The sequence below is a fragment of the Artemia sp. Qi Xiang Cuo genome, chromosome 1 (genome assembly GCF_049724085.1).
Source record: "Artemia sp. Qi Xiang Cuo chromosome 1, ASM4972408v1, whole genome shotgun sequence".
Classification (NCBI taxonomy): domain Eukaryota; kingdom Metazoa; phylum Arthropoda; class Branchiopoda; order Anostraca; family Artemiidae; genus Artemia; species Artemia sp. Qi Xiang Cuo.
The window spans coordinates 35,754,219-35,898,397 of NC_142794.1; the positions used below are offsets into that span (position 1 = coordinate 35,754,219).

The window sequence follows — 144,179 nt, forward strand, 5'->3', positions numbered from 1 at the left end:
TGTCCCCTACATTCAAAGCTTATTTTGCTTTCCTCGCATATATCCTACCATTTGTTACTGACCTTAATCGGTTGTTTCAGTCACAGGATACCCAAATTCACATCTTCTAAAGTCGAGTTAGTGAGCTGTATAAAGCGATTATCAACCATTTTATGAAACCAAACTACGTGGAAACGACAGAAGCACCTTTGATACAGCTCAGGGACCAATAGCAATTTCGAGACATTAAAGAAGTAAACTGTAGTAGTCGTGTTACTAAAGGTTATGTTTATTAACAAGAAAATTTCATTATTACCTGCAACTGCCTTCAAAACGGTTTGTACGGAATATATGATAGAACTGAGCGACGAAATTAGGAAAGGTTTTTCAGTTCTAAATACTCCTCGGTTAAAAACTTAGACAGACTTGACCCAAAGATAGCCATGCCTCCTGACCACTCGAACTTAAGCATTGTCCCACTACTTGTCCAGTTTCCAAATTTGGCAAAGGAAAATGATGTGCAAAACATTGCCAAAGAATGGAAAAGGATGCAATTTTGCGCTGATCTCAAGAAATGTGCAGATTCTGACCCAGTTTATTTCTGGTTTAAAGTACTAGAACGATGTGATGGTCCTCAAGTCAAAAGTTTTCCATTCTTGGGTGAATTCATGAAGAAAATGCTTATCCTACCACATTCTTCTGCTTGTGCCGAGAGGGCTTTTTCAACTATTAATTTAAACAAAACAAAATTGAGAAATAGACTCGGCTTTACTACTCTTAATGCTGTTCTGGGTGCTAAACGAGTCGTTATCAAGAACTGGAAACCCTCCATGAGCATAGTGACACACCCCAACTGTCAAAATACTGGAAAAGGGTACAGAAAATCTGCAACTGCAAGTGCCACCATGGCTTTTGACTCATATAGTGATGTTTAATGTCATATTTCTAATCATTTTCTGATGTATAGCTTTTGCAGTATAGAGTAGTTGGAAATTCAGATAACCCAAAGCTTATAAAGACAGTTCCAGTTTAAAAAATAAAAGTTCCCATTATCCAGATGTTTAAGATGATTTAATAAATAGTGAACGACATAGCCTCTATGGTGCCATTCTTTGGGGTATATCAAGATCAACCTTACAAGGTGAGTAAAGGATCTTCTAAAGGCATTTTGGAGAAAAATGTTGTTCCAACATTACAATCTCCAGTACGTACTAATTAGACCATAGGCCCCAAAGTTATTTCTTTAGTCAGTCTAAATTTAAAAATAAATTCTTTTCTGTATTGTTTGTAGTCGGTAGCTTATATTAGGTGAGGGTTACAGGAAGGATCCTCCCCTCTATCGAGATCTTCAAAGAAAAGAAAAAGGGGATTTTTATACAAACTATTCAATGGAAAATTAGGTCTCAGCAATTGCTTTTCGGCAATATTTTATAAGAATACAAGGTTAAAATGTGATTTTAGCCCCTGATTTGTATTATAATCGTCATTTGGGATCAATTTCAAGCGGTGCTATAAATGGTCGTAAATAGCCGAAATGACTTTTGTTGGCCTGTAGCAAAATGTTTCTATAGTAATATTTGTAACTCCGAACAATTACTTCAAGTACTGTCAGGAGTAATGTACTGTATTAGAAGAGAAAGAAAAACAAAGGAATGGAGAGAGAAAGTAAATGAAAATGTCTCATAAAGAAAGAAAAACTAGCAAAAATTTAGGGTTTTTAAAGGCCAAATGAAAATACTGAAAAAACACAACCAAGCGAATATTTCGAGAGGACAAATGCCTCTCTTCTTCAGTGCAAAACGAAATAATGTATCCGAGGAAAGTGCTGAAGAAAAAACCAACAAAAACAAGCGCGGAAGATCAATGTGAAAAGAACCAAAAAACCAAAAACTTAAAAGAAGAATAAAATTCAAAACAGCCAAAAATTATAAGACTTAAATCCAAATACCTAACAATCATAAAAACGAGTTATTCACCAATATCCATGATTTGCACAAAATCTAAAAAATTATTCGCATTGTTCTGTGTTTTCAGTATTTTCATTTGGCCTTTAAAAACCCCATTTTTGCTCGTTTTTCTTTCTTTATGTTATGTCAGGCCAATGTGGTTTAAGAAATTATCTTTATGAAAATGTCTTATGCAAAATTTTCAAATATAGTTCTTTATGTCACTGACGATCTGTGTGTTACGCAAAGTGTAGTACGCGGAAAAAAATTTGCGATATGAAACAATATTTAAGTCTTGTGTCAAATTAAATTTAATTTGTGGAACTTTATGGTTTAAAATGGTGGTAACGCTGCCATGTTATTCCAAACGTATGTTAAAGTTAGCCGCGTTTTCAGGCTCAGCGGGTTCGAACACGGGTTTTCCTCGTCTAGTTTCAAGTTTCTAGTTTTTCGTCTAGTTTTGTCTAGTTTCAGCGAGTTCGAAGCTTCAACCCCGTGTTTTATACACTAGATACACTGATGCAAAATGCTTAATGCCCTCGCCGAGAACACCCCTTGTACGAACCAGCTGATCCGTGAACAACCGGTCTTTAAACACGGGTTTGTCGCGTCTAGCGTATCAAGCATTGTTCAGCAGTGCATCTAGTGCATCAAACACGGAGTTGAAGCTTCGAACCCACTGAAACTAGACAAAACTAGACGAAAAACTAGAAACTTGAAACTAGACGAGGACAACCCGTGTTCGAACCCGCTGAGCCTGAAAACGCGGCTAAGGTTTGGCAAAAACAAGGCCAATTTTCAAACTGCAATCTGTATGAAATGATTCTGGTTCTGGTGAGCACATAACTTGTTCTTTTTTATAGCTTAGAAAGCCGTTGAGTTTGGTCAGTAAGACTTTCAGAAGGGTATCTACAGTCTAAACTAATCCTGGGATTTTGGGAAATGTTTCTGACTAACATTCTCCATCCTTTAGGCTACCTCTTCCAGGGCACTGATTTTTCTCTAAATTCAAAAGATTCTGTGCTAGAGAAATCAAAATTTCGGGGATAAATCTAGTACATGGATATAGGAAGTTGCTATGAACTGAAAGTCACTTGTACAGTAGCCTAGCCAAGAGCTGTAGGGGTATTTTTCAAGGGTTAAACACCCCCTCCCCCACTCACTGTATTCATTTATGTTATTTTAGTGTGTTTATGGCCATATATTATGGCTTTAAAATACACCTATTTATCTATCTATTTAATATGCAGAATAAACCAAAATTCCTTCCCCTACAGAAATAAAACTCAAATAAAATCCTCAAATTTGGAAAGCCTTATTTTCCAGGAAATAGTATTTTCTGCAGGGGGGTATTTTCCAGGGGGTTAGGGCCTAATTGCCTAGGAATTAAATGCTGGTCAGTAAATATTTACCAAATCATATTATTGACTTACAACTAAAGTGAATATACCACTTGATTCCCTTTTGGTATAAGTTTAGAATTGTGGCCCTGGATAAGGAGACATGTTAAGAAAACAATTCTGGGTAAAATTCTACTTTAGCTACTTTTGGCTATCTTGGAAAGGAGTTTTGTTAGGAAAATGAAACTTTCAGGGATGGGTCTACAGACTAAAGTATGTCCCGGGAAGGTATTTTGAAGTACCTACCTCCACTCCTTCTCCCTCTAGAGGGTCCTGACCTTTGATGACCTTTAAAAATCTGTGTGTTATAAAAGTGAAACCTTGTAAAATAGATCTTCTGATTAAAATGAAGTCCAACAAAATTGTTTTCAGCCTTACAACTTTGCTCAATCCTGATTTATAGAGTTTTAAAGATATGCAAATACATTTCATAAATTATGAAAATTAACATTGATATGGCTTAAAATACTACTCAAATAACAGGAATTGCATTTTCAGAACTAAAGCCAGAGAAAAAGAATCTTATAACTGAAAATTAAGGTAAAATGTTGTTTTGTCAAAATTTAAATAGGTATAGACTTGTCATGTAGGCAAATTTCAGGATCCTCTAGAGGAAGAAGGAAAGGAGATAATTACTTCAAAATACTTCCCAGGACAAATTTTAGCCTGTAGACCCATCCCTGAAAGTTTCATTTTCCTAACCTCACCCCTTTCCAAGATAGGTAAAAGTAACTAAAGTAGAATTTTACCACAATTCTTACTTTAAAATATGTATAATGAGCCTAGCTAACATATTATTCAAGGGGAGAACCTTTGTTCATCAAGTCTTTCCTCTAAAAATCCTTCTTTTTCCATTTCAAAAGAAAAAAATTACAATAAACCACTATGCTGATGAAATGCATTAAATCTTCTGAAATCGCAGCTATAAATTGCCAAATAGCCTAAGTTGTTTTATAGATAGGCTATCCTGACTGTTGTTAATTCCCTTTTATTTAATGAGCAGCAGCAAAAATACAAAATATTAATACAACCTAACCTAAACTAACTTCAACTCAAATGCAACAGACAACAGCCCACCCCCACCCCCCTAATCTGCAAATATACAACCAAAATTGCATTCTGATTCTAAATATAACCTTCATTTACATCACAAATAAATTTTGCCCCCACCACCCTGATGTGCAAATATATATCCTGATTTGGATATATTTAGGGGTTGGCGTACAGTTCATTTGGTTATATTTAGGTTCAGAATGCAATTTTTGTTATATATATTTACACATTAGGGGGGTGGGGGTATATACTGTGTACATATATGTATATTTATAGCAATATTTTGGTTTTTGCCACTGCTATTAATATTTTGTATTTTCACCACTGCTCATTAAAAAAAAAGAACACAAAGACTGGCATGAAAGCTATCTATAAAACAACTTATTTGGCAAGTCATAGCAGCAATTTCAAAAGACTTAAGCATTGAATCTCAGCATGGTGGTTTATTGTAAACTTTTTCTTTTAAGCTGGAAAAAGAAGGATTTTTAGAGGAAAGACCTGATGATAAAGGTTCTCCCCTTGGATAATATGTTAACTAGGATCATTACACATATTTTAAAGTAAGACTTGTTTTCTTAACATGTCTGCTTATCAGGGGCCACAATTCTAAATTTATACTGCCCTTTTTTATGCTCTTTATGAATATAATAATCATTTTTGTCATAATGAAATTTAGCCCCCACCCCTATATATATCAATTCAGGGTATATATTTGCACATTAGGGGGGGGGGGTTATTTTATTTCTGATGTAAATGAGAGGTAAGTTTAAACTTTCCCCCACCCCCTAATGTGCAAATATATACCCTGAATTGATATAGGGTAGGGGCTAAAATTCATTTCTGAGAAAAATTATTATTATATTTGTAAAGACCATAAAAAAGGCATTGAGTGGTATATTCACTTTAGTTGTAACTGATTAATATGATTTGGTAAATATTTACCTGCTGGCCACAATAAAATTCAGAATATTCTCTCTAAACTCCTCCCTAATTAGCATTAAATTCTTATCCCACCCAAAATGCTAATGGTACATGTTTAACTTCTTGGTGTCATGAACTTATAGCAATCTTAATTAGGACATGCATATTTCAAGAATTCTAGACTTTCCAGACAAAGTATAGTCAAAACTAAGATTTTTTTTAAAGTGGATTAAATTGGTAGATTAACTTTGGAATGGCCAAATGTTGACAGCACTTTAACTCTGAATAGAAAAAGGACCATTTTTCACTCATCAATGTGCTAAGATCTTACATCTTATGTCAAAAAACACTTAAAAGTGAATTCTGAACTAAGATCTTACATCTTTTGTTGTTTTTATGCAAATGTTTTTCATCATTCTGCTCTAATCAGCAGTCTGAGAACAATGATGAGTATATCATTAAAGTTCTCTCATCATTGTTCTGTATGGCAGAAAGATGGCATCTTTCATGCTTTTTGCTAACACCAGTCAGCTGTAAGATCTTAGAACAAAGATGAGTTGAAAAAACAATAATCTTTGTAGAAAGATGAAAGATCTTAGATGTAAGATCTAAGTGCTAAAAAAGGCCCTAAAGAAATCTTTGCTGGGCCATTAAAGCTGAGAGACTGTAGGCTATTCCAAATAGCATTTGTAAAGAGACCTATATCACACTATTATATAACACATTATATTATAGAGACCTAGGTCACACAATTGCACTCTGTATAATCATCTAATTTTGTCCCTATACTTGAGGCATTTTTTTCAGTTTTTTGCTTCCACTATCTGAACAGTATTTTATACATTTACACCTTTAAAAGTTGAAGAGAAATGAAGGAATAAAGTAATAAGGATAGGCATGTCAAATTCACCTGGATCCACCCATAAGTGTTCCCCAAATATTTGAACACATGTTGAATTGGGTTCCAACTTACATAAAAAACAGGTTACTTTTTTGTTCTGTCAAATTTGTTGGTGAAAACTCTCCAATTTAAGATAATTTGAGTTTTGGACCCTTCTCTGAAAAAACTTCAAACTTCTAATCAAACAGTTAGATTTATAGACATTTTTCCTACATACTGAAACCCTTTTTAAACCAAAAGTTTTAAAATTATGCCTTTTGGAGTAGAAAGTGTTTTTTTTTTTACAAAAACTCATTTCATTGGTCCCTTTACCCTGTAGCAAAAGTTCAGGTCATGTTATCCATGTTCTTATTAAGTTTCTAGCTTAAAGCTAAACATGTCATTCAACATGCCTTTCAACCACCCTCTTCCCATTTTCAGTTATGTTAGAGGGTATAGTGCTCTTGAGATGTGTAAGTTTTTGGTAATCTTGGTACAGGAATCCTTTTCCTAAATAAGCACTATAATACAGTTTGCCTGTAATCCTGGATATAAAGTAGATAGGTGGGATTGACTGATAGTTGGATGGGACTTGTAAAAATTGACAACTGCAATCTAGGAAACTTTTCTTGTTTTACATTTGAACTTAAATAAAATTTACCCTTACATCCTGGCCTATTGAAACTCGACTACTTGGCTTTACAATACTTGCATTAAATTGGATGTTTCAAAAATAGAGTTTATCTATGATTTAGATACTTTGTTGTATTTGTTGGGGAAAAATGAACAACAGCAGAATTCTCTCAAAACTTTTATTAATATTCTACAGCACTTTGGGTAACTAGAAGAAAATTATAACACTGTGACAAGTCATTTACTTGCAAGAGTTCATAGGCAAAAGCTTAAAGAGTAACCACAAATTGATATAATCATTATTTTTCAAATTATTCATATTTTTTTCAAATTATTCATTATTTTTGTCAATTTTCCAAATAATGACTAATTTTTCAAATTATATGGATAAATTATTATGCAACTGAACTTTGTAGTATGATATTGAGCTATATATTTAGCCAATGACCTATTGAATATGGAACTGGAACAGTGTTTGGTTGGGAATTTTATACAATTCAAAATGTGACAAGGAATTAACTGTACAATTATGATTAGATATGTATAAACGTAGTGAAATTGGGGGAAGGGGGGGATGTAATTTTTGAAATCCAGGGGGAAGGGTAATTCTGCCAATTTTCTTTTTTCAGATAAGATACCAAAAAATGCTGTGTTTTCTAGCAACAAAGCCAAAAAAAGTTAAATTCTCCAAATCTAGGGGAGAAGATGGCTTCTCTGTCCCCTCTAATTGACGCCTCTGGCTGTATTCATGTTCCAATTCTAATATCAGATACAATGGTTTTGTAATTTGCACCCTATTGGCAGCTCCTATGGTTCCTGCTGCAATTTTTGCTGTGCTTGCCTAGTTGGTTAAGTGAGTCTAAGTTTATCCAACAAGTTTAATTCTTCTGAAATTAAATAAAAAAAACAAGTTTTTTTTAACTGAAAGTAAGGAACGACGTTAAAACTTAAAACGAACAGAAATTATTCCGTATATGAAGGGGGCTGTCCCCTCCTCAACACCTCACTCTTTGCGCTAAAGTTTTTTTTATTGTTTAAAAAAATAGAGTTGTGAGAAAGTCAAACTTTAGCGTAAGGAGCGAGGCGTTGAGGAGGGAACAGCCCCTTTCATATACGGAATAAATTTCTGTTCGCTTTAAGTTTTAACGTTGTTCCTTACTTTCAGTTAAAAAACTTGTTTTTTTTATTTAATTTTTGAACGTTTTTGAATTAATGCAGGTTTTGATTTTGGCTCACCGTACATGAATAATTAAAACAAAATTTTCATATTATATTTGGTTAAATGGCTTTCTCGAAACTTGTTTAATTTTGTTTACGAACGTTTTTATTAGTAATAAATATACGTAACTTAGAATTAACTTACGTAACGAGCTTCTATATTCATAAATTTTTAACACATATATTAGGGGGTTCGCCCCTTAGTCAATACTCTACTCTTTAAACTATAGTTCGAATTTTTTTTCCAGTTATTTAAAAATGACCTCTTAATCACAGCCAGTTGATCAGTTGAAAAACTTGTTTTTTTTTTATTTAATTCCTGATCATTTTCTTTAATAATTCTGGGAAATCAGGCGCGCCCTTCATCGCCATGCCCCTGCCCCCCTGACCACGTCCGTCATGGCCAGAGCCGTCCCTCGAGCGCCCGCCCCGCTCCGGCCCCCCCCTCCCCCCCCCCAACTCCTCTGAAAAAGTCAGGCTAAAACCCAAAAACCAAAACTAAAAGTTAACATTGAGTAAAGTTCATAACTTTCAGCCCTCCCCCTGGGGACTTTGGGGGATCAAGTCATCCTAAAAGACATTTTTATCATATTTTCGACCATGCTGAACAAAATGGCTATCTCAAAATCTTGATCGGGTGACTTTGGGAAAAAAATGAGCATGGGAGGGGGCGTAGTTGCCCTCCATTTCATTTTTTTTGGTCACTTAAAAAGGGCACTAGAACTTTTAATTTCCGTTCCAATGAGCCCTCCCACGATATTCTAGGACCACTGGGTCGATACAATCACCCCTGGGAAAAAAAAAAAAAAAAAAAAAAAAAAAAACAAAAAAAGAAATAAACACGCATCCGTGATCTTTCTTCTGGCAAAAAATGAAAAATTCCACATTTTTGTAGATAGGAGCTTGAAACCTCTACAGTAGGGTTCTCTGATACGCTGAATATGATGGGATGATTTTCATTAAGGTTCTATAACTTTTAGGGGGTCTTTCCCCCTTTTTTCGAAAATCAACCAAATTTTCTCAGGCACGTAACTTTTGATGGGTAATATTAAACTTAATGAAACTTATATATTTGAAATCAAAATTAAAATCTGATTCTTTTGATGTATCTATTGGTATCAAAATCCCGTTTTTTAGAGTTTCGGTTATCATTGAGCCGGGTTGCTCCTTACTTACAGTTCGTTACCACAAACTGTTTGATAAATTATACCTCAAAGTTTACTTCAGAAGGAAATCTTTTTCAAAGAATACTTGTATAGAGAAGGGAGGCAGATTTCTTGGCATTACTTGAAAAACAGCTAGAAATTAAATGAAAGGTATAATTTTTTCAACTCAAAATTGGAGCAACATTAGAAATTTAAACCAAACAGGAATTATCCCATATATCAGTAGGGCTGCAATGCTGGCACAATGTATCATTTATTATTTTTTTTTTCCTTCAGAGCAGGGCACTTCATATGGAAGGGGTCGTCGTAGAAATCTCAAAAGGGGCTCATTTGATTGGAAATTGAGAGTTCTAGTGCCCTTTTTAATAGTCGAAAGTGATTGGAGGGCAACTAGCCCCCCACGCCCATCATTCCCCCAAAAACATCCAATCAAGATTTTGAGATAGCCTTTTTGTTCAGTGTAGTTGATTTCCTGATAGAAAATATGTTTTTGAGGAGGACACTCCCCCACAACCCTCAGGGCAAGGGTTTTAAGTTATGCCCTGGGGGCATATAAGGTTTTTATAGAAGACGTTGTCGTAGAAACTTCAAAACAGGCTCATTCGATTGGAAATTCAAAGGGTAAGTGCCCTTTTTAATAGTCAAAAGGGATTGGAGGGCAACTAGCCCCCCCCCCCCCTCACGCCTATCATCCCCCCAAACATCCAATCAAAATTTTGAGATAGCCATTTTGTTCAGCGTAGATGAATTCAAGATGGAAAATACGTTTTTGAAGAGGACGCTCCACCACAGCCCTCAGGGCAAGGTTTGTAAGTTATGCCTTGGGGGAATGTAAGGTTTTTATAGAAGGCGTTGTCGTAGAAACTTCAAAAGGGGCTCATTCGATTGGAAATTCAAGGGCTAGTGCCTTTTTTAATAGTCGATAGTGTTTAGAGGGCAACTAGCCCCCGCCCCCCACGCCCATCATTCCCCCAAACAAGTCCAATCAAAATTTTGAGATAGCCATTTTGTCCAGCGTAGGTGATTTCTAGATAGAAAATATGTTTTTGGAAAGGACACTCCCCCACAACCCTTAGGGCAAGGGTTTTAAGTTATGCCCTGGGGGCATATAATGTGTTTATAGAAGGCGTTGTCATAGAAACTTCAAAAAAGGCTCATTCGATTGGAAATTCAAAGGGCTAATGCCCTTTTTAATAGTCAAAAGTAATTGGAGGACAACTAGCCCCCCAACCCACCATGCCCATCATTCCCCCAAACACATCCAATCAGAATTTTGAGATAGCCATTTTGTTCAGCATAGTTGATTTCCTGATGGAAAATATACTTTTGAGGAGTATACTCCCCCACATCCCTCAGGGCAAGGCTTTTAAGTTATGCCCTGGGGCATATAAGGTTTTTATAGAAGGCGTTGTCATAGAAACTTCAAAAAACGCTTATTCGATTGGAACTTCAAAGGGCTAGTGCCCTTTTTAATAGTCGAAAATGATTAAAGGGCAACAACCCCCCCCCCCTACCACGCCCATCATTCCCCCAAACACATCCAATAAAAATTTTGAGATGGCCATTTTGTTCAGCGTAGTTGATTTCTAGACAGAAAATATGTTTTTGAGGAGGACACTCCCCCACAACCCTCAGGGCAAGGGTTTTAAGTTATGCCCTGGGGACATATAAGGTTTTTATTGATATCTTTGTCGTAGAAACTTGAAAAAAGACTCAGTCGATTTGAAATTCAAAGGGCTAGTACCCTATTTAAAAGTCAAAAGTGATTAATGGTATTATTTTTGTTGTTGTTTAGACCAGGGCACTACATATCGAAGGAGTTGCCATGGGAACTTCGGAAAGTGCTCATTCGATTGAAAATAGAAAGGGCTGATGCCCTTTTTAATAGTCGAAAGTGATTGGAGGGCAACTAATCTGCCTTCCAATCCCACCCTCCCTTTTGCCCATTATGTTTAAAAACTAAATATTGCCTTAAGATTAAGTAAAAAGGCACTGTGATAATGCTAATTCCCAATAAGGCATCTCAGCAGTATCCCAAGAACCTCTGAGGGTATTATGTTCAGACTTTCGGGGTTACTTCTGCTCTTACAGTTTAACCAAATCAAAATAGCGTAAGTGTATCCATGTTATCAAAGAAAGTAAACAGATTTTTTTGCGAATGGTATAAAGTTTTCCATTTCAGGTGAACTAGAGAAGATATGAAACTAAATTAAACAGTCCTATTTGTGTCTAGATTTTTAAAAGGGTGTATGTTGTTAAAAATTGCTGTAATTTTTTCTCCAGCATACAAATAGCAGGCCAAACTATAAAGTCTTAAAAAACGAAAAGATTTAAAGTATTATTTTCTTTTTCCCTGAACAAAAAATGAGCAAAAATAAAATCAAATAATCTACCAAGCGTGAAATTACCACAAATCAGCATCGATAAATAAATGAAACCTAAAACGAACAGAAATTACAATAAATAACCGTGTCAGACTCAGAACGAGCCCTTTTTAATAGTCAAAAGTGATTGGAAGGCTTGACCTTTTTATAGTATAGATCGATGCGGGTATAATGTCTTATTTTTTTGTTGTTGTTGTTGTTTAGACCAGGGCACTTCGTATTGATGAAGGTGTTAGAAGAACTTTGAAAAGGCTTCATTGAATTGAAAATAAACGGGGCCGATGCCGATTTGCATAGTCAAAAGTGATTGGAGTACAACTAATCCCCCTCCCATGCCCACCCTACCATTTGCCTTTATGTTCAAAAACTAAATGTTGCCTTAAGTTTAAATCAAAATGCACTGTGATAATGCTAATTCCCAATAAGGCATCTCAGCAGTATCCCAAGAACGACTGAGGGTATTATGTTCAAACTTTCGGGGCTACTTCTGCTCTTAAAATTCAACCAAATCAAAATAGCGTAAGTGTATCCAAGCTATCAAAGAAAGTAAACAGATATTTTTGCGAATGGTATCAAGTTTTCCATTTCAGGTCAACTAGAGGTATGAAGCTAAATTAAACACTTCTATTTGTGTCCAGATTTTCAAGAGAGTGTATGTTGTAAGAAATTGCTTAAAATTTTTCTACAGTATACAAATAGCAGGCCAAACTATAAATTCTTAAAAAACAAAAAGGTTTAAAGTATTATTTTCTTTTTCTCTGAAAAGACTATGTCATTAAAATACCATAATAAAAAAAAATATACCTATTTCTACCTGGGATCCTGTCTATTTGTTTCTTTAACTCTACGAGTAGGCAAAATTTATCTTAAGACACTACTATCTCCTTCAGTTGGTTCTATAAGGGTATATACCACTATGACTGATACCTTGCACTATTTGGTCACAAATGAGGAACTAGTATTATATTATTAACAGCTTCTCAAGCTAAGCCTGACTTGGAAGCTTCCGTATTCATCACGAGCCCTACTCCCTGCCTATGAAGTATGAACCCCACCCTTCTTACCTGAAAGTGCTTCACCCATCATCAAAATGTATTTATTTATTTTAGAAGCAGAAATAAAACAATTTTGATATCTAAAAATGAGCATTTCCCCGAATGTCTGAAAAATTCTGCCATCATCTTTTACAAGTAATTAGTTAAAAAAAAAACTTTCCGAAAAAGAAGTTTTTCAAAGAAAAGTAAAGGCCATTTTAAACTTAAGATCAGCAGATACAAATACCTGTTAAAATTCAAACGCAAAATGACCAGAAATTACTATCAAAGAATAAATGAAACCCAAAACGAACAGAAATTAAATAAACAATCATCGCAAAAAAAAAAGTATATAAGTAATAATATAAATGAATAAACAAATCTTAAAGCAAGTAATGCTTAAATTGAATATGCAAATCAAGCTTAAAACAAAGAAAAGTATTTTGCTATTGAAGTATAAATGAAACTCGAAAACGAACAGAAATTAAATAAGCAAATCAATGCAAACAAACATACAATAGATACTAATATAAATACATAAATAAATCTTAAAACGAGTGAAACTTAAAATGAATATGCAAATCAAGCTTGAAACGAACAAAAATCACTGCAAACAAGAGTGCGGGTATCGCCTCCTTCTCTCACTGTAAAAGTCAAATCCTACTGTGTCATCAGCGCTTTACTGAAAACTATATGTGTCTTAAATTATCTTGGAGAGTACTAGCGATATCAAGTCGCATGTCTAATGTATAATGACATTAAATATTGAACTAACCATCACTTCAATATATTATTTTACTGTATTTTTATTTACATTCTAAATTCTCTAAGAGCTGGAAAAAGAATTATTTGTAATATGATTCACTTTCAGTGAAGTGCCAATGATGCAGTAGGCTTTAGGTTTTTACAATTAAGGAAAGTGTATCCAAACTCTTGTTTACAGTGAAACTGTCTTCGTCTTGAATAATCTTAGAAGGAACTAATAAATCAAACTGAATATTTGATATATATTTATATTAATTGGTTAAGACAAATCAATTAATAATGTAATGTAATTTTAATTCAAATACAACAGAAAATATTTGTATTTTGATTCGTTTTCCCTGAAGCCCTAATAATGATGTAGATTTTATGCTTTTTACAATGAGAGAAGGAGGCGATACCCGCACTCTTGTTTGCAGTGATTTTTGTTCGTTTCAAGCTTGATTTGCATATTCATTTTAAGTTTCACTCGTTTTAAGATTTATTTATGCATTTATATTAGTATCTATTCTATGTTTGTTTGCATTGATTTGCTTATTTAATTTCTGTTCGTTTTCGAGTTTCATTTATACTTCAATAGCAAAATACTTTTCTTTGTTTTAAGCTTGATTTGCATATTCAATTTAAGCATTACTTGCTTTAAGATTTATTGATTCATTTATATTATGACGTATATATATTTTTTTGCTATGATTGTTCATTTAATTTTTTTTTGTTTTTGGGTTTCATTTATTCTTTAATAGTAATTCCTGGTCATTTTTAGTTTGAATTTTAACAGGTTATCTGCTGATCTTAAGTTTAAAATCGCTTGTACTTTTCTTTGAAAAAATTCTTTTTCGGAAATTTTTTTTATTTAATATTTGTTCGTTGTTGATTGCAAAAAGTTTCAAGTTTTTAAAAATTCCTTATTTCAAAATAAAAGTTTTTTTTTCAACATCAAATGTTCCTCAAAGCATCAAAACTACTAGCAAAGTTACAATGTCAAAGTAAAAACATAACAAAGTACACAAAGTACCAAAGTAACAATACGTAATTGGCAGAACTTACAGCCCATGGACCGCAAATCGAAGTTGCCACGTAAATCAATGAATCTAAGTATTTAAGTAAACAAAGTGTCAAACTAACAGTAAACAAGTTCCATGGCTTAGATCCATTTCCCCGGGTTGGGGGCGGGGTTCAACCCCGGAAACATTGTTATTTGGCCTTTGAACTTTTTTGAACAAAATGGCAATCTCAAAATTTTGACCAGATACCCTTTGAAAAAGTGGGGCGTGGGCTAGTTGCCCATTGATCACTTTTGACTTTAAAAAAAAGAACGAGATGCTTCAATTTCCGATCAAATGAGCCCCTCCAAAGTTAATATGACTGGCCTTTCTACAAAAACCTTACTATGTTGCAAAGAGAAACTTAAACTAGCTCCAATCAATTACACGGGGGCTAAGGAGAATCTGCTCATCCGAGTACTATGATAATTTAGGATTTATACCTTTTTTTTTTTTGTGGAAAAAATTGGCTTTTTAAAGTTTTGATAAGATAAATTTGGGTGAAAAGGCACAAGGGGGGGGGTTAATACTAATGGGTGGGTTGATTTTGCTGTGCTTAACCTTTCCATGATAACTCTGTTTTCACTAATCTTAATATACAATTAAGAAAATAATAAAACATCAAAGAATAGATGCTTCTATAACTTCTGGATTTCTATTGTCTAAAGTTTAGTAGCAGAAAAAAATTAATTTAAAAAACTAAACTAACTATGCGAAAAAAATAAGTAGTCATTAGCAGTATATAGAGTTACCCTTCCATTTGCACTGCAAATAGAAGGATATTAGGGGATCAGGCTTAATGCTTGGGGGCGGAAGGAACTGGCAGCGCACAAACTCTCTGTAGTGGTCCTGTTTTAACTGATCTGAGGGTACAGCTAAAAAAAACAATAAAACATCAAAACATCATTGGTTTTGCAACCTTTTGTTTTATGTCATCTGATACTGAATAACAGAAAAAAGTTAATTACAAAAAACCAATATGTTAGTTTTAAATAAGAAATAACCACACATAAGAAATGAGGGGCACAATGCTGACTTCCCCTTCTTGCTTCCATTTGAAAGAGTGAGGATATTAGGGGGTCAAACTTCGTTATAATGGGTGTGTCACTTGATCCTGTTTTAAAACCAATACAACTCACTTTTCCATTGCTAACTTGATATGCCACCACAGCATAAACTACGGCCCTTCACCTGGGCTCTGGGTGTGGGGGGTTACGTTGACCCCCAAGTTTTTGATATCTGATCGTTGGACTACTTCAAACAACTAGCAATCTCAAAATTTTGATTGGATGCATTTGGAAAAAAGGGTGTGTGTGTATGTGGGGGGGGGAGGCTAGATGTCCTCCGATACCTTTTGGCTCATCAAAGGTAACTAGAACTTTTAGTTTCAAATCCAATGAGCCACTTCTGAAGTTTATACTACCTCTCCTTACATAAAAACCTTATATGCCTCATGGCATAACTTAAAACACTTGCCCCCAGTCTCTGGGGGTTTCCGACAATCACCGGGTTTTTATTATCTGATGTTTGAGCTATTTATAACAAAATCGCTATCTCAAAATTATAATCGAATGGGTTTGAGGAAAGGGCGTGGGAGGGGGGACTAATTACCCTTCCATCTCTTTTGACTCTTTAAAAGTGAGCTACAACTTTCAATTTTCAATTAAATGAGCCATCCGTGAACTTTATACGATTATCCCTTCTATAAGAACCATAAATGCCCTCAGGGTATAACTTATAACGCCTGTCACTGGGCCCTGGGCGGTTGCGTCGACCTCGGAGTTTTAATATCTGATGTTTGAACTGTTTTTAACAAAATGGTCATTTCAAAATTTTTATCGTATGGGTTTGGGGGAAATAGTTGTGGGGGGAGGGGCTAGTTTCCCTCTGATCTCTTTTAACTCTGAAAAAGCGAACTAGAACTTTTAATTTCCAGACAAATGAGCCCTCTCTGAAGTTTATACACACATCTTAAGCACCATATGTGTCCCCCAGGGCATAATTTACAACACCTACCCCCGGGCCCTGGGCCTTTTGTCGACACCGGATTTTTTGTTATCTGACCTTTGAACTATTTTTAACAAAAGGGTCATCTCAAAATTCTATCGAGGGGGTTTGGGGGAAAAGGCGTGGAGGGTGGGGCTAGTTGCCCTGCGATCACTTTAGACTCTTAAAAAGTGAACTAGAACTTTCAATTTACAATCAAATGAGCCCTCTGTGAAGTTTATACGAGCATCCCTTCATAAGAACCATATATGCCTCCAGGGCATAACTTACAACGCCTTCCCCCAGACTCTGGAGGTTTGTGTTGACACTGGAGTTTTTGTTATCTGATTTTTGAAGTATTTAAAAAAAATGGTTATTTCAAAGTTTATTTGGATGGGTTTGGGGACAAAAGGCCATAGGGGGGGGGGGGGCTAGTTTCCCTTGTATCTCTTTTGACTCTTAAAAACCCAACTAAAACCTTCAATTTTCAATCAAATGAGCCCTCTTTGAAGCTTATACAAGCATCCTTTCTATAAGAACCAAATATGCCTCCAGGACATAACTAACAGTGCTTGTCCCCGGGCCCTGGAGGGTTGTGTCGGCACAGGAAATTTTGTTATATGACCCTTTAACTATTTTTAACAAAACAGCTATCTAAAAAATTATATCTGATGCATTTGGGGGGACAAGGGCGTTTTTGGGGGAAAGCTAACTGCTCTCCGATCACTTTTGACTCTTAAAAAGTGAACTACAACTTTCAATTTCCAATCAAATGAGCCCTCTTTGAAGTTCATACGAGCATCCCCTCCATAAGAACCATATATGTCCCCAGGGCATAAATTACAACGCTGCCCCCGGGCACTCGGGGGCTGTGTCGAAACGAGAGTTTTTGTTATCAGACTTGAATTATTTAAAAAAAAAGTCTATCTAAAAATTTTATCTGATGCATTTAGGGTAAAAAAGGGCGGGGCTATCTGCCCTCCTATCTCTTTTGACTCTGAAAAAGTGAACTAAAACTTCTAATTTCCAATCAAACAAGCCCTGTTTGAAGTTTATAAGACCATCTCTTCTATAAGAACCATATTTGCCCCCAGTGCATAACTTACAATGCTTGCCTCCGGGCACGGGGAGGTTGTGTCGATCCTGGCGTTTTTCTTATATGATCTTTGTACTATTTTTTACAAATTGTATATCTCCAAATTTTGTCTGTGCATTTGGGGAAAAGAGGGCGTGGGAGGGGGGGGGGATAGTTGCCCTCCAATCTCTTTTGACTTTGAAAAAGTGAACTAGAACTTTTAATTTCCAATCAAATGACCCTTCTCTGAAGTTTTTACGAGCATCCCTTGTAAAAGAACCATATTTGCCCACAGGGCAAAACTTAGAACGCCCTCCCCCAGACCCGGGGAGGTTGTATTGACCCCGGGGTTTTTGCTACCTGACCCTTTAATTATATCTAACCAATTGGCTTTCTCGAAATTTTTATCTGATACGTTTGCGGGAAAAAGGGCGTGGAAGGACGGTGCTAGCTGCCCTTCGATCACTTTTGACTCTTAAAAAGTGAGATAGAACTTTCAATTTCCAATCCAATGAACCCTCTCTGAAGTTTATACGAGCACCCCTTCGATAAGAACCTGATATGCCCCCAGGGCATACCTTACAACGTCTGCCCCAGGGCCCTGGGCAGTTGTGTCGTCATCGGAGCTTTTATATCTGACCTCTGAACTATTTTTAACAAAATGTCTCTCAAAATTTTGATTTGATGCATTTGGGGAAAAGATGGCGTGGGGGGGGGCTAGTTGCCCTCCGATCTCTTTTGACTCTTAAAAAGTGAACCAGAACTTTTAATTTCCAATCAAATGAGCCCTCTGAAGTTTATTCAAGCATCCATTCTATAAGAACCACATTTGCCCCCAGGGACTAACTTACAACGCCTGCTCATGGCTCCTGGGGGGTTTTGTCGACCCCGCAGTTTTTGTTTTATGATATTTGAACTATTTCTAACATAATGGCTATCTAAAAAAATTTTATCAGGTGTATTTAGGACAAGAGGGCGTAGGGGAGAGGGGCTAGTTGCCCTCTGATCACCTTCGACTATTAAAAAGTGAACTACAACTCTCAGTTTCCAATCAAATGAGCCTTTTTTTAAGTTTATACTAGCATCCCTTCCATAAGAACCATATGCCCCTAGAGAATATATTACCACAACTGACCCTGGGCCTTGGGCGTTGTGTCGACACCGTAGTTTTTATTATCAGACCTGAACTATTTTTAAAAAATGTCTATCTAAAAATTTTTATCTGATGCATTTGGGGGAAAAGAGCGGGGAGGGGGGGGGCTATATGCCCTCTGATCACTTTTGGCTCTTAAAAAGTGAACTAGAACTTTAAATCTACATTCAAATGAGACCTCTTTGAAGTTCATACATGATTTCCTTCCATAAGAACCTTCTATGCTCACAGGGCAGAGCTTGCAACGCCTGCCCCCGGGCTTGAGTTTGTTGTGTTGACATCAGAGTTTTTTTATCTAATCTTTGAACTATTTTTAACAATATAACTGTCTCAAAATTTGAATTTGATGTATTTGAAAAAAAATGGCACGGGGGGGGGGGGTAGTCGCGCTCCAATCTCTTTTGACTCTGAAAAGGTGAACTAGAACTTTTAATTTGCAATCAAATGAGCCTCTCTGAAGTTTATACAAGCATCCCTTCTATAAGAACCATATTTGCCCCCTGGGCATAACTTACAGCGCTTACCCCCGGGCCCTGGGAGGCTGTGTCGATCCTGGCGTTCTTCTTATATGATGTTTGACTATTTTTAACAAAATGTCTATCTAAAAATTTTTATCTGATGCATTTGAGGAAAAGATGGCGTGGGGGACGGTTAGTTGCCCTCCGATCTCTTTTGACTCTGAAAAAGTAAAATAGAACTTTTAATTTCCAATCAAAAGAGCCATCTCTGAAGTTTATACGAGTATCCCTTGTATAAGAACCATAGTTGCCCCCAAGGCATAACTTACAATGCCCTCCCCTAGGCCCTGGGGGGTTGTGTCGACACTAGAGTTTGTGGTATATGATCTTTGAACTATTTTTAACAAAATGGCTATCTCAAAATTTTTGATGTATACAAAATTTGAAAATCTGATGCATTTGGGGCAAAAAGGGCGTGGAGGGGGGGGGGATGCTAGTTGCCCTTCAATTACTTTGGGCTCTTAAAAAGTGAAATAGAACTTTCAATTTCCAATCAAATGAGCCCTTTCTGAAATTGATACATGCATCCCTTCCATAAGAATCTTATATGCCCCAGGGGATAACTTACAACGCCTGCCCCGGGGCCCTGGGCAGTTGTATCGTCATCGGAGTTTTTTTTATCTGACCTTTGAACTATTTTTAACAAAATGTCTATCTCAAAATTTTAAAAGGGGCACTAGAATTCCTGATTTCCAATCAAATGAGCCCCCCTCCGAAGTTAATGCGACGACCCCTTCCATATGAAGTGCCTCTAGGGAAAATAAAAATAAATAATAAAACTTTGGAGCCGTATGGCCTTTACTATAGGCAACGCTATAGCGTTGCCTCTGAATTTCTTTTGTGATTTGGCTGAGCTTGCTACTCTATTTTTTGTGCTTGGAACTGGGGTAGAAGGATGGTTTCAAAAGCTTTAATAGTTTCCTCATTGCTAAAGAAATTAAAGCCTACCTTTTGCTCTAGTTCTAAGTAGTGATGTTAAAAAGTTGACTCACAGCAAGAAAATAAACTTTTGAATTAGGTATCACCTAATTTCGTGTTCCTAGCCCATGGAAATGAAGTACTGAAACTCCTAATAACCCCAGTTCCGAACTCCTGCACTCGTCAATTAAAGCGTCAATAGGGTTGTTGTTTTTTTACGTTGTAATGTTGCAAGTCGAAATTTTCATATTACTTAAAACATTGAAATTTGTATAGCCTCTAGGAAAGTGATGGGTCCCAACTGTGCAGCCCAGGGACTAATATTGTCCTTTTTGGCCAACCGTCTAGGGTTTAGCGGAAAGCAGGTCGTCTTCAGTTGGGGGGGCGTAAGGAAAGATGTAAGAGAAATTAGAACTTCCTGGAAGGGTGTAAAGAGGGAAGCCTTGAATTGACTGGGATAAAGGAGCAGTGTTGGCCTGAGGCGGTTTGGTGCTGCAGTAAGTTGTTAGCAGCAGTAGTAGTAGTATGTAGGTTCTTAGTGTTATAAGACCCAGAATGCCTTTTAGCCTTTAAGCGTGGTATTTATTGAAGGCTGTTAGAAATAGCGAAAGAAAAAAGTGTCTAATCTTGTTTTAACTTCATGATGTCCTTAAAGGTAAATACTTGTCTGTGTTGTTACTGAATTGTCATAGAATGATGTCCATTGTCAAGGTTCGAATAAACGAAGGTAACGACTTTTTTGAAGTACCCCTTGACGAAGATGGCTCGCTTTCGGTAGAAAAAATTAGGAAGGTATGCCTTACTCAAGGAGCAACTGGAAGGCCCTCAAATGGAGATGGCGTTGAAGTTATATCTGCAAATGGTAAAAAGAAAATTTTTCCCCCACCTGGGGGCTGGAGCAACAAAATCTACCATGTTGAGTTTCAGAAAGGTATGTTTTATTTTAACACATTTTTTATTTTTTCTAATGATTGTTTATAAAGTTAATATTCAAAGAATGTAACCTTTCTCTCAGTATAATGTGATGAACTGGTGATCCTTAGATAGAACAGACATGTAGGGGAGAACGGGGCGAAATTGGACAGGGGCGAACTTGGACGTCGAACCTGACATCTAGCCTATTGCTTCTATCGATCCACAAAAAATAGGGGCTTATGTATGTCTACATTGGCGGGAAGTTTGAAATCTAACGGAAATGTTAGCACCAGGATAAGAGGTAAGAAAGTTTTTTGATGCTTAAAAAAAAAATCTGGGAGTCGCAACATCAGCTTAATTTGCGGTAACAAAAGGTGGTAGTTTTCCTTTGTTGTTGATGTTGTACAGTTGCTAGATACATCCTCTATCTATGCCCTGAGTTTGATTTGTCTATTCCGAGTACTTCTTTTTCAGGACGCCATTTTCTAAAATTGGTTTGATAGGGGTGAGATTGGACAGCAATTCGGGGGCGAATTTGGACACTGTCCAAGGTCGCCCCGTGTGTCCAACTTCACCCCGTGCTATTTTTGTTTATCATTTTAGAGAATGTCTTTGCCTCTTTGGAGGCAATTTTTAGAGAATTTCTTAACTAATATTTGGAGTTTGATCGATGATGCTAGATGGTGTTGCTTGTGTGTAGATGTGTTTTTTTTCGCACAACACAACAAGATTCAGTTGGCTGTTTCATTAGCTTAATGAAAGGAGCAACATTAAAACTTAAAAAGAACAGAAATTATTCCGTATATCCCCTCCTCAACGCCTCACTCTTCACTACCCTAAAGTTTGACTCGTTCTCACAACTCTATTTTCTTAAACAATAAAAATTTTAGCGTAAAGAGCGAGGTGTTGAGGAGGGGACAACCCCTTTCATATACGGAATAATTTCTGTTCGTTTTAAGTTTTAATTACGCTTCTTACTTTCAGTTAAAAAAAACTTGTCTTTTGTAATTTATTTTCAGAATGTTTTTGAATTAATGCAGCTTCAAGTTTGGCTCATCGTGCATGAATAATTCAAACAAATTTTGTATATCAATTTTACTTATTTTTTGGCTAAATGGCTTTCTCGAAATTTTGTTCTGACGTAACTTACGAATTCACTCACGTAACAAACTATATTCGTATATTTTTATTACGTATTTTAGGGGTTCACCCCCTAGTCAATACCTCACTCTACGCTAAAGTCCAAATTTTGTTCCAATGCTTTAAGAATGACCCCTTAATCACAAAAGCCGTTAATTAAAAAAAAGTGTGTTTTTTTAATTTTTAATATAATTTTTTTTTAATTACATGATCAAACAATTCGTGGTAACGAACTGTATAGTAATTGCAAATTTTCGTTTTTTGGGCCTTCCTACGGACATTATACATTTGGTTGCGTTGAAACCTGTAAGCTTAATGATATAGCGAGTTGATTTTTTATTACAAAAAAAAAACTAATTTTAAAATTTTCAGGTATTTTTCTAGTTTGAATTAAAACATTAAAATTATTGCTCAGGCACCGTAAATATTTTAACAGTTTATATAATAGATTTGGTGATTCTGAACTGAACCTAAAAAAAAAATTTTAACTTTTTTCATGTCTTAAAAAGCCATTGCTTATACTTATAAAAAAAGAAATTCCGTAATGATGTTTTTCTAACAACGATTTCTACTTATCTTCTAATTTCTGGTTTTCTTTTTTAAGGTTTTTGAATTGTTGTAATCCCTTGTTAAAATATATACAAATATTTTTCAATTACCAGTTTTTTGCTCCTTAAGCAATTTAATGTAAACTTCTCAATACATGATATATATATATATATATATATATATATATATATATATATATATATATATATATATATATATATATATATATATATATATATATATATATATATATATATATTTATATATATATATATATATATATATATATATATATATATATATATATATATATATATATATATATATATATATATATATATATATATATATATATATATATATATATATATATATATTCAAAACAAATTTTATGGTATTGTTTTGAAAATGCACTTGACCTTAAATTTTATCACCTTAAATCAAATCAAAGAGAATGAACGCTTTAGTTTCGCTTTAAAAAAGCAAGCTGTAGGTTGGATTGTTATGTGTTTTCCTTTGGATAGTATTTGGGATTTTTATTTAAATTGGATCTAATTAACAAGTAATTCCCTTTTCTATAGTTCTTCTTTCTCAGCATGAGTTATAAAATGGTATTCTAATACTTAAAAATCCTAAAATAGGCATGAAAAATTATTCACTAGCTCTTGTCTTACTGCCTAGCTCTTGCCTAGCTCTGTTTATTGATATTGGTTTGATTTTTATTGTCTGTAGTACTGAGGAGCTCATTTAGGAGAAAATACAATAATCTACAGGTGGTCTTTAGATTGGTCATGCAGAACATCTCTCCCAGCTCCAATGTGTAAGTATCCTTGTAAAATGTCAATCTCTAAGCGTCGAAATAATTATATATATATCAAGTTTTAGAGGGAGCTCAAAGCAGATGTTTTCAATAAGAGGAGCAATAAACCTAGCTAATGTTTTTCGTCCATTAAGGAGATGCTCTGTGCCTACATATATATATATATATATATATATATATATATATATATATATATATATATATATATATATATATATATATATATATATATATATATATATATATATATATATTTATATATATATATATATATATATATATATATATATATATATATATATATATATATATATATATATATATATATATATATATATATATATATATATATATATATATATATATTAAAAACAAATTTTATGGTATTTGTTTTGAAAATGCACTTGACCTTAAATTTTAGTTTTCCAGTCTTGTTCATAATTTTGAAGCATAAATGACCAGTCATTTAATGAGAATAATGTTTAATGAATAATAAATTTAATGAATAATGTTTGCCATAGATGAGCCAGTCTCGCTGTTTTTCGAAGACGAAGTTTGTCGAGTCACAAAAAATAAGGAAATCCAGTATGGCATGGTGGTTGAAACGGCTGACTATTCGAGTGACGATGATTCTTCCGATGAAGACGATATGATGGTTCAAAAAGGGTTTGTCAAAGTTGCGTGGTACCCTAAAGGAGAAGAAGAGATTATAAGAGCAAATAAAGTAATTCTTATCATTTTGTGTTCAATTCAGATTACGTTTTTATAACAATATTTCCACTACTGTATCTACTAATGTAAAAAAAAGTTTTTTTTTTCAAAAAAGAAATTTTCAAAGAATAAAGAACGAACCATATTAAAACTTAAGACTAATAGAAATAAAGTCATATAATAATTCAAACCAGAAGTTACAAGCAGAGATACTGGTATAAATGAATAAATGCATCATAAAACCAATCGAAATTGAAATGAATAGTCAGTTTAAGCTTAAAACGAAGACGAATTGGCACAAGCCGGAGCATGACTATCGCCCTCTAAACCTTCTAAAGGCTGCACTTTGCTGAAGAAGATGTGTATTTCGAGAACTGTGTTGTTTATTTGTCTTAACATCAACAACAACATAACAAAAAATATCATTTCAAGAATAATTATGGTTTACAAACAAAGAGTTACCCTCCAACCCTCTAAACATTTAAATTAATGTCTGTTCGAATCTAAATGAAATAATTGTATTATTTGTTAATACTAAGAGTATCTGTAAATATTTTTCAGTTGCTCTGCTTAAGGACTTAAATACTGGATCTTAATTTAAAATTCAGGGTATTTAATCGAAATTTTTGAATAACAATAATTTCTGTGACGAATTTTCGAATAATAGTTTCACTGTATAATTTTTGGAGGATAGAAAGGGGGACTGTAATTTATATGGAATGAAAATGTGCGTAATATTTGGCCCCCTATGGTACGGAAGCCATTCGTACATCCATTCTGCACCCTTGAATATCGACATGTGTTAATCTCCATTTTAATAAAGGAATCTCTTTATGTTATAATAAGTTGTAAATGGTTCTTTTTTAAATAAGTCCTTTTCTATTTGTTATTTATTAAAGAACTCGGCTCTGTTGCCAAAGGAAAGGACAATAAATAAATAAGAAATAGGACGTCAGGAATCAATATAACCAGGTTTCTTCCCTTAGTTTTTTGCCTTAATTTAGTTTCTCTTGGTCCTTGAATTTCAATAAAGGTTTCCTAGGTCCTAAAATTTCAGTTGGTGTGTCTAGGTTCTTTACTTTTTTTGAAAAACTTATTTTGTAAGAAGTTTTTATAATTAATTTCTTAAAATGCAGAATGCACTCTAGATGGCCTGAAATTTTGAGGCAGATCTGTGTAAAAAAAAAAATTGGATTTTTACGCAAACAATCGATATAAGCAAATTTATTTCTAAAGTTTTGTCGTCGTTAAGATACATACTTTCGGCCCTGTCTGCTTACCCTGAAAGTTTTACGTCGATCGGAGAAATTCAACGTTTAAAAATACATTTTATGTATCACGAATCGATGCAACCCGTTTTTCAGAATATTCTTTTCATCTTAGTTGATTTATCTGGTTCAGTTTACATACCCAGGAAGATTGGGCCTACTCTGCACGTCATGAATCAACACAACTGTTTGTTTCGATAAATATTCGCCGGTTGATCGCAAAAGGTCGTAACTGACATCCCGAGATACGAACGTTATCTAGTCTTATTTTTTACGAGCCTTATAGTTGTATGTTTGTTTTGTCGTACGATGCCTCTCAGCTGAACAAATCAACAATATAGCTTTATCGTAACTAAATGTTGCCTGCTTTTGTGAGAGCAAAATTTGTCGTAACTTACCGGAGGATTAACTTGAGGACTTTTTTCATAACTGTATAGCCGCTATCATACAACTTTGTTCCCCTTTTTGTTGGGGTTTTAGTTTGTTGTCCCTTTTGTTTACTGCGTAGTGTGACCTGAAACAATTGTAGATTACGGAGTGAACGACCTAGCAAGTGGTGTCGTCTTGAGGGTTGAAAGAATTCTGCTCATCTACCCTGATGTTTTCAAGATTATTACTTGGTCGGGTTCATGTGTGCGACAGAACATAAGTTCAATCATGAGCTTCATCATGTAGAAAGTACTCCATAAGTACCCTACACTTTGAAAGCGACAATGAAATATTATAAGACAGGTCACTCGAGCAAGCAGGAAGTAGATGCAGTTTATAGTTGCATTGAAATAAGCCTCATGCGTTCCGAGGAACATTCACTTCTGAACTTGGTGAAGGAGCTCAAAAAAGTTAGCAGGAAGCGTCCGTACTTTATTATTCAAATGAACAATGTGCTGGATTTCTAGCAGGCCTCCAAGAGCTAGAAGTCGCTAGTGCATCATTTTCAAAATTGAAACAACTGCGATGTACATATGGTCACTCTAAAAAAGTCAATTACAAACTTTCGTTTTCTGAAGAATTGGTCACTGATATAACTGTTGCTGTGGAGGCTAAACTTAAAGCAAGGAAGGATACTTCTTCCACAGAAGTGGTTGAGTTTCTTGTGGTACGAAAGCCATTGGATCGCAAAGTGTTTATTCCTATTTGATTTTCCTCACTACTTCACTGTGAATAAACTGAAAGCCTACTGGGGCTTATGGCGTCAAAAGTCTTGGGTAGATCAGAAGCAAATTTTGTGTCCGCCCCCAAATTCTCTTCTTCTAAGCACAAAATATGAAGTCCCTTGCATCCTCCCTCTTCCCTAAAGTTTCAACTCCTAAAGTTTCAGCTCCTCTTGTTCCCAAGATGTTCCAAATATGCCAGGTTGGAAACCTGCATAGGCTACATAGATTCTTTCAGTTATTTCTGAACATCTCCCCGAGTCGAAATTTGAAGTCCACTTCCCCCCCCCCCCCAAACACCTGAAAGTTTCATCTTGATCCCATCAAGCTGTTCCCGAGATATTGCAGATTCGCTGTTTTGAAACCTGGATACACATAGATTCTTTTGGTCTACATCGCTACTTAAAAAAAATGGATTCTAGTCGAACAGTGACTCCTAGTGCAAAAAACTCTAGATCCTTATCCTTTTTCCCCATCCCGAGGCCAAAACCTTACGCCTACTTGCCCCCTCCCCCAAGACTCATGAAATTTTCAACTTGATCTCCGAGGCCATTGCCGGATATTGCAGATTTTAAGTGTTGGTTACCTGGCAACACATAGTGTCTTTTGATTTGCCTTGCTACTAAGACGCGAATAAATTCCAATTCCTAAAAGTGGTTATACTGTAAATAGCTTTGAGTGGATTGGAAACCGAAATTTTTTAGCTGCTTCCCTTCCTCAACCCAAAATCCCCCTGTCACTCCCCCTTCCGTCTCCTACACTACCTGAAAGTTTCATTTTTTTCTAGAGGCGTTCTGGAGATATTGCATATATTTTATTTTCATAAACTGGATGCACATACTGTCTTTTTATTTTGATCTAGTCTCTCCCCCAAGTCGTAGTTCACCACATACTTGCGTCTCCTTCCCGTCAAAACCACCTGAAAGTGCCAGTTTGACACTTCAAGTCGTTCCCGAGAGACGCCATTCAGACAGCCTGTCAACACATAGTCTTTTAATTTACCACGCTACTTGACTGTACCGTGACTATAGTAGCACGTATGTACCATAGCTGGTTATACTACCCATGGCTGCCAACCAGCCATGCAGTTGAATTGAAGTTATCATATATTTTCCAGTAGGTTGCATCAAGACATGGCTAATTGTAGACAGAGAAAAGCCAAGACAGATAGTCCAAGTAATTGAGAGGCAAATGCTGAAATCGCAGGGGCAGGGTAAACGGCGGGAGTATACGTGAGTTTTTCATTGGACACATACCTGTGTGTTCGTTTTTGGAAAGGCATGCCTGCCTAGAGTCTCAGGCATGTTGACCAAGAACTTAAAACTGACATAAGACCGTTAGATTGCCTATAATGAGAGGCAAACAAGGCACGCCCGCCTATGGTCTTAAGAAGGTTGACCAAGAATTTAGAATTGACATAGGACCATTAATTTGCTTGAAATAACAGGCAAACAAACGTTTAAAGCCATTTTTATCTTACAAATAATACATATTCGTTGCCTAAGCTCAGTCCCACATTCTGAGAAAATTTAAATTTTTCACAAATTTTTGGGTCACTTGCCCGAGACTCTGGGTGGGTGGGCGTCTCCTAATATTGTCCCAAATTTCTCTCTCAATTTAGCACTATTTATAGTTTTTTTTACTTTTTCTAAAGTTCAGTATTCTATATGAAATTTATTTACTAAAGCTTCAATTGACTGACCGATCACTAATGCCTGGAGATGTCGTTGCATCACTAGAACGTGGGCTTGATAAAGTTGGCTACTGCAAGTCCATTGATGTCACAACCAGCCTCAGAATTTTTGGATTTGATGAGGTCATTCTAAACGTCAAAAGTGAAGATTTGGTGCCAATACTGGTAAGTGATCAGTAAATAATTCTCAGTTTTCGATACTATCTTTCGCCAGCAAATCGCCCGAGAAGTCTATATATTTCATTAGAAGTGAAAATGATACAGTCCACCATGAGCGTAGGGAGGGGGGGGGGGGCGGGGGGGCAGCTGCCCCCCCCCTCGACCTTCAAATTTACATTAGATATGGCTGAAAAAGCCGATGTTTTGGAAAAATCAGTTGATAAAACTCCATCACACTATCGACTGCCCTCCCCCCCCTAGACAATATGCTGCCTAATGCTGCATACGCCCATACAGTCCATTCTATTTTATCTAAAGGTCTTCGACAATAAAATACATGATTGACTCATAGTATTGCACTATCATAACACTAATACCTTTTTTTTTTTTCTTTTTTTTTTTTTTTTTTTTGTGCAATCGAAGTTCCCTGTGCAAGCTTTGATATGTTTCTTTTGATCCCTTACTTTTTAATATAGTAATAATGTAACCAATGGAGTACTAAAGGGAGACAGAAAAAGAAAAAAACGGAAAAAGCACAAATTCAAGATCATGAAAAGGTGGCAATTGACTACGTTAATATATGACAGGCTCTTGCTCGCTACAGCGATTTTTCGGAAAAACATTATTTATTCCAAGTTTTAGTAATTTTTTTCGTATTACGGTACTAAGGTGGCAGAAAAAGCAACAATTTACGGTAACGGAAATGCTGTATATTAATAGGAGAAAAATCATTCTTTTTTAACAGTTGGTAAACTTACCATGGCAGTATTATTAGTAAAGACAATGGGAGCAGTGAAGATGTTAAAAGCAGAGTAGCCAAGGCTCAGGGTGTTTTTTCACAGTTAAAAAAAGTTTGGAAGAATAGGAATATAAGTCTGCAAACCAAGATAATAATATTGGAAGCTACAGTGATCAAAGTGATGACAGTGATCAAAGCATAGGCGCTCCGAAAATCAGAAGAAGATTTGCTTGATGTTTTCCAGAGAAATTGCCAACGGATTGTTCTGGGTACCTGGCTGACTGACCGTATTTCAAACAGTAGACCTTACGAAGTGGTGTTCAATTCCGCTTTCTAAGGCTATAATGAGAAGGGTCGAGATGACTAGGGCACGTTTTGTGGATGAAGGATGACGCATTGCGAAAGATTGTCCTTTTCGGCCAACCATCTAGGGCTAAACGGAAAACAAGTCGTCCGTGGTTGGGGTGGAAGGATGTCACAAAGAAAAGAAATGAAAACTTCCTGGAAGGGTGTAAAGAGGGAGGCTTTGAATAGATTGGGATGGAGGAGGAGCGTGCGACTTGGTGCTGCAGTGAGTTGTTAGTAGTAGTAGTAGTAGTAGTAAAACCTGGAAACATATAAAATAGAATTATTCCAAAACTGGAATAATTTGAACAGAGCTTTACGGCTACATTTCCCTCTATTCTACCAGCAATCTTTGAGTAACCAATTCTTTTATCCTTCCTGAAGTCACATACTAGCCGTGAATGGAAAGAACGTAACTTAGTAGTAATGTTAATACCAAAAAGATAAGTCAGAAGAGACGGAAATTTTTTACAAAGAAGGGGAGACGAGAAAGAGGATGAGGAACCGAAGGAAAGGTACTCGCATTTATCAATATTTAGGTAAAGGTCAATACCTGCACATGCTTTACTTATGTAACTTACGTATTTTGGAAGGTTATTTTTAGATATATACTATCTATAACTAAAAGATAATCAACATAGACTAGGTATGAAACGTTAGTAAAACCATAAAAATAAGTAGGAAGTGTAATCTGAAGTTTTCGACAAAGAGTTAATTTAAACAAACTAGGAGAGAAAACTTCTTGTCGAAGTCCCTTTCGGAAGGAAACATGTTGACCATAAACAGGACCATTAACTTTAGCTTTAAGAAATGAAGACGAGTAAATACTTTCTTATACCACACTGGCTATACATGACATATGAAGCTAAGAGCAAAAAGTATCGCGAAGCAAAACATTCTTGCTCAATCTCTTTGGTAAATATTGTCTTTCATGCTTTCGGCTTGGTCTTTCATTCAGTGTCTGTTCGTATCTTGTATAGTAAACTCCATAAGTTTAGATTTTTTGTTGTTTTTTTCTTTTTTTTTTTTTGTTTAGCACTGAGGACGACTTGCGGAGGTCCTAGTCGAAATATTTGCTTGTTTTTCGTCTTCATGTTTTTGCCACTGGCTGACAAAATCCTCGTTTTCTCACCCTTTTTTGGTTTTATTTTTTATTTATTATTTCCTTTCCTCTCTTAGCTTCGTATTTCATGAAGATGAGTAGCAATATTTTAGTAGGAAAATGATGCATTCCACTGCAGCCGGGTTGTATCTGACGCCAGGTTGATACCCAAGCTGATTCCTGATTTTGCTTGAGTTGAAACCCAAGCAAAACTGGTATCAGTGGTATGTGAGGATGAAAAATTTATTGTAAGGTTACAAGATGCCGTAACTGGACGATAAGATGAACAATTAAGGGAATATTTACCTTTTTCAAGTTGTGAAACTACTATATACTGCACAATATTTCAACGAAAAACGAAATTTTTCTATAACTCTATACCTAAAATTCAGCTTCCCCCATCTACTAAATTCAAATTTTAAAATTTGTTGTACAGGGTATTTTAAATTGATAATACGTTGAAAATTTTTGAATAGTGGACAATTTTCTTATTTTTCTCTAGTGTAGATCCTTCTCTAAGAAAAACTGCAAGCAAATTGGATAATCTTGACTGATGATCAATGATATAAGGATCTTTGCCTTTTGGTTCAAGTTACAGCTGCAATATTGCTTGTATCACAGTGAGCATATTCCTTAAGAGCCTACGGTACCTAGAATCACCCCATCTTGTCCATTAGAAACTATTTTATTTTGTGCAGCCACCCTATATAAAATTGATTGGGAGGTCGTGCGGTAAATTTTAGAACTGGGATGAGAGTTTCGTATAAGCAACAGAAAACTAAAAGCCGACTCGCAATTTTCTGGAAATCTTACTTAACCATTTACCTTCTCCTTTTTTTTTGAGGGAGAGAGAAATTTCCAGTTTTAATGATACTTGCGTCTTTAGAAATTGTTAATTTCGTTTTTCAATTAAACGGAGCAGAATATTTTTTTGAAGTTTAAGTATTAAAGCATATTTGCTAGGAAAACACTGAAATTCAGCTTAAAGGAACTAATTTTGAGCAATTTGACCGTTCCGGGAGTTCCTTGTAGCGTTACCCGCTTTGATTGACAAGCTCGCCGACAAAAGGGATTTAAAATTCACTACCTTTTAAATCAAATGTATCAGTCTAACCACAAATTCTCAGCAGGTCTCGATTATACCTAGTCCCCGGGGAGAATTTGCTAATTGGCCCCTTGTCTTCGCAACGATAAGCCAAAGCTGAGGCGCGCAAAAATAATTTTAAGGTAGCTTGTCCTCTTAAACACTAAATTTTTTTTTTTAAGTGTTGTCGGCCAAATTCCTTTTAGGATGGACTTACGAACACTCTATGCCATTTTTTGTTCCATATTTATTGTTCATTAAAGGCAAACCAGCAACTAATATTCTCATTTAGTTTTATTTTTGTGAAAGAAAGATTGAAAGAAAGAAAGATGTAGAAAGGTCACATTTTCCAGGGGAAATTTTATGCAGGGAAATTCCGGAATTTATATACGGAATTCTTTTTATTTGTCTTGCTTTCCCTTTCGCTGCTCAATTTTACGTGCGAAGAAAATGTTCCGGGGAAAATTTTTCAATGGAGAGGGAATTCCCTTGGGGGGGGATATTTCCATACGAGAAAGGGGGGGGGGGGGCTGCGGAAGGAATTTTCCGGTGGAGAAGCTTTTCAATGGGAGAGTGGTGAATTTTACAGGGCAAATTTTCTAATTAGGGGGGAGGAGGTCGAGCGTGATCTGAAAAACGATAAGAAATTAATGAATAACTCCTATTCAAATAAAAATGAGAAGAATTTCCCAGGGGAAGATGTCCGAAGGAATTTTTAGCAAGTTGATAATCATCTAGGGGGGATTTTCTGAAGAAGGAATTTTCGTGGGGGATATTTTCCACGAAAAGTATAGGATGGAGGTGGATTTTCGGCGTGATTTGAAAAGCGATCATAAATTAAATATATAAAAAAAACAGTGTTTAATCTGAAAGTAAGGAGCAATGTCAAAACTTAAAACGAACAGAAGCTATTCTGGATGCCTGGAGGCTGCCCCCTCTTCAGTCCCTAACTCTTTACGCCAAATTTTGAATTGTTGTCTGAATTCCTCAAGAACCACTGCTGGAACACAAGGGCGTTTATTTGAGATATAAAGCTATTTTAAAGCACTAAAAAAAACTTTAACGTAACGAGTACGGGACTGAAAAGGATGCAGTCCCCTTTATATACCCAATAGTTTCTGTTTGTTTTGTGTTATAATGCTGCTCCTTACTTTCCGTTGAAATATCATGTTTTATTTTTTTATTTAATCACAGCGCAAAGCTACTAGGCCAACCCAGCTGAAAGCTGTGTCAGTTTCTTTGCTTTATTCACCTCAAGAGTCGGCACTCCAATAGAGTGGAAAACTTGTGACAGTCCGGTATGAACTGCAATCCTCAGAGTTTACAATGTCTGTAACCTTGTAATATTATTGAGATGCTAGGTTCGTTTTTCCTAATCTTATTTATCTCTTAGCATTTTGTGCTATTTTTTTTATGTTTTATGCTTACTGGGGCATGCAGAGCGAAAGGTCTGAAAGGTCTTTGGTCTACTTCAAAGGGATTTTGGAAATATTTCCATGAAGATAACCCAGAGTCAACAATGTTTGTATGACATCTGAAAAACAAAAAGGACAAAATAATCCTTGAAAATTCTTAAAATCTAGCAAGGTCTATAATTTCCGGAAGTTTTGTAAAGTACCAGAAATTCTTTGGGACTGCATAAAAACCGTTAGTTTCAACAATTGTCATTTTCAATTTAATCTATACAAATCGACTTTTCCAAACCTTTTTTTTTTGATAACGTAATACGTCTTCTTCAAGAAGGAAAGAGTATAGATAAACATCAAAAGAAGATCAGAAATAAAGTTTACAGGCTTATCAGCAGTTCTTCTTTTCAGGCAGTTTTTTCTCTTTTTTTTGTGCGTGTTTTTGAACTTGCTGTTATAAAACATTGATGTATGAAGGGCACTTTTCTCCTTTCCGTCTCTAAAGAAAGGTGAACTGAACACATACTTTACTGGGAAATCGAACAGATTAATCAAACCAATTTTCTCTGCAAAATTAACAAAGCTGTTTAATGTTTTTTTCAGATTATGGTAAGCTTTTCATCTGTTCATTGGACGATGATCGGATATCGTAATGAAAAATTAATAATTTCAGATTCTTGGATCTGAAAAAAAGAAAATAACTTTGAATCGATTTCCTCGACTTTTAGAAACTGATTTGGTACTAGTTTCTTTCTGTGAGTCGAAAAAATATGAAAGACAAATCTTTAGCTATTAAAAAAATCGTAAAAGTCTCAAAGTACAAAAAAACGTTAAGGTTAGAATCCTTACCCTTCCTACCGCAGCTACCTCTCCCATAGTAAAAGGTGTTGTACACTCAGATTGATCCTCTCCACACTTTTTCGGAAACGTCGATTTTGTCATACATGCAAAGAGTTTGTTTTTTCAAAGGCTTTTTGAATAACCTGAAAGAAAATAAGGTGCTGTCTTCAATTGATTAAATAAATTTTATTTTATTTATATGCGGTCTTCATTATAGGAATGGGCTGAGAACATAGCTGTGTATTATGAAGGCTGGATTGGTGTCATTAGAGAAGTGAACATTGTCATAACTGCAAGGTCAGAGCAAAATGTTTTGTATAGAATGGATCAAAAGATGGCAAGTCACTTCAAGGATATTACAGATAAAAGAAAAAGCGTAAGTTTCTTTGTTCGTTGTTTTTGTTTTTAAAAGGATTCAACTTCAAGCCGGAGTATTAGCAACCTCAACCTGGCCGCCGTTTGCCCTGCCTAAATTTCTTGTCCCTTAATTAAAACTAGTGCACCCTCAACTGGTACAATAGAATACACATGTGACATTTACATCAAGAGCTACATCAAATTTTTAAGCTCTAAATTTTTAAGCTCAAATTTTTTAATTTTTAGCTCTAAATGTAAGTACAGAAAACCATCTGTGTGACACGGTATACTAGGTTTATATTTTTCTTTCTTTTTGTCATTTGTTGTCTAGTAGTAGGCATGGGTAAAAATTGCTTTGAAAAACCTATTCTGAGATTGGTCATTGCGAAGCAGCCTAATATAAAATTTTGATGCGCCGAGGGAATGAACCTTACTACTCGCTTGTCTCTTGCTGTCATTTCGGCTACAAGTATTAATTTTTGACTTTCTGTTTACATGCTTTTACGTCAATCAAGGTTGGTCATTCTAAGCAGAATTGGTACGAAATATTAGTGTTTTTTGGAAGTAGTATCTAAAGCTATCACGTGGAATCAGATCAAATTTCAAGATAGTTATTTCAATCAGAATGGTAGCCATATACAAAAATTTGGCCCCAATGGCAACATGATCCGTACAACCCAAGAGATAAGAATCCGAATTATGCATATGATCTACTTAAAGATGATTAATAAACACTTTTTAGCAAAAACTGGACATCTTTAATGATATGAGAGTCACACAAAAATGTTTGATGTATGCTATTGGAGGTCTTTAAGTTAGGTTGTTGGGCATGTCCCCATTCCAATTCCTCAACTTCAAGTTTGCAAATATAGACATGATTTAAATATTTTGATCAACAATTAGTTAGAGTCTATTTAGGGAATGATCTCAAATCAGGAAAGGTTAATCGTCGACTTAGTAAAGAGAGCCATATGCCTTGTGTATTGTTCTTTTTATTTGGCCGTTTTGTATAACAAGAACGGTCATAGAAATCACGGAGTTTGCTTGTTGATCGGATATTGAAAGTTCAAGTGAACTTAGTAAGGGAAAAAATCGATTGGTGAGGTAGCCCCCCCCCCCCTGCTATGTCCTTTTTGCTCTTGAGCACTCCTGTAACTCCACATGGCATTGGTTCCCAACCTTTTTCAAATCCCTTACCCCGGATATTCGAGCTGAGCTTTTTAAAATCCAGACTAAATGATAAGAGGTAGAGCCCTTAATCTTGAGCTGTATCAAGTCTTTTTCTATGTTTGTTCTTGAAAAATGCATAGGATGAAAATGCCCTCTCGACAGGTACTGGTCTATGGAAAGGCAATAGACACTTTGGGGCATTATCACCGATGATTAAGCCCCGCAACATTGAGAACGACACTAAACCTTAACTTGGATGCATTTTTTAAACATAATTTTAAAGTAACAGAACATGTTGCATAGTTATTTTTTAAATAATTTAGCATGAATATTTATGGACAGAAAACTCAATATTTCTCAATGAGATCCTTGGGCTTGGATATTCGAGCTGAGCTTTTTAAAATCCAGACTAAATGATGAGAGGTAAAGCCTTTTGTCTGGAGCTGCATCAAATCTATTTCTACGTTTGTTCTTGATAAATGCATAGGATGAAAATGCCCTCTCAACAAGTACTGGGCTATGGAATGGCAATAGACACTTTGGGGCTTTATTACCGATGAATTTATATTCCTTCGTGCTTAGAACTCAATAAGATTTGCTTTTTGAAACTCGGAAAGCAGAGAACAATCTGAAGTTGCAGATTGTTGTTGCATTTATTGCCTCTATCTGAGATTGGCAAGTAGGTTGCTTGCTTGAAAAATGTTTGATTAAAGGGATTTGAAATCCAGTTCTCACAACTATTTCGTTCCAAAAATTATTTCCTGAATGACATTTGAAAGACTTTTAAGCGTGATACTTCCTCTCGTAGTTTTGAAATTTCTCTCCATCAGAAAACTATGAAGTGCGCCGAAAACTTCACACTGGCTATTCATGAGGCAGGATTCCCAAAATTGTGATTTTTTTTTCGTGGACTCAATCTTGTCAAATACCTTAAAAATGTTAATGGAACTGCTCTGTAATCCTACAATAAGTTTATTAAATTCTGTAAAATGTCAAACAACCTTGCGAGTACTTTTCTTTGAGGTAACCATCGCACCTCCATATAAAAAAGCGACTTGACATGTAGACTATTCATATTTTTACATAACAATTTAAATTGTCTTGGTTTTGTTGCACTTCCCTTAATATAATTAACAACTCTGACTGCTTGGTAGGGAACTTCTTTTAATAAATGACGAAGGGGTTTTAATACTAGGCTTGTACTATGGATATTGCAATTACTCTAGAAATGATGAGGAACTACGTCTTTGGAGTGACCCCTCAGATCTTTGTAACAGACAGACATAAACTTACTACCATCAGCAGAAACGCCACAACAATTTTCTCAGCCGATTTCATGTTCGTTGAATTTACTATCAATTGCATTGGACATGTCCTCACCAGTAAATCTTTCGTCTAAAGGATAGCATAGCAGCATCTGAACTATATTGAAGTATATTGTTAATTAGAAGTAAACTTGATAAACTGCACTCATCAGTGCTTTCATCCACTGGAATCAAATAGAAGGGGCTTCGTTTTATTATTTTTACTAACATAGATTCAATCTGATCTGAGATATCCCAAATTTTCCTAGAAACTTGATTGTCTGATAAAGGGATTTCTCTCAAATTTTTTTTACATGTTCATAATCTAACATACGTTTGACAGCATCTTTAATGCAATACTTAATTAATTTTGGTTACTATGGGCCGAGGTTCGTTTTTTACTAGTTTATAGCTACCGCTACAGCCATGATAAAAAAATGGGCCTTTTTACTTGCAGCTATTTAAATAGCACTATGAATTAATTATCAAAATAATACTTTGGTTGTTGCTAGTGAAATTCTGTAAGCCAGTGTAATTAGGCAAGTTACCCAGTTCAAAACTAACGAGACACAGAGATTTGACTGCAAAATCTGTAGGCTTTCTCAGCATAGCAAATGATAATTCCCTGAATGATAATGTTACCCTTACTGACTGCGAGTGAGCAGAACGGGTGTTTTATCATCCTAATCAGATTAAAATTTTGAGATAGCTTTTTCACAAAAAAACGGAATGTCATTAAATGTGTTTTCAGGGGGAACATGACCCGCGCAGTCCCAGGGAAAGGGCTGTAAATCATTTAATTCTTCACAGATACATTATAGGTGAAACGGTGGAGTTGTTAAACCTATAGTTAAAATATGAAAATGCAAGGAATCTAAACCAGCATGATTGGTTGTATAAATTATCCCCCTCACTGCTCCGAACAAAGTATGTACTGTGGATTGACTCGGTCCAAAAACAGGCCAGGTTCTGACTATGTGCAAAACGGGCTAAATGGTTATTTGGTGCTATTATGATCTAATTACTTAATTTGTGCAAAAACAACCCAACTCCAAGCTATGCGATTTGGGGACTTGATGTAAAAAAACGTGCGAAATGCTTACTAAATCTCAAAACGCTCAACTGTTCCACTCCCTCTTCGTGATGACCCGGTTTGTCCAAGATGCGGAATTTCGGTGGCTTGTTTCAATACTGAACTAAGTCCTGATTTTGTGGAAAAAGAGCTAAGGGTAAGGTTTTGACTGACTTGGTACTAAATCGAAATAAGCTCTGACTTGGTGCAAAAATGCGTTACGTCTCAACTCGGTGTATAAAGGAGCCAAGGCCTGACTCAGCGCAAAACAAGCCAAGTCGTAGCTGCCTAATTTCTATGATGTGATGCAAAGATCCTTATTGGGCAGAAACGCGAAACGTTCTTGCTCTGTGTGAAAATGAGTGAAGTCCAAGCCATGGAATGAATCATTACAATGAGTAGCAATTTCCTAAATCGAGGTTCTAAAAAAAGGACGTAGGTTTTGAATCAAAACCTATGTTGTATTTTTGTTTAGTCTAAATCTGGCTTCATTGTTCATTGTAATTTCTTTCCGTTGTAGGTTTTATTTCTTTATTCATAGGAATTTTGCTTATCTCTAGTTTCAAAAGTGCCATTAACTTTAATGCAGAATATTTATCTTTCAATTTAATTTTAATAATTACTTTTTTTTGATTCTTGAAGATTTGAACATTTTATCTTTCCTTTATTTTCTGATTAATCAATCAATTTAACTATTGAGCTAAATTGTTTTGTTTTTTTACGTCCGATGCTAACATTTTTTCTCTTGAGAGTACTTTTAAGGCTGTAGAAATTCCGAGCCGTAGGAACTCGAACTTGAGCGTTATGACATTTTCTGTATGTTAAGTTTAAGTAAATTTACTCGATGATCATTGTCTAATTCCGAACCTGCATTAATGAATTATTGCATTGATTCTGCCTTTCGTGTAATTAAAGTTCATTTTCATGTTTTATCGTAAATTCTTGCGTTTAGAATGACTTTTTAGTTGCCTTTTCGTACACTGACTGTCGACACGTTTTAAAAGAAGTATTTTTACCTTAAAATACTTAGATTTCACTATAGTCTAGTCTCCTAGACATTGACCTGAATTTGGACCCTGAACTATTTTTATTTCGTCTTGATTTATTTATATAGGGTAAATGTTGTTTAATTTAGTTTTGATTCAAGCTCAATGTTAATTGTTCCATGTCAACTGTGCATTAATGGATTAATGTATCCATTCTGATTTTTATACAATTGACATTTATCTTGTAATATCGCATGTAATATGAGCGTTTAGTTAGATTATGGTCCGTTGATTCATTTTGAAAGAAACGTTGTCATCTCAATAATTATTTGTTTGCACCTCTGGTCTAGTCCTCCATATATTTGGCCTCAGTTTCTATATTAAACATAGTTTTTTTTTTATTAGGCTATTTGTTCAGTTTTCGTTCATATCCAACCATAGCCCATGTAAGGCTTTAAAAAGGGGACAATAAAAGATCTTACACTTTTTTTCAGACATGTGAATTTCGAAGAGTACACTATTATCCTAGCCAGATCTTAGTTGGGCCCGTTCAGGCATTAGATTTTGCTGAAGTACTAGAGGGCGAACATAAGATTAGCAACGGAGCTAGTTTAAAGAAGAAGAAATTGAAATTACTCGTTGAAGAAGTTAATGTTAGAAGTTTGATTTTAAAATGGAATTGTCAAGCTCATACAAAAACTGATGCAGACTCCGGGAATGCGTTGGGAATGGGTGAACTGCCTCCAGCAGAAATTGAAGGAGATGAAGTCAAAAAGTAAGTTTTCTGTAATTTCTTTTGATCACTGTTTATTGTGTACATTTTGCATTAGTTTCGAATTTATTGTTTTCCAAGCCAATTGGGTCACAAATATGGCTGTACATACTTTTGACAGTATTAATAATTTATCTCTTCCCACTCTTACAAAAGTTATAAGAGAACGGAGTGAATAAAAATTAAAAAAGGAAACAAGAAAATCAAACAGGGAACGCTTCTAAAAAACCTGAAAATCCCTCATTCATGTCCGTACAGCAGTTGTAGTGCACAAAATCGGAGAGATTGTACTGCCTTTTTCTGGACGTACCAGTGCAAGAAGGCTTCAACTGCATCATCCATATTCATACTTGAGCTGGTTGTAAGTGTCTTCACAATAAGCTGCGGACCTGTAAATTTGTTGTTGTTACCCTATAGTCTTTGTTATTTCTTATCATTTTATGGCATGATAGATAAGTGCTTTCAAGTGATTAGTGCTAAGTATGAGAATAATATTGCTGCAGTTAAGGAAGGAAGTGAGGTCAGTAGTTGGTTCAGTTTGGAAGTACGAGTTAAGTGAGATTGTGTCCTATTCCCGTTTATATGGATTATTTTAATAATAATAATAATAATTTATTTGAGCCCACTATACATACAAAAAATGCATTTAGAGGAGTATGGAAAAAGAAATGTATAAACACTTATAAGCACTATATAAGCAAAATATAAACACAAACGATTACACATCAATGTAATCCACTCTAAAGAACATGGCAAAGCCTATAGAGGCCTTTGGGGTTAGCTCTCCTAGACTTAGATTATGCATATGGTTTGAGACTTCTGGATAAAAATTATAAACGAAATGATTTTATCATGGCAAAGCCTATGAATGAATGAATGGTTTTTATTTCCCATCATAAATAACACAAGGTTACACAACGAAGTATTGAAAAAAAAGAAAAAAAAGAGAGAAAAAGAAAACGCAATAAGAGAAACAACAATACTTCAATAACAATCTATATACAGCATACTAAACTCTTATTCAAACTTGCCTACGATAGCTCGGTACATATCATGATTGAGCGAACGCCGAAATCGAACGATTCGCTCAGTAGCTGCAGTAGTCGGGTCCACAACGCTGTAATTTTTCGAAACTCTTGAGTTTCTCTCCCATGGCGGAACACTTAAAAGATACTTTGCATACTTATAGTAAACCCGACGGACTGAGCGCTTATCTTTTTCGGTGAAAAGAGACCAAAACGACGAGAGTGACAGAACATGCGGGATAACAAACACGGAATAGAGCCTTCCGAATATGCCGCGGTTATACAAACGTTTGAAGGGTAAAAGTAGTCCGTATGCTTTGCGTGCCTTTTCTAAAAAATACTCAACCAGAGCTTCAGGAGTAAACCGCAGATCTGGAGCGATTAGCAGTACAAGTTAAGTGAGAGATGGCTTTGAGCTCACCGCAGTATCGCCTAGGAGCACGCTAATCGGGGTCGAATCTTTCGCGTTGCGACGAAAAACAACTACTTCACTCTTGGCAGCATTAAAAGCTAGACCCATCTTAGCATATTCATCACTCAATATATTGTACTTATCCTCAACCCTTGAAACAGACCTACTTGCGTTAAGTATATCATCAGCGTAATTGATGAGCGACACGTCTATGCCTACATACATGCAGCACGTTTTGGCAGATTCTTGAGGGACGATAAAACTGTTGTTGTATAGAGGAGGGGAAGTAATGGAGCCTTGCCGGATACCTTTATGGACAGGTATAACTACGGTGGATACCACCATACCGCGATGAGTGGGGACTTTAATCTTCACTCTCAGCCTCCTATACATGCTCCTCCATACAACGACAACCGAACGGTCAACTCCGCGTTTACAAGCAGAACTAAGTATATGTGCGTGGATACCGGAGTCGAATGCTCTACGCACATCGTGGCTTGCTAGAACAAGTGTATCATTATTATCGTGAGCACTGAGCAAAAGATTAGCTATCAACAAATGAACAGGCTCGCGACTAGTACCACTCTTAAACCCGAATTGCGAATAGGGAGTATAACAAGGTTCACTTAGGTCACCGAAAACAAGCATTTCCATGAGTTTGCAGAATACCGGCGCAACAGTTATCGGGCGTTTTTTTTTTTTTTTTTTTTTTTTTTTTTTTTTTTTATTATAGAGGCCTTTGGGGCTAGCTCTCCTAGACTTAGATTATGCATATGATTTGAGACTTCTGGATAAAAATTATAAGCAAAATGAATTAATCTTTGTGTGTAGTGACTTGTGTAGAGATTTTTAGTGACTTGGGTGTAAGTTAGAAAATTATTTTTCAGAAGACCAAGTCCTTTAGACTAGGAATAAACTGATTGTGAAGTGATTTTTGTCATTTAACGAGAAAATCGATCAAGTGGATAGCTTCACTCACCTGGGTAGTGTTATTATTAAAAATGGTGTATGTAGCGAAGATATAAAAAGTAGAATAGCCAAGCTTTTTTTCTCTGTCAAACCCTGCTCTGAATCTAATTTGGGTTTTTTGTCAAAAAATCGCCAGATATCGAAGCTAATTTACCAACCCTACTTTCCCTAGGGTGTTCTACTTTTATCATTTCTCTTTCCGACTACCAAGTGAATTGTCCCTAAGGATTCGGTCTTTGTGCACCTATGGCGCATTTCTAAATCCTTTACGCCGTTTTCCTAATGCATGTACTTAGTGGACATGAACCATAGTTAATGAGAAGTCTGGAAACTTCCTATCTGTAAGGGTAAAGTTAAAATAGCTGAATTCAGTGCTTCTTACGTCCAATGGAACTAATTACTATGAAAAAAGTAATGCTGGCAATTCTACTCCAGAAATTAGCATGTTTTTAACATATTTGTTTTGCTATACAAGCGTAATACGATAAATTTTTCTGTACCAACGGAAAACTACCATCAGAAACTAGATGGCAATTGAATTTATTAAATGCATATCACTCGACTTTTAGGTCTTGCTACTTGTGATTGGGCTTGAAACACTTTGCCCTAAACCTAATTAAGCTTCCTTCTTGATTTCTAGAGTTAGGCCCCTTGAAATATTCCGGGCAGCGACACTACAACTGGGCGATAGAAGCTTTTATGTATGGAAAGGGAATGAGAAGACAATGACCTCTGAAGAATGGAAGAAGCTGGAGGTTTCTCGTTTGACTCCATGTGCTTCTAAAAACAAGAAATTAAGTTCAGCAAATCTACGATATGATGAATATGAAAGGCAAAAAACTCAATTTGAAGGTATTTGTTGTTAAGTTTTTACCCTAGTAGACCTTACTACTACTACTAACAACTCAACACTGCATCAATCCGCCTGAGGCCAACACAACTACGCATGCTCCTCCTCCGTCCCAATCTATTCAAAGCCTCCCTCTTTGTACCCTCCCAGGTAGTTTCCATTTCATTTAAATCTTTCTTTATGACATCCTCCAACCCCAGATGAGGACGACTTGCTTTCTGTTTAGCCCTAGACGGTTGGCCGAAAAAGACAATCTTCGGCAATCTGTCATCCTTCATCCACAGAACGTGCCCTAGTCATCTCAATTTTTCTTTCGTTATAGCCCTAGAAAGAATTGAACCACACTTTTCGTACAAGCTACTGTTTGAAATACGATCGGTCAGCCGGTTACCCAGAGCAATCCGTAGGCAACTGCTTTTTAGTGGATCATTAGGCCACTTTTAGTGGCTTTGGTTTTCAGTAGTTGTTGAATGTTAGACAGTGACTTTTTTTCTTTTCGTTCTTTCTTTAGTTTTCTAAAAGTGTTACTTGGTTTATGGTGTGTTTTCTGTCTTTTTCTTCTCTTTATCTCGTTCCCCGCCGTAGTTTTCATCAGTAGAATTCTCGGCATCCTTGTTGTAACACAGTGGATTGATGCTCTGCTTGGCAATACTGTGCCCGTGGTTTCATCTCCACCGCAGCCAGGCTGGCCGACAAGCTTGCTACTTGTCTCTGTAAAAAAAAGGCCCAGCAACTGAAGCGTCAATTCGTCAACCATTGCGGCAGCGATGGCTTAGGAGGGTCTTTATCCTTTTTTTAGGGTTCTTGCTAATAACCTCTGGGAGTCCTTCCTCCTGCAGGAAAAATAATATAAAGCATGCCACTTTTGCATTTTATTATCTATTTTTCTGGTCATGTAGGTGCTTTTCACAACAGCTCCTAAAGTACCAAGGACATTGGCATCAATTTTTTTTTGCCTCGTAAACCCATCTTAGGTCTATTTATACGTAAAAACCGTTATTTTTTTTAGATGTTGTTGTTGTTATTGTTTTAGAACTATGAAGCTTTAAGGGCAGTACTACGTTTTTGTCAGTGTTGCCATGTCGAACAGTGACATAAATAAGCAAAGCTGATTGATTAAATTTGACAAAGTTTTTCGTCAATAAAAGTTCAACATGTTGAGTCAAGTTTTTCTGTTGATTCTCAAAGGTTATTGCACCTTCAATGGAAACTGCAATATATTAAACTATCTGTTGCCTTATGTTTTTCGCTTATTCTTCACCCATAGCTTTTTTTTAAATTTGGGGTCTGCAAATACCAATCTTGAATATGGAGGTCTTGTATGTCGGTTTAATATTTTGTATTGGTTTCTTGTTAGAAATTAGATTTCGAATTTTTCTGTATTTTTTTAAATATATGTGACTGTAAGATCAAATATTACCGTAAGGTGTAATATTTGTCATCAAGGTAAAAGCATTTTTGCCCCCCCCCTCCCTGGACCCATCTAGGGTCTATTTATACCTGAAAACCAAAAATTTTCTTTCAAAACTATGACGTTTTTGGGGAGTACCCCATTTTTCCAGTGTTGCCACTTTAAACCGAGACAATAAGCAGGACAAAGTAGCTAAATTAATAAAAAACGTTGAATATAAACATTAACTATCTATTGACTCTCCAAGACAACTACACCTTCAAGGAAAGCTTTGCGTTTTTAAGTTGTTTGATGTTATATGTAGGCTACATAATTACTGATTCAAAACCCATGTTTCTTTTTTAAATTTGGCGCCTGCTACAACAAAAAATACAGACGGCGATCTTGTTTATTAAAATTGAGGTTCCCGATTGCTGCTAAAGTTTTGATTTAACCAATCTAAACAATCAGATTACATTTTCACTGTCCCTGGTATTTTAATATGCAAGCTTGGGAACTTTAGTGTATTTTTCGTACTTTCGATACTGTTAATCCTTAATAACTGCAGATTGTATACTGAAGTGTTTTTTGTTTGTTTTTTTTCATCGTAGGTTGCATTTATTGTTTAATCAAGGAAACTGAAAGGCAGGTATTTCCCAAGCGACTACAGGAGGTCTTTTTTCCCTTAATTAGTGATGTTTAGTATGAAGATGACTTGTAAAAGCTGTAAATTGCCTTTGAAATAAAATGTTTTTATATATTTAAAAGGACTATTTTTCAAATATAAACCCTTCAATAAACTTTAAGTTTAGAGTAAAATTGGGAACTTGAATGTTCCAAAGTTGTAATTCAGAATTGTAGAGCAACCCGTTTATCAAACTGAAGGAAACAACAGGCTCCTTATAAATCATGGTTATAATTTTCTTGTTGGCCGAATGAAAACATACTGAAAATAAAATATATCCATAAGGTCTGTTTTTTTTTTGTTTTTTTTTAACGTTTGCCGTTTCAAGATTTCTTATGGTGTTTAACTGTACATTTATTTGACATGTCTTATTCTAATTTCCCCTTAACATTGTTAATTTTTTACCATTATTTCAGTCTTGATGATATAAGTCTATGGCCCGTTGTTTTATTCTTGTAATATATAGGATCTTTGCTTTTTTTGTAACCTTATTGACCATTTAATTTTCTACTTGAATTAATATTTCCTGAAACTAATAAAGTTATATCTACGTAGTTATTGAGAAAATACGTACCGAAAAGTCAGCAGCTTATTAATATAAATACCCTTTACTGGTATTAAAATTTAAAGGGGGAGTGCACATTCGTTGTTTTATATTTATAATCAGAAGTTTGAATTTTTTCCGTATTCTACTTCCTTAGTCTTAGATTTAGATTCTATTCCCTTGAGACTGATAGCATTTTTGGCTGTGCGCCAAGTTGAATAGGATCATTTATTTAATACTTAGGTTTTCTATAAATTTACCAGTTTTGACACTAAGTTCCATTTTAGATGATACGAATGTTTCTGATCCTGAGCATTATGAGGACGTATTTTCTGATGATGACATTGGTTCTATCAATGGTACAAGTGGTCATAATAAGGGTATGTTGGTTTAGTTCGTTATAGGCTGAAGGTTACAATTGAAAATTGGGTATAAATTTAGAATTCTGTCACCTGACAAGGAGACATGTTAAGAAAACAATTCTTACTTTAAAATATGTATAATGATCCTAGTTCTTATATTATCCAAGGGGAGAACCTTTATCATCAAGTCTTTCCTTTAAAAATCCTTCTTTTTCCAGCTTAAGAGAAAAAGTTTCCTAAAATCACCACGTTGAGATTCAATGCTTAATTCTTTTGAAATTGCCTCTATAAATTGCCACCAAATAAGTTTTTTTATAGAAAGCGTTCGTGCCGATTTTTTTAATACTTTTTTTTTAATGAGCGGTGGCAAACGGCAAAAATCAAAATAATAACGCTACAGGCCGACATGAACACTATATATAAAACAATTTATTTCATGTCAACTTACAGAGCCAATTTCAAAAGACTTAATTATTGAATCTCAACGCGGTGATTTTAGCAAACTTTTTCTCTTAAGCTGGAAAGAGAAGGATTTTTAGAGGAAAGACTTGATGATAAAGGTTCTCCCCTTGGATAATATAAGGACTAGGATCATTATACATATTTTAAAGTAAGAATTGGTTTCTTAACATGTCTCCTTATCAGGTGACAGAATTCTAAATTTATACCGAAAATTGTGAAGTTATTGTATTGCTAAGATAATCTAGTTCGTTAAATTTTGCTGCATCAATGATTACTGGTTTTTAAAATCCAGTTATCATTGGTTATATCTGGATAATCTGGTTCGTTAAATTTGGGTGTGTCAATGATAACTGGTTTTTAAAAACCAGTTATCATTGGTTATATCTGGATAATCTGGTTCGTTAAATTTGGGTGCGTCAATGATAACTGGTTTTTAAAAACCAGTTATCATTGGTTATATCTGGATAATCTGGTTTGTTAAATTTGGCTGCGTCAATGATAACTGGTTTTTAAAAACCAGTTATCATTGGTTATATCTGGATAATCTGGTTTGTTAAATTACCGGTTTTTAAAAACCAGTTATTATTGGTTATAATTAAATAATCTGGTTCGTTAAATTTGGGTGCATCAATGATAACTGGTTTTTAAAAACCAGTTATCATTGGTTATATCTGGATAATCTGGTTCGTTAAATTTGGGTGCATCAATGATAACTGGTTTTCAAAAACTTGTTATCATTGGTTATAATTTATTATCTGTTATTGCCTTCACCCTAAGACGGTTTATAGCTTCAAATTCTTCCCATTATATGTTCATGATAGGCAGCGCGTTAGCGCTGCCTAAGTAAAAAACGATTTGGCCACAATGTGTTTTTTTTCTCTCCATACCCAGGCAGTTCATATCGAAGGAGTTGTTGTAGAAACTTCGAAAAGAGCTCATTCGATTGCAAATTGGAGTGGCTTGTGCCCTTTCTAATAGTCGAAAGTGATTGGAGGGCAACTAGCCCCTCCCCCACGCCCATCATTCCCCCAAACACATCCAATCAAAATTTTGAGCCATTTTGTTCAGCGTAGTTGATTTCCAGATAGAAAATATGTTTTCGAGGAATACACTCCCCCACAACCCTCAGGGCAAGAGTTTTAAGTTATGCCCTGGGGGCATATAAGGTTTTTATAGAAGGCTTTGTCGTAGAAACTTCAAAACAGGCTCATTCGATTAGAAATTCAAAGGGCTAGTGCCCTTTTTAATAGTCGAAAGCGATTGGAGGGATCCAGCCCCCCCCCCCCCCCTACGCCCATCATTCCCCCAAACACATCCAATTAAAATTTTTAGATAGCTATTTTGTTCAGCGTAGTTGACTTACACATAGAATATATGTTTTTGAGGAGGAAAATCCCACACAACCCTCAGGGCAAGGATTTTAAGCTATGACCTGGGGGCGTGTAAAGTTTTTATAAAAGGGATTGTCATAGAAACTTAAAAAAAGGGTAATTCGATTATAAATTCAACGGGCTTGTACACTTTTTTACAATTAATAATTCTTGGAGGGCCACAAGCCCCCCCCCCCACGCCCATTAGTTCCCCACACACAGCCAATCTGAATTTTGAGATAGCCATTTTTTTCAGCGTAGGCTAGTTGATTTCCAGATAGAAAATATGTTTTTGAGGAGGACACTCCCCCACAACCCTCAGGGCAAGGGTTTTAAGTTATGCCCTAGGGGCATATAAGGTTTTTATAGAAGGTGTTGTCGTAGAAACTTCAAAACAGGCTCATTCGATTGGAAATTAAAAGGGCTAGTGTCTTTTTTAAAGGTTGAAAGTGATTGGAGGGAAACTAGGCCCCCCCCCCCCCACGCCCATCATTCCCCCATACACATCCAATCAAAATTTTTAGATAGTCATTTTGTTCAGCGTAGTTGATTTCCGGATAGAAATATGTTTTTGAGAAGGACACTCCCCCACAGCGCTCAGGGCAGGGGTTTTAAGTTATGCTCGGGGGGTATATGAGGTTTTTATAGAAGGTGTTGTCGTAGAAACTTAAAAACAGGCTCATTTGAATGGACCTTCAAAGGACCGTTACCCTTTTTAATAGTCAAAAGTGATTGGAGGGCAACTAGCCCTCCCTCACGCCCATCATTCCCCCAAACACATCCAATCAAAATTTTGAGATAGCCATTTTGTTCAGAGTAGTTGTTTTCCTAATAGAAAATATGTTTTTGAGGAGGACACTCCCCCACAACCTTCAGGGCAAGGGTTTTAAGTTATGCTCTAGGGGCATATAAGGTTTTTATAGAAAGCGTTGCCGAAAAAACTTCAAAAGGGGCTCATTTGATTGGAAATTCAAAGAGCTAGTGCTTTTTTTAATAGTCGAAAACGATTGGAGGGCAACTAGCCCCCCTCCCGCACCAATCATTCTCCCATAAACATCCAACCGAAATTTTGAGATAGCCATTTTGTTCAGCATAGTTGATTTCCAGATAGAAAATGTATTTTTGAGGAGGATACTCCCCTGCAACTCTCAGGGCAAGGGTTTTAAGTTATGCACTGGGGGCATATAAGGTTTGTAAAGAAGGTGTTGTCTTAGAAACTTCAAAAAAGGCTCATTCGAATGGAAATTCAAAGGCCTTGTGCCCTTTTTAATAGTCGAAAGTGATGGGAGTGCAACTAGCCCCCCCCCCATGGCAATCATTCCCCCAAACACATCCAATCAAAATTTTGAAATAGCCATTTTGTTCAGCGTAGTTGATTTCCGTATAGAATACATGTTTTGAGGAAGACAATCCCCCACAATTCTCAGGGCCAGGGTTTTCAACTCTGGTCTATAGGCTTATGATGTTTTTATAGTTGGCGTTGCCGGAGAAACTTCAAAAATGGCTCAATCGATTGGAAATTAAAAGGGTTAGTGCCCTTTTTAATACTCGAAAGTGATTGGAGGGCAACTAGGCCCCCCCCACACGCCCCTCATTCCCCCAAACACATCAAATCAAAATTTTGAGATAGCCATTTTGTTCAGCGTAGTTGATCTCCGCATACAAATATGTTTTTGAGAAGGACACTCCCCCACAACCCACAGGGCAAGGGTTTCACGTTATGCCCTGGGGGCATATAAGGTTGTTATACAAGGCTTTGTCATAGAAACTTCAAAACAGGCTTAGCCGATTGGAAATTCGAAGGGCTAGTTCCTTTTTTTAATATTCGAAAGTGATTGGAGGGCAACTAGCCCTCCCCCCACGCCCATCATTGCCCCCAAAACATGCCATAAAAAATTTGATTTAGACCTTTTTTTCAGCGTTGTTGTTTTCCAGATATAAAATATGTTTTTGAGGAGGACACTCCCCCACAACCCTCAGGGCAAAGGTTTTAAGTTATACCCTAGGGGTATATAAGGTTCTTATAGAAGGCGTTGTCGTAGAAACTTCAAAAGGGGCTCATTTGATTGGAAATTCAAAGAGCTAGTGCTTTTTTTCATAGTCAAAAGTGATTGGAGGGCAACTAGCCCCCCCCCCTCCTCCCGCGCCCATTATTCCTCCAAACACATCCAATAAAACTTTTGAGATAGCCATTTTGTTCAGCATAGTGAATTTCCTGATAGAAAATTTATTTTTAAGGAGGAGACTCCCCCACAACCCTCAGGGCAAGGGTTTTAAGTTATGCCCTAGGGGCAAATAAGGTTTGTATAGAAGGTTTTGTCTTAGAAACTTCAAAACAGGCTCATTTGATTGGAAATTCAAGGGCCTAGTTCACATCGAAGGAGTTGCTGTAGGAACTTCGAAGAGAGCTCATTCGATTGGAAATTGGAGTGGCTAGTGCCCTTTTTAATAGTAGAAAGTGATTGGAGGGCAACTAGCCACCCCCCCATGCCCATCATTCCCTCAAACACATCCAATCAAAATTTTGAGATAGCCATTTTGTTTAGCGTAGTTGATTTGCAGAGAGAAAATATGCTTTTGAGGTGGACACTCCCCCAAAACCCTCAGGGCAAGGGTTTTAAGTTATGCCCTGGAGGCATATAATGTTTTTATAGAAGGCGTAGAAACGTCAAAACAGGCTCATTCGATTGGAAATTCAAAGGGCTAATGCCCTTTTTAATAGTTAAAAGTGATTGGAGGGCACCTAGTCCCCCCCCCCACGCCCATCATTCCCCCAAACACATCCAATCTAAATTTTGATTGCCATTTTCTTCAGCGTAGGCTAGTTGACTTTCAGATAGAAAATTTATTTTTGAGAAGGACATTCCCCCACAACCCTCAGGGCAAGGGTTTTAAGTTATGCCCTGGGGGCATATAAGGTTTTTATAGAAGGCATTGTCATAGATACTTCAAAACAGGCTCATTCGATTGGAAATTCGAAGGGCTAGTTCCTTTTTTTGATAGTCGAAAGTGATTGGAGGGCAACTAGCCTAACCCCGCCCCCCCCCCGCGCCCATTATTCCCCCAAACAGATCAAATCAAAATTTTGAGATAGCCATTTTGTTCAGCATAGTTGATTTCCAGATAGAAAATATATTTTTGAGGAGAACACTCCCCCCCAACCCTCAGGGCAAGGGTTTTAAGTTATCCCCTAGGTGCAAATAAGGTTTTTTATAGAAGGTGTTGTCGTAGAAACTTCAAAAGGGGCTCGTTTGATTGGAAATTCAAAGAGCTAATGCTTTTATTAATAGTCGAAAGTGATTGGAGGGCAACTAGCCCCCCCTCCCCGCTTATTATTCCCCCAAACACATCCAATCAAAATTTTGAGATAGCCATTTTGTTCATCAAAGTTGATTTCCATATAGATAATATATTTTTGAGGAGGACACTCCCCCACAACCCTCAGGGCAAGGGTTTTAAGTTATGCTCTAGGGGTAAATAAGGTTTGTATAGAAGGTGTTGTCTTAGAAACTTCAAAAAAGGCTCATTCGATTGTAAATTCATAGGCCTAGTGCCCTTTTTAATAGTCGAAAGTGATTGGAGGGCAACTAGCCCCCCCCCCACGTTCATCATTCCCCCAAACACATCCAATCGAAATTTGGGATAGCCATTTTTTTCAGCGTAGTTGATTTCCAGATAGAAAATATATTTTTGAGGAGGACACTCCCCCAAAATCCTCAGGGCAAGGGTTTTAAGTTATGCCCTGGAGGCATATAAGGTTTTTCATAGAAGGCGTTGTCGTAAAAACTTCAAAACAGGCTTATTCGACTGGAAATTCAAAGGGCTATTGCCCTTTTTAATAGTCGAAAGTGATTGGAGGGCAAATAGGCCCCTCCCCACACGCCCATCATTCCCCCAAACACATCTAATCTAAATTTTGAGATAGCCATTTTCTTCAGCGTAGGCTAGTTGATTTTCAGATAGAAAATATATTTTTGAGAAGGACATTCCCCCACAACCGTCGGGGCAAGGGTTTTAAGTTATGCTCTGGGGGCATATAAGGTTTTTATAGAAGGCATTGTCATAGAAACTTCAAAACAGGCTCATTCGATTGGAAATTCGAAGGGATAGCTCCTTTTTTTAATAGTCGAAAGTGATTGGAGGGCAACTAGCCTACCCCCCCCCCTTGCGCATTATTCCCCCAAACACATCCAATCAAAATTTTGAGATATCCATTTTGTTCAGCATAGTTGATTTCCAGATAGAAAATATATTTTTGAGGAGGACACTCCCCCACAAGTCTCAGGGCAAGGGTTTTAAGTTATGCACTGGGGGCATATAAGGTTTTTATAGAAGGCGTTGTCGTAGAAACTTCAAAAGGGGCTCATTTGATTGGAAATTCAAAGAGCTAGTGCTTTTTTTAATAGTCGAAAGTGATTGGAGGGCAACTAGCCCCCCCCCCCCCGCCCATTATTCCCCCAAACACATCCATTCAAAATTTTGAGATAGCCATTTTGTTTAGCATAGTTGATTTCCAGATAGATAATATATTTTTGAGGAGGACACTCCCCACAACCCTCAGGGCAAGGGTTTTAAGTTATGCCCTAGGGGTAAATAAGGTTTGTATAGAAGGTGTTGTCTTAGAAACCTCAAAAAAGGCTCATTCGATTGTAAATTCAAATGCCTAGTGCCCTTTTTAATAGTCTACCGTGATTGGAGGGCAACTATCCCCCCCCACGCCCCTCAGTCCCCCAAACACATCCAATAAAAATTAGAGATAGCCATTTTGTTCAGCGTAGTTGCTTTACAGATAGAAAATATGTTTCTGAGGAAGATACTCCTCCACAGCCCTCAGGGCAAGGGTTTTAGGTTATGTCCTGGGGACATTTAAGATTTTTATAGAAGGTGTTGTCGTAGAAACTTCAAAAAAAGCTTATTTGATTGGAAATTCAAAGGGCTAGTGCCCTTTTTAATAGTCGAACGTGATTAGTGGGCAACTCGCCCCCCCCCCACGTCCATCATTCCCCCAAACACATCCAATAAAAATTTTGAGATAGCCATTTTGTTCAGCGTGGCTGATTTCCAGATAGAAAATATGTTTTTGAGGAGGACACTCCCCCACAACCCTCAGGGCAATGGTTATAAGTTATGCCCTGGGCCATATAAGGTTTTTATTGAAATCTTTGTCGTAGAAACTTGAAAAGGGCTCATTCGATTTGAAATTCAAAGGGCTAGTACCATTTTTAGTAGTCGAAAGTGATTAGTGATATTTTTTGTTGTTGTTGTTGTTTAGACCAGGGCACTTCGTATCGAAGGAGTTGTCGTGGGAACTTCGAAAGGGGCTCATTTGATTGAAAATAGAAAGGGCTGATGCCCTTTTTACTCGAAAAAGATTGAAGGGCAATTATTCCCCCTTCCACTCCCACCCTCCCATTTGCCCATTATGTTTAAAAACTAAATGTTGCCTTAAGATTAAATCAAAATTCACTGTGATATTGATAATTCCAAAAAAGGCATCTCAGCAGTATCCCAAGAACGACTGAAGATATTATGTTCAAACTTTCGGGGCCAATTCTGCTCTTAAAATTTAACCAAATCAAAATAGCGTAAGTATGTCTGATCTGTCGAAAAAGGTAAGTAGATTGTTTTGCGAATCGTGTCAATCTTTTAAGTTTAGGTGAACTTAAGTAGGTACGAAGCTGAATCAAACCGTGCCATTTGTTGTTAGGTTTTTTAAAGGATGTATGGTGTTAAAAATTACCGAACATGTTTCTCCAGCATACAAATAGCAGGCCAAACTATAAAGTCTTAAAAAACGAAAATATTTAAATTGTTATTTTCTTTCTCCCTGAAAAGACCATGTCAATATAAAACGAACAGAAATTAATTTAAAAAAAATTTCCACAAAATAAGTTTTTCAAAGAAAAGTTAAGAACTCCATTAAACAAAAAATGAGCAAAAATAAAATCAAATTATCTACCAAGCGTGAAATTACCACAAATCAGCATCGATAATTAAATGAAACTGTGGTAATTCAGGGATTTCTATATTAAAAATGAAAGGAGTAGAACCAATATTTTTTTTCATCTGGTGGGCAGGAACCTAAATAATACAAAACGAACAGAAATTACAATAAATAACCGAGTCAAACTCAAAACGAGCAGAAATTAACATAAGTTGGGCGCAAAAACCCTATGCCTTCCCAAGGCCAGAACGAAATTGGCACTGTGGTAATTCAGGGATTTCTATATTAAAAATGAAAGGAGTAGAACCAATATTTTTTTTCATCTGGTGGGCAGGAACCTAAATAATACAAAATGTAAAATTTTAATTAATTATAATGATCTTGTGGAACGCACCTTTGGATTTTCAGACTCCTTTTTGTTTAGCAAGCTACCTTGCCTGGGTTTTTCAGATTCTAATTATTATACAGATTCCCTTCCCAATTCTTTTTTCAAAGCCTTCATCTGTCCAAACCGTCTTAAACATTAGGCTTTAAATTTGGCTAACTGTTTGGACCTAGGAAGTGACACTTTTCTTAGTTTCATTTTTTTCAACTACCATTTTTGGCTACTGGTTGATTACTAGTGGTAAGGGTTGCTTAAACATATTCCTTAAGAGAAGCTAGAAGGCTAGTTGAACTCTACCTCCTCTGCATTGACCTGATGGATCTACCATTTTTGGTTACTGGTTGATTAATAGTGATGACGGTTGCTTAAACATATTCCTGAAGAGAAGCTAGAGGGCTAGTTGAACTCTCACTCCTCTGCATTGATCGGATGGATGTACCATTTTTGGCTACTGGTTGATAACTAGTGATGACGGTTGCTTAAACATATTCCTGAGGAGAAACTAGAGGGCTTGTTGAACTCTCCCTCCTCTGCATTGACCTGATGGATCTACTATTTTTGGCTACTGGTTGACTACTAGTGATGACGGTTGCTTAAACATATTCCTGAAGAGAAGCTAGAGGGCTAGTTGAACTCTCCCTCCTCTGCATTGACCTGATGGATGTACCATTTTTGGCTGCTGGTTGATTACTAGTGATGACGGTTGCTTAAACATATTCCTGAGGGGAAGTTAGATGGCTAGTTGAACTCTCCCTCCTCTGCATTGACCTAATGGATGTACTATTTTTGGCTACTGGTTGATTACTAGTGATGACGGTTGCTTAAACATATTCTTGAAGAGAAGCTAGAGGGCTTGTTGAACTCTCCTCCTCTACATTGACCTGATGAATCAACTATTTTTGGCCACTAGTTCGATTCTTTTGATAAGGGTTACTTAAACATATTCCTGAAGAGAAGCTAGAGGGCTAGTTGAACTCTCCCGCCTCTGCATTGACCTGATGAATCTAACATTTTTGGCCACTGGTTGGTTACTAGTGATGAGGGCTGCTTAAACATATACCTGAAGAAAGGCTAGATGGCTAGTTGAAATCTCCCTCCTCTATATCGACCTGATGAATCTACCATTTTTGGCTACTGGTTGGTTACTTGTGATAAGGGTTGCTTAAACATATTCTTGAAGAAAGGCTAGATGGCTAGTTGAACTCTCCCTCCTCTGTATCGACCTGATGGATCTACCATTTTTGGCTACTCGTTGATTACTAGCGATAAGGGTTGCTTAAACATATTTTTGAAGAAAGGCTAGATGGCTAGTTGAACTCTTCCTCCTCTTTATCGACCTGATGGATCTTCCATTTTTGGCTACTGGTTGGTTACTAGTGATAAGGGTTGCTTAAACATATTGATGAAGAGAAGCTAGAAGGCTAGTTGAACTCTCCCTCCTCTGGATTGATCTGATGGATCTACCATTTTTGGCTACTGTTTGGTTACTAGTGATAAGATTTTCCTAAACATATTCCCGAAAAGAACTTAGAGGGCTTGTTGAACCCTCGCTTCTCTAATGACCTTATGGATCTCTGACGAAAATTTGGGAAATTTTGAACCTTGAAATTTTCTCCTTTGAAGCCAGTAATTAACTACTGTTTTGGTTACTTTCGATTAATCGCTGAAATACATCGCTCTTAATGGTAAGAGGCTAGAGGATAAATTCACCTCCCTCTCTCCATATAGATCTGAAAGAGCTATAACAAGAACTATGGATCCAAGAATTAGCCTTTATACCTTTGTTAAACTGATTATGTGGTTTATAAATCGAGTCCTATGAACCAAGAGAATTGACAGAATTGGTTTGATAAACTTCTTATAGATATATTTACCAACTTTTCCATGTTTTCCCAACCATTCTTTGGCGCTGGACTAGAGAAGCTGAAGCTTTCTGCAGATTTCCTACACAGTGAGCTTTCCAGCTCAACTGATGATCAAGAATGATCTCCAGATATTTCAACTGTTTTTTTTATGATATTTGGATTTCTATATATTTTTAGACTAAGGTAATTTCGCATTTCCTCTTGTTTGAAAATGCTACTATCTCACTCTTTGCAGGAACAAATCATTGTTTATGCTTTTGTAAACATACCTGAATTTTATCCAGTTTGTGCTGCCCCAATCCAATCAGGGTCTTCAGACATTTACCTCTTAGGAGAGATACTAGACTACCAACTTTTTATTTACTACTCTTCCTTCATTGGTTCATGGTGGTTACTTGATTGAAAGGGATTTTCACACTTTTTGGAAGTCTTTCCGCTCTCTCTTCCAATCCTTCTTGGTTTCCCTGGATTAAAGAGCAGACTTTCATATTTTTTTTTTTGCATCATTTCTACCGATTTTTTATTTTCTTCATATCTTTTTTTAGCTTCTTTTACTGTTAGAACGAAACTGTTTCTTATAATTCAGTGGCCCAATAATGATAGGAGACTGGTCATACGCAATTTTATAACCGGTCTTTTATACCGGAAAGAAATTGCTATTAGATCTAGAATCTTTTCCTTCTCGTGTGTTATGAAAGTGGATGTCGCGCCTCGATAGCACCAGGTAGGGGTTCCTCAGCCAGGTACTTCAGAGTCTTATGTGCTCTTTTATTTATATTAGAACTTCCTCATGACATGTGGTGCGCATTGGTTCTCACATCATAAAATCCTGGAGATTTTTTCTTTCCCATAGAGTTCCTCTAGTTCTGTTAATTATACTGTGGGTACTCTGCCACAGCCTCTACGTCTGAAACCTGTTATATTTTTTAACCATAATGGCTACAGCAAATCTAGAACAGTAATTGGATAATGTCGAAGTGCCTAAGCTCTTACAACTATAAATGCACGCTTTCAGAGGGTCATTGTTTTTTCACAGTTGAAAAACAGTTTGGAAGAGTAGGAAGATAAGTCTGCAAACCAAGATTAGAATATTGGAAGCTACAGCGATGACAGTGGTCAAGTATAATTCGGAAGCGTGGACGCTTCGAAAAGTGGAGGAAGATTTGCTAGATGTTTTCCAGAGAAATTACCTACGGATTGTACGAAAAATGCGGTTCTATCCCGCTTTTTAGGGCTATAATGAGAGAAAGGTTGAGATGGCTTTGGCACGTTCTGCGGATGAACGATGACATATTGCCGAAGATTGTCCTTTTTGGCCAACCGTCAAGGGCTAACCGGAAAGCAGATCATCCGTGGTTGGGGTGGGAGGATGTCATAAAGAAAGATTTAAAGGAAATGGGACTTCCTGGGAAGGTGTAAAGAGGGAGGGTTTGAATAGAGTGGGATGCAGGAGGAGCATGCTTAGCTGTGTTGCCTCAGGCGGCTTGGTGCTGTGGTGAGTTGTTAGTAGTAGCAGTAGTAGTACTTGCCTCATTGTGTGTATGAAGTCTGTCTCCTTCGGTCTTCCCCATGGTTTTTCAACCGTTCAAGGCTTAAATACTAATGAAAACCACGCTGTATTTCCATCACAAATAAGTGAAGATAACGAAAAAATTTGTTAAGACAGTGAAAAACACAGTGAATACAACTTAAGCAGGTTTTTCGGCTCTAGGCAAAGTGAGATTCTTTCATGATTTATTTATCATTTTAGTTAAAAAATTTGTTCTATCGACGAAATTTTTTGAGTAATTTTTTTCTTTGTATTTGTTTTATACGGCACTTCCCTGATGATGGCTGTTGCGTATATAGCCGAAATTTCCGATCACTGTGCTATTCACTGTCTTGACAAACTTCCTCGTTAAATATATAAAACGGTTTCCAAATGAAAAAGAAAAATCTCATAAAACAAGCTAGGGTATACATTTAACATCCAGAATAGATAATTTATTCATTTGATACTGGGTAAATCGTTAAAAGGTCCAAATAAAACTAGTATAATTTATAAAGAAATTGAAAAGGTTAGTAAAAACGCAAAAAATAAAACGAGGAAACTGGTAAGACAGAGAGAGAGAGATAGATAAGAGAAGAGAGAAAATAACAAGAAGAGAGAAACTATCTGGAAGTGTTATTAATTTTTTAGTATTATAAAGGACAAAAGTTTTCTTATATCTTGACGTAAAGCAGCGAATGGCGGACAAGGTAGGTGAAGCACAGAGTGGGTAGAACCTGTTTTTTTTTTCTGTCGCTGCTAGCGGGACACTGAAACATTATAGAAGTTGTTTAGGAGCCCATTTGAAAGGAAAGTGCTATTGATTGGGTAATTAACTAAAGATAATATTAAAATAAAACACATATCATCAAATAATTAACGGCTCTTTGGATCTTGCTCTGTATACACATTTATTTAAGTACAAATTGGAAATTTATCTTTAAGAAAATTAGTTTTAGAATTTTCACATGGTTTTGTTTCAGATAAAAGAAAAGCCCGTTCAAGGAAAGCCAACGCGTCCTTCGCAACAAGGCAAAATCGAATGAAGAAATTAAGGCGGTCGAAGAGCAAGGGACAGACTACACTTGAATCAGCAATCCCAAGAGTTGGTGAGAGGCTTGTTGTGGATAGCATTGGAACTGAGTCTAGAGTAACAGTAATGTGGCAGGTAACAAAAACGTTCAAGTTTACTAATCAAATCATTGGGCCAATTTTTTGGTGGATTAATTTAAAAACTTTTTCACATAATAAGTTTCTCACAGAAAAGTAAAGAACTCCATTAAACTACAAATGAGTAGAAATAAAATCAAATAATCGATCAAGCGTAAAATTATCACAAATCACGATCAATAAATAAATGAAACCCAATTAGAAATACAACAATAATGAAGAAATTATGATAAATAACCGAGTCAAACTCAAAACAAGCAGAAATAACATGAGTAGGGCTGACAACCCCTAGCTATGCCTTGTAAGACAAGAAAATAAATTGCATTTTACTGAAAAAATACAAATGAATGTGCATTGTCAGCTTAATATATACGCTGATATTTATTCCTTAAATTATTGTTAATTTCTGATTTATTAAAGTTAAACCAGTGAAAATATTTAAAATTTGTTTTTTTCCAGTAAATTGCAAATTATGTTCTGGTCTTGAGAAGGCATGGGGGTTGTCAGCCCTGCTCGTGTTAATCTCTGCTTATTTCGAGTTTGGCTCGGTTATTTATTGTAATTTCTATTCGTTTTCGGTTTTATTTTTTTACTGATGCTGATTTGTGGTAGTTTTACGCTTGGTAGATTATTTGATTTTATTTCTGCTCATTTTGGGTTTAATGGAGTTCTTTACTTTTCTTTGAGAAGCTTCTTATGGGGAAAAAGTTTTTAAATTAATTTCTGTTCATTTTTATTGACGAAGTCTTTTTTATGGAAAAAGAAAATAATATTTAATATCTGTTCAGTTTTTTCGGTATGAATCCATGGTTTGGTTTGCTATTTGTATGTTAGAGAAGCTTTTTTAACAAAGTTTAACAATATACAACCTATCGAAATCTTGAGACAAATACTATTGTTTAACTTAGTTTCATACCTCCTCTAATTGACCTGGGAAATAAAACTTATTACCATCCCAAAAAATGATATTGATGGTCTTTGACAACCTGGGTACAGTTATACTCTTTTGGTTTAGTTAAATTGTTAGAGCAGATGTAATAATAGTAGTAGCCCTTAAAGTTTCATCTTAATACCCTTTGTCGTTCTTGGGATGTTGCTGAGATGTCTTATGGGCAGCCAGCATACACACAGTGCCTTTTGATTTAGTTTTAAAGCATAATAGGGAAATTAACTGTGAGGGGTTGACATACCCAATATCCTCAGACACATAGTTACTGGACCATTCAACTATGCTGAACAAAATGGCTGTCTCGAAATTTTGATTGGAATTGTTTGGAAAATTATGGGCTAAGAGAGAGGGCTGTTTGCCCTCTGATAACTTTTGACTCTTAAACAGGGCACTAGAACTTTTAATTACCAATTAAATTAGCTCCTTTAACAGTTTCAATGATATTAATAGGTATGATAGAGCAGCGCTGCCTATGATAATGCTTATATGCTTTTTTAAAAACCTGTTGCATGTAGTTTTTTTTGTTTATTTGAAACTACCCCTAGAAGTTTCACCTTAATATTCTTATTGTCATTAGTTACAGTAACCGTAGAAGTAATTTTAAAAGCATACACATTGTGTCTTCTGGCTAGTTCAAAACCTACCACAACTTACCCTGAAAGGTCTAACTTTTAATGTAAGCTATTTTTGAGATATTGATTTTTCAACAATTTGACAATCTAAATGCTCATAGTTTTTTTTTTAGTTAGATCAAGATCTAAATATTCCTTGAGAGCTTCATATTATCACCCTTAGCTCGTGTTGTAGCAATATTTGTAGTAGTAGTAGCAGCAGTAGAATTAATAGTATTAGCCTTAGCTTTAGTTGCAGTAATAGTAGTAGCAGTTGTAATAATAGTACCAGTAATAGTAGTATGAGTAGAAGTAATAGCATTAGGATGCAGATAATGTCTTCTGGTTAGTTCAACATCCCCCGCAACAAGCCCTGAAAATTTCAACTTCACACACAAAACTGTTTCTAAAATAGTGCCTATGCGTCCTTTTGACAACATGCATACAGACAGTGTGTTGTGATTAAGTTCACATCCCCCCCAAAGAAAATTCTCTGAAAATTTCACCTTCATACCCTTAGGCATAGTTGTAATAGTAGTCATAGTAGTAGTATTAATAGTAGTAGCACTAGTACTAGTAGCAGCAGTAGTATTGAAATATTGTCTTTTGTTCACTTGAACATCCCTCTCATTAAATCCTGGAAGTTTCAACTTAACACGATTAGCATGCTATGACATTGCTGATATGGTATTTTTATAACCTGTATATTCATATACTTATTGAAATTTTCACCTTAATGCTATTAGCCTTACAAGTAGTTGCAGCAGAAGTAGTAGTTGGAGTAATAGTAGTAGTAAAACTAGCAAATGTAGCAGCGGTAGTTGTATAAGTCATAGCGTGCACATGTTGCCTTTTGGTCAATTGATCTTCCCCTTTGAGCATTCTCTTAAAGTTCAACCTTAAATCCTAATCGATTTTTGAGATACGCCATTTCGGCAATCTGAATGCATATAGTGGCTTTTGATTTAGTTCAAATTTGTCCAAAATACTTTGTCAAATTTTCACCTTCATAGACTTAGTCTTAATAGTACTAGTGTCAAAGTAGTAGTAGTGGCAGTAGGAGAAGTAATAGCAGTATTAGTGTTGTATTAGTAGTAGTAGTAACAGTAGCAGCATGTACATGTTGCCTTTTGGTCAGTTGAGCATCCCCCTCATGGTGTCCCAGAAGTTTCACCTTGATACGGTTAGCCGTTCCGAAAATATTGCTGATGTGCCCAATTTACCCCCTTTTGACGCCCTTGTCATCTTAATACTCTAAACCTTACAATTTGTTGCAATTGAAGTAATAGTTGGAGTGGTTTAGTAGCAGTAGTAGTTTTAGTGTTTAGTAGAAGTAGCGGTGATACTACTGTCAGTAGTGGCATGCACACATTACCGTTTTGTCAATTGATCTTCCCCTTTAAGTATTCTCTGATAGTTGCAACTTAATACCAAAATCCATTCTTGAGATACGCCCTTTCGACAATCTGAATGCACGTAGCGTGTTTTGATTTAGTTCAAATTTCCCCTCAATATTCTGTCAAATTTTCACCTTCATACGCGTAGTCTTAATTGTACTAATATCTTACTTGTACTTACATACTTCTACTTTTCGCACGTTCAAGCCGCATCCAGGCTCATCGTGGCACCCAGCAGATGACGACATGCCTCCTTCCAGACGTTTCGCTTGAGGGTGGCTGGCTCTATAATCTCCAGCCACTGACGATCTTAAACGACGGCCGTATTTTTTGAACCCTCCGATCGGCTCCAGATCAAACTTCACTGTCGTGAGCCACGTCTTCTTTTGTGCTCCTGTTCTCTTCTTCCATGTCGGTAGTGGTAGACATTTGAAATATCTTTTGCTTATATAGTCATCTGGTCTGCGCATTGTGTGGCCAAACGATCTCAGTCCCCTCTGCTAGACAATATCGGAGACGAGTGGGTGATCCCCACATCTTCTCCTGACTTCATTGTTCGAGATTCTATCTGAGAGGCGGATGCGCTGGATATAATTCAGGCATTTTTACTGGAATATATTCAAGATCAACGCTTCAGCTGCTTTCAATGACCACGTTTCACATCCATAGAGGAGAGCAGAGAGAACCATAGCTTCATACTGTGCGGAACATCGTCCGTGTTAAAATTTCGCTTCGCTTCCAGAGAGTATTCCGTAGTTGAAGGAAGACGTCCCAGGCTAACGATGTGCGGCTCCGGTATGTGACTATAGTTTAGGGTCACAGGGGTTTCATCCATCCCAGCCATTCCCATGGTTTTTGTTTTTGCTAGACTCATTTGGAGGCCAGTCGAGAGTGCCTTGTCTTCCACGTCATAGATCGGTGTTGGAAAAGCCCGGGCTCACTACAACACCTTTGTGCTTGTCCAGGACTTTGAGGATCCAGTCGGCAACAAAGTTGGTAAGAAAACGCATCCTTGACGTACACCCTCCTCGTTCAGGAACTGATCTGAAAGCTTGCCATCGACTCTGACTCGAGCATTTGTTGCAGCATAGCATAGCCTGAGCAGACCGATTATTTTATCAGGTACAACATCCTCTCTCATTGCTTCCCATATTGCATCACGGTGAACCGAATGAAATTCAGTGATAAAGTCTGAAGATTTGGATTGTTTCCTGCTGGTGTTTAAACCGATGTTCAAGGATCTATCGCAGGCTAAAGATCTCGTCTCAGCAGCCGATGCCCGGCCTGAATTCTGCTTGTTTGGGTCGCGTTCGGCTGTTTCTGACATCTCTAAATTTGTTTAAAAGCTTGATTTCGACCAGCTTGTCAGCAATAGGGATATCCCTTGGGGGTTTTTACAATCCATTTGGTCTTCTTCTTTGAAGATAGGGACAATTATCGGGGTCTTCCACTCATCGGGGATGTAATCATTGTCCCAAACTTTGGCGATCAAACTATGAAGCTCATCCACCGCCAGCTCGGGAAGAGCTTTCAGTAGCTCGGCAGAAATAACATCTATTCCTGGGTTTATATGGTTTTTTATTACTTTGATTGCCTTAGTTACTTCATCCTTGGAGGGTGTGTCCGTACATACATTTTCATACGCCTGTTGGTCTGGTGGGTTTTGGGGAGCTGTAGGTGGTTGATTTTGGTTATTAGTACTTCCTGATCTCAGTAGCTTATGGAAATGTACTGACCATCTCTCGATACGTTCATCACTGCTTGTGAGTATTTTCCCATCCTTTACCTTAAATAAAGGGATGTAGTTTTTTTTTTTCTTCCCATTACGTTCTCCAAGTGTCGGATAGTTCTCGTTTATCGTTCTATGTTGCGGCTCTTTCCGTATCGCTTGCAACATTACACCAGTAGGCTTTTTTGTCACCTCTTGCTGATTTGTGACATTCTTGTTGCAGCACTTTGTATGTGGGGGACTACTTGTTGGTCACCTTTTTCTTATTAACAGTTTGAGTTTGAGTTTAAGTGTTATTGTTGGGTGTAAACTCTTATTAAGAGTTTGAGTGTCTTAGATAGTTTGAGTGTACTAGTATCATAGTAATAATGGTAGTAGTAGGAACAGTAGTAGCATTAATATATTTGTATTAGTAGTAGTGGTAGTAACAATAGTAAAAGCATTATTAATAGAAGTTGTAGCCGGTACATATTGTGTTTTGGTCAGTTGAACATCCTACTCATGATGCCCGAGAAGTTTCCTCTTGATGCGGTGAGCCGTACCAAAAATATTGCTGATACGCCGTATGAACAATTTGTATGCATATAGTATGTTTTGATTTCGTTCAAATTTCTCCTAAACGTTTTCTTCAGATGTTCATTTCAATATCATCAGCCTTGGTAGTACTCGCTACAGCAGCAGTAGTTTTAGAAGTAGTAGTGGTAGTAGTAGTAGTAGAGGGTTAAAGACTTATTTGGAGGGATGGGGCATTTTGGAAGAAAGAAAAATTCTGTTGTTTTAAGTGAAAATTACTTCGGTGAATATTCGGTTCATCTCAATTTCAATAAAGTGTAAATTTTAGTCTATATATGCCCGGGTTTTAGAATTTATCTCAATGAGAAGGGAGAGGGCTAACCCAAAGAATCAATGAATATATATAATAGATTTTGAGGGGGGAGCAGGCCAAAAAATCCTGCCCCATGCGTACGTTCCCATCGGCGTAATGTTTTGTCATGTGTCACCTGTTAACAAGAACATTTTCAGAAAAGAATATTTGAGTTCTAGTTCATTTTTAGAAAGGCTGTTCATGTGCAGACGCTCTTTGAGATATATTTTATTGGTCTTTTCTTCTTATGTCTAATTTAATATTAAAGATTTAAGCGATATTAAAAATATAAAGAATTTGCTAAATTTCAGGATGGAACAATTGAAACAAATTTGCCATCCCGTGGTTTATTGCCAATTCAGTATTTGGATGACCAAGAGTTCTTTCCTGGGGATTTCGTCGTTGAGAACAAAGAGGATACAGTTGGCTTGGGGAATGAGGATCTGTTAGCCCCACATGGTAAACATGAATATGGTTGTGTCAAAAGAACTTACCGAGCTGACAGAACCCTCACTGTCTCCTGGTTTAAATTGAACTTTGATTGTGATAATAAAAGGTATGTATTTTCTTCCTTCTTGAATTTTCGGTTCTTTTTCTAAACTGCTCTATGGTTAATGGTAAAATATGAGGGGATTGTAAATAAGTTAGGTTTAAATCTTGGCTACTTGAAATTTTCAAGTTCCTAAGAATATTAGGGAGGCAACTGTTTGTAAGTCAATTATTCCTTAAGCATGCTTCGGAAATGGCGGCCAAATGATCCCGTTTCTTAAACCCTGATTGTTTCTCCTGTTTGAAATTCTAAGCCAATGAAAGAACCAATAGTTATTAAGTGATAAAATATTTTGCAAGTACTCTCTCTGTTCTTCTGTACGTATACCTTATCTCTTGTAGCCATATTTGCTTTAGGGGTGTTTGATTTGACTTAGGCTAGTCATTTTGTTTTATTTAGTTTTCCGCATTATAGAATAGAATAGAATTTATTTGCGCTAAAAGCCCATAGGCCATGGCAAAAAATATAAACAAAGAACCATTACAAAGAAATTGCACATAACCTAACCTAATACTAGATGAATCCACTTATATGTTTCATCGCGAAACGAAGTACTTGTGCCAAGCTTCTGATACCCATAAAACACACATCCGTACACACATTCACCAACCACTCAAAATCATAACCCCCCCCCCTACCAAACACTTACAGTCTCCAATCACTCAGCTCCTCACTTTCACATACTAAGTGATACACGCTATATTCATCTATCAGTTTTGAGCATTAAGCAATACAACATAACTCTTTTAAATATTATTTGTTGTGATTTGACGCATTAGACCAATAGGTCATGTACTTTCATATCACTCCATTTTCTGTGCCTTTTGTAATCACTAGCTTGCTTGGGTGTCGCTTTAGTCAATTTTCACTGAATTTGATCATGTATCACTTATCTTGCTATTTGCAGGGGGTATTTCACCTGCAGTAATGCGTTGAAAAACGGGAATCAAAATAATGCAATTTTGCTTCACCATACAGCAATTAAAATACATATACAACACGATTATAATAAATGATACAATTTTAAGTTATAACCTTTCACATACTTCCAGATATAAAAATATAAACAGATAAAATACGAATAATGTAAGCGAATAAAATAGTAGATAAAATAGCTCTAAAATAAAAATTTATAGAGAATAAGAAAAGAAAAATCTGTAAAGACTGTTAAGCACTCTTAACAAATCTATTTAATAGGTTTGTGCTTAGTCTTCTAGCCCAAGGTGGTGTGTCCCAGAACAGAACGTATTGTAATTGTTTTAAATGCCTTCTCACAGCAATTCCTTAGTATTTCTCCTTATCATATTTTCTCCTATTTTTCATTTTCCATTGCAATAGGGTTGGTTTGCATGGCCACATCTAAGACGGAAAAGGCATGTGGAAAATATTATGTTTTAGTTTTGTCTTTCTTCTTCTTAGTTTTGTTTTTGTTAGTTTTGTTTTTAGTTTTAGTTTTTTTAGTTTAGTTTTAGTTTTTAATTTTAGTTTTGTTTTTGTCTTTCTTCTTCTTCTTCTTTGCTGTCTTGGCGTTGATTATGTGAATTACTTAATTAGTTATGCCATTGTGTGCAAGTTATTTGACCTTTTAACAGTGCCTATGCTTATTTAATTGTTGTTTTGTGAATTGATGATTAGAGGAATCAGTCAACAGCAAGAGACATGAATTATGGAATGAATATTGCCTGGTATTATTCTGCAAAATATTCTATAAATCTGTGAATTAGACATTAGAACATTATTTGGGAAGTAAAATATAAATTGGTCCATTTATATGTTTTAGGATTAGAGAGGGCCACAGTAATATTGAGGCTTACACTCGACTCCTAATGTGAAATAACCTATAACAAATACCAATTGTATGGTTATCTTTTTATAACCTACTGGAAATCATCCCAGAGTAATACTCACACTTAGGATCTCCCTCAAAATTTTGAATCAATCACCACTTCAATTCACCATGCTCAGAGCTAGATTGGGGAAGGGTATCTTACAGGTACAACCATGGGCGCCCATGAGCTTAATTTTTAGGGGAGGGGGGATTACTTGGTCTAATCGGAACTTCGAATGCTGATAATAAAATCTCAAAACCAAAAATAAAAAATATACGGCAGCATCATTCAGCCAGGGTGGGCTGTAGCCCCCCTCTGCCCCCCCCCCCATATGGGCGCCCATGGATACAACGAAAGAGGTAACTTTCGTATAATCAATATCTGACTTAATTTTTAAAACTAGAAGTAACCCTACTAAAGCATAAAAAATAATTGTATAGCTGTTCAGATTGTTTCTTAAGAACTAAGACAGGTATGGAAGAGAAAATTTCTGTGTGAACATCAAGGATAGCTAGAATTGCCCATTGATGAAATTAATGAAGGTGATAACAGTAATTCTTTTCTATTTGTATTTATGGTAACAGTTCAAGCTTTGGAATTTGCTTTTAAATGGATTTGATTCTAGTATGATATTTTGATTTCAACAAGATTGGGAGTGGTGTTACTGTTTAAAAAGTCGAGTTAGAAATGGAATTCTCTTCCGATCCTTTTTTGCTGTATTTCTCGTTGTTTTTATTATTTACTGCCACTTTGAAGAACTTAAAAAAAAACAAATTAATACAATTCCTTTAAAAAAAAAAATTAAGCTGCGAAAGTGATTGTGTTTTCCTTTTCTTTTAACCGTGAAAAATTATAATATAATTTATAAACATCTTAATTAGAATTTCTGACGCATCTTGAGTAAAATATTCTCTCTTTTTTTTACGTGTAAGTGTTTCGTAGGTTTTTGAGCCATATGGGAGTTGCTCCTATATTAAGATTAAAGTTGTACCAAAAAGGTTTATAGGCTGTGAAAGATATTGCATTTTCTTTTTTTAGACCGTAAAAATCATAACATGTTGTAATAGAACAAATACTATTTCCGGAGGCTTTTCAGGTAATTTGTCTTTTTTGGCACCTATTTTGAGGCTTTCGAGCCTTACGGGAATTATAAACTCTTTTTTCAAAATAAAAAATGTAACATTAAACGAGGTGGATGAGCGATTATATTCTTTTTGGTTTTTATAGAACGCAAAAACTATAACATATTTTATAATAATGAAGCGTTTCGGAAGCATTTGAGTTGATTTGTCCCTTTTTGGCACATATTTCGAGAGTTTTCAAGCCTTCTGCAAGCTATTATCTTTGAAAATAATGAGAAATTAAATCAAATATATTTTTCGTCCTGCAAAGTGATGTTGGAGCACCTACCAGACCAAAAAGAATTGCTTCAATAATAGCCAATAAGAGCATTATTTCACAATAAAATGATTTACTTCATTTCCATTTTTTTACTTTTTTGCTCAGTCACTTTGGTGTTCTCATCAAAGCAACACGATTAGCTTCTGTGACCTAAGTGGATCAGTTGCGACAATTATATTTTATTAATATTGATGGTGGTTTTATTTGTTTTTTGTTTTTTTTTTATCTTTGTTTCTTCTGTGCTGAAGACGCCTCGTTTACATACAGGTGAAATACCCGTGTCATTTTATTTTTTTTCATCCTTTCTCTCTACTGGCCGCAGTCTCGTTTGTTGTTTTTTATTGAGTTTTTCCTCTCTTTGTTGATTTTAACTTTGTTTATGATTTCAGGAATTTGCTTTAAAATAAAAGCACAATTTTTTATTTTGAAAAGAGGACATGTAGTTGCTTCACTAGCTAAAGAAAAAATCCAATCAATAATTGGAAAATTAAACCATTCATTATCGGTTGCATATTTTGACTGATCGGTAGCTGAAACACTATCCAATTAGAATTTAAACAAAAAAGTCAACCAATCATATAGTTTATAGGCTAAAATACGCTTGCAATGTTTTCCACTTGAAAATAGTCGTTGTGCTACAGAAACAGAAATTCGTAACAAAAAAAAACTATAGTGAGCAAAAATGGAGGACAAAACAGTGTTTTGAAGGGGGGCAGCAATGTTTGTCATCCATTTTTTAATTCTCTCTGTTTTAGACGAAGGGATAATTAAACTGCATTAGTTAAAATTCCGGAACCTAGTTTTATATGGAATCAGTTATTAGTTTGTGATGTTGATTGTGATTTAAAAGGTGTAAAAAGACCCCCGCCCTCCCTAGATTTGTAAAATACCTTTTTTTTTGTATCTTCATTAAAAATAATTGAATTGAAAAATAAAAAAAATGTTTTTATTGTATATTTATATCTATCCTTTTTATATATAATTTTATTATTATTAGAATAAAGATTGATTATTCAAATAGTTAAAAGTAAGGGCAAGTCCAATTTTTAAACAACAAAAAAAGACTTTTTGACAGATGTAGGATTTCATCTTCTTCGTCACCACTGCGGGAACATAGAAGACATTCCCGCAGAATAAGCGTTCCTATAGAATATGGATTTCATAGAATTATTTTTCTATTTGGAAGTTCACCTCCTGTAAATCGCTTCTGCTTAGAATGCATGATGATAATGCAACAGGGGGATTTCTTTAGTTCCATAGCCTATATTTTTGTTTGGGAGAGGGGGGGGTTCAAAAAAACGCATTAAAAAGTTGTTTATATATGTGTTTTGTTACGTATAACGCGTCAGACAATTTTTTTTTGGGGGGGGGGGAGAGTGTGAAATCCGCTAAGCCCCTCCCTCTTGGATACGGCTTTGTGTACGGCTACGAAATATAGATTTTTTCTACCGTGTAGCGGGTAAAATCATGTCACACGATTCTTTAAGTATGTGTGCTGAAAAATTATTTTCTAGATCATGGATCCTCTTCTGTTTGAGACACCAAGATAGGATTAAAAGAAAATATATCCTGAAAATCTTGTTTCTTGTTAATATTCTATTTGCTTATGGGTATGTTGAAACTATGACACAATTGATTCAAAATAGGACACATGTACAAATATCCCTTCTACGCCACCCTCGTCCTTCACATGTAAATAGAATTTAAAGAGGATGGTTCTTTTAGCCTACAGTAGCACGTTTATTCCAATATTTTGTAAATTATTTGGTGATTTCCTTCAGTATCTCCAGTTCCTCTTTTTTCTCTCTCTCTTCTCTTCTTTCTCTTTTTGAGAAGTTTTGTTATTGTTGGTTTCTTTCATGTGTTAAAGGAGACGTACTGAATGTTACCTCACTGTCTACCTTTGTTAAAAGTTAGCCTAGAGTTTAATGGGTTGAGTCAATAAAAGTTCAAGTTCAAAGCTCTCAGCGTATATAAAAAAATTTACCAAAGATAATTTAACCAGCTTGTCGTATGTCTAAAGCGTTAGAGACACTGTCGTGGGACGCACCGCTGTCATTTTGTGTGCGACGCGATGTGGGAAGACCTAAGTATAACTCTGCATTTAATACAGCTTATTGTGGCCAATTTCCTTCGGTGGTAGCCAAATAAAAGATATTTTTTTTTGTCAAAGAGTATGTTTTTCATTCGGCGTAAGGATGAAAATCAACTGCAATCGATCGCAATAAGCTATATCGAACGCGGGGTAAGTTTAGCCAGTTTTTCTTACAGCTTATATGCCTTGCACCTTATAAATGTCTTGCAACTTTTTTTTAATGAGAAGTGGGCCTAGACATAACTTTTGGGCATTGCTCCTCTCTTAATTCACAAATTTGGTTCACTATTTTGTTTACAAGGGACAAAATATCCCCTTTTTGGTTTTTTCTAAAATAAAAAAACTGGGAAAATAGTGTTCAGGGGTGGTCAGGAGCAGGAAACCCCTAAACCTCATATCTTGACTAAAAAAAAGAAGCATTAACTATTCCTAATCTCAAAGTCTCAAATATGAAGTCAATTTAAGTGAATGTTTTTGGTATACGAAAGGCTAAAAAAGAAATCTAAATTATAGTGTAATTTTGCAATTATTGCAAGACACTAAAAGTAAATCTTTCTGCATTGTATTTCCAAGTAAGGTAGGTTTCCAAGCCCCTTTTGGCAACCGCTAACCACTTTTTGTAAGGAGAAGTGGTAGGAGACATAACTTTTATATCATAGGCTTTGTGCCAACGATGCTGGCACAATGTTCTTATCTTACCTTAAGCTGTTCTTACCACTATGTCCTTGCCAAAATATCCTCATCTTACCTTAAGGTAAGATGAGATCATTGTCAATATGTCAATAGTCCTTTGGATATTAGCAATATTCTCTGGCTAATATTATTTCTCGTCATCTTACTATAATTATTTTTGTAGTGAGTTTTGCTGTGAGCGAGAAATGAGCTCTTATGAAGTGAAAAGTCATCCAGATTACGATTATCGCCCTGGATCATGTGTGATAAGAATAGCAGGGGATAATCCAAGTGATGATCCTTTTAACAAAGCTGGCCAGGTTGTTGACTATCTTACTAATGGAAAGGTAAGTCATCCAGATTACAATTATCGCCCTGGATCATGTGTGATAAGAATAGCAGGGGATAATCCAAGTGATGATCCTTTTAACAAAGCTGGCCAGGTTGTTGACTATCTTACTAATGGAAAGGTAAGTCATCCAGATTACGATTATCGCCCTGGATCATGTGTGATAAGAATAGCAGGGGATAATCCAAGTGATGATCCTTCTAACAAAGCTGGCCAGGTTGTTGACTATCTTACTAATGGAAAGGTAAGTCATCCAGATTACGATTATCGCCCTGGATCATGTGTGATAAGAATAGCAGGGGATAATCCAAGTGATGATCCTTTTAACAAAGCTGGCCAGGTTGTTGACTATCTTACTTATGGAAAGGTAAGTCATCCAGATTACGATTATAGCCCTGGATCATGTGTGATAAGAATAGCAGGGGATAATCCAAGTGATGATCCTTTTAACAAAGCTGGCCAGGTTGTTGACTATCTTACTAATGGAAAGGTAAGTCATCCAGATTACAATTATCGCCCTGGATCATGTGTGATAAGAATAGCAGGGGATAATCCAAGTGATGATCCTTTTAACAAAGCTGGCCAGGTTGTTGACTATCTTACTAATGGAAAGGTAAGTCATCCAGATTACGATTATCGCCCTGGATCATGTGTGATAAGAATAGCAGGGGATAATCCAAGTGATGATCCTTTTAACAAAGCTGGCCAGGTTGTTGACTATCTTACTAATGGAAAGGTAAGTCATCCAGATTACGATTATCGCCCTGGGTCATGTGTGATAAGAATAGCAGGGGATAATCCAAGTGATGATCCTTTTAACAAAGCTGGCCAGGTTGGGGACTATCTTACTAATGGAAAGGTGTTTCCTATTGCTAATTAACAAATAGATCTGTGATTGTTCTCTAAGAAGGGCAGAATATAGTGCCTGGGTGGGAGAAATACACAGTAGCGATTTTAACTTCAAATGCGCCTTAAAAGAGGAATAATCACTATGTCGTTTCACTTTCCCTGGACAGAGGCAAATGAAAAATGATGTATTTTTACACGTATTATAATAATAATAATAATATATTGCGAAAACAGGCTTGCGCCTCTATCTACAAAAGTTTAAATAATCAAATGCTTTATCACTATAATGATTGTCAATCTTGTTCTTGAATGCATTGACTGAATCTGAGTTAACAGTGTCAGATGGTATTGCGTTCCACTCGGAGATGATGCAGTTGCTGAATGCCCATCTACCAACATCTCTTCTGAAACGTTCTTCGGTTTGCTCAAACTTGTGACCTCTCAGGTTATTATTCTTGAATGTTATTATCTCTTCTGGAGGGATGTTGTCGTAGTATCTGTTGCGTATTTTGTATAGTTCAATAAGATCTCTCAAAAATCGGTATGAGAGGCTTGGGAGCGACAGTTTTCTCAAACGGTCTTCGTATGATAAGTCTCTAAGTGACGGAACAAATTTAGTAGCCCTCCTTTGGATTTTTTCTATTGCGTTGCTGTCTTTTTGAAAAAATGGTCTGGTTGTTGTATGACCGTATTCGATTATTGGTCTCACTAACGATTTGAAGAGTATAGAAAACAGTGTTGAGTCAGTAAGAGAGAAATTTCTTCGAACAATTCCCAAGACTTGTGATGACTTAGAGATGATTGACTCGTAGTGCTTGGTGAAAGTCATGTCACTGTCTATTGTCGCTCCCGAGTCTTGCGCTTCTTCTTGTATAGGTATCTGTTGTCCTTCAAAGCAGTAGTGCCGAGAAATGTGTTTTGGGCCTAGCCGAATGTGACAACTTTTTTCTGTATTCACTTCCATGATCCATTTTTTCATCCATTCTGCTATTTTGTTTTTAAGTCTTGCTGTAGTATTTCTGTGTCTTCAAGGCTTGTTATTGCGCGAAAGATTTTCGTGCCATCTGCATAAAGCAGTATCTCTGAATCTATGTTATTTGGGAGATCACTTATGTAAATATTGAATAGTAAAGGCCCTAGAACACTACCTTGAACCACTCCACTTGTCACTTTTGTCTCATTGCTGCTAAGATATCCCTCCAGTCTCAGTCGCTGAGATCTTCGTTTCAGAACGTTGAGAACCCACTTTAGAATAGTATCGCCAACCCCGATAGACTGTAGTTTTCGAAGAAATTGACTTTGTGAGACTTTATCAAAGGCTTTTCTGAGATCTAAGTATAAAATATCTATCTGCATCCTACTATCCATATTTTTTCTCCAGGCGTTTGTAGCGACAAGTAGTTGGCTTTCTGCTGATCTTTTCTCGAGAAATCCAAACTGTGCGGGTGAAATGAGGCTTCTTTCGAGTAGGTACTGTAATATATTATCGTGGAGTAAAGATTCTAGTATTTTGCATGTGATACAGGTTAAACTGATCGGTCTGTAGTTACTTGGATCTGATTTGCTTCCTTTTTTGAAGAGGGGTATCACCGTTGCTTGCTTCCATGTATCAGGCAGGTTCCGTGTTTGTAGCGACTTGACAAAAATGTAGTGCAATGGGGCTGCAATTTCTTGTGTCAGCTCTTTAAGTACTCTAGGATGTAGGCCATCTGGACCTTCTGATTTGTAAGGGTTTAGATTTTTTAGTTTTTGTAGACCATTTGTATTGTCAGTTCTATTTCTTCAAATTTGCCTGCGTCTAGTGGCTGACATTCCTCTTGACTTTCATCTTTGTCCCTCTCTGTTGTGAAAACTGTGGAAAACTGCTAATTTAGTAGGTTGGCTTTAGCTATTGGGTCACTGATTGTTAAATTTGTTGCTGAGTTTCTAAGATCGGGAATAACCAGCTGTTCTTTTCTTTTTGAGTTCACGAAGTTCCAAAACGCCTTGGGGTTGATCTTTGAGTTTTCGGCTACTTTCCTCTCCTTTTCGCTTGATTCTTGTCTAGTGGCTTCCCTGAATTCCTTGGTGATTCTGTGATAATTTCTAAAATAACTTTCTGTATCGGTCTGCTTGAGTGTCTCCCAGGCTTGCCGCTTGGTTTTTATTAGGTCAAGGATCTCTCGTTTTAGAGGCGGTCGTTTAAATATTTTGACTATTGGTACATACTCCTTTTTTTGAGGTCTATGATTATGGATGCAAACTTTCTGTACATGTCATCTACTAGATCTGTGTTATTTAGTATTTCAGTCCAGTTGAAAACTTCTAGCTCCGTTCGCATGGTATTGTAATCACCTTTGAATACATCCACCTCTCTTTTTTTCTCATAGTTTCGCAACTTATAATCACCTCTAAGTAAATTGTAGCGCGGTCCGATTTTCCAACAGGGGGACCTATAGCAAGTTCTTTTATTAGTTCCGTATTACTGCATAGGACTAGGTCCAGTAGTGTTGGCTTGTCGCTTCCTCGGATTCTTGTTGGTTTTTCAATAAGCTGTTCTAGGTAATTATCGTTCACTATCTTCAGAAATTCCCTCTGTGAGGATGACCCGCTATGCTCTAGGAGGTGTGGAAGGTCCCAATCTATGTTAGGGTATTATGTACAAGACCTCAGTAATGTACCTGGCGCTGGAACTTAGAAACACAGTTTTAATTTTGAATATAAATGTTTGACATGTAGTCTTCTTAAATCCCAAAAAAATATTCCGCTGTAAAGTGGACGCAGAGGGCATTTTTTAAATTTACAACTCATGCAATATTGTCGCCTAATTTCTAATTAGCCCATAGTAGATATTCTCAGAGAACCACCTACCGATAACCATAAAATACCCCCCCCCCCAAAAAAAAAAACTCCAGACAATGTTTTTGACACGATAACAAAAAATTTATTCCAATAGAATAGCGCTGGTGAAATTATACTCTGCTGGTAGCGGATATATTACCTTGCCTGCATATACTTATTAACCCTGTGGTAGCAGAGTGGATGGATGCTCTGCTTGGTAATACAAGGCCAGGGGTTTCGATTCCTGCTGCCGTAAGGTTGGCTGACAGGCCTGCTAGCTGACCTTGTAAAAAAAAGCGAATGAAACGTCAAATCGACGCCCTGTTGGCCATCAGCGACTCTGAAGAATTTTTATCCTTGTATACTTATTTGATGGCAGCAAATTCTACTAAATCTTGGACTATAGAATTAAAAAAATAAAGTAATTCTTTGTTTCATTCATTTTGAATGCATCCGGTCTGTAATAGAATTCTAGGCATTCTTGTACAGGGATCCTCCTATCTGAGGTTAAAAGGGTTGTGACCTAAAAATTTGTTATTTATGCATTTCAAATTAATGCTTCCACTTTTTCTTCCAAAAAGCTGCTGAAACCACGGAATATAGCAAACTAGTCTAGAATCAATTTTTTTATTTATGTGGAACTGATGAATGATGAAGTCGAATGACCTTGTAGATGAATTGTTTCACCTTCTGCCAGAACTGACACAATTATAAATCTACAGGGAAAGCTTTTTTACCTGTTTCTCGCTTTCTGGATGAAATATCTTATGTTAAAACCCCGAGAATGTACTAGCGACGTCTATTTTCTGCCTATCATAGGAACTACTCTCAAAAATTGTAATATTGGAGTTTGAGGCCAGAAATTTATAGCATATCAAATTGTTCAAGGTTAACAAATGATTGTCCTGAATTTTAATGTTTAATGTAATGACACCTGAAGAGATAATTAGCTAGCTTATTAATTAATTTTAATTGATTAATATTACTTTTGATTAATCTCAATAAATAAATCTTAATTCTTAATGGATAATAAATTGATCAGTTGACCAGCAAATTGATGTTAAAAAGAAACCGGCAGAAAGTAAAAGAGTGTGGACGGTAGCAGCAGTTGCATTCCCAGGGTTGCCATACAGCCGCCTACAGGATGGGATGTCCATCCAAATCCCTGAAATAGGATTTTCTGGAAAATATGTTTACACTTTTAGAATATAAGAAATCTATACGATAAACATCTGATTGATACAAATCTACATGGTAAGAAATCTAATGGTGAAAAAGTGAATCAAAATTATTTGAAAGTGTTCATTTTGCAAAAAAAAAAAAAATCACTAACGTCAATGGAAAAGAATCAGAAAAATTGAAAAAATCGTGGCATCATTGAGAGTTTGTTACATGAATTATATTTGTGAGAACTCTTCTGTACTGCCATGAGGCTCTGGGTATATTACCTCTTCTTTTTTCAGGTTCTCGTGTGGTGGGTAAATGGTACTACTGCGGAGGTTGAGCCGCAGCATCTGTATAAAGTCGGCGACTATGAAACTGGTTCAGATGGACTTTGGAATGATTCTAGTAAGATCTTATTTTTAATTCTTTTGATTTTTGTCTTTTAAAAATTACTCTAGGTTATTTGTAAATTAATTTTGTTAAGGGAAAATAGAGATGGCACTATAAGGATTGGAAATAATCGTGCTACAGATAATGTTTGCTTTTTAATATGGTAGTTACAAAGTTAATGACATTATATTACAGTTTATAAGTATGTTATTATGAAGGTAACGATTTTTATAGCGATGTTTGTCAAAAAATTTGGAAAATTTTGTTTTGTGTTTTTTAAGTTTACGTTATAGAACTTATATTTGTTACTTTTTTAATTGTGTTTGGGTTTTGATAAGTTTCGGCGTGTTGTGAATTTTGAACATATCATAATAAAGCAAAATATTTAAAACTATTTAAAGAATTCTTTGTTTAGACGAGTGAAACTAAAGGTGTTGTCTCAACTGCACTGATATCAAAAACACGTTTTTTCCTGAATATTTGAGTAGTATTTAGACTTTTTTATGCTATAGCAAAAACTGTTAAAAACATACGTCTCTTTCCGTGAACCTCAATTCCAGTGCAACAGTTTATGCTGGAACCTCGAGAAAAATTACCAATATTTTTTCACAAGAGAAAAGTTTATAATAGACCATAACTTAAGTACTAAAAAGTCAATGGCAATGAATTCACTCTTGTTTCGGTTTTTCTATAATTAATGCTGTTTATCGTTCGACTTTTCTTAATATAGAACAAGAGGTCAGCCCGGTAGCTGCATCGTAGGGTATTTTTGGGGCGTCCTTTTCTTCTGGTAACACGCAGCTGCCACTGAAGGTTAACCTTCGGTAGTCGAGTATTGGGTATGCGGATCATATGACCGAGATATCTCTACTTCTTATATTTGATCACTTCGGTTATCAGTGGCTGAGATGTCTTCTGTCGTATTGTAGCTTTCGTTACTTTTTGGGACGCAGTGGATATTTATTATGCGCCTTAAAAACATGTTTTCGAACGTGGGGAGTTTCTTTTCAAGTTGCTGATCTAGGTGCTAAGTTTCAGAACCAAGTTCAGTGACTGTATATAAAACAATGAGCTCCAAGACATGTGCTTCCATCCTTTGTCTAGGGCTTCAATGAAGTAATGTATAAGGTTAAGGAAGGATGTAAGGGTAATTTTAGGTACTAAACTCTTATTACTTACATATTTATTATCTATGACTATTCTTTAGAGTATAGTTTAATAATAGTGACAGTATAAACAAGGATAAACAAGGGACAAGAGATTTCAATAAGGGAAAGAAATGAGTTATAAAAGAATACTGAGAGTGAAACATTCGACTCGATCCATTGAATTTCTAGCTCCTGTCCTTTTTGCCCCGGGAAAGGGACAAAAAGGATATATTTTTCACGGAAAAATTATATACATTGATGGTTAACTAATAAGAGTGAGAACTGGCGTTAATGTCGACAAAAAAAAAAAAACTGTCAACGCCATCTAACCTTATAATGCTCTCTAAAGTTACCGGGAGCTACTTAAAACTAGAACTAATATTTTCTACAAACAAACGTCACGTATGCTGGCTTTACACAGACATTTTCTTGCTTTCAAGGAATTCCTGAAAGGCCTTTGAAAAAGCCTTTCCATCTTTGGTGGAAAACAAACATTACGTGTGAAATTTATAATCCGTGTAATACGTGTATACACGGAATTTATAATACGTGTAAATTATAATACGTGTGAAATTTGTTTTGATTTAAAACGATTCCCTAAATGATCCGTGAACAATTGGGATGCGTAAATGATCCGTGATCCCACCTCATTGTGTTTGAAACCCCCCTAATTACCAATGAAAGAGAGTAAAAAAGTAAAAATTGAAATTTGAAGTGTTTTCGTACATGAGTTTTCCTTGCTTCCTTTTCATGTGGTAACTTTTTGTTTTGTAGATTCGTTCATGGTGAGGCCAGGGATAACTTCGATAAATGCCGCGTTTTGCTTCAAATATCGCTTTGGCTGACAGCATTGCATATTCACCCATTTCTACTTTCACTCTGGTCTAGGAATTCCTTTCTAATGTTTTTTCGTTTTCCTTAAAATACATAAATATTAAATTGGTAGCTCTATTGTACCAGTGTCCTGTGCTCACTTTTTGGAAATATATTCGTAAGAAGACTCAATTTTACTAGATTCCTCTTTCTTTGTTATAAGTTGTTTGGTGATTTAAATTGATCCGCTTATTAGTTTGAATTCGGGTGACATAGATAAAGAATGACTAAATGTGATGCAGAAGATATACAAAAGTGACATTTTTCTTACATTCTATTTTCATAGAATTATATTTCCTATTTTGATTTTACATTTTATTTTCTATTTCCTATTTTATTTTGCATTCTATTTTTATTTTATTTTTTCCTCATTTAAATCTTTCAGTTTCAGTTGCTTCATCGTCTAGTGAAGAGGATACGGGGTGGCTAACAGAATCTTTTTTGTCAACAGACTCTATCTTTGCCCTTGATAGAGAGACTCTGAAGTAAGTGGTAGCTACTAACATCTTACATGCCTAATTATGAAGTTTTTTTCTCTTGTTTTGTTTTACTTTTTTAACGTCAACAACGCAAATGCGTGTATATTAGTAGAAAAATTCTCTCTTTCTATTTCCGCTTCACTCTCTCTTTCTCTCTCCCCCTTTCATATGTTGTGTTTATTCAAAAATACTCTAAATTCAGTATTGGCATAACTGGCATACGTGCCTATTGAAAACGATTTTTCCCTCTTTTTGCTTTGCTCTTTTAATGTTAACGAGGCAATTGCGTATACTAATACTAAAACTCTCTCTCTCTCTCTCTCTCTCTGTGTCTCTCTGTCTCTCTCTCTCTCTCTCTCTCTGTCTCTCTCTCTCTCTCTCTCTCTCTCTCTCTCTGTCTTTCTCTCTCTCTCTCTCTCTATCTCTCTCTCTCTATCTATCTCTCTCTCCTCTCTCTCTCTCTCTCTCTCTCTCTCTCTCTCTCTCTCTCTCTCTCTCTCTCTCTCTCTCTCTCTTTCTCCCTTCTATGTGTCGTATTTATTAAAAAATGATGCAAAACTTACTTCTGTGATTTTTCCTTGTCTTGGAAAGTTGTCAAGCTCGGTGAGTGAAAATTTCAAAAACCGATCGACAGCTCAAGTTAGGGCCTAGGAATTTGTTTGAATCTCCAACCTCTACCTTTAGAAATGCTAGAAAATAAAGGCCAAGTTAAAAGTAACTAAGACCATATTAGAAGTGATGTATTCACATAGCTCAGTGACTGAGCGACTTTCAATTTCATTGGTATTAATTGTATGTATAGATATTGGTTTGTTAGTTTTTTGTTATTGTTTTTAGATTGCACTGATTTTAGTTTTAGATGTTATAGATAATTTTAGATTTGATCATTAGTTCTTTTTCTTCTATGTTTGGCGTTGAAGATGCCTTGTTTTATGCGGCCGAAATATCCGTCGTTTCCTTCCTTCTTCCTTTTCCTTCTTATCTTTTCCTTCTGCTGGCCCTAGTCCCCTTTGTTTGGTTTTAGATTTGATCATTAGTTCTTTTTCTTCTATGTTTGACGTTGAAGATGCCTTGTTTTATACAGTCGAAGTATCCATCGTTTCCTTCCTTCTTCCTTTTCCTTCTTATCTCTTCCTTCTACTGGCCCTAGTCCCCTTTGTTTGGTTCTCCATTTTGAGATTTTCTGTCTCTTTGTTTTGACTTTTGAAGATGGTGAAAAACCGCAATTCTTCAATTATATTGGTACTCACCTTCCTTAGCCCTAATTTGGACTGCAAATTCATTCCAGATCGGTACTTCCACCAATCGCAACGAGTTTTTAATCTAAAAAAACGGTCCTTATTCTAAAAACAAACTATTTCTATAAAAATATAGTACTCGAATATTTAAATTATATTGATACTTCATCTTTCTTGGCCCTAATTTGGACTGTAAATTCATTTCAGACAGGTTCTTCCACCAATCGCAACGAGTTCTAAAAAAAGGTCCTTCTTCTAAAAACAAACTATTTCTATAAAAATATAGAACTCGACTGTTAAAAAAAAAAGAAACAGCTGAAGTATTTATTTTTGATAAATTCTGTCTTTGTTAGTTTAGGCTGCATAGTTACATTTCTAAAGATTGGAGTGGACTGAAGTTGATCATTGATCGCCCACCTGAGCCATGCCTAGGGGTGCACAATGCCAGGGGGCACAATAAATTGTCTCTGAGTGATTCGGACTGTAAATTTATTCTTGACAGGTTCTTCAACCAATCACGACGAGTTTTCGACCTAAAAAAGGACCTTATTCGAAAATCTTTCTAGTATAAATATAATAAATATCTTTGGCATTTTTTGCCCAGCTCCTCAGACCTGAGATTCTTATACTCTTTTTTCTGTTTATTTTCAAGAATTATCAACAGTACATGTGCTGTAATTTTAGTAATTCGTATTCCTGAAAAAAACTTCCTATGCCTATAACTTCAGCTATAGCTGTATCTTTGTAAGTTTCATTCACCTAGCACACCAACTTTATCAAAAGATTTGTTGTTTAGAGTAATAAAGGAAGTCCTGTTTGGGGGAGGGGGGTGGCTTAAGGGTTTATTTTACCTGTATTATTATGACCTACTTACCACTCAAAAAATATTTGTTAGTTTTTAGGGTGTATGGATTTTCTAGATTTTTACTATTCTTTTTCCTCTTTTTCATTGCTTAAAATCAATTCTTTAGAAGATTTCAGTAATATTTAATTAGTTTCTTTTATATTAACTAAACTTTTTTTTGCGTATTTTGTGGCACTGGGTGCGTCAAAAATAGCTGGTATGTCGCTTGTCTTTTATTTAACTCCGCCTCTATGTTACAGATTAAAGAATTGAATTTAAATTTAAAGAAGTGGAGATTATATTTAAATTTAATTTAAAGAAGTGCAGATTTTTTATTAGGTCATATCGTATTCATATATTTAAGTCGCACCTCTTATATTGCCTTCCATGTGTTGATTCTATGAATAACATTTGAGGGGTAAATATTTTTTTTTTTTTGCCTTTTTTATGCTCGATGTAACTACAATTCCCAGTTTTCTAGGTCTCACTCTTACCTTTCACAAAAGGATGGTCATGAAAGAATCGTGGAATCGCTTCAACAAGGCCTAAGCCGATTGGATGCTCTTGATGAATCATTAAGTCAATTGCCATTTCGTTTGGACACCTCAACCCTTGAATGTGCTACGACCAACTTGGTGAACATCTATAAAATTTGCAGGTGACTATATTTAATTTTCTTTTTCCTTTAGTTTACACACAGGTTTATCGTATTTCAAAATAGCAAAATGAAACTCATATAAGTAGCTAGTTCCAAGCACTTTCTGTCAGAGTTCGTCTCTGAGAGGAAGATAAGGACAGCATCAACTTAAAGACAACCAGTAAGCACATCTTTAATTCAACTGCAATCTGCTCCCAAGTTAAAGACGTGTTCCAGCTAAGTTACGATTAGAAGATGCTTTATTAAGTGAAATAATAAATGCTAGGATAGGTTTGCCGTATATAGAAATCAGTACTATAACACTCACCTACAAAGCCATAAATTCAACCAAGTCAAACAACAAATATTTCCGAAAGAATTATCATCCAAATGATGAGTAAAATGAGTGTCAAATGATTTAAGATGTATAAATCATTAATTATTATTTATATGATTAATCATTATTTTATACAAATCATTATTTACATAATATATATAAATATTATTTGGTCCTTGAATAAGTGGGTTCTCAAGGTCGATAAGACTAAAGGTACCTTTGGTACCTGGGTCGGGCCTTAATAGATCTAAAGTCGGGACAGAACCTTGCTAATTTCGGTGCCCAGGAAAATGAATAAAAATAATGTAGATAACACGATGGCATGTGTGATGGGTCTCAATGTTATCCGTACTTGCAAGAATCGTCTTGTCGGAAAAACAGGTAAATTATGTAAATGGAAAAAAGATAACAAATATGTAATGATTTGCTTCTTCATCCCCCCCCCCCCCCCTCCCTAAGAGAAAATGTAAGGCAGTAACTATAAAAGTTTTATCTTTTCCATAAAATATCGTGGTGGCTCTAACCGAGAACAACTGCAGGAAAAAAAACTACCCATGTGCCTTGTCCCTCAGAATAGTCTTGCCAACTAAGAGGAAGGGATTCGCAACTGCTCTATATTTGAAAAATGGGTTTTTTCTTTATATTCTTTGCCGGAAAAAAATAAAAAAGTTCATATCCAAGATTTTGAAAAATATGTTTTTTGTGTCTTCATTTACAAAATCTGAAAATAAATTCTTGCCTCCCTCCCCATCTTCTCGTGAATTGATGCCATTGTTCTGAATCGAATTAAAAAAGTCGTATGAACCAAAACCATAGGGCACTGGGACTAGGAAGCTGCTATCCCGACTTTAGATGCCTTTGGGTCCCAAAGTGAGCAAACTACTTTACCGATTTTAAATAATAATAAAAAAAAAAAAACACCGACCTGGGTACGAAGTCCCGATTTCAGTGAGAATCAGACAAGGCTCTCACTGCAATAGACAGACTTCAAAACCTCAGTTGAGATGCGAAATTTCTTCAGATTTCAAAAAGAATGTAGAAGTGGATACCTTTTTTAGTCATACAGCCAACGTGTCAACTAGTATGTAAATCCTGTACCTTAAAGTAAAACCAAATACTATAAAATACTAAATCAGATACTGAAAACTGTTATATATTTGAAATAAAACATTCATCTTCTTTTTTTAGATCTTGTGATGGACTGATATCTACTAACCATTTTGACATTACCAAATTTGAACACCTGATCAAGAAAATGAATTCAAAAAAGTTGGATCTTGCCTGTCAGAATTGGGCTTTCGATTTAGCAAGTACCTTCGATATCTTACAACTATTAAATGATATCAACGCACTCGAGTGTCACACAAGCCGGTTATGTTATATTTTTTTCAGTGATTATTCAAGCTTCAAAGCCATCCTAAGCTTGATTCTTTATGTCTGCAAAAAAGATAGCGTTCCGCCATTGACTATTCAGTTTGCACAAGATCTATCTATAGATGCCTCTTTTCTGAAAGAGTGTATCGATGAACCTATCGTAAAAGGTTTAGAAGCGCTGTTTCTTAAAGCTAGTGAAATTAAAGAAGTGTCTAAACAGAAAGGAAGGTGTCTAAATATTAGTGAAATTACAAAAATTCTTATGCATGATAACCCTGATTTATCGTCATTTGTTGAAGAATATTTTAACATTTCAGATGGTAAATTAGAAATAAAGCCATCAAAGGTGTTTACTTTGGCCAGTTATTTTTTTCATATTTCTGCAGTTGATTGGCCCCGTTTTCGTAAAATTGTAAGGAAATGCTGTAAAAAGTTCATATCAACTTCTGATGATACCCATCTATATATGGTTCTATTTTTAGCTACTGCAGTTGAATATAGTGCTCTCAAAACAGGAATTAGACAGGCAGGATTTTCGGCAAGAGAATTTCTCGAAAATCTTCCCTATCTCACATGGAGGCAGACCTCATTTTTATCAAAAGAGTTAAAGAAAGTAGCTAACTGTATTTATCGATGGAAGAATACACCTCGTGAAGAAACAATAGATTTGCAAACTTACTGTGTAGAGTTCGTGAAACTGTTGAAAACTCAGTTGCGAGAATTACTGGATTCAGTTATGTCTCAAATACCAAACCAAAATGAGCAACCTATAAATGTAGCTTCAAGTATAGCTTACTTGAATGTAGCTTGTAGTGGATTGCACCCACCTCCGTTCTTAGATCCACCCCCTTGTTTGAATACGGTAGTGACCAAGGAGGATTTTGGCATGTCTCTTGCTGCGGAGAAGACATATCCAACATTGGAGCAGACTGCTGTCGAAGGTAAAGGTAAGCTTTATTGGAGTGGTTTAGCCTTAAAAAATTGAATTACAATAAGTAATAATATTAACTATCAAGTAGGTCTAGTTTGAAACTATAAGAAGCTGTGCATGGAAAATTTTTTGATGAATGGTCGTTTCATGTGTAATAAGAATCTGAGATGGCTTATTGGGCTTGGCCAACATGGAGGATGTCCGTTGTGGAGGGTGATGATCGGTTTTTGTACATTGCTTTTTCTTGTTTTAATTATTCTGTTTAATCGACTTTTGATTGTTTGGTGTTCTCTTATTTTTCCTTTTCTTTTTTGCGACCGTTGCTTTGCGGGTCCTTTGATGGCAAATGTACTGTATAGAAGTAATATGGTCATTTACAAACAGTGCTGCCAGTTGTTTACACTCAGACTGTTTTGATTTGTGATTAGTTTTATCGAGACTAACGGTTTCATTACTTTCCCGACCTTCTTTTTCCCAATCTTAAAGTAAAAATATTGGAAACAGATTAGATATAGTTGTAAAGTTTAGCATAAACTAAAGGGTTTTTTTTGTAACAAAACTAGGATAGAGTGCTAAGAGTGATAAGAGTGCTCTCTTTGCAGAACTTTTATTAGAAACATAAAACTTCCCTTCTAGAGATAAAAAGATTTTCTTAAACTTTCCTAGATTTTTGCATTCATTTTTAAGTAATTTAGTCATCTTCATCATCTTCTTAAAGGTAGCCATCAATTTCTGTAAAAAATTGGGACTAGTGGAAAGCTCTGTAGTGAATGATAAAAATAAAATTAAGTAAAAATTCTAACTTAAAATTATTAAGGTACAAGTAACAAGGTAAATTGATAAAAATAAATGGTGCAAAACAGCGCCATGCGATAACCGTGGACAGGCATGGCTTTGATTAGTAAATAATTAGCAAAACTATAAAAAGTAGCATTGGGGCATATGGAAGGGGATATCAAAATGTGTGCTAACTATAATAAAAAAGCAAATAAAAATAATAAATGACTTTTTTCCAAAAGGGCTCATCAAAGAGAAGATTTGTTGAATGTATAACCAATTTATCAAAGGGATAATTCCTACTACTATAACTCACTGCAGCACCAAGCCACATGAGACAAACACAGCTGCACCCGATCCTCCTCCACCCCAATCTCCCTTTTTACGACCTCCTAGGTAGACCAAATTTCCTTTAAATCCTTTCTTATGACCTGTTTCAACATCATTCGGGAACAACCTCCATTTTGTTTGTCCCGAAATGGATGTCCTAATAAACGATATTTGGCAATCTGTCATCTTTCACCCGCAAAACTTCTAGCCATCTCAACCTTTCTTTCATTAAGCCTTTAGAAAACGGGATAGAATCACATTTTCGTACAAGCTGCTGTTTGAAATAGAGTCCGTCAATTGAGTACCCAAAACTATCCATAGACGACTCCTGGGGACATTTGTGTGTGTGCATTTTTTCGTTTCAAAGGCTTCTGGATGTGAAGTTGAAATATTCGGATTTCTTTATTATTTAAAGTCCTCTTGTAATTTCTATTGCTACGTTTGGTACTCATGTCTTTGTATCATTGCTACTGTTACCTCTCATTTTTCGTACAAGCTGCTGTGTGAAATAGAGTTCGTCAATTGAGTACCCAAAACTATCCATAGACGACTCCTCGGGACATTTGTGTGTGTGTGCTTTTTTTCGTTTTAAAGGCTTCTGGATGTGAAGTTGAAATATTCGGATTTATTTATTATTTAAAGTCCTCTTGTAATTTCTATTGCTACGTTTGGTACTCACGTCTTTGTATCATTGCTACTGTTACCTCTAATTTTTCGTACAAGCTGCTGTGTGAAATAGAGTTCGTCAATTGAGTACCCAAAACTATCCATAGACGACTCCTGGGGACATGTGTGTGTGTGCTTTTTTTCGTTTTAAGGGCTTCTGGATGTGAAGTTGAAATATTTGGATTTCTTTATTATGTAAAGTCCTCTTATAATTTCTATTGCTACGTTTGGTACTCTCGTCTTTGTATCATTGCTGCTATTACCTCTTCATTTTTCGTACAAGCTGCTGTGTGAAATAGAGTTCGTCATTTGAGTACCCAAAACTATCCATAGACGACTCCTGGGGACATGTGTGTGTGTGCTTTTTTTCGTTTTAAAGGCTTCTGGATGTGAAGTTGAAATATTCGGATTTCTTTATTATTTAAAGTCCTCTTGTAATTTCTATTGCTACGTTTGGTACTCACGTCTTTGTATCATTGCTACTGTTACCTCTTCATTTTTCGTACAAGCTGCTGTGTGAAATAGAGTTCGTCAATTGAGTACCCAAAACTATCCATAGATGACTCCTGGGGACATGTGTGTGTGTGTGCTTTTTTTTCGTACAAGCTGCTGTGTGAAATAGAGTTCGTCAATTGAGTACCCAAAACTATCCATAGACGACTCCTCGGGACATTTGTGTGTGTATGCTTTTTTTTCGTTTTAAAGGCTTCTGGATGTGAAGTTGAAATATTCGGATTTATTTATTATTTTGAGTCCTCTTGTAATTTCTATTGCTACATTTGGTGCTCTCGTCTTTATATCATTGCTACTGTTACCTCTTCGTTTTTCGTACAAGCTGCTGTGTGAAATAGAGTTCGTCAATTGAGTACCCAAAACTATCCATAGACGACTCCTCGGGACATTTATGTGTGTGTGCTTTTTTTCGTTTTAAAGGCTTCTGGATGTGAAGTTGAAATATTCGGATTTATTTATTATTTAAAGTCCTCTTGTAATTTCTATTGCTACGTTTGGTACTCTCGTCTTTGTATCATTGCTACTGTTACCTCTTCGTTTTTCGTACAAGCTGCTGTGTGAAATAGAGTTCGTCAATTGAGTACCCAAAACTATCCATAGACGACTCCTCGGGACATTTATGTGTGTGTGATTTTTTTCGTTTTAAAGGCTTCTGGATGTGAAGTTGAAATATTCGGATTTATTTATTATTTAAAGTCCTCTTGTAATTTCTATTGCTACGTTTGGTACTCTCGTCTTTGTATCATTGCTACTGTTACCTCTAATTTTTGTACAAGCTGATGAGTGAAATAGAGTTCGTCAATTGAGTACCCAAAACTATCCATAGACGACTCCTCGGGACATTTGTGTGTGTGTGCTTTTTTTTGTTTTAAAGGCTTCTGGATGTGAAGTTGAAATATTCGGATTTATTTATTATTTAAAGTCCTCTTGTAATTTCTATTGCTACGTTTGGTACTCTCGTGTTTGTATCATTGCTACTGTTACCTCTTCATTTTTTGTACAAGCTGTTGTTTGAAATAGAGTTCATCAATTGAGTACCCAAAACTATGCATAGACGACTCCTGGGGACATGTGTGTGTGTTCTTTTTTTCGTTTTAAAGGCTTCTGGATGTGAAGTTGAAATATTCGGATTTCTTTATTATTTAAAGTCATCTTGTAATATCTATTGCTACGTTTGGTACTCTCGTCTTTGTATCATTGTTACTGTTACCTCTCATTTTTCGTACAAGCTGCTGTGTGAAATAGAGTCCGTCAATTGAGTACCCAAAATTATCCATAGACGACTCCTCGGGACATTTGTGTGTGCTTTTTTTCGTTTCAAAGGCTTCTGGCTGTGAATTTGATATATTCAGATTTATTTATTATTTAAAGTCCTCTTGTAATTTCTATTGCTACGTTTGGTACTCTCGTCTTTGTATCATTGCTACTGTTACCTGTCATTTTTCGTACAAACTGCTGTGTGAAATAGAGTCCATCAATTGAGTACCCAAAACTATCCATAGACGACTCCTCGGGACATTTGTGTGTGTGCTTTTTTTCGTTTTAAAGGCTTCTGGATGTGAAGTTGGAATGTTCAGATTTTATTATTATTTAAAGTCCTCTTGTAAATATATATTGCTACGTTTGGTACTCTCGTCTTTGTATCATTGCTACTGTTACCTCTCATTTTTCGTACAAGCTGCTGTGTGAAATAGAGTCCGTCAATTGAGTTCCCAAAACTATCCATAGACGACTCCTCGGGACATTTGTGTGTGTGCTTTTTTTCGTTTTAAAGGCTTCTGGATGTGAAGTTGAAATATTTGGATTTCTTTATTATTTAAAGTCCTCTTGTAATTTCTATTGCTATGTTTGGTACTCTCGTCTTTGTATCATTGCTACTGTTACCTCTCATTTTTCGTACAAGCTGCTGTGTGAAATAGTGTCCGTCAATTACTACTACTACTACTAACAACTCACCGCAAAACCAAGCCGCCTGAGGCCAAAACACCTACGCACGCTCCTCCTCCACTCAAATCTATTCAAAGCCTCCCTTTTTACACCCACCCACGAAGTTCCCATTTCCTTTAAATCTTTCTTTATGACGTCCTCTTCCCCAGACGTGGACGTCCTGCTTTCCGTTTAGCCCTAGATGGTTGGCCGAAAAGAACAATCTTCGGCAATCTGTCATCCTTCATCCGCACAACGTGCCCTAGCCACCTCAACCTTTCTTTCATTATAGCCCTAGAGAGCGGTATTGAACCACTTATTTCGTACAGCCCATTTTTTGAAATACGTTCAGTCAGCTAGGTACCCAGAACAATCCTTAAGCAATTTCTCTGGAAAACATCTAGCAAATCTTCATCCGCTTTTCGGAGCGTCCATGCTTCAAAGCCATATTTGACTATTTGACCACTGTCATCACTGTAGCTTCTAATATTCTAATCTTGGTTTGCAGACTTATCTTCCTATTCTTCCAGACTTTTTTTAACTGTGAAAAAACATCCTGAGCCTTGGCTATTCTATTTTTAACATCTTCACTTTCCCACCATCTTAATAATAATACTACCAAGGTAAGTGAAGCTGCCCACCTGATCAATCTTTTCATTACCCAACGTCACCTTTTCATCTTCACTTATTCCTAGCCTTAGTGACTTTGTCTTCCTAACATTAATTTTCAAACCAAGTCTAGCACCCTGAACTCGCGAAACCTTTAAAACTTCATTCATTTTGCTCACACTTTCATCTAGGATGCTTAAATCATCAGCACAATCCAAGTCCAGGAGACTTTTTCCTCCCCATTTGATTACGTGGTCTCCCATTGCCTTTCCTGTGCTCCTTAAAACAAAGTCCATCAAAATAATCCTTACGAAGGGGTATAGAACACAACTCTATTTAACTCCTGATTTAAGACAAAACCTGTTTCTAACATTATTTTCTACCTTAACCGTAGCAGAGTTTTTTACATACTAAGCACTAATAACTTTAATGCATTTGTCTATAGTTCCATACAGGGATAAAACCTTTACTAAAGTTCTTCTATCAACAGAATCGAACGCTTGCTCATAATCTATAAAACTGAGGACCAAAGGTGTTTGAAAACTCAGGCACTTCTCAATTATTAGCCTAAGAGTGAAAATGTGGTCGACACAATTTCTACCTTTTCTAAAACTGCACTGCTCTTCTCTTAAAACTTTGTCTACCGCATCTCTCAGTCGAAAAAGTATCATATTACTAAGTAATTTACTACCTACAGAGACCAGACTAATGCCTCCATAATTTCCACACTCACTTTTATCACCTTTCTTATAAAGTGGCTTAATTAAGGTTTTCCTAAAATAGTTAGGTACTTCCCTTTTTTCAAAAATCATATTCATAATCTTCAGTAACTTATTTCTAACCTCAACGCTACCATATTTAAGAAACTCATTTACCACCCTATCAACACCTGGAGCAGTATTACTCTTTATCCTATCTTTAACTGTGCCAAGTCCGGATTGACTACTCCCTCTCAATTTGTTGACATGTCAGTACAATATTTTACTACTATGCCGTTTTGCCTGATCTTCCAGATCCTCGGCGATTTTATCCATGGCCTCCACTTGACACCTCCTTAATTCCTATTTTAATGCTTTCTCCCCTTTCTTTACATTTATTTTGTTTTCATACGATCTATCACTCAGATAATTCTTGTACAAGTTCTTTCCCCTTTCTATTAAACATAAAGCATTTTCACTAATATTCTTAGTTGCAGTCCTAGCTTTCTTCCCTAATACACCTTCAGCAACTTTACAAATTATTTTTCTAAAATTATTACAACCATCTTCCACATTATATAATTTTAAACCCTCAAGTCTAGTATTCAACTGTTCCTGGAAAGTTTTTCTCAGATTCTCATCCTGGAGTCTACCAGCATCATAACTTCCCGGGAGGTAGTTACCCTTCCGATATTTCAGCTTTAAATTAACCCTTGACACTACTAGATGGTGATCTTTACTCTTAACTTCAACAACGGCCCTCCTAAATAACCTAGTATCTTGTATCGATCCTGGCAGTATTTGGTTTACTGTAACATTATCAATAAGGTTTGCTGTCTTACCATCACGTGAATGCCATGTTAACTTATGAGCCATTTTATGACCAAACACCGTATTGGTTATAACAAGATTGTTATACCTACAAAATTGCAAAAATCTGTATCCACTACTGTTTTCTTTTCCTACACCAAATTTACCTAGGCTGGAATATCTATCCCTATTTCTACCAACCTGGGCGTTAAAATCTCCCAGTAATAACATCAAATTTCTACCTGGGACCCTGTCTATTTGCTCCTGTAACTGTAAGTAAAATTCATCTGAGTCACTAGTATCTCCGTCAGTCGGTTCTACAGGGGCGTATACTACTATAACTGATACCCTGAACTTTCTAGTCATAAAATAAGCAATTAGTATTCTATTATTAATACCTTTCCAGCCTAAACAAGACTTTGCAGTTTCCTTATTCATCGTGAGCCCTACTCCCTGTCTATGCACCCCATCCTTCCTGCCTGAGTAAGCAAATTCTATATCACCTAATTTCATGCTTCCTAACCCTGGGATATGAGTTTCTGAAATTCCTAATAAATCCAGTTCGAATCGTCTGAACTCGTCAGTTAAAATGTCGATACGATAGTCATTTTTTAATGTCATAACATTCAAAGTTCCAATTTTCATGTTCTTTAAATCATTGAAATTATTTTCGCCTCAGGAAAAGCAATGATCCCGGATACCAGTGCAGCACGGGGATCACATATCTTCTCAAGTCTACAACGAAGTGCTTAAGCCGGCTTAGAACCGGACAGCAAGAAGTCCCTGGGACCTCCATGAATGGATGCTTTGTGTAATTCTGGGCCCATCTTGGTCACAACATGGTTTTCAGCCCTTGGCGATGCTCTTCTATCAACAAGAGTCGAAATCTTGCACAGACAGTTTCAAGCCTATTACCTCTGCATCATTATATATTCATACCTACAATTATTCTGCTACGGCAGAGAGGCAACCGATAATAGATAAATTAGCTAGAATGAGGTTTTTCAGCCCAAAGACATCCATCAAAACATATCAAGCCCAGAAGAATTGTCCATTAGTCAGAATCCCGCGCGAATGCTGTGTCGTTTACTAGGCTATAATTTCTTCGAGGGGCACCACTCCTCAAGTGGCGGATATGTGGGACATGTGTGTGTGTGCTTTTTTCGTTTTAAAGGCTTCTGGATGTGAAGTTGAAATGTTCGGATTTCTTTATTATTTAAAGTCCTCTTGTAATTTCTATTGCTACGTTTGGTACTCTCGTCTTTGTATCATTGCTACTGTTACCTCTCATTTTTTTTTTACAAGCTGCTGTGTGAAATAGAGTCCGTCAATTGAGTACCCAAAACTATCCATAGACGACTCCTCGGGACATTTGTGTGTGTGTGCTTTTTTTCGTTTTAAAGGCTTCTGGATGTGAAGTTGAAATGATCGGATTTCTTTATTATTTAAAGTCCTCTTGTAATTTCTATTGCTACGTTTGGTACTCTCGTCTTTATATCATTGCTACTGTTACCTGTCATTTTTGTACAAGCTGCTGTGTGAAATATAGTCCGTCAATTGAGTACCCAAAACTATCCATAGACGACTCCTCGGGACATTTGTGTGTGTGTGCTTTTTTTCGTTTTAAAGGCTTCTGGATGTGAAGTTGAAATGTTCGGACTTCTTTATTATTTAAAGTCTTCTTGTAATTTCTATTGCTACGTTTGGTACTCTCGTCTTTGTATCATTGCTACTGTTACCTGTCATTTTTTGTACAAGCTGCTGTGTGAAATAGAGTCCGTCAATTGAGTACCCAAAATTATCCATAGATGACTCCTCAGAACATTTGTGTGTGTGCTTTTTTTCGTTTTAAAAGCTTCTGGATGTGAAGTTGAAATGTTTGGATTTCTTTATTATTTAAAGTCCTCTTGTAATTTCTATTGCTACGTTTGGTTACTCTCGTCTTTGTATCATTGCTAGTGTTACCTGCCATTTTTGTACAAGCTGCTGTGTGAAATAGAGTCCGTCAATTGAGTACCAAAAACTTACCATAGACGACTCCTCGGGACATTTGTGTGTGTGTGCTTTTTTTCTTTTTAAAGGCTTCTGGATGTGAAGTTGAAATGTTCGGATTTCTTTATTATTTAAAGTCCTCTTGTAATTTCTATTGCTACGTTTGGTACTCTCATCTTTGTATCATTGCTACTGTTACCTCTCATTTTTTTACAAGCTGCTGTGTGAAATAGTGTCCGTCAATTGAGTACCCAAAACTATCCATAGACGACTCCTCGGGACATTTGTGTGTGTGTGCTTTTTTTCGTTTTAAAGGCTTCTGGATGTGAAGTTGAAATGTTCGGATTTCTTTATTATTTAAAGTCCTCTTATAATTTCTATTGCTACGTTTGGTACTCTCGTCTTCTTATCATTGCTACTGTTACCTCTCATTTTTTTTACAAGCTGCTGTGTGAAACAGAGTCCGTCAATTGAGTACCCAAAACTATGTATAGACGACTCCTCGGGACATTTGTGTGTGTGTGCTTTTTTTTGTTTTAAAGGCTTCTGGATGTGAAGTTGAAATGTTCGGATTTCTTTATTATTTAAAGTCCTCTTGTAATTTCTATTGCTACGTTTGGTACTCTCGTCTTCGTATCATTGCTACTGTTATCATTGCTACTGTATAGATGACATTTGTGTGTGTGTGTGCTTTTTTTTGTTTTAAAGGCTTCTGGATGTGAAGTTGAAATGTTCGGATTTCTTTATTATTTAAAGTCCTCTTGTAATTTCTATTGCTACGTTTGGTTACTCTCGTCTTTGTATCATTGCTAGTGTTACCTGCCATTTTTGTACAAGCTGCTGTGTGAAATAGAGTCCGTCAATTGAGTACCAAAAACTGACCATAGACGACTCCTCGGGACATTTGTGTGTGTGTGCTTTTTTTCTTTTTAAAGGCTTCTGGATGTGAAGTTGAAATGTTCGGATTTCTTTATTATTTAAAGTCCTCTTGTAATTTCTATTGCTACGTTTGGTACTCTCATCTTTGTATCATTGCTACTGTTACTTCTCATTTTTTTACAAGCTGCTGTGTGAAATAGTGTCCGTCAATTGAGTACCCAAAACTATCCATAGACGACTCCTCGGGACATTTGTGTGTGTGTGCTTTTTTTCGTTTTAAAGGCTTCTGGATGTGAAGTTGAAATGTTCGGATTTCTTTATTATTTAAAGTCCTCTTATAATTTCTATTGCTACGTTTGGTACTCTCGTCTTCGTATCATTGCTTCTGTTAACTGTCATTTTTTGTACAAGCTGCTGTGTGAAACAGAGTCCGTCAATTGAGTACCCAAAACTATTTATAGACGAATCCTCGGGACATTTGTGTGTGTGTGCTTTTTTTTGTTTTAAAGGCTTCTGGATGTAAAGTTGAAATGTTCGGATTTCTTTATTATTTAAAGTCCTCTTGTAATTTCTATTGCTACGTTTGGTATTCTAGTCTTCGTATCATTGCTACTGTTATCATTGCTACTGTATAGATGACATTTGTGTGTGTGTGTGCTTTTTTTCGTTTTAAAGGCTTCTGGATGTGAAGTTGAAATGTTCGGATTTCTTTATTATTTAAAGTCCTCTTGTAATTTCTATTGCTACGTTTGGTACTCTCGTCTTTGTATCATTGCTACTGTTACCTCTCATTTTTTGCACAAGCTGCTGTGTGAAATAGAGTCCGTCAATTGAGTACCCAAAACTATCCATAGACGACTCCTCGGGACATTTGTGTGTGTGCCTTTTTTCGTTTTAAAGGCTCCTGGATGTGAAGTTGAAATGTTCGGATTCCTTTATTATTTAAAGTCCTCTTGTTTTTTCTATTGCTACGTTTGGTACTCTCGTCTTTGTATCACTGCTACTGTTACCTCTAATTTCTTGTACAAGCTGCTGTGTGAAATAGAGTCCGTCAATTGAGTACCCAAAACTATCCATAGACGACTCCTGGGGACATTTGTGTGTGTGCTTTTTTTCGTTTTAAAGGCTTCTGGATGTGAAGGTGAAATGTTCGGATTTCTTTATTATTTATTGTCTTCTTGTAATTTCTATTGCTACGTTTGGTACTCTCATCTTTGTATCATTGCTACTGTTACCTCTCATTTCTTGTACAAGCTGCTGTGTGAAATAGAGTCCGTCAATTGAGTACCCAAAACTATCCATAGACGACTCCTCGGGACATTTGTGTGTGTGTGTGCTTTTTTTCGTTTTAAAGGCTTCTGGATGTGAAGTTGAAATGTTCGGATTTCTTTATTATTTAAAGTCCTCTTGTAATTTCTATTGCTACGTTTGGTACTCTCGTCTTCGTATCATTGCTACTGTTACCTCTCATTTTTTGTACAAGCTGCTGTGTGAAACAGAGTCCGTCAATTGAGTACCCAAAACTATCCATAGACGACTCCTCGGGACATTTGTGTGTGTGTGCTTTTTTTTGTTTTAAAGGCTTCTGGATGTGAAGTTGAAATGTTCGGATTTCTTTATTATTTAAAGTCCTCTTATAATTTCTATTGCTACGTTTGGTACTCTCGTCTTCGTATCATTGCTACTGTTACCTCTCATTTTTTGTACAAGCTGCTGTGTGAAATAGAGTCCGTCAATTGAGTACCCAAAACTATCCATAGACGACTCCTCGGGACATTTGTGTGTGTGTGCTTTTTTTCGTTTTAAGGGCTTATGGATGTGAAGTTGAAATGTTCGGATTTCTTTATTATTTAAAGTCCTCTTGTAATTTCTATTGCTACGTTTGGTACTCTCGTCTTCGTATCATTGCTACTGTTACCTCTCATTTTTTGTACAAGCTGCTGTGTGAAATAGAGTCCGTCAATTGAGTACCCAAAACTATCCATAGACGACTCCTCGGGACATTTGTGTGTGTGCCTTTTTTCGTTTTAAAGGCTCCTGGATGTGAAGTTGAAATGTTCGGATTCCTTTATTATTTAAAGTCCTCTTGTTTTTTCTATTGCTACGTTTGGTACTCTCGTCTTTGTATCACTGCTACTGTTACCTCTCATTTCTTGTACAAGCTGCTGTGTGAAATAGAGTCCGTCAATTGAGTACCCAAAACTATCCATAGACGACTCCTGGGGACATTTGTGTGTGTGCTTTTTTCGTTTTAAAGGCTTCTGGATGTGAAGGTGAAATGTTCGGATTTCTTTATTATTTATTGTCTTCTTGTAATTTATATTGCTACGTTTGGTACTCTCTTCTTTGTATCATTGCTACTGTTACCTCTCATTTCTTGTACAAGCTGCTGTGTGAAATAGAGTCCGTCAATTGAGTACCCAAAACTATCCATAGACGACTCCTCGGGACATTTGTGTGTGTGTGTGCTTTTTTTCGTTTTAAAGGCTTCTGGATGTGAAGTTGAAATGTTCGGATTTCTTTATTATTTAAAGTCCTCTTGTAATTTCTGTTTCTACGTTTGGTACTCTCTTCTTTGTATCATTGCTACTGTTACCTCTCATTTTTTGTACAAGCTGCTGTGTGAAATAGAGTCCGTCAATTGAGTACCCAAAACTATCCATAGACGACTCCTCGGGACATTTGTGTGTGTGCTTTTTTTCGTTTTAAAGGCTTCTGGATGTGAAGGTGAAATGTTCGGATTTCTTTATTATTTAAAGTCTTCTTGTAATTTATATTGCTACGTTTGGTACTCTCATCTTTGTATCATTGCTACTGTTACCTCTCATTTCTTGTACAAGCTGCTGTGTGAAATAGAGTCCGTCAATTGAGTACCCAAAACTATCCATAGACGACTCCTCTGGACATTTGTGTGTGTGTGTGTGCTTTTTTTCGTTTTAAAGGCTTCTGGATGTGCAGTTGAAATGTTCGGATTTCTTTATGATTTAAAGTCCTCTTGTAATTTCTATTGCTACGTTTGGTACTCTCGTCTTTGTATCATTGCTACTGTTACCTCTCATTTTTTGTACAAGCTGCTGTGTGAAATAGAGTCCGTCAATTGAGTACCCAAAACTATCCATAGACGACTCCTCGGGACATTTGTGTGTGTGTGTGCTTTTTTTCTTTTTAAAGGCTTCTGGATGTGCAGTTGAAATGTTCGGATTTCTTTATTATTTAAAGTCCTCTTGTAATTTCTATTGCTACGTTTGGTACTCTCTTCTTTGTATCATTGCTACTGTTACCTCTCATTTTTTGTACAAGCTGCTGTGTGAAATAGAGTCCGTCAATTGAGTACCCAAGACTATCCATAGACGACTCCTCGGGACATTTGTGTGTGTGCCTTTTTTCGTTTTAAAGGCTCCTGGATGTGAAGTTGAAATGTTCGGATTCCTTTATTATTTAAAGTCCTCTTGTAATTTCTATTGCTACGTTTGGTACCCTCGTCTTTGTATCGCTGCTACTGTTACCTCTCATTTCTTGTACAAGTCTACTGTGTGAAATAGAGTCCGTCAATTGAGTACCCAAAACTATCCATAGACGACTCCTGGGGACATTTGTGTGTGTGCTTTTTTTCGTTTTAAAGGCTTCTGGATGTGAAGGTGAAATGTTCGGATTTCTTTATTATTTATAGTCTTCTTGTAATTTCTCTTGCTACGTTTGGTACTCTCATCTTTGTATCATTGCTACTGTTACCTCTCATTTTTTGTACAAGCTGCTGTGTGAAATAGAGTCCGTCAATTGAGTACCCAAAACTATCCATAGACGACTCCTCGGGACATTTGTGTGTGTGTGTGCTTTTTTTCGTTTTAAAGGCTTCTGGATGTGAAGTTGAAATGTTCGGATTTCTTTATTATTTAAAGTCCTCTTGTAATTTCTATTGCTACGTTTGGTACTCTCGTCTTCGTATCATTGCTACTGTTACCTCTCATTTTTTGTACAAGCTGCTGTGTGAAATAGAGTCCGTCAATTGAGTACCCAAAACTATCCATAGACGACTCCTCGGGACATTCGTGTGTATGCTTTTTTTCGTTTTAAAGGCTTCTGGATGTGAAGGTGAAATGTTTGGATTTCTTTATTATTTATAGTCTTCTTGTAATTTCTATTGCTACGTTTGGTACTCTCATCTTTGTATCATTGCTACTGTTACCTCTCATTTTTTGTACAAGCTGCTGTGTGAAATAGAGTCCGTCAATTGAGTACCCAAGACTATCCATAGACGACTCCTCGGGACATTTGTGTGTGTGCTTTTTTTCGTTTTAAAGGCTCCTGGATGTGAAGTTGAAATGTTGGGATTTCTTTATTATTTATAGTCTTCTTGTAATTTCTATTGCTACGTTTGGTACTCTCGTCTTTGTATCACTGCTACTGTTACCTCTCATTTTTTGTACAAGCTGCTGTGTGAAATAGAGTCCGTCAATTGAGTACCCAAAACTATCCATAGACGACTCCTGGGGACATTTGTGTGTGTGCTTTTTTTCGTTTTAAAGGCTTCTGGATGTGAAGGTGAAATGTTCGGATTTCTTTATTATTTATAGTCTTCTTGTAATTTCTATTGCTACGTTTGGTACTCTCGTCTTTGTATCACTGCTACTGTTACCTCTCATTTATTGTACAAGCTGCTGTGTGAAATAGAGTCCGTCAATTGAGTACCCAAAACTATCCATAGACGACTCCTGGGGACATTTGTGTGTGTGCTTTTTTCGTTTTAAAGGCTTCTGGATGTGAAGGTGAAATGTTCGGATTTCTTTATTATTTATAGTCTTCTTGTAATTTCTATTGCTACGTTTGGTACTCTCATCTTTGTATCATTGCTACTGTTACCAGCTCCACTATCAACTTCTATTGGTGTAAACCAATCACTCATTATTGCCAATGTGTATTGTCGAATAAAAATTTGACGATAAAAGAGTATATTCAAACTGTTCTCTCCCTCTGAATTCTATTCTCTTACTAATAGGAATTCCATTGAAAATCAATCCTTATATTGGATCTGGTTGCTATGAATGGTTGCTAGGCCCTCATAGCTATAGTATTATGCAAGTAGGTCATTGCTCTAGTTTAGGGCATGATCTTTAGAACCCTTAGGTGTCCTGTCTGTAGTATATGCAACTTATAGTAGCCAAATATGGGTGTATCGTCTGTAATACAGAATAAATTATGCCCTGGCTGTATCTGTAGGGCCACTACTACTGGTGTTGTTGTGGGGTGAGAAAATTTGCCGAGTTGTAGCCTAATTCAGTGGTTTCAAGTGGGTTGGGGAATTCCCCTAGATTTTGGAGAATAATTTTGGGGTGATGTTTTCTTTGGAAAATGTTTTTTTGTATTATCATCGAAAAAAAGGGCAAGTCTACCTCTTTGATATTAAAAGGTACATTCCCCTCCCCTCTAAATTTTAGTGAATTGACGTCACATATGTTGATATTAGTAGTAGTTGTGGACGTGGTTAAGATGTAAAAGGTGAGATAACCGAAGCACAGCGTTTTTTCCATGATTAAAAATCAGAAGAAGAATAGCCTTTAGGTAATCTAGCCGAGGAAAAAAGAATAGCAGGGAGCCGTCTAAATTGATGAGAGGGTAGATGAGATGTTTCGAGCGGATGACTACTACTCCTAACAATACACTGCAGCACCAAGCTGCCTGAGGCCAACACAGCTATGCACGCTCCTCATCCATCCCCATCTATTCAAAGCCTTCCTCTTTACACTCTTCCAGGAAGCTCCCATTTCCATTAAATCTTTCCTTACGATATCCTCCCACTCCAACCATGGACGACCTGCTTTTCGTTTGACCCTAGACGGCTAGCCGAAGAGGACGATTGGCCAACACTTCCACGTCCTCGAATAGAGAAGAGGACGTTAGAAAAAAATTATGGAAAGTACGGACTACATGAGACAGAGTGAAGATTGAAGCTTCGAAGAAGGTGAGGTAGAGAAGAAGTATGTATAGCTGGATTAGCCTTGAACAGCTGGCCGCTATCATGAATTTTCCAGCATTAGTACCAATATAGTTACTTCTTTTATTGTCTACCACTGTAGTCAGAAATGTAACTAGCTCAGTTGAATTCAAACGCCAAGCAGAGAGGGTAAAAGAGGGGCCCTACTTCCTCCTTCTAAAAAAGAAATGATGTCAATGACCCATTTTACCCGACATGATATACCAGTTGACTGACACTTTCGGTAACATTAATTGTTGCCTTATAGCCTATCATATGCTCTTCTAAGCGAGTATAGGACTTCAAATGGATTTTAGGGAAGGATTCGTTCTTTATCTCCCTTTGTAAATGTATGTTCTGCAAAGCTTGACTAAGTCCTTGCATAAAATAGTATAACTGTAAAAGAGACAAAGTGAATTCTTCTCAATATGTGTCCAAAACTGGAATTATATTACCCTTTAATCCCCCCCCCCCGCCAAAAAAATGGCTCTCCGTGTTTTACTTTTTTAGTGTACAAACATTTGAAGCCTATCATAGCTCTTTTTTCTATTTCTATTTGTTTTTCAGCTTATATGTCTTTGGAAACGGCTCCTGAATCACATAGATATTATTCAAATATTACTAAACCAGAAACTCCCAACTCTTTCCTAAGAGCTTATAGAGAAGAAGTGAAACTCCTGACTAAATCTTTACCTGAAGGAATCCATGTCCGAAGTTTTCAAGATAGAACGGTATCAACCTACTTTTATTTATTTATGTATGGTGTGGGGACTTTATTTGGAGAGAGATTAAGGGGTCGTCTGCAAAAGCTAGTACGATATGCATCAAGAATTGGAGAAATTTCCAAAATTTGGTTATAGTTTGGATATTTATTAGGTTGAAAAACCCTCCAACTCAAGATTAAACCAAAGCCTAGACCAAAAAGAGCTTCTGAATTTAGAATAAGAGTAATTTAAAGTTTTTTTTTCTTTTTCATTAAAAATTAAATACCGCTGAAATTGTTTCCTTACAAAAACATTTCTTCGTGGCAATGGAACATAGAAGTAGTTTTTTGTGATTTGTGTTTTTTTAGTTTATGTAATGTCAATTATTTAGAAAAGAATTTCCGTTTTTGTTCTGTGTTGCCATGGGATTTGGTGCAATAAAACTTACTTACTCGCATTATATTTTATATTACATTACATTTTTAATAATCAATCTGGTTTCATTGTTCTAAAATGAGATTCATTTTCATCAATATTTTCTTCAGTTTAAAGACTTCTTTCAAGCGTACAAGAAATAAATTGGCAATTCATTTATCGATTCCCAAATTTAAAATATTGTTACAGTAAATTGAACAGGCTGCTGCGAAGTGCTATTTTGAAATATTGAAACTAAGTTGAAAATTACAAGTATATTCATTCTAAGATTTGTGTTCTCTTTGTTGTAAGTTTGGTTAGTTTATATTCATGTTACAACAAATTTATTAAAAGAAAACTTTCCGAAAAAGAAGTTTTTCAAAGAAAAGTAAAGACCATGTAAAACTTAAGATCAGAAGAAATAGAAACCTACAATAACTCAAACTCAAAACTACTTGGAATTACTATTAAAGAATAAATTAAATCCAAAACGAACAGAAATTAAATAAACAATCATAGCATAAAAACATACAAGTACTATTTAGTACCAAAAAAACAGTTTCTAGTATAAATAAATGAACAAATCTCAAAACGAGTAAAGCTTAAAATGAATATGCAAATCAAGCTTAAAACGAACAAAAATATATTGCTATTGAAGTATAAATGAAACCCAAAACGAACATAAATTAAATAAACAATAGGTACTAATATAAATGAATAAGTAAATTTTAAAACGTGTAAAACTTAAATTGAATATGCAAATTAAGCTTGAAACGAAAAAAAAATCACTACAAACAATAGTATGGATATTGCCTCCTTCTCTCACTGTAAAAGTCCAAAGCCTACTGCGCTATTGGCGCTTTACTGAAAACTATATGTGTCTTGATCAGTCTTGAAAAGTACAAATAAAACTAAACTGAATATTTTATATATAATCATATTAATTTTTGAAAGATCACCAGTTCAAGATTTTATTTCGCTGTAATTTTTGTTTCATTTTCAATGCTGTAATAAGTGGAAAAAATGTTTTGTAATATAATTTGTTTTCAGTGAAGCGTCAATGACGCAGTAGGCTTTAGACTTTTAATGCTAGGAAGGGGGGCAGTATCCAATCTCTTGTTTGTATTAAAAGCTATATTTGTCTTGAACAGTATTGGAAAGAACTAATAAAATTAAACTGATTATTTGATATATAATGATATTAATTGCTGAAAGCTCATCAGTTCAAAATTTAATTTTGGTGTAATTTTTATGTTTATTTTCAATGTTGTAATAAGTATAACAGAAAACAGTTGTAGTTTAATGTGTTTTCAGTAAAGCACGAATGGCGCAGTAGGTTTTAGACTTTTACACGGAAAGAAGGAGGCAATACCCAAACTCTTGTTCGTTATGATTTTTGTTCGTTTTAAGCTTCGTTTGAATATTCAATTTAAGTTTCACTCGTTTTAAGATTTATTTCTTTATTTTTGGAATAAAATATCGTTAATTAGTAACTTTGGGGGGTTGGGGTGGACCATGGAAGGAGGGCCTGGGTTCAGCTCCCATGATGTTTGTAATAAATGTTGTTAATAAGTTTTTTGTGGGGGGCATGGGGGAGGGCTAGGGGTCAGTTCCCACGATTTTTGGAATTAAATATCGTTAATAAGTTGTTGTTTTTTTGGGGGGAAGGGGACATGGAGGGAGGGCCAGGGGTCAGATTTCAGGATTTTTGAAATAAAATATCGTTAATAAGTTGTTGTTTGTGGGGGGCATGGAGGGAGGGCCCATTATTTTAAAATAAAATATCATTGATAAGTTTTTTTGGGGGTGGGGTGTCGGTCCATGGAGAGAGGGCTGGGGTTCAGCTCCAATGATTTTTGAAAGAAAGGATCGTTAATAAGTTTTTTTTTGGTGGAGTGAGGTTGGGCCATGAAGGGAGGGCCAGGGGTCAGCTCCCATATTTTTGAAATAAAATATCATTAATCAGTTTTTTATTATTTTTCGGGGGGAATGAAGGGAGGACCAGGGGTTAGCTCTCGTTATTCATTATCGATATTTTTCGGGGGGGGGATTGGGCCATGGAGGTAAAGGGGTCAGCTCCCATAAGTTTTGCAATAAGATATAGTTAATATCTCTTCTTTTTTTTGGGTGGGGGGGGGGGGTCGGGCCATGGATGGCCAGGGGCGAGTCTCCATAATTTTTGGAATAAAATATCGTCAATAATTTGTTTTTTTTTTGGGGGGGGGGGGTTCAAGCTATGGGGGGAGGGCCAGGGGTCAGCTCCCATGATTTTGGAATAAAATATCATTGATTAGTTATTGTTTTTTTGAAGGGGGTCAGGCCATGGAGGGAGCACCAGTGGGTCAGCTCCCATGATTTTTTGAATAAAAAATCGCTAAGAAGTTTTTTGCGGGGGTGGAGGGAGGGCCAAGTTTTTCTTTTTTGGGGGGGGGGGTCGGGTCATAGAGGGAGGACCAAGGATCACCTTCCCTGATCTGTCATTGATAATTTTCTTCGGGGGGAGTGGGATCGGGCCATGGAGAAACAGGGGTCAGCTTCCATAAGTTTTGGAATACAATATCGGTAATAAGTTTCATTTAGTGAGTGTGGGGGTCCCGCTTATCTGATCTTTGAACTATTTTAATAACACTCGCATAAAAACCATATATACCCCCATGGTATAACTTACAACACTTGCCCCCGGACTCTTGGGGTTATGTTGACCCCGGAGTTTTTGTCGTATGATCTTTGAACTTACTTAAACAAAATTGCTATCTCAAAAATTCGATCGGATGGATTCTGGGAAAAGAGGGTGGGAGGGGGCTTTTTGCCCTGCAGTCCCTTTTGACTGTTAAAAATGGAACTAGGGCTTTCAATTTCCAATCGAATGAGTCCCCTCCGAAGTGTATAAGACCTTCCCTACCATAAAAACGTTATATGCTCTCGGGCATAGCTTAAACCACCTGCCCCCGGGCTCTGGGAGGCTGTGTCAACCCTAGAGTTTTTGTTATCTGATATTTTAACTATTTTTAACAAAATGGTAGTCTTAAAATTTTTATCGGATGCGTTTGGGGAAAAAAGGGCAAGGGGGCTAGTTACCCATCCGATCATTTTTTACTCTTAAAGAGGGCACTAGATCTTCCAATTTCCAATTGAATGAGCCCGCTCTGAAGTCTATACGACCACCCCTTCCATATGAAGTGCATCTGGGAAAAAAACAATAAAACATTGGAGCCGTATGGCCTTTACTATAGTGAGTACTTTTCTATAGTGATTTACTATAGTGATTACTACAGTGGAGTTTACTTTGCTATACCGATAAAACACGGCACTTAAATGCATCTCGTTAACAGTAAAGTACAAATACCTATCTTGCCTGTAGATAATTTTAGGCTTGGTAGCCCCGCTCTTATATGTCGAGAATGGTGTCCATTTTAAATATCAATTGACAATTAATTTTGATTTCTGTTTATTTGAACCCTTATCTAAAGTTGGTATGTTTACCACTGGATAAACGGAAAACCTTTATTTATGATCATTCCCATTTTTTTTTTTCCTTAGTCAAGTGTCATTTGCTGTTTTGTCTTTGTTTTTTCTTTCAAAAAGCTAAAATGTAATTATAAGAAAATGTATTTACCATTTGCCAGCTTTAAGGGGCCTCCCCCAGGCCACTAAGCGTGTCCCCAGGTGGTGATAGGGGAACGCCCTACAGATATTTAGGGTACCTCCATAGGAGGCATGGACAAAGCTTATTCCAATAGACAATGCTTAAAAGTCCTCCAAAAAAAAAATGTCCCCCCAGATCCTACCTCAAATACCAGTGAAACTGATACCCATTCTGGCTAGTCAAGATCACTATCACAAATGTCACATGATAGTTCTAATTATGAGAATAGGACAATGATCAGAGTAGGGGCTAATGTCACTATAAATGATGATAATGGGTTTCAAGAGGTCCTTTCTAGAAGCTCTAAAAAAAGGAAAAAAATCTCCCCAATCAAAAGAATTTCCCCTCTCCCCGCCCAAGATCCTCCCTCCCAAAACTTTGGAATTTACCTTAAAATTTCTCCTATTACCCCCTTTGAAATAAAAAAAATTACTGCAATAAGAGTTACAATTTTAAAATTGCTAAAATCAATGTTCTCTCTTAATATTCACCGTGATGGATCTCTGCTAACAGCTGTCCAAGATCAGAAATCAGCAGACACAATAATTAATCTAAAATCTGAATACCCCAATTAATGCATCTAAATGGAACCCAAAACAATCCCCAACAAAAATAGTAGTTTATAATGTTCCCCCAGAAATACCCATTCAGGAGTTAAAAGCAGGGCTCTCAGATAGGGCTGGTAACGCAATCCCTGTAGAAGATGTCACTCAACTGGGCAAATCCAGCTCTAATGGATTAAAAACAAGTGGATCTTTCTTTTTTACACTTATGGAGAAAAATTAACATCCCAGAAAAGTTATTCCTAGTTGGGCAAATCAAACCGCACAAGGAGTACAAGCCAAAACCTATCCAGTGTCAGAAGTGTCTCAGACTGGGACACACAAAAAACAAATGCAATGATTCTCCTAGAGTGTAGTAATTGTAAAGCATTCCATCCTAAAGAGTTGACAACGTGCAACAACACTCAGCCTACATGTATGAATTGCAAAGGCCCACATAAATCTACCAATAAATCACTATGCCCCGCACATAAGAAAAGAGAACTAACACTCCAAATAGCAACAGAAAAGATCGTTCCATACCCTTTTGCAGCAATGGCAGTCAACGCTGCCCATCAATACTAAATAATGCCCGTAAAGAAACCAACCAAAACCCCAAGTCAAACGCCCCCCCTGCATCGAGTACCCCGTAGAAAACACCATTCTCTAAGCCTCCTAGCTCACATCCCTATCAGAAGGAATTACCAAGTCAACAAGCCTCCTTGTCCGGTGAGATGAGGTCAGCCTGCCCCCCCCCTCTCAAGAAGAAACAAACCAGAAACACTACCAGGAATTAATCCCTTAACTGACAAACAGGATGCACAACCAAACATGCAATTCCCAAATATATGCTTATTCATTCTAAACTGTAATGCAGTTCAGGCCATGAACATACATCAACTACAGAAAACAAAAATCATTGCAGAATTGGCAAAAATCTACATCCCTGATATACTCATTCAAGCAAAAAAAGATCTTGCTTTACTATTAACAAAGCTGAACATTGATACACAGTCATATGAAAAATAAATCAACAACACAACACATATCAATACTCCAGTGGAACGTAAGATCACTCACAGAAAATAAGCTAAATGAACTAATATCTTTTATGAATAATAATTCCATCAATATTGCTTGCCTCCAGGAAACTCATTTAACCCAAAATCAACAAATTAAGTCTCTGTGATATACTATCCTGAGAAAGGATTGATCATCAGAGAGAAAAGGAGGTGGAGTAGCTTTATTAGTTAAAAATAATATAAAATTCTGTGGCATCAACTTTCCAGATTTTGTAAATGATGTTGATGCAATTGGTATCAGTGTTTGGCTGAATAATACAAAAACCTACATAATAAGCTTTTATAACCCTAATGACCAAACTACAGATGCCATGGATTGCTTTAAATATATAAATAATTCTAATATGTTAAAAAATATCATTATTTGTAGAGATGAAAAGGTGACACTAGGTAACGAAAAGATTGATCAGGTGGGCAACTTCACTTACCTTGGTAATATCAAAGAGTTCGTGGTAACGAACTGTATGTAAGGAGCGACCCGGCACAATATTAACTGAAACTCTAAAAAACGGAATTTTTATACCAATAGATAACATCAAAAGAATAAGATGTTTATACTGATTTCAGATATACAAGTTTCGTCAAGTTTACTCTTACCCACCAAAAGTTACGGGTATGAGAAAATTTGCCTTATTTTCGAAAAAAAAGGGGAAACTCCCTAAAAATCATAGAACTTTAATGAAAATCACACCGTCAAATTCAGCGTATCAGAGAACCCTATAGAAGTTTCAAGCTCCTGTCTGCAAAAATGTGGAATTTTGTATTTTTTACCAGAAGAAAGATCACGGATGCGTGTTTTTTTTTTTTTTTTTTTTTTTTTTTTTTTTTTTTGCTTGTTTTTTTATTTTCCCCAGGGGTGATCGCATCGACCCTGTGGTCCTAAAATATCACGGAAGGGCTCATTCAAGCGGAAGTTAAAAGTTCTAGTGACGTTTTTAAGTGAACAAAAAATGGAGGGCAACTAGGCCCCCTCCCACGCTCATTTTTTCCCAAAGTCACCCGATCGAAATTTTAAGATAGTCATTTTGTTCAGCACGGTCGAAAATATAATAACTATGTCTTTGAAGATGACTTAATCCCCAACAGTCCCGGGGGAAGATCTGCAAGTTATGAACTTTGTCCAATGTTTACATATAGTATTGGTTATTGGGAAGTATACAGAAGTTTTCAGGGGTTTTTTTTCTGGTATTTGGGGGAGGGGGTCGGTTGTTACGTGGGAGGATCTTTTCATTGCGGAAGTTTTCATGGGGAAGGGAAATTGCTATGAAGGGGGCGCCGGATTTCCCAGCATTATTTAAAAAAAAGAACAATCAGAAATTAAAACAACAATTTTTTCAACTGAAAGTAAGGAGCAACATAAAAACTTAAAACGAACAGAAATTATTACGTATATGATTGAGTTCGCCTCCTAGTCATTAACTCGCTCTTTGCGGTAAAGTTTTCTTTTGTACTTTCATCAGAGCTATTTATTCTAATTAACAGGCCTTGTGAGTAAGGGGTCATTCTTAAAGGATCGGAACAAAATTTGAACTTAAACATAAAGAGTGATATATTAACTTGGGGGAGAACTCCCTAATATACGTAACACAAATATACGAATATAGAAGTTCGTTACGTAAGTTAAGTCAGAACAAAATTTCGAGAAAGCCATGTAGCCAAAGGAAAAAGTAGAATTAGTATGCAAATTTCGTTTTAATTATTCATGTACGGTGAGCCAAAATCAAAGCTGCATAGAAATTAAATAAAAAAAAACAAGTTTTTTTTAACTGAAAGTAAGGAGCGACATTAAAATTTAAAACGAACAGAAATTATTCCGTATATGAAATGGGCTGTCCCCTCCTCAACGCCTCGCTCTTTACGCTACAGTTTGACTCTGTCTCACAACTTTTTTTTAATCAATAAAAAAAACTTTAGCGTAAAGAGCCAGGCGTTGAGGAGGAGACAGCCCCTTTCATATACGGATTAATTTCTGTTCGTTTTAAATTTTAATGTCGCTCCTTACTTTCAGTTAAAAAAAACTTGTTTTTTTTTTATTTAATTATAAGTAAAGGCGGTGGGAGCAGTGAAGATGTTAAAAGGAGAATAGCCAAGGCTTATGGTGTTTTTTCACGGTTAAAAAAAAGCTTGGAAGAATAGGAAGATAAGTCTGCAAACGAAGATTAGAATATTAGAAGCTACAGTGATGACAGTGGTCAAATATGGCTCTGAATTATGGACGCTCCGAAAAGCGTATGCAGATTTGCTAGATGTTTTGCAGAGAAATTACCTACAGATTGTACTCGGCAGACTGACCGTGTTTCAAACAGTAGGCTGTACGAAAAATGTGATTCAATTCGGCTTTCTAGGGCTATAATGAAAGAAAGATTGAGATGACGTACTATTCTGCTAACATCCCAACAATTTCATAAAGAGAAACTAACGTATTTGATTTCTTCTGGTGCATACTTTAATGGCCTTTTCTTTGTTTTTACTCAAAACTGATGTTTAAAAATTAGTCTCAGATTAAAATGTCAAGGAACAGTATCCTTTTTCTAAACGTCATAAATCTTTAGAATGTAACAACGTAGGTATATTTTAATTGGAAACTCAAAATAGGATTCCTATTCATCAGCGTAGCTTAAAAAGAACTAGCACCACAAATAGTATAAAGGTGCTCAATTAAGTTAACAATTTTCTGAGTCCTAATATTGCCTTAATGTCTTTAAATAAAAGAAAAATGATGTTCAACAGACATATCACATGTTTTTTCAAAGGGTTTTTTTTTTCAGACATATCAAAAGTGTATCGGATTTTCCCTCTTGGCTTTAGAATATTCATCTTGATATAATTATCAAATTTTCATGTTTTGTTTTTATATTTCATAAGTTGTTTAATTGCTAATTATTTCGTCTGTTCTGCAGTAATTTTATGCTAATTGCGGAAGTTGTGTTTCTCATCTTCATTTGTAATCTTGATGGCAATTTTTGCATGACTTTCAGTTTTCTAAAGTTCTTTTTTTAAGATCTACTAATAACAACACACTGCAACATCAAGCCGTACACCGACGTACGCTCCTCCTCCATCCAAATCTATTCAAAGCCTCCCTCATTACAACCTTTAATCTCTTAGCTCTTCTTAAATTTCTTTCTCTTAAATCTTTCCTTACAACATCCTCCCATCCCATTCGAGGATGACCTGCTTTTTGTTTGACCCTAGATGGATGGCCGATAAGGATGATCTAAAATTTCCTATCTACCGATCGCGGCACTGGTAGACAGCCAAGCTATGAATCACTAGATAGCATTCGGAGCTTTTGTTGTGATGTAAGGCAGAGAATTTTCAGTGTCTTTTAAGTCCATAGATTTTGTTTTGTTTTGTAGGTCTAGAAAATTTACAAAATATATATATATATATATATAATGCTAGGATTGATTAGAAAATCCACAAAAAAACTCTAGGACCTCTTCAGTGTTATGATTGATAGAAAATTTACAAAAAAAATTTAAAAATTCTAGGATCGCTTCATGGCTATGATTGATTAGAAAATTTACAAAAAAAAAATTGAAAAATTCTATTTATAAAAATTCTAGGATCACTTCAGTGCTATGATTGATTATAAAATAAAAAAAAAATTCCAGGATCTCTTCAGTGCTATGATTGAAGGACCCAGTAAAACTCCCTACGAAGATGGCCTCTTCTTTTTCGATTTCCAATTACCTGCAAACTATCCTTCTGGGCCTCCAGCCTGTCACTATTATGCATACTGTAATGAGAGGCTAAATCCAAATCTTTACGAAGAGGGGAAAGTCTGTGTGAGTCTACTTGGCACTTGGAGCGGAAGGGGCTCAGAAGTTTGGAATCCAGGCTCAAACCTCTTGCAAGTTCTTGTCTCTATCCAAGGTATTTTTAATCTGTTAATATTGTCCCTATATTTCAACTTTTCTCTGTTTCTATCCTGTTTGCCTGTTTGCTCTGTAAGTAGCTTTCAAATCTTTTAATATTTTCCGTAGGTGTAGGGGAGAGTAGGATTGACTCTGACGCGTTTATTTACGGAATATTAGCCATTTTTTCATTAGTTCTGACTTCACCAAAAAACGCGTATCCGTTAAGACTACTTTCGTTTTTTTTTCATATATTTCTTCGAAAAAAGGATTTATTTTTTTTTTTTTAAGTTGTCCAAAACAGCCCTTGCCCTTGGAGTTAGATTGGACGGGTCTAGCATTAGTATAAACACCAGTCTAAACCTTTAGATTTTGACGTCCCATTTTAAATTATGTGTAAAATTATAAAAAAAAATCTTTGCACTGCGCTTGCTAAGGACAAACTTCATAAGAATAAAGTCATTCGCAGCAACTGAATCGGGATCAAAGGGCTCAATGTCTTCGACGTCAACGGTCACTTGAAATGTCGTCCAGATCATGAAGGTCACGATCACTCTTTCAACAATTTCTAAACACTGTCCACGCTTCCTTTTCGTTGTCTTCTCTACTTTTTGTTTTCTCGCTTGCTCTATTTCCTCTTTTTCATGCGTTAGAAAATATACATCGAGAGTTCAAGAGCATGTTGGCTTATTGCTTGCAAAATCGATGCTACATTAGTGCAATCGCAGGCAAGACTTTGGCTCACCTGAGGACTCACGCGCCTAACTAATTTTGGATGCGCACCTGGTTGTGAGCGCGGCACCTTTAAACAATAGCAGTGGACGCACGGGGAAGGTCGAGCATGTTTAGGAGTGACTATGGGTCTTCCTTCGGTCTGAGGGACCTCGGACGAAACCAAGGGACTTGGGTTCCGAGACACCACAACTACCGGTCTGTCTGTAACTACCAAAGGTAAATACTAGTCCGAGAAAATATTCCTATTGAAAGGAAAAATTGTTTTTGCACGAAAAGCAGACTCAATGTTTGCAGAGCTAAACTTTCCAGGAAAGACTGTGAAGTAATCTCTGCCCCTTCATAGATTGAAATTCGTTGCCCTGGATTGGTATCCAGCCTTTCATTGAATTTATTTTGAAAGCTTAAACGGTCTAGCACCGCTGCATCCAAAGGTTGCAGCAGTGGGCAATGAGAGGGGAACATAAAGAGCATTATTGGTTTGCAGCATGTGTGGGCAATGAAAGGGGAACATAAACAGCATTATTGGTTTGCATTAGCTAATACAATATGGATCTAGATGACCCTCGTGGTTATCCGAATGTAGAAGAATAAGAAACGTTTTGTCTGGTTTCGTAAAATGCAGATTCAAGGAAGGTGTTACCATTGAACCATCGGCTTTGATTTGCTAGACCTATCACTCCCGGTGGCCCGCCGCTTAGCATAAAGACAGATATACAAAATGTCCAAGCCAGCCATCAATCGCCATTTCCGCCCAAACCCCATGCGTTCTTTTGGGACGTGAAAGTAATTTTTAACAAAAATCAAATAGACGGCGCTCAATCATCTGCTCTAAAATCTTCCTATTTGAGCTACTTTCCCACTTGAAAAGAAGCTATTGCAATTCTTGCAGCCTGGGTCAGTCTATTAAATCCCCAATCAGAACCTTGAAAAAAATCTTACCTTAAAAAACACTTTTTTACATAACAGGACACGAATGGCTGCGTGTATCTAGATCCAAACTGGTGTGATAATAGGGTAACAGGTTTTACAACTATCTTAATTTTTTGGAATTTTTGCTATGCCACTGGGATTTCATACAGCACTGTAGGGGCAAACCCTCCCTCCCCCTATATTTGAATATTTTTGAAGATAACTTTTACTTGATGACAGAATTTTTCAAAATCCGTGTGGTCAAAAAGGTTTTTTGGTGGGGTAAATATTTGAAAAATTTTGCCGCCGATTTATTATTGCAGTATTACGAATTATTGAAATCAGCTTAAAAATATATCAAGGAATTCTAGAGGCATCTGTGTTTTTCGATCGTGTAAATCTTGGAGTTTAGAATCTCAAGATCTTGGAGGAGAAGCGAACTTTACAACCCAGAGCTTAATTTTTGAAAATTTCTGTTTGAGGAAATTTGACAAGAAAACGAAAGGTCTCTTGAATTATGTGACATTTAACAAAATCTGAACATGATATAATTTTAGACGTGAAACGTCTAACTACTTTGATCGAGATCAATCATCATTGTACAGTATGTCATTCAAGAAAATCGGCCTGAAAGGTCCTCTTTATTCTAAAGACAAATCAAACACAGACTTTTCGTAAGTTAAAGATCCTCTAGGACCAGGAGTTTAGGAATACAGGAGGATTTTATAGTCTAAAAAATTCTGCAATTGTACATTTTTGATTCCATAGTATGTAGAAAAATCATTAGAAAAGGAAAGTATTTTCTTCTTTTTCAGTAAACTGGAACCTCCTTCTGTCTTATTCTTCCTTCTGGCTTCTTGTTTATTTTGCGGCTCCGTAGGGTTGCTGTGACATATATAAGGATATGCTATCGCATATCTATTCTTCTTGAGCAGTGTCTCTCAAACTGGTACCTACGGACCCAAGGGTTTTCTGGGATCATTCAGGGGTCCTTCAAAAATTAAAATCAATTTGGGGGTGCCTAAACAGGGACGGGGGTCTGCATAAGAAATAATGTAAAATAAAAGAATTTGATTCATTTTTATAAATGTGAAAGTTAAAGCAAATACCACTAGATAGATTATTAGCAGTTTTTCTCCAAGTAAAATGTATCCCAGGTGCATAAAATACAAATAATAAGAGGTATCGCTGCGAGTTTACACAGGAAGTCAATAGGGTCCATACTAAACAAAACGTTTTTAGCAATTCCTTAAAAGACGGTACACATATTGGGTTTAATAACATAAATTAGTGCATCCGAAAATTATAGTTTCATATTTTATATATATTTTTATTTTGTTTAATTCCGTGAATGTTTGGAATTGCTGTATATTACTGTATTATTGTATTTTGTTGTTAATTATTTTTGGATTAAATAGCTTATTATTTTTAATGATATACAATTGGGTTAAAATAAATGTCTCACCTGATTCTCATCTAATTTAGATATAGATGCCTCATATTGAAATAAAAGAAGTTTATTATATTACCCATATCGCAGAATCTAATGTAAAAAAAAAATTTGTGCCTAAATTTAAAACACTATTTTCCAGTATAAAACACTATTAAAATTATAACAACTTTTTCCTTCATATGTTTTACAATTATTATATTTTACATCCGTATATTTTGTACTGTTCGTCTGTATGGCTTGGTACTTTCCCCTCAATACTTCGCCCAATACGTATACTGCAGAATCATGCTATTAGATTATTTTGTGGAATAGGTAACCGGGATTAAGTCAGGTCAATGTGCAATAAAAACAATGTGGTACCTATAGCTGGCTTATGGGGTTTGTATATAATAGTTTTTGTGTATAAGTGATGCAGTGAGTGCCTTCCAGATTACTTTACGAGATTATTTCGAGAAAGATTCAATGTTACTTGTCACAGATCTTGTAAAAGCATAGATAACCAGGCTCCTCGCCTAGTTTTAGTAGGGCTGCTTTTTTAATTATTTATAGAGGGGCTAAGCTGTGGAATAAGCTTGTTCCATGTACCAAGGAATTACCCATTATTCAATTTAAATCTGAGCTACGTGTGGGGTTTCTTGGTAAGTATACCTTCGAAACAGATTGAGATTGATGGAATTAAATTTAACAGTAATTGTTTTGGTACACGGTTTCACCTTCTGCTTGTTATAGATTTTTTTTTTTTTTTTTTTTTTTTTTTTCTGCTATTTTTCTATTTTTTGTTAGTAGCATACCCTAGCAAGCGACGCTTTTGGTGTGGTTCCGATTGATTTTGTCTCTGTTTTTTTTTTGGGATAATAAATTGCTATTACTACCTACCTATTATTATTACTAATATACAATTGGGCTAAAATAAATGTCTCACCTGATTCTCATCTAGTTTAGATATATATGATCATATTGAAATAAAAGAAGTTTATTATATTACCCATATCAGAGAATATAATGTAAAAAAAAACTTGTGCCCAAAAGAAGAATAAAAAGCTTTTTTGTCCCAGTTCGGATTTGGAAAAACAGAGATGTATTGCACGATCGGCTTTTGAAGTGACTTGTATCCAGAGGCAAGATAACCTTAGAGGGGCAGGGAAGAGGAGTAAGCGAAAAAAATTGGCCAAAATTTTGTTTCATCTCTGATTGGCTTAAAGTTACTGGACATGTAGATAGGTACATAGGTACCTCTTGTAGATAGGTGTAGATAGGTAGATATGTAGATAGGTACAAAACAGTAACTATTGAAAATGCTTTGTTGTATTGATTTTTCCCTAAAAAAAAATTCATATTCATCATAGTCTCCCTCCCCCCAAAAAATTCATATTTATTTTGTTGCCAGCCGACTTGCAATTAACTGGGAATATATACTTGACAAAAATAAACCGAAAAAGACAAAGTATTAAAAAAAAGCTGTATCAGGGGAGTAGCTACAGTATTTTATTAAGGGGGAGGCAAGAAGGGGTGCTAGTGAAGTAGGTGCTATTCAAGCAGTCAGGCGCGCACGCACGGGGGGGGGCGAAAGAGGCTGTAGCCTCCTCCCCCTCAAGAAAAAAAATGATATTCCGTTTTTAAATTTTATTTAATCTGCTCGGTTTTATCATTCATTCATTTGTCCCTACTCAATGCTTGCATTCAAAGAGCTAAAATAAACTTAAAGTAACACATTAAAATACCGTTTTTTCTAAGGAATTTTTAAATTTTTCCGTTGGTTTGCCCAGAAACCCCCGGTCAGGCCCCCGCCCCCCCTAATTATTTACTTTGTGCGCCACTGCAAGCGGTAGTGAAGAAAAGTAACTTTTTAGCAAACAGGCTATTTGGTGAAATTAAAAATATACGCAATACATTATAAAAACACATGGAACAATTCAGCGGAAAGTCACATGTGGTGATGTTCTTTGTGTTACTGATATTCACTGCAAGTCACAATTTCTTGGCCTTGTCATCTATGGCCTTGAAATCGCTGTTTCGCTTCTTCAATGAGGTCAGTGTCATGTGTTAAGTTCAAGTCAGATTATCCACAGCTGCTAATCTTCACTCCTAAGCTTAAAGATTGCGGAAAATATAGTCCATTACAAAAACAAATGGGGATAGGATACATCCTTGTTTGACATCAGGCATTATCTTAACGGAACGCATGTCCTTGTTATCTGTTAGCATGCAGGATTCACTATCTTAATAAAGTGTCATTTTCGCTTTGATCGGGTTCTTCATAATAATTCAAACTCGTCCATTTCAAAATCGATGACGAGTAGGTATAACTTTATTTTTCATTCTCCGGACTCGTTCAACATCAGGCTGAGAATGAAAATAAACCAATTATAAAAACATGTTCATAAAGAAAAAAAACAGAAATCAGTTTAAAAAAAAATTACAGAAATCAGTTTAAAAAAAAAGTATTCAAAGATGAAGAGCTATATCAAAACCTAAAATGATCAGAAAAAAACTTTTATCGCATGCTGGCCAATGGTTTGCGTGACGAAGGTGCTGATCTCCTAATTTTCTGCCTTCGTCCGGGGTTGCAGTGCGTGGTTGGGGGCAAATCATTCGACGCTTCAAAAATAAAGCTATATAATAATTCAGACTTGAAATATCTAGAGGTCTAGGGTATGGTAGCTCTACTCTTATTTGACTTTTTTTTTTTCTTTTTTTTTTTTAGTCTAGTATCCAATGGACAGGGCTAAATATAAAATTTTCAGCTTCTGAAAATATTCGTATTTTATTGTTCCCTGAAACTGTCCGCATTATTCACTCCAAATGCGTTTAGGCTGATTGTCCAGTGCTGAAAGACTCTTTTTTTAGGCCTCATACTGAATTCGGAACCCTATTATAACGAAGCCGGTTATGAGAAACAGCGAGGGACTGGACAAGCCTTTGAAAATTCTCGTCTATACAATGAAATGGTTTATCTAAAAATGGCACAGAGCATGGTAAATCAGTTCAATAAACCCCACCCTTGTTTTATTGAAGAGACTATCACAAAACTTAAAAACCATATACCAAAGTTTGTTCAGAGACTCCAGATGTGGATTTCCTCGGCTGATAAAATTACAGGTAAATATTAACCTATGAATAATCTAAGCTTGTTAACGTCCATTTATTACCACAAAAAATATCTGAAGATTTGAATGGTGGTCACAAGATAGTTAGCATCCTAGAACCACGAAACTCCTCAGAGGTCCCTTAGTGGCTCTGAGAGGAAGACTGAGGTACAAGGGCCCAGTGATGAAACTACGTGAACTGTGATAAAACTGAAAAAATGATAAAGCATTATGTATATTCAGTAGGGTTTTCTTAAGACATAGATTTAATTGTAAGGGCTTTGCAAGGGTTGCTCCCTTAACTTTTGTGGATTGTGTTTTATGAGTCAGAGGAAAGAATAGAAGGTTTGGAAAGGCAATAATAGAATAGAAAGGCGGCTTAAAATTGGGGTTGGTGTCTTCCCAAATGTAAGAGAACTGATTTTTTGGGCAAATTTTCAAATGGACGATTGAAGAAGACAATCCCAATACCTTTTTTTGTAGGGCTTAACTGGTATTGCCAACTCAGTGACCCCAATTCGGAGGCACAGGAAGCCCTTTTAGATTTCAAACAGTGTATTTTGTGTATCTTATTGAAAAACGTATTTTTTTTTATGTATCTTCATTGGAAAAAATGTCTCCCCCCCCCCTTCGTTTTGAAAAGTACATGTCGCCCCCCCTCTAACATTTTCGTGCATTGGTTTCAATGCGTCAGCCTTGGTATTGTCACTGCAAGGCCTGATCGTACTAGGGAGTGACTGGAAAAGCAACCCAGACATAAGGTTGACTGGACTGATCCAAAGAAGTGACTGGGTTGCACTAGTCGCCGCTTTATTTTAATTGTCATCGGCTAAACCTATTTTTGATTAAACCCATATTTGATTAATGCGTAATATTTATAGTATAATTCTGATTTTAGTTTGTGTTTTCAAGTTTTCAGGTTTTTTTTTTATTTTAGGGTGCCTTTCTCCCTCTTTGGTAAAGCTGATGAGCCATGCTCTACATCATTTCGGATTCGATATTTGATCTTAGATCCGAATATGAGTTTATAGGTGCTGTACATTTTAAGTCTTATTTGGTAATTAAGACTATAACTTTTTTTACGAATAGTAATTAATTCTATATCTTCATCTCGATTTTTTAATCGATTTTTAAACGAATTTGCTAATTAGTTCAAAGATGTAGTGATCTGTTTTTTTTAGGTGAAGAAAAACCTGATTTCCCTTTGCTGCCATTTTCGAAAGGCTTTTGTTTGGCAATTGAAAAGTGGATCATCAAGCTTAAAGAGATTTCCTCCATCGCTGACTGATGCAAACATTGAATGAAGAAGCTTCATTGCAGTTGATGCAGTTGAAACGATTAATGTCAATAAAGTTGTCAAAGAGGGGAGGTGAAGAGAGGAATTGCTGATGTACAAAATTTCGAAGCTTTTTATTTAAATTAAAGTGTTTAATAGGAACTATGAGCGACTACGCCACTCAAATTAAAGTGTATAATAGGAATCATAAACTACTGGGGAGGGGAGGGGTTTTCAAAAATCAATAAAAAAGGGGGGTAGGTTCAAAAATCAAAGTTTTCAAAAAGCGTAGGTTTCAATTGGATTTAAAATTTCAATAGTTTGCTAAACTTGAAATAATTTAGCCCGCTATTAAAAACAATTTAATTACAACAGCAATTTAAACAAGTTAATTAATAAAACTTGATTCAAGTTTATAAAAAAAAAATAGTATGCTAAATTTAAAATTACTGTGTTACGGTCTTAAGTTTAACTCTTTTGGCAGGGAATAAATTTTAACGTTGAAAAATTATTAGTTTAAATTATTTTTATTAGAGTTTAAATGTGTTATAGATACCTTGACGCAAGTTGAATAATTTCTTAGAAAAGAGCCGCATTTCCGTTTGCAATTAAAATAAAATGAAATATATAACAACGGGTAAAACTTCTAATACAGACATGAAGCAAATTTTGCTAAAACGTATATGCTAAAAGGGTATAAAATTGGAGCAACACGTATTGCAATGGAACGCCACATTACATTTGTTATATGGTTGCAGATTTCTTATGAACTCAGGAGGTCAGAATAGCAAATACTGATAAGTCTATTCATTAGAACATGTTGATCTATATTTCCCACTCTAAAATCTCTTGAAATTCTGTGCATCATATCTGTATACGAGTTTATTAAGGGGCTTTTTTCTGTATGGCTGTATACAGAAATATCTTTTCTGTATGGCTGTAATAGAGATATTTCTGTATGGCTGTATACAGAAATATCTTTTCTGTATGGCTGTAATAGAGATATTTCTGTATGGCTGTATACAGAAATATCTTTTCTGTATGACTGTAATAGAGATATTTCTGTATGGCTGTATACAGAAATATCTTTTCTGTATGACTGTAATAGAGATATTTCTGTATGGCTGTATACAGAAATATCTTTTCTGTATGGCTGTAATAGAGATATTTCTGTATGGCTGTATACAGAAATATCTTTTCTGTATGACTGTAATAGAGATATTTCTGTATGGCTGTATACAGAAATATCTTTTCTGTATGGCTGTAATAGAGATATAATGTACGACCAAATTTTTGTTATTCAGTGAAAAGAAAGATTTACCGAATGAAAAAGTAACGGTGTCTTTTGTGTCCTTTTGAAGGCACTGATAGAAAATTCACATCTCATTACATTTAGAAAGTATCAATTTTTTGTATTTTTGGAAGCGATTCCAGTTTTAATGCGTAGTAACGCACCTCTCCCATTCCCTAAAAGCAAAAATGTTTGTTAATTTTTTGGTGTACAAAAATTTACATTACGTTCAAATTAAATTTACACTTTGTTTAAACTAGAGCTATATGAGGGGGCTGATTTTGGAGTCGAATTAGGCTGGAAATGCCTCGAAAAATACGATGAATACAAAATTTTCGAATGCAATGGAATAATGACTTTATTTTACATTGGTTAGCTCAGAAGAAGTCATAGACTACACTGTTACCCATGAGAATGGTAGAACTTGTGTGACAGTCTTTTGTCCGTGTCCGTGTCTGTAACCGTTCCTTGTCACGGACTTGCGCTATGGAAATTCCAGCTAAAATATTACATTGAAAGTGAAATTCTCTACAACATTTCAAAAATATTAGAAAAAACTGCTATCAAAACCTATCTAAAAAATAATAAGGTTTATAGTTGTTGTGTATTTGGTAGTACACCCTCAAGCCAGAAGCTTTTACCTATTTTGAGCAAAATTCCGTTGGCCAGAAGGACCAATTTTTCAACTTTGATCTAAAATAGAAGTTAAAAGAATATTTGCGTATTTGAGGACCTCCTTATTCATTGGGATGTGAAATTCGGCTCTTGTCTGAAACTAGTTAACGAGATGTCTTTATTTGATCCCAGTTTAGGAATGCGTATTTGGTGCTGAAGTACTAAGGAGATCGAAAATAAGATCTAGTTAAGGGGAAAATTAGCTAGACTAACTTACGACTAACCAGAAACTTAAGACTTAAAACTAACCAGAAACTTAAGACTTTAACCTAGCCCGAAACTTGAGACTTAAAAAAAACAGAAACTTCAGCCTGAAAACTAACCAGAAACTTAAGACTTAAAACTAGCCAGAAACTTGAAACTTAAAACTAACCAGAAACTTAATACTTTAAACTAGCCAGAAACTTGAGGCTTAAAACAAACCAGAAACTTCAGCCTGAAAACTAACCAGAAACTTAAGACTTAAAACTAGCCAGAAACTTGAAACTTAAAACTAACCAGAAACTTAAGACTTTAAACTAGCCAGAAACTTGAGGCTTAAAACTAACCAGAAATTTAAGACTGAAAACTAACCAGAAACTTTACTTTCTGGTTAGTCGAAAGTGAAATGTGAATTTGTTAAGTGGAAACTTGCTCTACCTCGTGTCAAACTTAAACCTCACGTCAAACTTAAACTAATGAATCTGAGTGAGAAAATAGCAAAAAAAGAAGCTAGACACATTTAGCACTCAATAGCTGACGAAAGTGTAGCTCTCCTTTGAAGGTGTATTTTCTTTGGGAATGAATAGATTAAGTTGAACTAAATAATTTTTGTTTTTTTATTTTTACGGTTAAAGTGGCAAAAACTGACAACAATGTGATGCTGTTCTATAAGCGTCATAATTTCAAAAAATCAAAAGAAATTTTTTTAAAATGGCAATTTTTATGCCTGAATAGACCTAAGATGGGTCCAGGGGAGGGGGGTGTTTTGATGTCCTAGTTACTTCAAATTGTTCTTAAAGATCTATTCCTTCTAGTCAATACTTTCTTACTTAGAATTAGGACTTCAGTTGCGGGTCGGCGCATAAGGCGGCAACACTGCCTATCCAGGATGGCCTCTCCTGCGTCTACTAGTATTCAATACTACCAAGGTAATTTAGTTAGACTTATAAAATTGAAAAAGAGAGATGCATCGTACTTTCTTTCTGATTTGCGGGTCTTTGTACAATATACATCTATATTTGATTATACATATTACAAGAATATTCGATGAAGATTGACAGCGTTGTTTTCATTCTTCATTGAATGCCCTCCATGCAGTTCCTCAGCTTATTATGTTGTTGAGAATTTCCTTTCTTTTCTTATTTCAACGTACTTTTTATTTTTTCTAAATTCTTGCTGAGAAAAAAGCTTTGAGTTGCTCTTTGAATTTAAAATTGTAGCTTAGGAAAATAAAGCAATGATTTCTGCTAATATGTTACAGGTAATTATTTGGTTTAGAAAAAAAACTGTCTTCCTAATTTAGTAATTGAGATAAATGAGCACTTTAACAAGGTCTTGACCTTAATCATCCATCCAATCACCTAGGACAAAAACAGTATAACCAATCCATTAGCCAAAAAAAATCCATTAGCTTTTTTTATATATATATTTTGATGTTTTTTCTGTAATTTTATTTGAAAAGCCTAGTTTAGAAAAAATAATCTAGCTTATCTGGGGGAAAAAACGATGATTTGTCCCTAACCACGCATTGAACTCCCAGCCAAAGGCTGTGAATCAGAAGATAGATACCTGTGGTACGCAAATCATTGTTCAGCATGCGAAAAAGTTAAAAAAAAATTGGCTTTGAAGAAAAGCAAGAAATTCTCTTTAATCTCTCTCTCTCTCCTTTTTTTACTCTCGTTTTACTCTTTTTTTCTATCTTTCTTTTAAAGAACTTCTTGTATCGTTCTTTTCTACTCTCTCTCTCTCTCTCTCTCTCTCTCTCTCTCTCTCTCTCTCTCTCTCTCTCTCTCTCTCTCTCTCTCTCTCTCTCTCTCTCTCTCTCTCTCTCTCTCTCTCTCTCTCTCTTTAATGAGAAATTAAATGAACTTGAACTCTCTCTTTCTTTCTTTCTTTCTTTCACTCTTTTTAAAACATGGCTCAGAAAAAAATCTAAGTATTTCTGCGTGTTTGAGTTTCTTTCGTCGTGATAAGTTTTTTATGTTCAAAGTTCTTGTTTAAAGGGCCGAGGATTTCAGTATTTGCTTGGCATTTATTTTGTGCTTTTTGTTCATGTGATGATTTTGTCTTTTCGCTTTGTAATAAAAGTGATCCAGAATATATGATGTGATTTTCATTCATTTGGATCAATAGGTATATGAACGTGAATTCATTTAACGATTTATTTATGACTCACTAAAGAAAAGAAAACAAAGAAATACACAAATTAAAATTTCCTTTGACAAAAACACAAAAGAAAATTGAATTGGATGCGCTCACACCGGTATTTATTTTGGGGTGCGACGACCGTTTATCTGGTTGGAACTCTTAGTATTCAGTATAGAGGGCCTTGAACAAACGGCACCACTTGTCAGGGAGCATCAGCCAGAGAGAATCACGGTCAACCAAATCAAACGCTGCTTTGAAATGGACGAAGGCAATATAGGCTGCTCGTTGGAACACGTGAGCTTATAGGAGGGTGATTCCTCTGTAATTGAAGCAATCACTTCTGCTGCCTTTGCGCTTCCACAGAGGAAGGATTAATCCGTCTTTCCACTCTTGCGGTATTATCTTTGTCGTCCAGACAAGGTAGATAAGGATGTGCATCCAAAGAAGTATTGCTGGTCCTCCGAATTTCAGTAGTTTGACGGTGATACCACAGATTCCGGGCGCCTTGTTGTTGTTCATTCTCCGCAGAGCTTTCTGTATCTCTTCCACTGAAAGTGGATCAGGTTCTGGATGATTCTTGCGTATTGTTTGATCAGCGGACGACAGCAGGTCAGGATCCATCTCCACTCTATTAGCGTTCAGCGGCTTTGCAAAGTGTTATGTTCCTTCTTTCTAGTTGTGCGCTTTCATCTTCACGCATCTCGCCAGATGCCGATATTACTGCTTCTATTTTTGGATGTTTCCATTTGCTCAGGTCTCTGAAAGACTTGAACAGGGATTTAACGTCACCTTTGCGAGCTGTTCTTTTCCAGTTCATCAGCTTTTCTTATTTACAAATTGCTGCTCCAATTCGCTTCAAAAATGATCCAAATTAGAAATTCTTCCCTGATCCCATTTCAAACAAAATGTAACATGCTTACACTTCAACTAAATAAATTGCATTCCAAGGGGACGGGATACGGGTGCTGAAGGGATTGTCGGCCAAGTTTGCTCCTCCCTCGCTATAAATTGAAAATTGTTGCGTGATATCACTTCACACAAGTTGCCAAAATGCCTACCTTTCAGCTAAAAAGTTGGTGGAAAAATTAAAAAAAAAAAATATGGAAAAATGGTCTTGTTGCAGGAGAAGAAATTATTGTTTATATCCCGCCTCCTCCATCTTTGGCCCCATTTTAAATATCAGAATAAAATTAACCTATTTACTCTGTTCCTGAGTCTTAGATAAATTTGCAAAAAAATTTGTGGTTGAAGATTTTTTTGTTCTTTTTTACCATTTTAAAATTTCACTGGCTTGTCTTTACTGGTAATTACTTGTTTTAATTATTGGTGAAGTTTCTAAGGGCTTACTCATTTAATCTATCAATTTTTAATCATAAATTAAATTTATTCATTTCGAATATTAAGATAATTTTTTTAATTCATAAAATTTTAATAAATTCATTAATGTATTTAAAATTGATAAACTTTAGGTTCATTATAAATTGTTGTTCTTTTTACCAAATTAAAATTGCACACAGAGAACCATTCAAATGAAATTTAAGTTTTTGTTCTTTTTAATGGCTTAAAGTTGCACCGGCCCATTAATTGCCCGCTTGTTTTTACTGGTAACTACTTGTTTTAATTACAGGTAAAGTTTCTACCGGCTTATTAATGTAATTAAAACACACTAATTTCGAATTATTATTTATTAAATCTAACTATTAAGATTCTATCTGTAGTTTTAATTAGATTAAAATATAAAAACTGTATTTTAAAGTTAATAACATTTTTGTTGATTAGAAGTTTTGTTCTTTTTACCGACTTAAAATTACACACAGTAGAACCAATCAGGTGAAATTTAACTTTTTGTTCTTTTCACTGGCTTAAACTTTCATCGGCCTATTAATTACCGGTTAGGTTTTACCAGTCATTACTCATTTTAGTTAGTGGTAGAGTTTTTATCCGCTTGTTTTTTTTTGTTTTTTTTTAATCCCACCTCCTCTCCTCTCGGTGACCTTCAAATTTTCTTTAAAAATATCTCATAATTTATCTAACGTCAACTACTCTTTTCTTAATAAAAAAAAACTTCTTCCGCTTGTCCGCTTGTTAATTTAAATTCCACTTTTATCCCACTTTTATTTAAGTTCCACTTTTATCCGCTTGTTAATTTAAATTTATAAATTTCAAATTTTTAGCTAAATTTATTAATTTTGCTAATTAAAATTATTTGTTGGAGATTTTACTTGAATTAGTATTTTAATATGTTTTAATAATATATTTTTCAAAATTGGTCAAGTTTTTATTGATTAAGGTTTTTTCTCCTTTTGAAATTTGAAAAAATGAAATATAAAGCAAATTGCTTTTGATGATAATACATAAGTTATTAATTATTCAAATAATTAAAAATATATTTATTTCAAACTTTTCGCCCTGGGTTGCCAACCCTAGTGATTTATCATTAGTGACTATCCACTCCTAGTGACTCTTTCTTTAATTGACGTAATTTTCTCACTAGTTTCCGAAATTTTTTCCCAATGATTTACAACCCATCAAAAACCAGACAGATATTGTTTAAATATACACCTTTCTTCTTATATTAGTAAAAGCATCGTGTTCAGAACATTATACCATTTATTAAATCCAATAAGATTCTCTCTTAATTCTTGGTGTGGTAATGAATATTATTTGAACATTTTTCGTTCAGTTGTACCGTTTACCATTATAACATTATTCCATCTTACTAAATGCGATAGGATTCTCTGCGATAAGTTGTGGTGTGGTAAGGAATATTATTTGAACGTGTTTCGTTCAGTTGAATTTGGATCATGGATAGAAAGAGAGTTAATTTGACCGTTGGATAGTGAGTTAAAAAAAAAAAAAAATTTTGCTATTCTTTTTAATTTTTAAATGTCTTTCATAAGATTCTCTCTTAAGTCGAGGTGTGGTAAAGAATATTATTTGAACGTGTTTCGTTCAGTTGAATTTGGATCATCGATAGATAGAGAGTTAATTTGACCGTTGGATAGTAAGTTAAAAAAAAATGGCTATTTTGTTTAATTTTTAAATTTCTTTCATAAGATTCTCTCTTAAGTCGTGGTGTGGTAAAGAATATTATTTGAACGTGTTTCGTTCAGTTGAATTTGGATCATCGATAGATAGAGAGTTAATTTGACCGTTGGATAGTAAGTTAAAAAAAAATGGCTATTTTGTTTAATTTTTAAATGTCTTTCTTAAGATTCTCTCTTAAGTCGTGGTGTGGTAAGGAATATTATTTGAACGTGTTTCGTTCAGTTGAATTTGGATCATCGATAGAAAGAGAGTTAATTTGACCGTTGGATAGTAAGTTAAAATAAAATGGCTATTTTGTTTAATTTTTAAATGTCTTTCACAAGATTCTCTCTTAATTCGTTGTGTGGTAAAGAATATTATTAGAACATGTTTCGTTCAGTAGAATTTAGATCATCGAAAGATAGTGAGTTAATTTGAGCGTTGGATAGTGAGTTAAAAAAAAATGGATATTCTGTTTAATTTTTAAATGTCTTTCTTAAGATTCTCTCTTAAGTCGTGGTGTGGTAAGGAATATTATTAGAACGTGTTTCGTTCAGTTGAATTCGGATCATCGATAGAAAGAGTTAATTTGACCGTTGGATAGTAATTTTAAAAAACAAATTTAGCTATTCTGTTTAATTTTTGAATGTATTTTATATGATTCTCTCTTTAATCGAGGTGTGGTAAGGAATATTATTAGAACGTTTTTCGATCAGTTGAACTAGGATCATCGATAGAAAGAGAGTTAATTTGACAGTTGGATAGAAAGTTAAAAAAAATGGCTATTTTTTTTCATTTTTAAATGTATTTCATAAGATTCTCGCTTAAGTCGTTATTTGGTAATAAATATTAATTGAATGTATTTATTTGATTTAAATAATGATATTTTATATATATAGACTTAATTTGACCTTTATATAATGTGTTAAAAAAAACAAATTTTGATATTAAATTTAATTTTTAAATTTAGTTAATAAGATTACCTATTAAGTTTTGGTGTGGTAAAGAATATTATTTTAACGTGTTTCGTTCAGTAAAATACGAATTTACAATATAAAGAGAGTTAATTTGACCGTTGGATAGTGATTTAAAAAAACAAATTTTGCTATTCTGTTTAATTTTTAAATGTCTTTCATAAGATTCTCTCTTAAATCGTGGTGTGGTAAAGAATATTATTTGAACGTGTTTCGTTCAGTTGAATTTGGATCATCGATAGATAGAGAGTTAATTTGACCGTTGGATAGTAAGTTAAAATAAAATGGCTATTTTGTTTAATTTTTAAATGTCTTTCATAAGATTCTCTCTTAAGTCGTGGTGTGGTAAGGAATATTATTAGAACGTGTTTCGTTCAGTTGAATTTGGATCATCGATAGATAGAGAGTTAATTTGACCGTTGGATAGTAAGTTAAAAAAAATGGCTATTTTGTTTAATTTTTGAATGTCTTTCATAAGATTCTCTCTTAAGTCGTGGTGTGGTAAAGAATATTATTTCAACATGTATCGTTCATTAGAACTTGGATCATCGATAGATTGAGAGTTAATTTGACCGTTGGATAGTAAGTTAAAATAAAATGGATGATGTTTTTAATTGTCAATTGTATATCTTATTATTCTCGCTTAATTCGTGATGTGGTAAGGAACATTAGTTGAACGTTTTTCGTTCATTTGAATTTGGATCATCGATAGATAGAGAGTTAATTTGACCGTTGGATAGTAAGTTAAAAAAAATGGATATTTTTTTTAATTTTTAAATGTCTTTCATAAGATTCTCGCTTAAGTCGTGATGTGGTAAGAAATATTATTTTAAATTATTTAGTTCAGTTGAATATGGATCATCAATAGAAAGAGAGCTAATTTGACCGTTGGATAGTGAGTTAAAAAAACAAATGTTGCTATTTTATTTAATTTTTAAATGTCTTTCATAAGATTCCGTCTTCAGTCGTGGTGTGGTAAAGAATGTTATTTGAACGTGTTTCGTTCAGTTGAATAAGGATCATCGATAGAAATAGAGTTAATTTGACCGTTGGATAGTGAGTTAAAAAAAACAAATTTTGCTATTCTGTTTAATTTTTAAATGTCTTTTATAAGATTCTCTCTTAAATCGTGGTGTGGTAAAGAATATTATTTGAACGTGTTTCGTTCAGTTGAATTTGGATCATCGATAGATAGAGAGTTAATTTGACCGTTGGATAGTAAGTTAAAAAAAATGGCTATTTTGTTTAATTTTTAAATGTCTTTCATAAGATTCTCTCTTAAGTCGTGGTGTGGTAAGGAATATTATTAGAACGTGTTTCGTTCAGTTGAATACGGATCATCGATAGAAATATAGTTAATTTGACCGTTGGGTAGTTTTTTAAAAAAAAAACAAATTTTGCTAGTCTAATTAATTTTTAAATGTCGTTCATAAGATTACCTCTTAAGTTTTGGTGTGGTAAAGAATATTATTTTAATGTGTTTTGTTCAGTTGAATACGAATCAAAAATATAAAGAGAGTTAATTTGACCGTTGGATAGTGAGTTAAAAAAACAAATTTTGCTAGTTAATCGAATTTTCAAATGTAGGTATTAAGAGTACGGCTTCATTTTTTATGGTGAAATAAATAGTTATATTCTGTAAGTCTGAGATTAAAAGTATAATCTATAAACTAAAGAGAGTTTAATTTACCTGTGTAGAACATTTTAAAAAAAACAAATTTGTAAAGTCAGACAAATTTTCACATGTAGGTTATGCTATTACCGCTTCAGTTTATATGTGGTAAAAAATGTTATTTTAAAATGTTTCGATCAGTAGAATAAGGATCATAGATATAAAGAGAGTTAATTTGACCGTTGGATAGTAAGTTAAAAAAAAATGGCTATTTTGTTTAATTTTTAAATGTCTTTCATAAGATTCTCTCTTAAGTCGTGGTGTGGTAAGGAATATTATTTTAACGTATTTTGTTCAGTTGAATACGGATTATTAATAGAAAGAGACCTAATTTGACCGTTGGATAATGAGTTAAAAAAACAAATGTTGCTATTCTGTTTAATTTTTAAATGTCTTTCATAAGATTCCGTCTTAAGTTGTTGTGTGGTAAGAAATATTATTTTAACGTGTTTTGTTCAGTTAAATACGGATTATCAATAGAAAGAGAGCTAATTTGACCGTTGGATAGTGAGTTAAAAAAACAAATGTTGCTATTCTGTTTAATTTTTAAATGTCGTTCATGAGATTCCGTCTTAAGTTGTTGTGTGGTAATTAATATTATTTTAATTTGTTTCGTTCAGTTAAATATGGATAATCGATATAAACAGAGCTAATTTGACCGTTGTGTAGATAGTTAAAAAAAAAAATTTTGCTATTATTTTTAATTTTTAAATTTCTTTCATAAGATTCTCTCTTCAGTCGTGGTGTGGTTAAAGAATATTATTTGAACATGTTTCGTTCAGTTGAACTTGGATCATCGATAGAAAGAGAGTTAATTTGACCGTTGGATAGTAAGTTAAAATAAAATGGCTAATTTGTTTAATTTTTAAATGTCTTTCTTAAGATTCTCTCTTAATTCGTGGTGTGGTAAGGAATATTATTTGAACGTGTTTCGTTCAGTAGAATACGGATTATCGATATAAAGAGAGGTAATTTGACCGTTGGATAATGAGTTAAAAAAAACCAAATTTTGATATTCTGTTTAATTTTTATATTTCGTTCATAATATTCTGTCTTAAGTCTTGGTGTGGTAAGAAATATTATTTGAATGTATTTCGTTCAGTTAAATAAGAATCATCGATATATAGAGACTTAATTTGACCGTTAGATAGTGAGTTCAAAAAAAACAAATTTTGCTATTTTGTTTAATTTTTAAATGTCTTTCATAAGATTCTCGCTTAAGTCGTGATGTGGTAAGAAATATTATTTGAACATGTTTCGTTCAGTTGAATAAGGATCATCGATAGATAGAGAGTTAATTTGACCGTTGGATATTGAGTTAAAAAAAAAAATGGCTATCATGTTTAATTTTCAAATGTCTTTCATAAGATTCTCTCTTAAGTCGTGGTGTGGTAAAGAATATTATTTGAACGTATTTCGTTCAGTAGAATACGGATCATTGATAGAAAGAGAGTTAATTTGACCGTTTGATATTAATTTAAAAAAAACAAATTTTTATAGTATGTTTAATTTTTAAATGTCTTTCATAAGATTCTCTGTTAAGTCGTGGGGTGGTAAGGAATGTTATTTGAACTTGTTTCATTCAGTATAATTAGGATCTTAGATATAAAAAGAGTTAATTTGACCGTTGGATAGCGAGTTAAAAAAAAAACAAATTTTGCTAGTATGTTTAATTTTTAAATGTCGTTCATAAGATTCTGTCTTAAGTTGTGGTGTGGTAAGGAATATTATTTGAATGTGTTTCGTTCAGTTGAATATGGATTATCAATAGAAAGAGAGCTAATTTGACCGTTGGATAGTGAGTTAAAAAAAAAATGTTGCTATTCTGTTTAATTTTTAAATGTCTTTCATAAGATTCTCTCTTAAGTCGTGGTGTGGTAAGGAATATTATTTGAACGTGTTTCGTTCAGTTAAATACGGATCATTGATATAAAGAGACTTAATTTGTCCGTTGTATAGCGATTTAAAAAAAACAAATTGTGGTAGTCTATTTAATTTTTAAATGTCGGTAATAAGATTACGGTTTCAGTTTTGATGTGGTAAGAAATGTTATTTTAATATATTTTGTTCAGTAGAATAAGGATTAACGATAGTTTTTAAGTTATCGATGAAATTTGCGACTTGTTGTCACATTGAGTTGTTTTTTTGTTAATAAAAATGTATGAACCTGAACCTGAAAAACCTGATAGAAAGAGAGTTGATTTGACCTTTGGATAGTGACTTAAAAAAAAACAAATTTTGCTATTCGGTCTAATTTTTAAATGTCTTTCATAAGATTCTCTCTTCAGTCGTGGTGTGGTAAGGAATATTATTTGAACGTGTTTTGTTGAGTAGAATTTGGATTATCGATAGATAGAGAGTTAATTTTACCGTTGGATAGTGAGTTAAAAAAAAATTTGCTATTCTGTTGGATTTTTAAATGTCTGTCATAAGATTCTCTCTTAATTCGTGGTTTGGTAAGGAATATTATTTCAACGTGTTTCGTTCAGTAGAATTTGGATCATCGATAGAGAGAGAGTTAATTTGACCGTTGGATAGTAATTTCAAAAAAAGTGGCTATTTTGTTTAATTTTTAAATGTCTTTCATAAGATTCTCTCTTAAGTCGTGATGTGGTAAGAAATATTATTTGAACATGTTTTGTTCAGTTGAATATGTATTATCGATATAAAGAGAGTTAATTTGACCGTTGGATAGTGAGTTTAAAAAAAAAATTTTGCTATTCTGTTTAATTTTTAAATGTCTTTCATAAGATTCTCTCTTCAGTCGTGGTGTGGTAAGGAATATTATTTGAACGTGTTTCGTTCAGTAGAATTTTGATCATCGATAGAAAGAGAGTTAATTTGACCGTTGGATAGCGAGTTAAAAAAAAAACAAATTTTGCTATTCTGTTTAATTTTTAAATATCTTTCACAAGATTCTCTCTTAATTCGTTGTGTGGTAAGGAATATTATTTGAACGTGTTTCGTTCAGTAGAATTTAGATTATTGAAAGATAGTGAGTTGATTTGACCGTTCGATAGTAAGTTAAAAAAAAATTTGATATTTTGTCTAATTTTAAAATGTCTGTCATAAGATTCTCTTTTCATTTGTGGATTGGTAAAGAATGTTATTTCAATGTGTTTCATTCAGTTGAATTTGGATTTTCAATATAAGAAGAGTTAATTTTACCGTTGGATAGTAAGTTTAAAAAAAAAAGGCTATTTTGTTTAATTTTTAAATGTCTTTCATAAGATTCTCGCTTAAGTCGTGATGTGGTAAGAAATATTATTTGAACGTGTTTCGTTCAGTTGAATACGGATCATCGATAGAAAGAGAGTTAATTTGACCGTTGGATAGTAAGTTAAAAAAAATTGGCTATTTTGTTTAATTTTTAAATGTCTTTCATAAGATTCTCTCTTAAGTCGTGATGTGGTAAGAAATATTATTTGAACGTGTTTTATTCAGTTGAATATGGATCATCGATAGAAAGAGAGTTAATTTGACCGTTGGATAGTGATTGAAAAAAAAAAATTTTGCTATTCTGTTTAATTTTTAAATGTCTTTCATAAGATTCTCTCTTAAGTCGTGGTCTGGTAAGATTCTCTCGTTCAGTAGAATTTAGATCATTGATAGATAGAGAGTTAATTTGACCTTTCGATAGTGAGTTAAAAAAAAAAAAAATTTGCTATTCTGTTTAATTTTTAAATGTCTTTCATCAGATTCTCTCTTCAGTCGTGGTGTGGGAATGAACATGATTGAACGTGTTTCTTTCAGGTTAAGATGGATAATCAATAGATATAGATTTATTTTGAACGTTCTGTATTAGGTTAAAAAAAATGGCTATTCTGTTCCATTTTTAAATTTCTTTAATAATATTATCTATTCAGTCGTGATGTGGTAAGGAATATTATTAGAACGGGTTTCGTTAAGTAGAATTCTGATCATCGATATAAAGAGAGTTAATTTGACCGTTGGATAGTGATTGAAAAAAAAAAAATTTGCCATTTTTTTTAATTTTTAAATGTCTTTCTTCCGATTATCTCTTCAGTTGTGGTGTGGGAAGGAATATTATTGAACGTGTTTATTTCAGTAGAATATGGATCATTAATAGAAAGAGAGTTGATTTGAGAGTTCGATATTGAGTTAAAAAAAAATGTTTGCTATTATGTTTAATTTTTAAATGTCTTTCATCAGATTCTCTCTTCAGTCGTGGTGTGGTAAGGAATATTATTTGAACGTGTTTCGTTCAGTAGAATTTAGATCATTGATAGATAGAGAGTTAATTTGACCTTTGGATAGTGATTTTAAAAAAAATGACTATTTTGTTTAATTTTTAAATGTCTTTCATAAGATTATCTATTCAGTCGTGATGTGGTAAGAAATATTATTTGAACGGGTTTCGTTCAGTAGAATATGGATAATCGATAGAAAGAGAGTTAATTTGACCGTTGTATAGTGATTTAAAAAAACAAATTTTTCTATTCTGTTTAATTTTTAAATGTCTTTCTTAAGATTCTCTCTTAAGTCGTGGTGTGGTAAGGAATATTATTTAACGTGTTTCTTTCAGTAGAATTTAGATCATTGATAGATAGAGAGTTGATTTGACCTTTGGATAGTGAGTTAAAAAAAAAAAAAATTTTGCTATTCTGTTTAATTTTTAAATGTCTTTCATAAGATTATATCTTAATTTGTGGATTGGTAAGTAATATTATTTGAACGTGTTTCGTTCAGTAGAATTTAGATCATTAATAGATAGAGAGTTAATTTGACCTTTCGATAGTGAGTTAAAAAAAAATTGCTATTCTGTTTAATTTTTAAATGTCTTTCATAAGATTCTCTCTTCAGTCGTGGTGTGGTAAGGAATATTATTTGAACGTGTTTCGTTCAGTAGAATTTAGATCATTGATAGATAGAGAGTTAATTTGACCGTTGGATAGTAAGTTAAAAAAAATGGCTATTTTGTTTAATTTTTAAATGTCTTTCATAAGATTATTTGAAAAAAACTACGTTTTCTAAAGAGTTAAAGAGGCTGAGTTACAAGGTCGAACCTTAAAACGTACAGGAATTAGGAGGCACAGTTGGGGGGCTGCCGCCCCCAAACCCCCGCTTTCGCAGCCTTTTAATAAAAAAAAAGTTTTTTAAACTGAAAGTAAGGAGCGACATTAAATCTTAAAACGAACAGAAATTATTCCGTATATGAAAGGGGTTGTGCCCTCCTCAACGCCTCGCTCTTTACGCTAAAGTTTTTATTGTTTAAAAAAAGAGTATTGAGAAAGTCAAACCTTAGCGTAAAGAGCGAGAAGTTGAGGAGGGCACAGCCCCTTTCATATACGGAATAATTTCTGTTCGTTTTAAGATTTAATGTCGCTCCTTACTTTCAGTATAAAAAACTTTTTTTTTTTTTTAAAGGCGGCGAACGCAGGGGGCTTTGGGGGCGGCAGCCCCCCAACTGTGCCTCTTAATGCCTGTACATTTTAAGGTTCAAACTTATGACTCAGCCTCTTTAAATCTTTAGAAAACGTAGTTTTTTTCAAATAATTTCTGCACGTTTTTTTACAGTTTATTACTTATTATTGCTTGACTAACTGTTAGCTGATCGTGTCAGGAGTTAAAGTTGGGGGGCTGCCGCCACCCAAACCTCCCGCTCTTCAACATTCTTGTGTTAAGGCTTTGAATTCCTGAATACTCAAATCACGTCGTACAGGGTGCCTCCTAATCCCTGTACGTTTTACGGTTCGAACGTGTGACTCAGCCTCTTTAACAGCCCCCCAACTGTGCCTCCTAATCCCTGTACGTTTTAAGGGTCGACCGTGTAACTCAGCCTCTTTAACTCTTTAGAAAACGTAATTTTGTTCAAATAATTTAAAAAAGAAACGTAATTTTGTTCAAATAATTTAAAAAAGAAACTGAGTTTCTTTTTTAAACTTTAAATTCAGTATATAAAAAATTTCCTCTGACGGGGAATCGAACCCGGGTCTTCCGCCTGACAGTCAGGAGTATCGACCACTGCACCAAAGACACACAATTGTAATTGTATTTTTAGTATGTGGAATCTATTTTTGACGCAAGCAAATTCCCACAAAACTTGATATTTGGTTTTTGAAAAACAGGGAAGGAGTGATCAGATTGAGCTGAAATTTCGAGGATAAGCTTCCAGGCCCCAGGAAAGCTTGTCCTATAAATTTCAGTCCGATCAAACAAAGTTAAAGGGGGGCTGTGGTGGGAAAATTTAACATGGGCTCTTATAGGAAAACGAGGTTTTTCGTAAATGTAAATTCGGGGGATAATTTTTTCGGTCTGAAAATATCAAAAGGCCCTAACAGGTCGAATTCTGCTTTGAATGAGTCCTCATTCACCCGGATCAGTTGCCAACTATGGCCTGTAGGCGTGGCTAACAAAAAAAAATGAACTTTAAGTGGCTATATTTGTTTTTTGGATTGAGCTGGATTGAGGAGTGATCGGATTGAGCTGAAATTTCGAGGATAAGCTCCCGGGCCCTAGGAAAGCTTAACCTCTAAATTTCAGCCCAATCGGACAACGTTAAAGGGGGGCTGTGGTCGGAGGGTCGAAACTTCCGGCCCACTTTTACCTATGAAGATAAAGTCGGAGGGGGGTGAAATTTTTCACGTTTCTTAGTTTGAGCTTGGGCTACAAAATGCGATTTCCGCTGTCTCTCTGCGACCGCTAGGACCGGATATCGCTTAACATTGTGGTGGGTCGCCTCTTTATAGAGGCACAAGTGTGCCTCCTTGAGGTGTAGATAGGTAGATATGTAGATAGGTACAAAACAGTAACTATTGAAAATGCTTTTTTGTATTGATTTCCCCCCCCCAAAAAAAAATTCATATTCATCATAGTCTCCCTCCCCCGGACATTTACGAAAAACAACGTTGGACATTTCCCAAAAAATTCTGTAAAACGCTCTGGAAGGCACCCATAACAATACTTGTACATAAAAACCAGTGTATAAAAATCACGCAATCCAGATGCAGGCATTATATTAATTATACTATGCATTGATGTGACCGAACCCTGGTTCCCTATTCTGCAAAATGATCTAATAGCATTATTCTGCAGTATACGTATTGGGCGAAGTATTGAGGGAAAGTACCAAGCCATACAGACGAACAGTACAAAATATACGGATGTATTAGAGGAAAATATAATAATCGTAAAACGTGTGAAGGAAAGAAGTGTTTTAATTTTAATAGTGTTTTATACTGGAAAATAGTGTTTTAAATTTGGGCACAAGTTATTTTTTTACATTAGATTCTGCGATATGGGTAATATAATAAACTTCTTTTATTTCAATATGAGGCATCTATATCTAAATTAGATGAGAATCAGGTGAGACATTTATTTTAACCCAATTGTATATCAGTAAAAATAATAAGCTATTTAATCCAAAAATAATTAACAACAAAATACAATAATACAGTAATATACAGCAATTCCAAACATTCGCGGAATTAAACAAAATAAAAATATATATAAAAGATGAAACTATAATTTTCGGATGCACTAATTTATGTTATTAAACCCAATATGTGTACCGTCTTTTAAGGAATTGCTAAAAAAGTTTTGTTTAGTATGGACCCTATTGACTTCCTGTGTAAACTCGCAGCGATACCTCTTATTATTTGTATTTTATGCACCTGGGATACATTTTACTTGGAGAAAAACTGCTAATAATCTATCTAGTGGTACTTGCTTTAACTTTCACATTTATAAAAATGAATCAAATTCTTTTATGTTACATCATTTCTTATGCAGACCCCCGTCGCTGTTTAGGGACCCTTAAATTGATTTTAATTTTTGAAGGACCCCTGAATGATCCCAGAGAACCCTTGGGTCCGTAGGTACCAGCTTGAGAGCCACTGCTCAAGAAGAATAGATATGCGATAGCATATCCTTATATATGTCACAGCAACCCTACGGAGCGGCAAAATAAACAAGAAGCCAGAAGGAAGAATAAGACAGAAGGAGGTTCCAGTTTACTGAAAAAGAAGAAAATACTTTCCTTTTCTAAGGATTTTTCTACATACTATGGAATCAAAAATGTACAATTGCAGAATTTTTCAGACTATAAAATCCTCCTGTATTCCTAAACTCCAGGTCCTAGAGGATCTTTAACTTACGAAAAGTCTGTGTTTGATTTGTCTTTAGAATAAAGAGGACCTTTCAGGCCGATTTTCTTGAATGACATACTGTACAATGATGAGTGATCTCGATCAAAGTAGTTAGACGTTTCACGTCTAAAATTATATCATGTTCAGATTTTGTTAAATGTCACATAATTCAAGAGATCTTTCGTTTTCTTGTCAAATTTCCTCAAACAGAAATTTTCAAAAATTAAGCTCTGGGTTGTAAAGTTCGCTTCTCCTCCAAGACCTTGGGATTCTAAACTCCAAGATTTACACGATCGAAAAACACAGATGCCTCTAGCATTCACTGATATATTTTTAGGCTGATTCCAATAATTCGTAATAGTGCAATAATAAATCGGCGGCAAAATTTTTCAAATATTCACCCCACCAAAAAACCTTTATGGCCACACGGATTTTGAAAAATTCTGTCATCAAGTTAAAGTTATCTTCAAAAATATTCAAATATAGGGGGAGGGCGGGTTTGCCCCTACAGTGCTGTATGAAATCCCAGTGGCATAGCAAAAATTCCAAAAAAATTAAGATAGGTGTAAAACCTGTTACCCTATTATTACGCCAGTTTGGATCTAGATACACGCAGCCATTCGTGTCCTGTTTTGTAAAAAAAGTGTTTTTTAAGGTAAGATTTTTTTTCAAGGTTCTGATTGGGGATTTAATAGACTGACCCAGGCTGCAAGAATTGCAATAGCTTCTTTTAAGGGGGAAAGTAGCTCAAATAGGAAGGTTTTAGAGCAGCAATTGAGCGCCGTCTATTTAATTTTTGTTAAAAATTACTTTCACGTCGCAAGAGAACGCATGGGGTTTGGGCGGAAATGGCGATTGATGGCTGGTTTGGACATTTTGTATATCTGTCTTTATGCTAAGCGGCGGGCCACCGGGAGTGATAGGTCTAGCAAATCAAAGCCGATGGTTCAATGGTAACACCTTCCTTGAATCTGCATTTTACGAAACCAGACAAAACGTTTCTTATTCTTCTACATTTGGATAACCACGAGGGTCATCTAGATCCATATTGTATTAGCTACTGTCAGTCAATAAAGCTCTTTATGTTCCCATCTCATTGCCCACGTTGCCCACTGCTGCAACCTTTGGATGCAGCGGTGCTAGACCGTTTAAGCTTTCAAAATAAATTCAATGAAAGACTGGGTATCCGGGTTAACGAATTTCAATCTATGAAGGGGCAGAGATTACTTCACAGTCTTTCCTGGAAAGTTTAGCTCTGCAAACATTGAGTCTGCATTTCGTGCAAAAACAATTTTTCCTTTCAATAGGAATATTTTCTCGGACTAGTATTTACCTTTGGTAGTTACAGACAGACCGGTAGTTGTGGTGTCTCGGAACCCAAGTCCCTTGGTTTCGTCCGAGGTCCCTCAGACCGAAGGAAGACCTATAGTCACTCCTAAACATGCTCGACCTTCCCCGTGCGTCCACTGCTATTGTTTAAAGGTGACAAGCTCACAACCAGGTGCGCATCCAAAAATAGTTAGGCGCGCGAGTCCTCAGGTGAGCCAAAGTCTTGCCTGCGATTGCACTAATGTAGCATCGATTTTGCAAGCAATAAGCCAACATGCTCTTGAACTCTCGATGTATATTTTCTAACGCATGAAAAAGAGGAAATAGAGCAAGCGAGAAAACAAAAAGTAGAGAAGACAACGAAAAGGAAGCGTGGACAGTCTTTAGAAATTGTTGAAAAGAGTGATCGTGACCTTCATGATCTGGACAAAATTTCAAGTGACCGTTGACGTCAAAGACATTGAGCCCTTTGATCCCGATTCAGTTGCTACGAATGACTTTCTTCTCATGAAGTTTGTCCTTAGCAAGCGCAGTGCAAAGATTTTTTTTTTATAATTTTACACATAATTTAAAATGGGACGTCAAAATCTAAAGGTTTAGACTGGTGTTTATACTAATGCTAGACCCGTCCAATCTAACTCCATGGGCAAGGGCTTTTTTGGAAAACTTAAAAATGAAAAAAAAATCCTTTTTTTCGAAGAAATATATGAAAAAAAAACGAAAGTAGTCTTAACGGATACGCGTTTTTTGGTGAAGTCAGAACTAATGAAAAAATGGCCTAGAAAAATATTCCGTAAATAAACGCGTCAGAGTCAATCCTACTCTCCCCTACACCTACGGAAAATATTAAAAGATTTAAAAGCTACTTACAGAGCAAACAGGCAAACAGGATAGAAACAGAGAAAAGTTGAAATATAAGGACAATATTAACAGATTAATAATACCTTGGATAGAGACAAGAACTTGCAAGAGGTTTGAGCCTGGATTCCAAACTTCTGAGCCCCTTCCGCTCCATGTGCCAAGTAGACTCACACAGACTTTCCCCTCTTCGTAAAGATTTGGATTTAGCCTCTCATTACAGTATGCATAATAGTGACAGGCTGGAGGCCCGGAAGGATAGTTTGCAGGTAATTGGAAATCGAAAAAGAAGAGCCATCTTCGTAGGGAGTTTTACTGGGTCCTTCAATCATAGCACTGAAGAGATCTTGGAATTTTATATATATATATATATATATATATATATATATATATATATATATATATATATATATATATATATATATATTTATATATATATATATATATATATATTATATATATTTATATATATATATATATATATTTATATATTTATATATATATATATATATATATATATATATATATATATATATATATATATATATATATATATATATATATATATATATATATATATATATATATATATATATATATATAAACCTACAAAACAAAACAAAATCTATGGACTTAAAAGACACTGAAAATTCTCTGCCTTACATCACAACAAAAGCTCCGAATGCTATCTAGTGATTCTTAGCTTGGTTGTCTACCAGGACCGCGATCGGTAGATAGGAAATTTTAGATCATCCTTATCAGCCATCCATATAGGGTCAAACAAAAAGCAGGTCATCCTCGAATGGGATGGGAGGATGTTGTAAGGAAAGATTTAAGAGAAAGAAATTTAAGAAGAGCTAAGAGATTAAAGGTTGTAATGAGGGAGGCTTTGAATAGATTTGGATGGAGGAGGAGCGTACGTCGGTGTACGGCTTGATGTTGCACTGTGTTGTTATTAGTAGATCTTAAAAAAAGAACTTTAGAAAACTGAAAGTCATACAAAAATTGCCATCAAGATTACAAATGAAGATGAGAAACACAACTTCCGCAATTAGCATAAAATTACTGCAGAACAGACGAAATAATTAGCAATTAAACAACTTATGAAATATAAAAAAAAACATGAAAATTTGATTATTGTATCAAGATGAATATTCTAAAGCCAAGAGGAAAAATCCGATACAGTTTTGATATGTCTGAAAAAAAATATACTTTGAAAAAACATGTGATATGTCTGTTGAACATCATTTTTCTTTTATTTAAAGACATTAAGGCAATATTAGGACTCAGAAAATTGTTAACTTAATTGAGCACCTTTATACTATTTGTGGTGCTAGTTCTTTTTAAGCTACGCTGATGAATAGAAATCCTATTTTGAGTTTTCAATGTTCGTCAAATTAAAATATACCTACGTTGTTACATTTTAAAGATTTATGACGTTTAGAAAAAGGATACTGTTCCTTGACATTTTAATCTGAGACTAATTTTTAAACCTCAGCTTTGAGTAAAAACAAAGAAAAGGCCATTAAAGTATGCACCAGAAGAAATCAAATACGTAAGTTTCTCTTTATGAAATTGTTGGGATGTTAGCAGCATAGTACGTCATCTCAACCTTTCTTTCATTATAGCCCTTGAAAGCCGGATTGAACCATATTTTTTGTACAGCCTACTGTTTGAAACACGGTCAGTCTGCCGGATACCCAGAACAATCTGTAGGTAATTTCTCTGCAAAACATCTAGCAAATCTGCATACGCTTTTCGGAGCGTCCATAATTCAGAGCCATATTTGACCACTGTCATCACTGTAGCTTCTAATATTCTAATCTTCGTTTGCAGAATTATCTTCCTATTCTTCCAAGCTTTTTTTAACCGTGAAAAAACACCATAAGCCTTGGCTATTCTCCTTTTAACATCTTCACTGCTCCCACCGCCTTTACTTATAATTAAATAAAAAAACAAGTTTTTTTTAACTGAAAGTAAGGAGCGACATTAAAATTTAAAACGAACAGAAATTATTCCGTATATGAAAGGGGCTGTCCCCTCCTTAACGCCTCGCTCTTTACGCTAAAGTTTTTTTATTGATTTAAAAAAAAGCTGTGAGACAGAGTCAAACTTTAGCGTAAAGAGCGAGGCGTTGAGGAGGGGACAGCCCATTTCATATACGGGATAATTTCTGTTCGTTTTAAGTTTTAATGTCGCTCCTTACTTTCAGTTAAAAAAAACTTGTTTTTTTATTTATTTTCTATGCAGCTTTTATTTTGGCTCACCGTACATGAATAATTAAAACGAAATTTGCATATTAATTCTACTTTTTTCTTTGGCTAAATGGCTTTCTCGAAATTTTTCTCTAACTTAACTTACGAATTAACTTACGTAACGAACCTCTATATTCGTATATTTGTGTTACGTATATTAGGGAGTTCGCCCCCCGGTCAATATCTCACTCTTTAAGTTTAAGTTAAAATTTTTTTACAATCCTTTAATAATGATCTCTTACTCACAAGGGCCGTTAATTAGAATAAATAGCTCTGATGAAAATACAAAAAAAACTTTAGCGCAAAGAGCGAGTCAATGACAAGGAGGTGAACTCAATCATATACGTAATAATTTCTGTTCGTTTTAAGTTTTTATGTGGCTCCTTACTTTCAGTTGAAAAAATTGTTGTTTTAATTTCTGATTGTTTTTTTTTGTAACTAATGCTGGGAAATCCGGCGCCCCCTTCATAGCAATTTCCCTTCCCAATGAAAACTCCTCCATGGAAAGATCCTCCAACGGAACACCCGACCTCCCTCTCCCAAATACCACAGAAAGCCCCCCTGAAAGCTTCTGTATATTTCCCAATAACCAATACTATATGTAAACATTGGACAAAGTTCATAACTTGCAGACCTTCCCCCGGGACTGTGGGGGATTAAGTCCTCCTAAAAGACATAGTTATTGTATTTTTCGATCGTGCTGAACAAAATGGCTATCTCAAAATTTCTATCGGGTGACTTTGGGAAAAAATGAGCGTGGGAGGGGGCCTAGTTGCCCTCCATTTTTTGGTCACTTAAAAATGGCACTGGAACTTTTAACTTCTGTTCGAATGAGCCCTCCCGTGGTATTCTAGGACCACTGGGTTGATACGATCACCCCTGGGTAAAATAAAAAAAAAACAAGCAAAAAAAAAAAAAAATAAAAAATAACACGCATCCGTGATCTTTCTTCTGGCAAAAAAATACAAAATTCCACATTTTTGAAGACAGGAGCTTGAAACTTCAATAGGGTTCTCTGATACGCTGAATCTGACGGTGTGATTTTCATTAAAGTTCTATGATTTTTAGGGAGTTTCCCTTTTTTTTCGAAAATAAGGCAAATTTTCTCAGACCCGTAACTTTTGGTGGGTAAGAGTAAACTTGATGAAACTTGTATATTTGAAATCAGTATAAACGTCTTATTCTTTTGATGTTATCTATTGGTATGAAATTCCGTTTTTTAGAGTTTCAGTTAATATTGTGCCGGGTCGCTCCTTACATACAGTTCGTTACCACGAACTCTTTGATACTACCAAGGTAAGTGAAGTTGCCCACCTGATCAATCTTTTCGTTACCTAGCGTCACCTTTTCATTTTCACTTATTCCTAACCTCATGGACTTTGTCTTCTTAATATTAATTTTCAAACCTATTCTAGCACTCTGAACTCTCAAAACATCTAAAAGTACAGTCATTTTACTCACACTTTCATCAAGGATGCTTAAATAATCAACATAAACTAAGTCCAGGAGAGTATTTCCTCCCTATTTTATTCCGTGTTCTCCCATTGCCTTTCATGTGCTCCTTAAGACAAAGTCCCAAAATGATCCATATAAAGGGGGATAGAACAAAACCCTGCTTAACTCCTGGTTTAATACAAAACCAGCTGGTAACCTCGTTTCCTACCTTAACCGCAGCAGTGTTATTCTCGTGCATAGCACTAATCACTTTAATGTATTTGTCTGATATACTACACAAGGATAAAACCTTTTCTAAAGCTGTTCTATCAACAGAATCGAACGCTTGCTCATAATCTATAAAACTGAGGACCAAAGGTGTTGGACAACTCAGGCACTTCTCAATTATTAACCTAAGAGTGAAAATTTGGTCGAAACATCCTCTACCTTTTCTAAAACCGCACTGTTCTTCTCTTATAACTTTGTCTACAGCATCTCGCAGTCTAAAAAGTATCATACTACTAAATAATTTGCTACCTACAGAGAATAGACTAATGCCTTTATAAATACGATACTCACTCTTATAAGCTTTATTATACATGGGTTCAATTAGAGTTTTCCCAAAACCGTCAAGTGTTTTCTCTTTTTCAAAATCATATTCATAATCTTCAGTAACTTATTTCTAACCTCAGAGCCACCATATTTGAGAAACTAACTTATCACACTATCAGCACCTGGAGCCTAATTATTTTTTAATTCTTTTAGTACAGTCACTAATTCTTCCTCACGAAACAAATCTTCCTTGACATCCAAGGGATCACAAACTTTTTCGTTTTCCTTTATATTTTTCCTGCAACTCTATCTTGGTTTATCACATTCTCGAAAGGTTTTGCCCATATCTTTTTAACTCTTTCCTCATCAGTAATTTTGGCCCCATTCTTATTTATAACTGGAACAAGTCCGGATTGACTACTTCCTCTTAATTTATTAACATGCCACTACACTATTTTGCTATCGTTTTGGCTAGCTACATCTTCCAGATCCTCAGGCAATTTTATCCATGGCTTCCAATTCACAACTCCTTACTTCATATTTTAATGCTTTCTCGACTTTCTTTACATTTCTCTTACTTTCATATGATCTCACTCAGATGATTCTTGTACAAGCCCCTTCTCCTCTCTATTAAACATAAAGCTTTCTTCTTCTTCTTCTCTTCTATTTAACAGCAGGCGGGCTTTTCAGTAATGCTATTTAGCCCTTTTCCTTTTGATTCACTCTGTGGGCTACAGAGTTGCTGGTTTGATTGCCTCATATTTATTAGATATTTTCAGATATCTTTCAGTAGATCTTTCGACTCTAGGAGTTCAAATATAAGGTGATAGATGTCGATTTCTATGCTCTGTGTGCAGGTAGGCCTATAGTTGGCTAGGCTCTTGGCTGATTGTGAGATTTTGTGGTGTTTGAAGCATTTTAGCAGTTTACAAAGCAAGGTATGTTGTGCAGACGTCAGCATATTACATTCAAATAGGCAATGGTCAATTGTTTCATTATTCATATTACAATGCCTGCAAAGAGGGGACAGGGGAATTGAACCACTTGAATTAGAAAACTTATACGAGAATGCAATAAAATTTAGTCCATTTGTTCCAGAACGAATTCTATGGTAAATTTTAGAAAAATACTTAATGGGAAAGGGGGAAAGGATAGGATTATTCTTATCAAAATTAATATCTGATAATCTCCATTGATAAATATCTCTAATCGGGATTGGGGAATGCCACTTGAAGCAAGATTATCTATAATACTGAGACAATGATAAGTGTCAATGTCCAACTTATACTGAGGAGCTGAGGCCAGCAACTCAAGGCTTGATATAGAATCGGAATGTACTATAATATTATTTGAATTTGCATTCAAAGGTTGGTTTCCCTTAAGTTGTTCTAATGCCATGATTGTGGCATTTAACTCAGCAGACATTATAGATAAATTATTATATAATCTCTCGCCCATTGCAGTTTTCAGGTGAGGAAGGAAAACACCAGTTGCAACCTTCTCATTCATTTTTGACCCATCAACAAATATTTGGAAGTGGTTTTATAGGTAATTGTATTATGTTCAGCAAATTTTTTTCTGGACAAAAGCAATTGGGGTTAAATCTTTATTCCACTTTGAGAAATCAGTATTTATTATGGGAATTGACCAATTCCATGGAGGGGATTGGGGAAAGTAGGTGCAATAGACTTTGCCGGTACGGGGAACTTCTTCTCTGATCAGAGTAGAATGATGAAAGACGTTTGCACAAAAACGACCAAAGATGTAAGATCTTTGTTCAAAGATTTCACTTTTAAGCGTTTTCTGACAAAAGATGTAAGATCTTAGCACATTGATGAGTTAAAAAAATGCCCCTATTGGATTCTGGCTAGACACGTGTCTAGACATGGGATTCCAGCTAGACACTCTTGTGCTGAGATGCCAAATGGACGCTTTTAGTGGCTTCTGGACACTTTTTCACTCTGAGGGACACCGGGACACTATTGGGTCAAAAAAGGTAGCTTTTTGAAAAAAAGGACACTTTTGGGACATTTTTCCAAATCAAAACCAAAGGTCTTTATTTTCTTCTTCCTTTTTTATAAATACAACTGCTTTTAATTTGTACTTTACTTTTAGGCTTTGTTAACGGCTTGGGGATTTGTCTTAGAAGTTTTTGCGCCCTGCACGAACACCATTGATCAACTAAATAGGAATAGGACCTAAAGTCTTAACCAATGTGGTATGCTAGAACTATCGAACCCATCTTTTTCTTCTATCTTACAGTTGACGTTTTTCATCAAGTCGGTCAACTTTAAGGACCTACCTACTGTTGGTGCCAAAGTCACCGAGGCCGCTGAGAAGGCTGGAAAAAAGAAGTGAATGGCCATACACTGCTGCCACGTTCTTTTTAAATTCCTGTGGCATTTAGCCGTATGCACATGGCTATTACTACACTGCTGTCAAAGAAAGAAAGGAGTTTCACAGAAAAGCTGTGTTGCGGCTCAATTTTATTTATAGCCCCTAGCGAATGTTTCTGTTTTATATTCTATTCTTTTAGCTGTGTTTTTATGTCAAATGCTGGTTGCCAGTTTCTATCGAGTATAACTCAAGTGAATTTATTTCAACCGACATTGTCTTCTCACTGTTGTAGTTCT

The 144,179-nt window shown here is 35.5% G+C and overlaps 1 protein-coding gene across 1 annotated transcript; it reads left to right on the forward strand.

Annotated features, from left to right (window-relative positions):
- The first annotated feature begins 2,761 nt into the window (after positions 1 to 2,761).
- On the forward strand, positions 2,762 to 121,019 carry LOC148956244 ((E3-independent) E2 ubiquitin-conjugating enzyme UBE2O). The gene is made up of 19 exons (XM_089100427.1): positions 2,762 to 2,809; positions 20,725 to 21,000; positions 24,015 to 24,217; positions 28,311 to 28,481; positions 34,209 to 34,367; positions 39,375 to 39,655; positions 42,699 to 42,910; positions 45,815 to 45,907; positions 58,427 to 58,611; positions 64,476 to 64,720; positions 70,896 to 71,058; positions 76,193 to 76,298; positions 78,690 to 78,789; positions 81,347 to 81,523; positions 83,028 to 84,160; positions 99,883 to 100,046; positions 109,321 to 109,582; positions 115,508 to 115,759; positions 116,928 to 121,019. Exons 2-19 carry the CDS (start codon positions 20,763 to 20,765, stop codon positions 117,032 to 117,034), a joined length of 4,251 nt encoding a protein of 1,416 aa, XP_088956553.1. The 5' UTR covers positions 2,762 to 2,809; positions 20,725 to 20,762; the 3' UTR covers positions 117,035 to 121,019.
- The last annotated feature ends 23,160 nt before the right edge of the window (positions 121,020 to 144,179 follow it).

Bases quoted from the DNA above. Each gene is read 5' to 3' on its own strand.
- LOC148956244 (XM_089100427.1), top strand. From the start codon at position 20,763: ATGATGTCCATTGTCAAGGTTCGAATAAACGAAGGTAACGACTTTTTT. The intron at 78,790-81,346 runs GTAAGTGGTAGC...CCAGTTTTCTAG, and splicing joins CTTGATAGAGAGACTCTGAA to GTCTCACTCTTACCTTTCAC. The intron at 81,524-83,027 runs GTGACTATATTT...TTCTTTTTTTAG, and splicing joins AACATCTATAAAATTTGCAG to ATCTTGTGATGGACTGATAT.